Source organism: Rutidosis leptorrhynchoides, chromosome 2 (assembly GCF_046630445.1).
Source record: "Rutidosis leptorrhynchoides isolate AG116_Rl617_1_P2 chromosome 2, CSIRO_AGI_Rlap_v1, whole genome shotgun sequence".
In the NCBI taxonomy this organism is placed as follows: Eukaryota; Viridiplantae; Streptophyta; class Magnoliopsida; order Asterales; family Asteraceae; genus Rutidosis; species Rutidosis leptorrhynchoides.
This window is the reverse complement of record NC_092334.1, coordinates 310,886,767-311,030,945: the sequence shown is the minus strand read 5'-3', so window position 1 is coordinate 311,030,945 and position 144,179 is coordinate 310,886,767. Positions and strand designations below refer to the sequence as shown.

At 33.4% G+C, this 144,179-nt stretch overlaps 1 protein-coding gene, 1 long non-coding RNA gene and 2 pseudogenes across 4 annotated transcripts; all 4 read right to left on the bottom strand.

Annotated features, from left to right (window-relative positions):
• Nucleotides 1-32,156: 32,156 nt before the first annotated feature.
• LOC139891839 (uncharacterized) lies at nt 32,157-33,528 on the bottom strand. 2 transcript variants are annotated; one of them, XR_011773851.1, is made up of 3 exons: nt 33,366-33,528; nt 32,599-32,653; nt 32,157-32,521 (listed from the first exon to the last, which is right to left on the bottom strand). It is a non-coding gene; the product is annotated as an uncharacterized lncRNA (long non-coding RNA). The 2 variants fall into 2 exon arrangements; XR_011773850.1 differs by having other exon boundaries at nt 32,157-32,390.
• Nucleotides 33,529-47,625: 14,097 nt separating this feature from the next.
• LOC139888756 (probable protein phosphatase 2C 47) lies at nt 47,626-72,796 on the bottom strand (annotated as a pseudogene).
• Nucleotides 72,797-72,816: 20 nt separating this feature from the next.
• On the bottom strand, nt 72,817-87,765 carry LOC139888755 (probable protein phosphatase 2C 47; annotated as a pseudogene).
• A 2,801-nt stretch (nt 87,766-90,566) lies between these two features.
• On the bottom strand, nt 90,567-93,023 carry LOC139891838 (meiosis-specific protein ASY1-like). Of its 2 annotated transcripts, XR_011773849.1 has the most exons (6): nt 92,552-93,023; nt 92,109-92,213; nt 91,785-91,935; nt 91,113-91,207; nt 90,809-90,931; nt 90,567-90,696 (listed from the first exon to the last, which is right to left on the bottom strand). XR_011773849.1 is itself a non-coding variant. In XM_071874848.1 (5 exons), the coding sequence occupies exons 1-4, from the start codon at nt 92,576-92,578 to the stop codon at nt 91,149-91,151; spliced, it is 342 nt and encodes a 113-aa protein (XP_071730949.1). In that variant the 5' UTR covers nt 92,579-93,023; the 3' UTR covers nt 90,725-90,931; nt 91,113-91,148. The 2 variants fall into 2 exon arrangements, 1 of the variants encoding a protein (XP_071730949.1); XM_071874848.1 differs by lacking the exon at nt 90,567-90,696 and having other exon boundaries at nt 90,725-90,931.
• Nucleotides 93,024-144,179: the final 51,156 nt, after the last annotated feature.

Below are 144,179 nucleotides of genomic sequence, written 5' to 3'. Positions count from 1 at the left end.
TTAGGTCAAGACTAGCATTGTTCTTTGCACACGTTACTTGTCGAAGTACTTTTTGTTCGTGCATACAAGGTGAGATCATAGTCCCACTTTTACTCTTTTTGAACTTACTTTTGGGATGAGAAAACATAAACGTTCTTTTAAACTACGTGAACACAAGTACAGGGAAAACAAACATTCTACATACGAGTTTGAACACAAATCCTCAATTCGATTATCATTAGTTACATCAGATGGTGTAAGCGAGAACTTATGTTATATGGCCATATGGGTTTGACAAACCCTCACTTCGGACGGTTCGCTACCGTCTACGGGTGAAATATATTTTCGGGAAACAGTGTATGTTCTAACACTATTATTACGGGGTTCAACGGACGGAATGTTAAGCTTTGATAATTGAGTGCTCGTGAATATTAACTTTTAGAATGTACTATGACTTTATCGATGTTGCAAATCTTGTGGTTCAACTTACTTTTACTCACTTACTTATTTAAACCTGTGATTTCACCAACGTTTTCGTTGACAGATTCTCTATGTTTTTCTCAGGTCCTTGAACTTAGGTGATATATGCTTCCGCTCATACTTTTGATACTTGCATTGGATGTCGAGTATACTTGCACACGTGGAGCGTCTTTTTGACTACTTTTAATCGTGTCGCACGTGTTTCATACAAACTTTAAACATTGTTATGTACTTGTTATGGAAACTACTTTTGTAAACTTTGAAACACCCTTATTTATGAAATGAATGCGACATACTTTTCGGTCAAACTTTGTTATAAAGACTTACGACCATGTAATGGGACCATACGTAGATGACGCCGTCATTTGACGATTTGTCGGGGTCGCTACAACAGAAAAGTTTGCAAAATCTAAAATGAAAAAGCTACAAATGACTAGTACAAGGGGTGCAATAACTCGTATGTCACAACATTCTAATAAATGCCAGAATAGAGTTGGTACAGCACTGCACAAAAATTCAACACAACAGCTGAAAGCGACAGAAAGAGACACCAATGGTGGGTTGATTGTAATCTATGTTGTGGCAGACATATTTTTCAACAAATTTTTCTGCCATCGACTGATTATTAAGTCTACTTTTAATTTACTATTTTATATAACCTTCTTCAATTACAGACGAGATGATCAATGAAGAACGAAATAGCGACATCAATGATGACATCGATATTCATGATATAGAGATGGTGTACCAAAATGACCATGAAGTTAATTCTGATGAAGAATTGAAATATGAAACAGATAATGGTTCAGAGCGTAACGCAGACCGTGAATTTAATCAACCTAAGCATGAAGAAGTTAAACTTTCTATAATTACAAGATCATACTTTTGTTTTGTCAATCCTATATTCAAACTTTGATAATGACTTTTGTGATAAAAAAAAAGCGGAAGAACATCAAGAAGATCAAGAAGCAGAACTTGTCCGAACAGAGCAAGACATTCAAAAAGATATGGATACTGGATCAGATATTCTAATGAATTTGATTTTATCAATGTATAGTTAATGCATTTCATTACACCGTATAAAAATTTATTCACATTCTGTCTTTCAGAAACAACTAAACGCTTCGTACCAAGAGGACCAACACAAATGAAAAAGACATGGGAACGAACAGAATCGGAGCGAAAAATTATCTTACTAAATGAATTTGGACAACCCGTTAATAAAAAAGCTTGTGAGCTGACCCATTTCATGGGTGTGTTAGCTAGGAGTGGGAGGCAATGTCCTATTTACAAAAGGTGGCATAAAGTTCATAAATCAACAAAGAGGGATTTGCTTGCTCAGATAAAGATCTATACTTAAAAACTGATGTCATTGATTATCTTTTTTGTTTTATTAAACTGACAGTTTATATTTGTAGGCAAAATTTGACATTCGTGGAGATGCTGATACGTGGATCCTTAAATCTATTGGAAAAAAGGTCAAGAACGGAATGGAAAGACTTAAGAGGCTTCACTATGACGCAACTAAAACTCACCATGAAGAATTAAAAGCCAGGCCTACGGTAGTCCACAAAAACACTGGAGAAGACTTGTGGACTATTGGAATAGTGAAGAATCAAATGTATGATCCTGTCTTCAAATTAAAAAACATTAAATTAATGTATATCACATTATAATTTTATAATATTTCATTTTCCCACCTTAGATAATGAGTGAGAAAAATAAACATAATCGGGCCAGAAAGTCATTGAACCCATTGATTGGCAAAAAGAGTTATGCACAAATTCATGAGGAACTAAAGTTAAGTTTGTTACAAATGCAAATGTTAATACAACACTTTTTTATATTGTTGTAACTCATTTTCTTTTTGTTACAATAGATAGAATTGAATTGGGAAGAGAGCCGAGTATAGTGGAAGTTTTTGAGCGGTGTTTCGAGAAAGCTGACATCACAAACAATTATGAAGCTATAAAACAACTTGTAAGTTACATAATTACAATAATGATTGTGCTGGCAGAATACTATGTTTGCGTAAATGTAATCATTATTTTATGGCCTCTATATCAGTAGTTACAGTGGGGATTTCAATGTTGTTGTGATCATTTTTCTAATTACAGGAACAAATGAAAGAACTTTGCAAGGAACTACCCGAAGGTTCACTCGATGAGCCTGGACCAGATGACATCTATGCACAAGTCAGGGGTATACCTAATCATGGACAAGCAGAAATGTATGGTCTCGGTGTTCGTGAATCAGATGTTTGGGGTTAAGTCAGGAGTCGTGAAGCTTTATGCCGAGAGAACATCCAGTTGAGAGCAGAACTCCAAGAGTATAAAGAACGTGAAAAACAAAAAAACAAAACGTTACGACAGATAATTTCGATCATTCCATTGTTAATCAACATGCATCAACAAATAATGGAATAATTCCCAATACGCCTCTGCAGGTATATTTCTATTTAGTTAATATTGCTATTATTATTCTCCATGTTAAAACATTTATAGTTGAATAATTATGTGATGGCCCCGTTAAGTACACTTAACGGCTCCGTCACTTGGTCCCACAGCTTGATCGAACTTTAAATGAATTTAATAAACAACATTGCATTCTTTTATTCAAAAAGTTTTCCAAAAAGGAAATTTACCAAAATATGTAGTTTTAAACAAACCCAACATATTAAATAATCAAAGTTGACATAAAACATTGTCAACCAAATACCCACAAGTTTAAATAACCAACAAGAATGCAAAGTTTTAATATTCCATAAAATGTTTAACAAAATCTACCCAAATGCATGCAGACACTTCTAACACAGCGAAAACACCAAACAATCAAGTACCTGTGAAAATATGCGAGTAAACTGTCAACAAAAATGTTGAGTGAATTATATGTTAAAATAAACGTATAAACTTTAGACCACAAGATTTAAAATGTTGGAAAACATAAAATATTATTCCATTATCTATGAGCCACCTGGTAACCACTTAACCATTTTCTTACCCTTGCCAAACACAATATATACACTAAACATGTGTATCTTCAAATAAATACGGAGTACTAATACATTCCGATTATAAATTGCTAGCGCGACTAGCTCGAAATGGGGCTGTCAAGCCCGATAGATCTATCAAATAGGATTCGCATTCACCAGTAAAAACCAATTATTACAGTTACTAGACTAGGGTAAAAGATAATATAGGTCATAGAAATGACGTAGCAAGAATGACAATTAACGGGCGTTAAATAATAAACGGTAAAAGATAACGGAAATAGTAGGGTCGTGACAGTACCTTCCCGTTACGGAAATTTCGTCCCGAAATTTTAGTAGGTGCATGGGTTGACTCGGCATCTGGGAACAAATGCGGGTACTTCTGGCTCATCTGATCTTCACGTTTCCAAGTGAACTCGGGTCCGCGTCTGGCATTCCATCTCACTCGGACGATAGGAATTCTACTTTGCTTGAGGGTCTTAACCTCTCGATCCATAATTTCAACGGGTTCCTCAGTATGCTTCGGTTTGATCAGGACAGCGTAAGGACACGTACTTTCTATTTTTAGAAAGTTTCTATTTTTAGCAGGTTTCCATTTTTAGAAAGTTTCTATTTTAGGAAAGTTTCTATTTTAGGAAAGTTTCCATATTTAGAAAGTTACTGTATTTGGAAAGTTTATAACTTAGAAAAATTTCCTTAATTAGAAAGTCAACAAAAGTCAACTAAAAGTCAAAGTCAACCCAAAAGTCAACCTTGGTCAAACTTAGTCAACATTGAATTTTAAAGTATAAGTTATATTAATAATATAAGTTATAATGTTATTTAAAGTCATATATGTATAACATAAGTTTAATTAAATTAAATTGAATTATTAAAGTTAACATAAGTTTAAATGATATAATTAATATAACATAAGTATTTAATTAATTAATTAAATATTAGTCATAACATAGGTATTATTAATTAATAATAAATTTTTAATCATATCATAAGTATTATTAATTAATAATGAATTATTAATCATATCATAAGTATTTAATTATAATTATTAAATCATAAGTATTTAATAATTAAATTATAATTAAATAATAACTAAGTCTTATAATAATTAAATAATTAATTAATCCTTATTATAAGTCTTATTATAATAATCTCATATCCTAAGTTTAATATTTATCATGTCTTCATGAGTTGTAATCCCTTATATCCAATAATTTGCTTGAAATCCAACGGATCAATCAGAGCGCGACATGTGGCGCGACAATCACATGTGATTGAAAAAAAAAATTCAAATTTTTTTCTAAAATTTTTTTTGTTTTAAATATTTTTTTTTTGAAATTTTTTTTTAAAAAACTTTTTTTTTTGAAAAATTTTTTTAATTTTTTTTGACATAATTGCTGAAATAGTCCATGTGATTTGTACCAAAACGCTGGTTTGGTCCCTGTGCTTTTTTTATGGATTTGGTCCCGGTGGTATGTAAAAGTTGCTGATTTAGTCTCTCTGACCGACGGGCGTCAAAAAATGCCGTTAACTCCAGTCATGTGCCAGACATGTGAGGGTATTTTCTTCAGTTTCTTTCATTTATTTACAATATTGCTGAAATGGTGCCTGTGGTTTGTAACAAAGTTACTGAATTGGTCCCTGTGGTTTTCAAATTGAGCAGGTCGTCACTTTCATAAGAACATAAAATCAAAATCTGGATTCATAGTAAATTGAGCTCGAAAATCAATTGAAACCTCATCTATATGCAGCGACTAAGATGTGTTGTGAAGCAACTTCTATCAAAACACCATGAAATTCCTGAATTCGATCAAGAACAGCTCGTATCCTTCTTTATGAACTTCAAAATTAAAAAACAAGATCTGATGTTGTTTAGCATATGAATCCTTTACAAAAGTGGTTGCAAATGTATCCACAAACACTCGACAATCATCATCCAGACTTGAGTCATAATAGAAATTACGAATTTGAAGGATGAAGATTCGATTGACTTTTTATACGAATCTTTGACTTCAAAATTCAAACTCGATACATCAAATTGAGATCTGAGATTGTTCATACACCTTCATGAGATGAAAATAAACAACTCTGCACTTTTACTTTTCTCGATTTCATTCTGAAACGATCCGGAGCTCAAGTCACCATGACTTTCTGAAGAACGACGAACTCGAGATCAATTTGCTCAAATATATTGTTGTAGAACTGAAGTTGTGATCGATGAGGTTTAGGAATTGTATTAGAATCATGTTGTGGTAATCAATTAAAGTTAACACTCAATATTTGAAGATTTGGATTTTATGAGCTATGAACATTCATACGATTACTGTAGGAGGTAGCTTGAATCTGATTAAGTGACTTTTGTGAATTATGTAAACTGAATCTGAGATTGAATAAACTGAAATGAATGAATGATCTCAGACAGTGTTGATGTGAGGAAGATAGAAATTTTGGGGATAAAGATTTCAGCAATTTTGTTACAAATCACAGGGACCAATTCAGCAACTTTGTTACAAACCACAGGGACCATTTCAGCAATATTGTAAATAAATGAAAGAAACTGACGAAAATACCCTCACATGTCTGGCACATGACTGGAGTTAACGGCATTTTTTGACGGCCGTCGGTCAGAGGGACTAAATCAGCAACTTTTACAAACCATCGGGACCAAATCCATCAAAAAAAAGCACATGGACTAAACCAGCGTTTTGGTACAAACTACATGGACTATTTCAGCAATTTTGTCTTTTTTGTTTTTAAATTTAACATTTCAAATCCAGTCACATGTGATTGTAAAACACAATCACATGTGATTCTGCATGTCAAATCCAATCACATGTGATTAAAAAAATCAAATATCTTTTTTTTTCAAAAAAAATTCAACCGAAAACAGACTTTAATTCGGTGATTTGATCAAGTTTGTTAGCGTTTCGCGATCATATCTTCAAAATTTCAGACTTTAATTCGGTGATTTGATCAAGTTTTGATCAAAAACTTGGTGTTTAAAGGTTTTAGCACAAATTTACTGAAATTCGTCAATTTTATTAAAAATAAAAATTTCAATCAGATGTGATTGAATTTGACATGTAGAATCACATTTGATTGGGTTTTACAATCACATGTAATTGCGTTTTACAATCACATGTGATTGGCATGCAGAATCACATGTGATTTACTGCATGTCAACTCTAATCACATTTGATTGAAAAAAACATTTCGAAAAAAAAAATTCGAAAAAAAGAAATTTTTTCTGAAAAATTTTTAATGTTAATTTTTCAATCACATGTGATTATCGCGCCACGTGTCGCATTCTGATTGGTCCCTTAGATCTCAACTTAAAAGTTGGCTTCATTTGAATATTCATCTACTTATCATAAGTATTTTTCATTAATAGAGTTGTAATCCCTTGAATCCAATAATTTGCTTGAAATCTAACGGACCAATTAGAGCGCGACATGTGGCGCGACAATCACATGTGATTGAACAAAAAAAATTCAATTTTTTTTTTTAATTTTTTTCGGAACTTCTTTTTTTTGAAAAAAAAAATTTTCAATTTTTTTTTTTAAATTTATCATTTCAAATCGAATCACATGTGATTGTAAAACACAATCACATGTGATTCTGCATTTCAAATCTAATCACATGTGATTGAAAAAAAATTCATTTTTTTCCAAAAATAAAATTCAACCGAAAAGAGACTTTAATTTGGTGATTTGATCAAGTTTGTTAGAGTTTCGTGATCATATCTTCAAAATTTCATACTTTAATTCGGTGATTTGATCAAGTTTTGATCAAAACCTTGGTGTTTAAAGGTTTTAGCACTAACTTACTAAAATTCGTCATTTTCCAAAAAAATAATTTTTTCAATCACATGTGATTAGATTTGACATGGAGAATCACATGTAATTGAGTTTTACAATCACATGTGATTGGCATGCAGAATCGCATGTGATTTACTGCACGCTAAATCTAATCACATGTGATTGAAAAAAAAAATTTAGAAACAAAAGTTTTCGAAATAAAAAATTTTGAACAATTTTTTTTTTAACTTTTTTTTCAATTACATGTGATTATCGCGCCACGTGTCGCACTCTGATTAGTCCCTTGAATCTCAACTTAAAAATTGGTTTCATTTGAATATTTCTATTCATTAATAATAAAAGTATTATTAATCATAAGTTTAATTAAATGTTTAATTAAATCATGAGTAATTATTAAATGATATAATAAATATTATATCATAAATCTTAAATTAACATAATTACTTTTTATATCATAAGAAATTTATTAATAATGAAAATCATTATTTATGTCATAAGTCTTATTTCATAACCATAAGTTTTAATTAAAAGTTCATTGGGTCATAACTTGAGTTCCGGGTGTCGGTTTTCGGCGAGTCTTATATATCTTCGCCTAGCCAAACCACCCGACACATTATCAACTTGGAGCTTTAATCCGATCAAAAATAAATTTTAGTCATAACGGGTGATTCGTGGCTCGGATTTCAATGACCCGAACATTAAAGTTCATCCAATCATCAATCCTAACACACTAGTATACCCTAGAGACTCCAAAAGTAGTCACAAAGTCGGACCAAACCTGAACATATTCGTTTTTACATTTTGATTTCAAGAAAACACCATTTTAATCATAACTAGAGCTCCGGGAATTGAAATAACATGAATCCGGAGTCTAAAATTAATGTCTCGATGAGAGGAACACATCTAAACACTTAAATTTTACAAAAATATCAGTTAAGTTCCCTGAAATGGTCGAATAAGCTGATGTCCACAATCAATCAAACCGAAAACATGCTATAACAAGTGATTCTATGCATACAATCAACAATCCAACAACATACAAGCACTATACTATCATAATAACATATAAAACAGAAAAATTAAAGAAAAATCAAAAAGTTAGGGTTAGGGTTTATACCCTAATCAAGAATCAAAGAGTGTGAACGCGTAGAGATCGTTGTGTAGAATCCGATTGTGTTGAAAGCTTCAAGAAATGAGTAACAATTTTTGAGAGATGATGATGATGATGTTGGTTGTAGGTGGCGATGGCAAAGGGAGGAGAAAGGAGAAGGGTGAGAGCAAAAATAAAATTAGGGTAGTAGTGAATGAGGTGTAAATGAAAAATGAAAATTAGAAGTGAAAAACAAACGGGGTATCCCCTCCCCTTTTTGGTTTGGCCGAATGCTTGCATGGGGGTGGGCCCCATGGCCCAATTTTGTTAAATGCCTAAATCCTTGTGGCCCGAACGCTCGATCGAAGCCCGAAACGTGAAAACGCTATTACGCGATTAATAATTCGGAGAGATAACAAATACGCGATGAATAAAATATATAAACACTATATATAATCATATGACATTAAAATATCATATTTAAAATGATTTAGATTTAATAATCCCAAAAGCTTGACCGTTGGTTTAAAAATCGAAAAGATTCGCCGGATAGAAATCCGCGACACGTAGAAACGTCTAACTTAAAATATGAATACAAATATTCACATAATACATAATAATTAATACATTATTACAAAAATAATAATATAGGTCATAGAAATGACGTTGCAAGAATGACAATTAACGGGCGTTAAATAATAAACGGTAAAAGATAACGGAAAAAGTAGGGTCGTGACAAATTAATAGTTAAAAATTTATAAATAGGTTGGGAAAGAAGTCTACCTAAAGAGCATTAATAATCCTACCCTGATTTTCGAAAAATGCTGGCTTCGTAGTTTAGACCCACTAAAAGTGGTTGGAGGAATAGAGATTGGACCTGGCTGGGGTGAAGTAAGTGTTCAAGTCGCAATAAAAAGTGATGAAGCAGTGACAAGACCATTTGAACTTGTTACTACAATGATAGAGGCTACCGGTGTAGCTATTGCGTGGCCAACTTCTTTACTCTTGATATGCCATTGTTAAATTGTTGATGTAATTCGTTTTAATAATTTTGGAAGCTTATGCTTATACATTAATTATTTGTTTGTAGGTTGTGACACTGTATTAAAATAGTATGATTAGAGGGGACTATTGCTTGATGATGTTGCTACTCTTTTTTTTTTAATGTTCGATTACTTTTCTGTTGGATGTTTTTTTAACTGTGTCACTTATTTATCCTTTGTTTAGTTTGCAACAATATTATGTACTTCATTTTTATTTTAATAATGGAAATTATTAAATGCATGTCCATATTTGTAAACAAATATTTATATAAATATGATAAATATATAAATATAATAAATAAATAAATATATATATATATATATATATATATATATATATATATATACATATATATACATATATATATATACATATATATATATATACATATATATATATATATATAATAAAAATATAAATACAGATCCCATTGAGATCATTGTGGTGATAAGCAAATGATAGAATATAGCTTTAGGACCCTTTTTAGGTGTACTAATTAGTATATCGTTGCCATTACATATTCGATTTTATAGGACCCTTTTTGGGGGTACTAATTAGTATATCGTTGCTTCTTATTATCATGGTTATGACATGAAAATTACAAAATATATTTTTAGGACCCTTTTTAAAAGTCCTAAATTAGTCACATTAGTTTATCGTTTTCTATTGATATCATGGCCATTACAGAATATCTATATTAGGACCCTTATCGGTCGTAACAAAGGGTCCCAAATATGCTTTTATGGACCATTTTTCTTCGTAATAAAGGGTCCCAATATGTTTTTAAGGACCATTGTACATCGTAATAAAGTGTCCCAATTAGTTTAGGACCTTTAATAAAGGGTCCCAAAATGTTTTTAGGACCTTTATTAAAGGTTCCCAAAATGTTTTTAGGACCCTATTACTAACGTAGATCATCACATGATAGGACCTTTTTGGGGGTCCTTATAGGTCATTTTTTTTTGGGACCCTATTGACCCTTTAGTGACGCCTTATCTAGTAACCAACTTTCCAAGGGTCCCAAGAGCAAAAGGGTCCCAAACAGGCACATAATGGGACACTTTTAGGGGTCCCGATAGGCCGTTTTTGTTGTAGTGCATGTACAGTGGTGTGGTCTTTGTAGATCTGACAACTTAATTTGTCAAGACCTTTTTACCCTTAACTATCTTGGCAAACGTGTTTGGCAAGATAGTTTTATGATCAGTTTCAAGAATAAGGTCCATGAATGCAACTTCTGCATAGGCAGCACTAACAACATAGTCACCAACAAAAAAGCTTCTACTTGGACAGGCACTTGCTCATTAACACACTTAGCAGCACATTGAGCATATGTACACCAAGATGCTACAAACTTTTTGAAGTCAGCCAAAATTTTGATTTTCAAGTTTTCAAATTTCACTAGTTAAGGTTTTAATTTCATCAGTTTTGCCTTTATGTTTTTCATTTAAAGATTTAATCTCAGTTTTGAAAACTTCTTCACATTTGCTGCCTCTGCAAAGATCAATTCTCAGATAGTCAAACATTTCAGCTTTTTCATCATCAGTATCAGTTAAAAATTTTCAACCTTATACTACATTTCAGATTTCCATTGAGGTGAGTCCCTTTTGTGATATGCTTTCCTCATATCAGCCAGAAATGTACTACCAGTATCTTCCTTATCAACTTCCTCATCAATTTCATTAGCCATTAAACATAATTCTTGACCAGATGAATAATTAGTGCACTTCTCATCACTTTCACTGCTTAAAGATGAAGATGATGAACTAGTTTCATCTCAATCATGATGTTCTAGAACTAAAATCTTTTCTGGTTTTTTATCCTTCTTATTAACCTTTGAATTTTCTTTCAGCTGGGCTTTCATAGCTCTGTACTTTTTTTGTACTTGTCAACTCTTGAAAATGAGTTGGCATGTGTGGAAGGTTTTCTTTTAATCATTTTCAACACATGATTAAGTAAAGTTATAGCTGTCATACTTTTGATTTTTGGGTCAAGTCCAATATGATGCTTGTCTTCATCCTGCCATCTAGATGGAGGAAGAATGACTTCTCTAGCTTCAATAGCAGGAGAATATGCCATCGCAGGTCTAGCATCAATAATTTCCATGGGAACATATGGGCCCTTATTTGCAATGCTTGGCATGAGTGGGTCAATTGACTCAAGGTGAAACATTCTATCTCTCCAAGTTTAATATCCATCTTCATCAAACTTAGGTGGTCAACTTGCTGAACCATTTTCGAGATAGGATGAGCTGTTGTAAGCAACCATTAGAGAATTCAGATCCAAGATATTAAATTATCATGACTGAAGCTCTGATACTAGTAGGTCCCGATGAACACATGAAGTTTGTAGGCGGGGTAAAAACAATTCTTTTCATTAATTAAGAGGTATTAACAGTTAATCATATAAATAACAATTAATTAATCAGAGTGAATGTAGTTTTCAACGTTATTCTTTTATTGAAATAATCTCAAAGAATCACAATTATACTTTGCGGAATAGATAAATGGTTGATATAGATTACAACTAGATAACTTTCGAATGAATTAAGCTTATACAAGGTTTGGACTCTATCGATTTAATACTCACACCACTAAATATTACAATAGTGGAATTCAACTATTTATAGATATCCTAATAAGCGTGTAAATCATCTATTATTTGTTGGTACAAAGGATGTTTGTACTTCAACAGACAACTGTGTCAACGAGCATGTGACTATCTTTCTTCTTCGGTAGGTATTTGCAGGAACACCCGAAATGATTGGACATTCTATTTGAATAAACAAATGGAATGTTAGGTTCCTTAGGCGTTGAAAAAGTGTTAACCATGAACTGCGCATGAGTTTGTTGGAAAATATTAATATTTTAATATGATAATATTTTAATATTTGAATAAAATTGATTGACACCAAGTGAGTATGCAACTAAATGTGTTCTTTTATTTGCAAGTTAATATAATCTTTTATTACCTTCTCATAACTCGTGGTCTAAGTGTCATTAAGTTATCATAATGTCAAAAACTTTTCAAATCCCCTCATGGTTGTTATAAATTAACTCATGAAAGATAATCACGGATGAAGCAGTGGTGGAACCTTGGCTTCAAAGTTAAAAAACACACACAATTCTTAAATAGCTTAATAAGCTTATTTGTTAGATTCTAGTCACATTGAGATCAAAAGATTTGGTCTAGCTAGGATAAACATTTGGGTTAGCTTAACGACTATGAGAAGATTTTCAGGCAAGTCTGGCAGTACTACTGCTTCGGCCGTTGTACCCTAGGAAACAGAGGCGTATAGACGACAAATCTGTTTTAAGAGAACCTTGTCTAACACGGGCCTTGGCTCATCATTTGTTGATGATTATCTTTCGGTTCTCTCCAAGAGATAGTATCCTATTGTATACTCAGGTATGTATATTTATAATATTCGTTATTGAAATGAATTATATATTGTATTAATATATTTTTGGGTACTATTTCCTACAATCTTAAAACAGATTTTTTATTTGAATGTACCCGGATGAATTTTATACGAATCTTGCGATGCTTCTTCGAATTGAAGAAAACTGTTAAAATATTTTAATATATTTTAAACATGTTATACGTGCATCAGATGAAACTAAATACTCCTTATGAGTTTTCTTACTTGAAAATCTCCTTTGATGTTATTTGTGAAATGAAAGAACCAAAAACCTTTGGTCTTTTCTTTAATTGTTACCGTGTCGTTCAGAGAAGCTATGTGGAAATAGTTATGAAGAATCACTCAAAATAAATGTTTTGGTAATCCTTTTTGAGGAAACATGTTATAAAATAGTTGGTTTAGTAAATACTTTTTATTTATTTGTTTCCTTATGTTTGATATTTGAATGGATATTCAATGAATCAACAACATATTATATGATGCTTATTGTCATGGCTGATAAGATACGTTGGAAGACTTGTATATCAAAAGATGGTATATTACATATAAACTAATATATACGATATTTGTTTAAACATGATGGTGACATACCGAGAGGATAAAAAAATTAAAATAAAAAAAATTATGTCATTATTTTGATTCGAGGATATTGAAACTCCGGTTTAATTACATAGAAAGAAAAAAAAAATTCAATTTTTATTTCTTTTTATATATTGAAGGTGGCTTCCCTTAATGATGGGGAATCTAAGAATATTAATGACATAATTTCAAAATAAACGGTGGCTTATCATTTTTTATTTTTTTTGTACAAATCTATTAAAAGGATAACGCTCACTACAAGAAAAATGTTCATTTGTAACGATCTTTTAGTGATCACTCAATATTTGATCACTAATAATGCTATTAGTTACCATTAATAAAGTGGGCACTCAATTTTGGTCACTAAACGATATTAGTGACTAAACAAATGGTCACTATAGTGACCAATTTTGATATTTTGGTCTCTAAAAATATTTTGTAACGGATCTATAGTGACGAGAAGTGACCAACCTATTTTGGTCACTAATTTAATTTAGTGACCATTTTAGTGTTATTAGTGACCAATAACCTTCGTCACTAAAGCCCATTTTTCTTGTAGTGGCTTGAACAAACGTTTCAGAATTAAAATGTTTTCATAATTTAAAACGTTTTGTTTGTTTTAGGCTTGTACTAAACTGTTTGTGTTTCGACTACATTCACTCATGTTTCTATTTGAGTATTTAATATCTATTAAAGTTTAATTTTAAGCCAAATATTAGTTTGGCCATAACAAATAATTTGATATATAGGTTAACTTTTTTGGTAGTCGTATATATTTGTAGAACTTGTTTCTACACATGATATATAAATAGATGGGAAATATTTCATTTATGTAGAATTTGTTTCTACATATGAAATTTGAGATACATAGTCTTTTGATCAAACAATTATTGCGTAGAGTTTGTTTCTACATAAAATCTGTTTGAGAAAAATTTCATAACGGTAACGATTTGGACAAAAACGTTATAAGATTTGAGAAACTTTTTCATGTGCCGCATATGAACTATGTTGGAAAACAAAACATGTGTTTTGTTAATAATGGTTAAAACGTATTTTGAACGTTTTTGGGATAATGTCTTGGTCCTTTATTAAGGTTGTGTGGAGTGTATTTCTACACAAAAAGTTTCTTTGCATTTTGTAAAGAAAATGACATTATTGAGATTGTTATTAAAATAATTTTTGATGGATTTAACAACATGATATCGTTTGAGAAAGTGAATTCAAGCATATTGATTTAGAATAACATTATTCAGAACGTAAGTTCTAGTGACTTATTGAGTTTTTGAAAAATATTTTATTTAAATTATAAGATTAGGTACATTTTTGGTTTTGGATTATAATTAGATTCAAAACGTAAGGTCTTCTACCATATTTGATAATAGTTAACGAGAAGTGTAAACGGCCTATAATACAATGATGACGTTGTAAAACTTTAGAACTTATTGTTAATACTTCTAAGTTTGAGTTTCTTAATGAAACGAAAATGTGGCATGGTGGATATCGGGATCTCTAACTTGAGAGAATCAAATTGGATTCCACAAAGGGTCGTGATGGAAACTTGTGTATATTTTATATCACGAGTTAGAAATGACTTGTTGGTCATCTCTATTTGACTGAGATAATGAAACATGTTTGGTTTAACATGTGGTTGAAAATTTTATGGTTTAACCATTTTTGGTTGAAACTTGTTTGGTTTAAACAGTTTTAATTGAAACCTATTTGGTTTAACATGTCTGGTTGAAACCTATTTGGTTTAACCTGGTTGTCATCACTAAAACTTCTGTATTGGTTCAAACGACGATCACGAGCGAGAAATGACATGTCCGATCATTTTGTGTTGTATTTTTTATCATTTGAATTTGAAATGATAACGATAATCATGGATGCAATTGACATATCCTATTGCGAAAATGAAGAGGGCACTAATGATGCGGAAAGTTTCTCTTTATAGTTTGTCATGAATTATTTTTTTTATCCGTTAAAAGTACATATGTGTGTAAATCTTGAAATGAAACACTATAGTTGGTTTATATTACATGATTATATATCAAACCTTTTACTTTTCATAGAAAGTTTTAAAAAGTGAAATTCATTTTACCTCTTCAATAATGTATTATAACGGAGTATTAAAAAAAATTATGTTGTACTATTTTTAAGTGTGTAATGACAATAAGTGAAAGAGAAACTAGTTATGTCGTTGTACGACTTGGTTTATATTTGAATACATTTAGTAAGATGCGAATCAAATCTGTGATTCTCAGACACATATTAATGCGAATGAAATGGCTTGAGGATAATATGAGAAAATTCCACGTGTGAATTAAAGATATGACACTATAATGCAGTGTCTAGCGAGATTAATATCTCGATTGGCAGATAATTCTATCTTGAGGGTTCGACTAAGTGTCGGGAATACATTATAATTGACTTGACATTAAGGGATCAAGCTAGAAAAAAAGAAATTATGTGTATTCTTTAAGCCTAAACTTCATAAGATTATGATGATTGGAAGCAATTCAAATTATCTTGCGATGATAAATTGAATTATATTATATAGACTTTAAAGATGTCCAAGAGAAATTTTATTGATACAGAATTAAAGAAACCTCCTTCATAAGTGACATATCATTGTGCATACGAAGGAAGTAAGACTGAATGATTGATAAGAGACATGGTTTGTAAGACACTCACGATGGTGTTTAGTCTCAAGCAGATTTTGTCATGATACAAGGGACGTGATATTGGATTCATTGTGAGAAAAGCATGGAGAATTAGAATGATGCATCTTCTATTCTCAAGCTTTGGTCTAAAGTATATGGCATGCTAGACTAGACATGTTAATGTTGATCACCTGCAGGTTCTATTAACAACGAATATTCTATTGTGTGGAATTTATGTACAGACAAAATCAGAGCTTCATTCAGTAACATGAAGATCTGTTGACAATAATGATGTGGATTACATTCATCGTATATGGAAATCAATGAATTTGAAGATAATTATACACATAGAGATATCTATCTTTATTATATTATTTTTAATGTTGAGCGGCCTAAAGTTATATTACTTAACTAGAATTCAGATTTGCAAGTATAATTTGAGTGCGAAAACTTTTAAGTTTTCTAAATTCGACGTCTCTAGGTACAACCTTGAATATGACTGAGAATTGCTCAATATGTGTTAAAATCTAAAACACAAAGATGTAAATCTTATGTGGGGGCATTTGACTACATCATTGATTAAGAATCATATTTGATGTATACGATTATGATTTACTATATATCAAGTTGCAAGACATGTGGGGGTGTCATGCATTTTGATATATAGTACACGATTCATTAGAAGATCAAATATAAGGATCTAGTAGTTGTCAAAATTCTAGATCTTTTGAGCCAATGATGGTAATTAAGATTGACATAGTCAATATAATTACAACAGAACAACTAATCTCTAGTTAACTTTGTAGAGTTAAATGATAACAAATCGGATCCGACAACCATGGAGTTGAGAAGAGATTATGTTGTGAAATGAGACTAAAGCCCTTGAAAATGATAGTTTATATAAAGGAAACCTAACCTAGTTGAATGGAGATCCCAAGATCTTGGTTCAATAGGAAAACCTAATTGTATAAACTGTGGGTGGTCACTGTGGAGGAGTTCATAAACCTCCAAAACTAGTTGAGGGAGTTATACAACTTCCTAGTCCATTCCGATAAATAAAAGTGACATTTTATGAGGCTAAGCTTTTGGCTTTTAATGATTATTAAAGATATACGCTTAAGGCTATTGGAGATCTTTAATAAATCACCTATGTGAGAGAGAAGTGAGGTCGCTTCAAAGGGAATTAAAGGGGCATAATTCTTAATAGCTCTTGCAGAACTAGGCTAGTGTTTCAGGACCATAATAAACACGACTATGAGGACTTGACAATGTCAGGGAGAATCCTGTGTGAAGTGTATTGTCGTCTACACAAATGGCAGACCAGTTCAAAGACATCACGTCTACAGTGAGCTAGGAGACTAAGTATATTTCATAAGGGAAGGTTTAAAGGTAACACCTACCTATCCTATGCAGGATTCAACTGTTGAAAATCTTGTTGGATTTTGTGTGTTTTGAGATATCGATTTTCTCTAGGCGAAAATAAATTTTTCGTTAACTTTGGATATATATATATATATATATATATATATATATATATATATATATATATATATATATATATATATATATATATATATATATATAATGGTTATTTAGTCGGCGGCCAAGACTCCATAACAAATGGTATATGTCCAAAGTATAATTTAGATAGAGGAGATATCGATGCTCAAAGATGTGTATATTCGAGGCAAGGTGGATGATAGTATGAGTGGATGATATTATATTGAATATCAATTTTATTCATGTGAAGGATTGTTAGAAAATATTAATATTTTAATATGATAATATTTTAATATTTGAATAAAATTGATTGCCACTAAGTGAGTATGCAACTAAATGTGTGTTTTTATTTGCAAGTTAATATAATCTTTTATTACCTTCTCATAACTTGTGGTCTAAGTGTCATTAAGTTATCATAATGTCAAAAACTTTTCAAATCCCCTCATGGTTGTTATAAATTAACTCATGAAAGATAATCACGGATGAAGCAGTGATGGAACCTTGGCTTCAAAGTTAAAAAACACACACAATTCTTAAATAGCTTAATAAGCTTATTTGTTACATTCTAGTCACATTAAAATCAAAGATTTGGTCAAGCTAGGATAAACATTTGGGCTAGCTTAACGACTATGAGAATATTTTCAAGCATGTAGTTCATGTCCGACAGTACTACTACTTCAAGGTTATTAAGATTATAAGGCAATCTTAAGTGCTTTAAGTCTAAGGTAGGAAAGGTTATAGTTTCCTAGATTGCTAAGGCACCCTAGCTAACAAGTAAGGCACACATAAAGATGCAATCCTGGTTCTCTATAACAGCCTGGTTTGCTCTGATACCACTCTGTAACGTCCTCCAGATAGGGTCTGGAAGAAACGTCACTAATATCAAATAAACCAACATATTATAATATTCGAGAACAATAATACATGATAAAATCAAACTTTATTGAGAGTACGCAGCGAAAAATGAAATGTCGTTACAAGAATTAAAATTACAATAAAGTAAATGTTTCAAATGAAAGAATAGTAAATGCGATATCTCTTGATCCTAAGTCCAAGTAGCATCACATAAGCAGTAAGTAAGTAAGCTTGAATCAATCAGCACCTGAGACAAACATGCTAAAGTGTCAACCAAAAAGGTTCAGTGAAATCATAGGTTTAACAAAAGTAGTTATCGTTGTTTTTAGACCACAAGATTTAGTTTATAAAGTTGATCTCGCAGATCAAAAAGTTATGCCAGTGCGTGATATTTAGACTAAACGTTCAACTTTGCCCGAAAGACAAGTTGTAGTTTATGCTTGTCGGTTTAATTTCATTATTAAGTAATACAATGACTTAGTCAAATATATCGGGGACGTTACTCCCGATAGGCCTACCCCCAATAATTAAGCATGCATTCAACGAGCAATTAAAAATATCAATGTAGGGACTTAGTCGGACATAGACGGGTATATCATAGTTTAGTAGTTTGGCACTGGTGTCTAAATTGTAAAATGTAAAAACAGCATGTGTCTCACCCCAATAAAAGTAAGTTTGCTAGCAATAAAGAGTGGGGCTATGAATTCACCTTAGTAAGCAGAGAGAGAGAACGATTATTCCTCGAAATAGAAAGTTGGAACGAACAGAAAGTCAACCTATTGACATTTAAGAGTAGTAAGTGTTTTTGCCCAAGTTTAAGTAGATGTTTAAGTATGATAGTGTTTTAAGTATAGTTCGTTTTACTAAGTTTCCTTTCCTAGTAAGTTTCTATTTTTAGAAAGTTTCCACTTTTAGTAGGTTCCTTATTTTAGTAAGTTTCTATAACTAGAAAGTTTCTACTTTAAGAGTGTTTTCCATTTTAGGATACTTGCCGTATTAGATAAGCTTTCAATCACCCCTTTCCTTTCGAATGGCCATTTCAGGTCTAGGGGCTTGAGCTATAGGATCCTTTAAATCGGAAAATCCAAACCCTTCCGCCTAGAGTTTCGTAGAAACCATTCGTTAAGAAAGTTCGAAGATCTATACATCTCTAATACATATCCCAAAATGTTTTTTATGTGTTATAATCAATGTTGTAAAAGTCGCGAGTCGGAGACGCATCGGTCGAGACCTAAAAATGACGCGTCGGCCGAGTCGGGGACGAGTCGGGAACGCGTCGGTCGTTGACCAACGTTGACTTTATTAATAATTTCTTAAATATATATTTATATATGTATAAAATAGTTGATTCTGTACCATGAATTTCTTAAATAAGAACTTGAATTTAAATACAATCAAATTTCAAACTCAATTAATGTTACCGAGTAAATAATCAGTAACGACACAGAGAAAAGAGCAGCCCAAAAAACGAAAACAAACTCTAATTTTAATACATATCACATCTTGACGAAAATTTGACTGATTTTGACCGTTTTTGACCAACTTTAACCGTCTTTGACAGACTTTGACCGAACTTTTAGCTTTAACCATCTTTTGAGTCGTTTTCAGAAAAAACGGGACGGAGAACCCAAAAAAACGACGCATCAGCCGACGCGTCGGCAAGTCGGCTGACTTTTACAACACTGGTTATAATATAAGTAGTAGGTTATAGGTGTTAGTTATAGTAATAGGGTATATATGTTAAATAATAGTATAAGTAACATTAGGGTTTCATTAATTAATTAGAGTTAATCAATTAAAGTAGTATTTTAATAATTATGGTTTGTAATAAATGTCTAGGGTTTCATTAATGTCCTAGGGTTTAATAAATTAGGGTTTTAGTAAATTAGGGTTTAAGTAATTAGGTTTAGGTTTAGGGTTTTAATTAATGTAGTAATGATTAGGTAATGATTAGGGTTTTAATAATATGTATATGTATATGTATATGTATATGTCGATATATATGTATATGAATATATATTTATTTTGTTTTCTTAATTAGAAACTAACAAATCTTTATCTAATCTCCTAGGTTTTAAAGATCAAACTTTCCTTTTCCTCTTTTTTTTAGTCGACATACATACATACATACATATATATATTTTTTTTCTTTTTCATGTATATATAGATCTAGGTGTGTTTATGTATGTGTTTATGATTAACCAAGTTTATTGTAAGACCCGAATATTTATTTTGTATACTTGTTTATAAAAGACATATGAGATCGGGCTTCGTTTAATATTTATATGGAATTAATATGCAAAGGAATCTGGTTCAGCTGTGTTGCGCGCCACGCAAGGTTGGGGCGCGCCGCGCCGATTGCTGCTGACAGAACCCTCTTTATTTTTAATCGTTTTAATGAGGGGTAAAAGGGTAAAATCACATGGGGCCGGATTTGTGAGGCTTATGAGCTAGTTTGGATCAGTTTTGGATCCCATTCACATCCACTCATCATCTTCATCCATTCTTAGAGAGAGAGAGAGAGGCTTAGAGAGAGATTGACGGTTTTGGTGAGGAAGAAGCTCGAATCGTTCAAAGTCTCGGGTTTTAAAGTTGTTCTCCTCGTTCCTAGCTACGTTGTGGTGGTATTGGTAAGCTCAAACTCCGAATTTCATTTGTTTAACTTGATATTCAATTTAGGGTTTTGAGTTAATTTGTTGAGTAACCCACTTAGGTGATGAAATGGGTTTATGGTGACTAGTTATTCTTGTCACTTGGCGGGTTTTGGGTTGGATGACGTTTTGGCCTTGATTAGGCTTTGGTTTGGAGTTTAATCACTTGGATTAGTGATTATGGAAGTATTGGAACCCATTTAGGGTAATTTGGGTGACTAATTGTGACTTTGGGTCAAATTAGGTTTTGGTGGTAATTATGACCCGATTGGCGAATTAATGAGGTTTATAAACTTAAAATGGATTAAGTTGAAGTATTAAACCGAGTTAAATGTGTTTTGGTGTCAAACTTGTAAAGGATGAGATTTTGACCTTTATGGGTCAAAATTAGGGTTTAAGTGTCAAAATGGGTATGACACGTGTTTAACACTTGAGTTCGGGTTTATTTAGCATATTATGACCATTCTCACTTGTGTTAGTGATTATTGGTTAGTTCGGATACGGTTTGTGCTTGGAAGTGCATTTGGATCGAAATTGCACTAAGGGTCGAATTGGGTGGTTTGTAAATCCATCCTAATTGTGTTGTGATATTTGTGATAATGGAATAGGTACTTTCCATTGACGAGTTGCGGATTACTTGGAAGCTTTCTTCAAGACTTCAAGGTGAGTGATAATATCCTATGTGCATATGTATGTGTAGGATGGGTGCGGGTCGGGTGAAGTGATTCTCGGTTATAGAGCTCACTTCACATATAGGTGGACTTGATGGACTTGTGTATAAGTCCAATTGGCACGGTTGTGCGTTTTGGTTGACCATCTTTGGCGAGGTGCACATTTTGTGTGCACATTATCACACATGGTTGTGATTTGGTTGTTATAACCCTAATGGCGAAGGGTTGATATGGTTGTGTTGTGGATGACCCCGATGTGGTGGATTTTATAATCCCGTGACCGTGGGCTTTAGTAATGAGAAATGAATCTCGGGTAGTGCGGATTCATGGTGACTCGGGTTGTTCGGTCACCTTATTGAGGTAGTGGATCTCGGGTAGTGCGGATTCACGATGACTCGGGTTGTTCGGTCATCTTATGGTTGAGAAGTGAATTTCGGGTTGTGCGAATTCACAAGGCTCGGGTTGTTCGGCCAATGTTCGTGTGATTGAGGTTAAGGGGTTAACCTTGTGTATTATTATTATTGTATTATATTAATGTGTTGTTGTGTTGTAGCTAACCCTCCGGGTGTAGCTATTTGGCGATGTTTACTTTGTCGTTGGTGGACTATCTTTTGTGTTGTATCTTTAGCTCGTTGCTTAGATCGTACGGTATGCTTAGTGTAGATGCTTTATACTTGGATGCTTCGGTATGCGGTATTTGTTTTGTGTGGCGTATTCATTTTATACATATATATGTATGTAGTATATTATCATTCACTAAGCATTAGCTTACCCTCTCGTTGTTGACTCTTTTTATAGATTGCATGCTGATGGTGGCTCGGGTAAGCGCGAGGATTAGAGGACTTGCATAGTTTGCGTAGAAGGCTTGCTTTTGGATTTATTAGGATTGGGTAGCGTATCCCCAATCGCCATGCTCGGCTTTGTTTTGTATTAGAAGTCGTATGGTCGAAAATTGTATTTTGGTACTTAAAGGGTAATTTGGGTCAATGTGGGCCCCGCTTCGTAAACTAAATATTATTAATGGAACGCGCTAGTTTTTATATATTGAACATGCGGTTGAAAGCGTTTTGGCTAAAAATGTCGGGAACTAGTCGAACATTTTCGTTAAATTGACTTCCGGGGACAGCGGGCTGTCCAGGTGGTTTGGCGCGCCGCGCACCCACCTGGCGCGCCGCGCAATTGAACTGCACCAGAAATTTTTTTTTTGTTGTAAAATTTAACGGGAATTGTCGTGGTTTGGTTTAGGTTGTTACAAGTGGTATCAGAGCATGGTCTAAGGGATTTAGGTGACTTGAGATAGGTGCCTAGACTTAGACTTTTGTGTGCGCGTAATTTGTTGCGGGACTTGTAGGATTACGGGTCAGGAACGGGTTTAGTTAGTGCGTTGTTTATAGGTCGACTAACGTTTATATTAGTAATGCGGATATTATTAATATATTATTTGTGTTGTGGTGTAATTCTCGCGTGTGCTTCTATCGCGTAGAATTTTGTTTGTGTTTGTTTATAGCATCGAGCGAGGCGGTCGTTGTACTAACGAGTCGATGCGGCGTGCGTGCGTAATAAGAACTTGCAGACCTTATTACGGGTGCAAATCGTGTCTAACAAGTGATGTACGACGAGTGTTTAGCAAGATGGGAGGGTGTTGTGCGTGTCGTTTTATACGTGCGTGGACTAATCGTTTTGCATTCTTTAGAATGACGACGCGAAACGAGACCGAGACGAACGACACGGAATTTAACGCTAGAGTTACGGCCGCCGTTGCGGAGCAAATGAGGGCGTTTCGAGAAGAAATGGATGGGAAGTATTCCGAATTCCAAAATAGGGGTGAAATGGAGCGTTGTCTTAAGAGCTTCATGAGGACTAAACCCCCTATGTATGATGGGAAACCGGATCCTTTGGTGAGTACGACTTGGGTTTCGGATGTCGAAGGGTGTTTTCGTACTATGGAATGCCCACCCGAGAAAAAGACGAGACTCGCTACTAGTTTGTTGCGAGGTAGGGCGAAGGATTGGTTGGATGGCAAGATTGATCTTGTCGGTGGTGAGACGTTTATGGCATTATCATGGGACGAATTTAAGGAGGAATTCTTCGAGGAGTTCCGAACTTCAGCCGATTTATCGGAATTGCGTTGTGAGTTGCGAAATTTGCAACAGGGTTCTATGGACTTGAATACTTTAAAGACGACTTTTATGTCGAAGGCTCGTTTTTGCCCGGAATATTTGGGGAACGATCGTTTGTTGATGGAGGATTTCTATCGAACTTTGAGCGATGACTTGAAAAGCAAAATTAGCCGGGGTTACGCGAAGTCGTTTGCGGAGTTATTTGCGGTGGCTAGAGGTTTCGAGTCTTATACGCGATCGAAAAAGGCCGAACCTTCAAGTGAGAGAAGGGTTATTTCTTATGGTGCTCCGAGTAAGAGGACTAAGGGTCCGAGTGCGAGTACGAGTAATGTGGTAAAGGGCGCGGTGGATTCTCGTGCGCCTAGGTGTTTCAATTGTGGCGTTAGGGGTCACAAGTTGTGGGAATGCACAGTGCCGAGAAGTGATGACGGAATGTGCTACTATTGTCATAAAGAGGGACATCGCAAGCCGGATTGTCCCGAGTTGGCGGCGGCGAATGCCGCAAGGAGACGTTGAGGTACGTTTCGTTTTAATAAATATGTCTTTTGAATATTTATTTATGTGGCGTTTAGGTTCGGATTTGTTAGATGCATTGTGTTGTGCATGTTATTGTTAAGGGTGACGTTCCTAATGGAAGTACCCTGTGACGATGTTTGATTTTTGGGACGAAGGGCGTAAGACTTGGTGCAACCAAGCATTCCTTAGTATTTGGGAAATGTTACTACCAAGCCACGGAAATGGATTTGGTGTTCGATTGTTAAGCGCGTGTTCGCTTCTGTGTTGAAGTGATGAACCATGGGGTTCGTCGGGTGATTGGAACCTTTGAGATCGAGTGTTTAAAATCTTGACGTATGTTGGTAATGGAGTCTTTATGACGCGACATTAGGTGCCTCTTTTATACCTACTAGCGTGGTGTCGACTCCGATTGTGTTGTGGTTACATTGTACTTAGGGTCCCGGGAGAAACCCTTAGGTACGTGAGTGACTAAGTGAAACTTGACAAACTAAAGCAATTGGATAATTGCGAGGGTATGGTTTGTGTAATCGTGCTACACTTTTCGTTCGAAGTGTTTAAGGATTGATTGAAATCCTTTGTATGCTCAAGGTTGGAGCAAGGTGTAGTGATGGGTCGTGTGTACCCAATCGTCGGTAAAGTCTACCTTTGGTAGCATTGTACGGTTGTACGAGTTGTGAGATAGGAACGTGGTTTCAAGTGGGGGAGTCGCACTCCCGCACGAGGAAGTTTTAGTGTGATATTTCGGATGATGCTTTTGGTAGATCCGGAAATCTTTGTCGAGACCTAGTTTTGGTCGATTTGTGGTAGGGTACGATTTCGGATAAATTGTACTTATGGTTTGGATTGGAATTACCACCGAGGTGGTAATGTGGTAAATCTCGTTGAGAGATAATGGACGTGTTTGGTGAGCAAGGTGAAATCCTTCGGTTAAGGAAGGTGTGTGTCGGGTTCTCTTTTGGAGAATTCTTGTTCGGTACCTATGCTTGATATAGGTGGTTCTTGCTCGATTATGGTATGTGATTGATGAAGCATGACTTTCGGAGTCCGCTGACTTCATCATGGGATTGACGATTAATGAAGCATGATTTTCGGGTCCGCTGACTTCATTATGGTATGGTTGATTGATGGAGCATGATCTTTAGGGTCCGCTGACTTCATCATGGGAGTACGTGATTGATGGAGCATGATCTTTAGGGTCCGCTGACTTCGTCATGAGCGTGGTGTTGAGATCGGTGAAGCATGATCTTCGGGTCCGCTGACTTCATCCGGTATTGAGATTGGTGGAGCATGACCTTCGGGGTCCGCTGACTTCATCAAGAGAGTTGTGTTGTGGGACGTGAATATCGGGTTGTTCGTATTCACAATATTTCGGGTAGTACGATTGTCCCTGTTGGTTGGGCTCATAGTTTGAGGTAGTGAATGTCGGGTAGTTCGGATTCACTAAGGCTCGGGTTGTACGGCCATCCTCGGTTACACTATGTGGCAGTGGTAGTGAATATCGGTTTGCGCGTATTCACGATGACTCGGGTTGTGCGGTCATTCTGTTGTGAGATATATGGATTAGGTTGGTGGATTTCGGGTTGTGCGAATTCACTAAGGTTCGGGTTGTTTCGACCATCCTCCATATGTGTTTTGGCTCGGGTTGTTTCGACCATCCTCCATATGTGTTTTGGCTCGGGTTGTTTCGGCCATGTTGAGTTGTGATCTATCGGTTGTTTTATACACCGATGGTGGGGTCATGAGGACCGTGTGGTTTGATCTATTGGTTGTTTTATACACCGATGGTGGGGTCATGAGGACCGTGTGGTTTGATCTATTGGTTGTTTTATACGCCGGTAGTGGGGTCGTGAGGACCATGTTGTGTGATTAGTGATGCGATAGCCGTGTTTCGCTCACATGTTGTCACGGGTGTGACGAGAGTTGATTTTGTACACCTTCGGGTTTAGCGTTGCCATAGTCGTTTTGGACGCTATCGGTTTCTAACCGTTGGATTATGATGTTACAGTAGTGGCGTATTGGTCGTATAGCGCACTACAAAGGATGTCTAGTGATTGGTGTTATCCGCAAGGATTCGTTTGGTTCGGTCTTCATCGTTTCGGATTGTTGACTTTAGGTTGAGACTTGGTTGCTTTTAGCGTTGTACTCGGTAATAGTACACTAAGGAATTAATATCTCGGTATGAGATTGGTTGGGTTTTTCCCAGTGTTAGGGAATGAGCATGGTGTTAGTGCTCGGATTGTGGATTTGATAAATCGCGGGTGACGATTTAGTTGTGGAAGGCGATTCGTTGGGAAAAATTGCTTAGGAAAGTCGGATTGGACTTATGTTGAGGACCGTAAAGTGGAGTCCGTTTGGTCAAGTGATGAGGATCACGAGGACGTGATCGAGTTTAAGTGGGGGAGAGTTGTAAGACCCGAATATTTATTTTGTATACTTGTTTATAAAAGACATATGAGATCGGGCTTCGTTTAATATTTATATGGAATTAATATGCAAAGGAATCTGGTTCAGCTGTGTTGCGCGCCGCGCAGGGTTGGGGCGCGCCGCGCCGATTGCTGCTGACAGAACCCTCTTTATTTTTAATTGCTTTAATGAGGGGTAAAAGGGTAAAATCACATGGGGCCGTATTTGTGAGGCTTATGAGCTAGTTTGGATCAGTTTTGGATCCCATTCACATCCACTCATCATCTTCATCCATTCTTAGAGAGAGAGAGAGAGAGAGAGGCTTAGAGAGAGATTGAAGGTTTTGGTGAGGAAGAAGCTCGAATCGTTCAAAGTCTCGGGTTTTAAAGTTGTTCTCCTCGTTCCTAGCTACGTTGTGGTGGTATTGGTAAGCTCAAACTCCGAATTTCATTTGTTTAACTTGATATTCAATTTAGGGTTTTGAGTTAATTTGTTGAGTAACCCACTTAGGTGATGAAATGGGTTTATGGTGACTAGTTATTCTTGTCACTTGGCGGGTTTTGGGTTGGATGACGTTTTGGCCTTGATTAGGCTTTGGTTTGGAGTTTAATCACTTGGATTAGTGATTATGGAAGTATTGGAACCCATTTAGGGTAATTTGGGTGACTAATTGTGACTTTGGGTCAAATTAGGTTTTGGTGGTAATTATGACCCGATTGGCGAATTAATGAGGTTTATAAACTTAAAATGGATTAAGTTGAAGTATTAAACCGAGTTAAATGTGTTTTGGTGTCAAACTTGTAAAGGATGAGATTTTGACCTTTATGGGTCAAAATTAGGGTTTAAGTGTCAAAATGGGTATGACACGTGTTTAACACTTGAGTTCGGGTTTATTTAGCATATTATGACCATTCTCACTTGTGTTAGTGATTATTGGTTAGTTCGGATACGGTTTGTGCTTGGAAGTGCATTTGGGTCGAAATTGCACTAAGGGTCGAATTGGGTGGTTTGTAAATCCATCCTAATTGTGTTGTGATATTTGTGATAATGGAATAGGTACTTTCCATTGACGAGTTGCGGATTACTTGGAAGCTTTCTTCAAGACTTCAAGGTGAGTGATAATATCCTATGTGCATATGTATGTGTAAGATGGGTGCGGGTCGGGTGAAGTGATTCTCGGTTATAGAGCTCACTTCACATATAGGTGGACTTGATGGACTTGATGGACTTGTGTATAAGTCCAATTGGCACGGTTGTGCGTTTTGGTTGACCATCTTTGGCGAGGTGCACATTTTGTGTGCACATTATCACACATGGTTGTGATTTGGTTGTTATAACCCTAATGGCGAAGGGTTGATATGGTTGTGTTGTGGATGACCCCGATGTGGTGGATTTTATAATCCCGTGACCGTGGGCTTTAGTAATGAGAAATGAATCTCGGGTAGTGCGGATTCATGGTGACTCGGGTTGTTCGGTCACCTTATTGAGGTAGTGGATCTCGGGTAGTGCGGATTCACGATGACTCGGGTTGTTCGGTCATCTTATGGTTGAGAAGTGAGTTTCGGGTTGTGCGAATTCACAAGGCTCGGGTTGTTCGGCCAATGTTCGTGTGATTGAGGTTAAGGGGTTAACCTTGTGTATTATTATTATTGTATTATATTAATGTGTTGTTGTGTTGTAGCTAACCCTCCGGGTGTAGCTATTTGGCGATGTTTACTTTGTCGTTGGTGGACTATCTTTTGTGTTGTATCTTTAGCTCGTTGCTTAGATCGTACGGTATGCTTAGTGTAGATGCTTTATACTTGGATGCTTCGGTATGCGGTATTTGTTTTGTGTGGCGTATTCATTTTATACATATATATGTATGTAGTATATTATCATTCACTAAGCATTAGCTTACCCTCTCGTTGTTGACTCTTTTTATAGATTGCATGCTGATGGTGGCTCGGGTAAGCGCGAGGATTAGAGGACTTGCATAGTTTGCGTAGAAGGCTTGCTTTTGGATTTATTAGGATTGGGTAGCGTATCCCCAATCGCCATGCTCGGCTTTGTTTTGTATTAGAAGTCGTATGGTCGAAAATTGTATTTTGGTACTTAAAGGGTAATTTGGGTCAATGTGGGCCCCGCTTCGTAAACTAAATTTTATTAATGGAACGCGCTAGTTTTTATATATTGAACATGCGGTTGAAAGCGTTTTGGCTAAAAATGTCGGGAACTAGTCGAACATTTTCGTTAAATTGACTTCCGGGGACAGCGGGCTGTCCAGGTGGTTTGGCGCGCCGCGCACCCACCTGGCGCGCCGCGCAATTGAACTGCACCAGAAATTTTTTTTTTTTTTTGTAAAATTTAACGGGAATTGTCGTGGTTTGGTTTGGGTTGTTACATTTATAACATGAATTAAAGATCAAAGTTTATGTAAATAAATTAGGGTTTATGTTATACCTTTGAAGATTCGAAGATGACTAACAAAGAAAAGATGAACACGATGAAGATTGAAGATCAAAGCCTTGAAAAACTTGAAGAACACCTTGAAGATTCTTGAAGAACACGAAGAACGCGAAGAACACTTGAAGATCACCTTGAAGATTGATGATGATTTCGATGGGTGGTGGTGGTGATTTCGGTTTTGGGAGCCGAAATAGGGAGAGAGGGAGAGAGATTTGGGAGAGAAAATTGTTGTTGTGATTTGGTAAAATGAAAAGGTTTTGGTTATGCCTCTATTTATAGGAGTGTTAGGATTATTCTAGAGTTAGGGTTTAATTAGGAATTACTTAGGGAACAAGTCTTACTTAGAGAACAAGTTAGGTTAATGAGGAGGTGATTAGGAGATGCCTTGGCCGAAAATTAGAGGGGCATTTTGGACATTTCCTTTATTTATTTTTTAAATTTCAGCCAGGGCTTTTTAGGGTTAGGGTTTGAGATTTTTCACTTTAGTCCTTGTACTTTAATTTAGCTTAAATGGTTCCTTAATTATCCAAGTTTAATTATTTTAAGTGTACAAGTTTTAGAGTTATTTATTTGTTCACGAAAGTTTATTAACTCATTATTTTTATCTTTATTAACTTGTCGTTTACAAGTTAATTATTATATTTTATAATTCTTAACGCTTAATAATTATCGATTAAAGTTTAATTATTAAGTTTAATTATATTGTTGGGCATTTAATAAGGAAAAGTGTAGAATGGAAAAATGAGGGTCGTTATAGTACATCCCCGTTATTAGAAACTTCGTCCCGAAGTTTTAAGTAGAGCTCTCGTTTGCATCAGCAGTTGAGAAGAGATGGGGGGTATTTCCGTATTGTTTAGTCTTCGCGTTCCCATGTATGTTAGGGGCTTCTACGCGAATCCCAACGGATTTTAACAATAAAGTTTGATTTTCACGTTCCCTGGTACAATCGGGGCCCTTTCGTGAATTCCAATGAGTGTTAACAATAAGTATATTTTTTTGTTTACACGTTTGATCTCATGATCCTTAACCTTATTAGGTCGTTTACAAAGTGCATTAAATGCGGAGGTTTTCTAAGGAATAACAACAGTGTCGTTTGACTAGTTTTCCTTTAAAAGGAAATATGATGTTATAACAGCATGAAATGTATTATTGAGCTCGTTAAGATCTTGAGTGTTTATGCCGCAATAGTAGGGCAGATAAAATAGAGTAGAGTACGTAAAGATTTCAGTTACGTAGTTTGATGTATGGCTGGTGTTTGTTAGAGATAGTACCAGCTTCAAGTTTCGAAAGGTAACCATAATATCTTTAGTTTTCAAGAGATGTCTAATAGACAAATGAGATGTTAGTTGAGAGTTCGTTGATCTTAGGATAATACGAGCGATTAAATTTAAGACATCGTTCAGTATACATGAGAACTTATCTTTAGAAATAGTTTCCGAATGTAGCTTTAAGATTTATGATTTCAGTTTCAGGTCGAATCATAGATTAAAACTTGACTAGAATAACATCTAGTTGTAAACCAAAAAGGAAAAAATGTTTAGAGTATCTTCATAAATGTCTAAGGTAACTCCTTCAGAGTAAGAAAAGTGTTTTCGCACAAATGGCGAGTCGGTCTATTATTTACTTATGAGTTTAAATGTGGATGAGAATAAATGTGAATCATTGATTATAAGGTATTGTTTCTACCATGAAGGAACCTTTGCTTCCTTGTTCAAAAGATCGTAGTATTGATATTTACGAGAGCGTCGTGGTTTGGCCGTGAAATACCGGAAGTAGAAACTTCTTAACGAATAACATAGCAAGGAAGAGATGATGTACGTAAAGAGGTAAGTCTCGTTCTTGCACAGAGAATGAGAATAAAGGTGATCCAAACACATTGGAGAGCAATACGAAAGTTTTAATAATAAACCAAAGTAATTTTTGAAATGTTGCGACATTTGTTATAACAATATAAACGAAACGGAGCTATTGGTAAAACTTGAGTTATGTACAACACGTACTATTTATGTGAAATAATTTGAACAATACGAAAAAAAAAGTTGATTAAAAGAATGTTTAATTTAATGAAACAAATGTAAATTGCTAAAAATGCAAAAGTGTTTATATAATTAGTGAAAGTAATTTTAGAGGAGGTGACGAAATGATGTTCATAGTACAACTAGGGTTACGTAAAATTTTGTAAAGTAATTTCGATTTAATCAAAGTGGAAATTTGTAGAAGTGAAAGTATAATTTGATATGCACTAGGCAAAGTACGTAAAGTTAAGTTTATGTATAAGGTTTTATAAATCACATAAGTAAAAAATCATTTTTTATAAATTCCGAGATAGTTTGAAAATAAAGACTCGTGTAAGAAATCTTTGGAAAACAGGATACTTGTATTTAAGAGTTTATTTGTTTGAGAAAAATTAATTGAAGATTTTAAAATTCCGGAGGATAATTGTGTAATAATTGTTTCAAAGTAGTTTATAACCAAAAGACTAACAGATTTTATTTGTTATGGTTTCGATTTCGGTTTTGTTTGTTCCTTAAAATATCAAAAGCGACTAAACTAAACTGAGTAAACTGAAAATTAAACTTTTAAACACTTCTAGGCTGCTATCTCTACATCCTTCGTGTATATCGCAACTCGTAATGTAATATTTATATAGTGGTAGCAGGTCTTGGGTGTTATGGGATTGAGCCCATGTCAACTTATACTCACTGTATACATCCAACGTGTCTATAATATATACTCCGATGTATATGTATATATATATATATAAAAATTGTGAGCGGATACTATTTGCTTTGCAGAAAATATATAATTAGTTGTACTTGAACATTTAGAGAGAAAGGGTGACAAGAAAAGTGAAAAATAAAAGTTAAAATATACTCCGTAAGATATGAGAAAAAGCATACATTGGGAAGAACATTTATAAATATGTATACACTTTTCCAAGTATATAAAAAACAACACAAACAAGTAATTGAGTCGATATAATGTCCTAAAATCTAACGAACGAAAGATCGAATCAAAACCTCCACATGCCATGAAAAAAAGGTGAAAAGTTATTTGTTTCTCAAAAAACATGTATTTATGCTGGACGACAGCATCCAATGTAAATAGATCCACATTTGAGTCATGGTTAAAAGTTCAACACTGTCTTCTGTATTCTAATGAATATATACTGTGTCAATAATATTTGCATTAGTCATTACCCTTAACATATATTGACACCCCTAATTATCTGAAAGTTAGCAACTTAATAAACTTTGAACGCACAGCAAGTTGGTTTATATCCTTCGCACACAAGATAGGCTATCATACACCAAAATATTGAAAAGGTAAAGCAAATTAGCAACTCATAGATGTATCTACAACGGGCAAGTATGTACCTTTTGTAGAACACATCCGTCGTGTACACGGGCAACAGTAGTTGAACCTCCACCACTGATAAATCATTAACCAATTCAAGCATCACTTTACATTCAAGTAATACAATAAAAACCCGAAAATCCATAAAATAAAGAAAAGCACAAAAAGATCAGTTAGCTCTATTCACTAGTATTCATACGTAAAAACTTGCATATTCAATTACTCATATCACCCATACATTCTTTTTTTTAGCTGACAATTACCTTGTTAACTCTATTAAAGGCACTTAAATTGTCATAACATTATTGACTACAGTCTGTTAGATATAGAGAAACAAATAACATTTCAACTTTTTTTTCAAGTGTTTGACAAAACCTAACAAATCAAAAGATATTGATATTTTTGCCAAATCAATGTATGTGGGTCAAAAGTAGCCATTTTAGCTTTCCTGTTAAAATTTTCAACACTGACATGAGCCCAATTTGACCTATCGTACAGCCTATACATCCCACCCATTTTGGTAACCCTAACAAAACTGTGCAATATTGAAACAATGGCAATCATCCAATTGCTAAAATTTTGGCTGTCAATAATTACGTTAGAATCTCAATCAGATCAAAAGGCATGACTAAATATGAAATTCAAGCAAATCATAGTTCAAACTGATTTAAAAATTTTCAATAATGCAGCATCGATCAATTAATATAATCAATTACGATGCAGAATTGATATAATATGAAACTAAATTAGTGAAATCAATAGCAGAAATGGCGAATTGAAATCTTACTCTGCATTCAGCGGAGAGGATCTGAAGTTCCGGCGATGCAAGAGAATAAGACGATCGGAAACTCAAGGATATCACAGCGAACGGTGCACATGGATTGTGTCAATTAGGGTTCTGAGTGAGATTAGGGTTGAAGGTAGATAAGGAATCGTTAGTAAAAGTGAAATTTGGGGGTTGGGGGAAGGTTTTGCAGGGCAAGGAAAGAGAGGAAAACATTAATTGGTGATAATTATAAAATGATCATATTACCCCTCCGCGTTTTTCAGGCTTTTTTAGGAAATTTATTAAATGAGAGGCTCGTATTCACTTATCCAGTTTGTACCCTATTTAGTTCTTAGCTATGGATTGGTCCAATATATATATATATATATATATATATATATATATATATATATATATATATATATATAGTGGTAGGATCAAGAGGGAAGTAACCATTCGGGGGGAAGCGGGGGGAAGCAAAAACTTTTTTTTTTCGTTTTTTGAAAAAACTTTGTTCACGAACATTATAGATGAGATGAAAATATGAACATTTAGTAGAGACACTTTGTGATAAATGTTTTTATTTTGGCGGGAAAACGCTCGAAGAAGTAATATATATAACAATTATCGTGTTTTTCGAGCGTATTTTGAGTTTTTAGCTATTGGGGTTTAGATATTAGGGTTTAGATTTTAGGGTTTATAGGGTTTAGATATTAGGATTTAGAAATTTAGGGTTTAGGGTTTAGATTTAGGGTTTAGATTTAGGATTTAGATTGAGTTTTTAACACGAACGGTTTAGAGTTTAGGGTTTAGGGTTTAGGGTTTAGGGTTTGGTGTTAAAAACTCAATCTAAATCTTAAATCTAAACCCTAAATCTAAACCCTAAACCCTAAATTTCTAAACCCTAATATCTAAACCCTATAAACCCTAATATCTAAACCCTAATATCTAAACCCCAATAGCTAAAACCTCAAAATACGCTCGAAAAACACGATAATTGTTATATATTACTTCTTCGAGCGTTTTCCCGCCAAAATAAAAACATTTATCACAAAGTGTCTCTACTAAATGTTCATATTTTCATCTCATCTATAATGTTCGTGAACAAAGTTTTTTCAAAAAACGAAAAAAAAAAGTTTTTGCTTCCCCCCGAATGGTTACTTCCCTCTTGATCCTACCACTATATATATATATATATATATATATATATACATATATATATATACATACATATATGTATACATATATATATACATACATATATATGTATACATATATATATACATACATATATATGTATACATATATATATATACATACATATATACATATATATATATATATGTATCTATATATGTATATACATACATATATATGTATATATATATATTTATATATATATATATATACATATATATATATATATATATATATAATTTCTATATATAAATAGTACCATATTGTAATGTATATAATGTGTAGATATTAAATATGTGATAATTGTTATTATATAATATATTATGTAATTATTAAATATTACATAACTAATAATTTTTAATGCAAGTTAAAATATAAAGGTTATAACAAATATTATTATTACTACTTTTATTATTACCATTAAATGTAATACCAATAGTATCATTTATATTATTATTATTAGTATTATTAGTATTATTAGTAATATTATTATTATCATTATTAATTATTAATAAACCTAATGAAATTATCATTATTGTTAATATCATTATATTATTATTATTATCAGAATTTTTAAATGTATTATTATTATCTCATAAATAATAACAAGATTATTATTATTAATTAGTATTGGAATTATTACTAATATATTTATATCATTTATAATTTATAAAAAATAACAGAAAAGAAAAAGAAAAATATGTGCAAATCAGTTTCATATTACCATCAAACTGTATAGATTTTTGTTTTTTGTCTCTGAATTGGTTATGAGTTAAATCATAGATACACCACAAAAATCTGATAGAATCAAAATCAGATATAATAATTCAATAAGATACAAAGATTGCTAGATATTAATCAGATACAGAATCAAATTCAGTTGGGCATCAACATCAATTCATTTACTCTATATTTTCTTCAGTCCTTCTTGTACTTCTTGTCTGCAATAAATTCCAGTCGAATTCACAATACAACAAAATCTGTTGAGCATCCAATTGTTTTTTGTCTCTGAAATGGTTATGCGTTAAATCACAGATACACCACAAAAATCTGATAGAATCAAAATCAGATATAATAATTCAATAAGATACAAAGATTGCTAGATATTAATCAGATACAGAATCAAATTCAGTTGGGCATCAACATCAATTCATTTACTTTATATTTTCTTCAGTCCTTCTTGTACTTCTTGTCTGCAATAAATTCCAGTCGAATTCACAATACAACAAAATCTGTTGAGCATTCAATCTACTTTTATTTTCCTTCTTCTTCCTGAATGAAGAATCTGTCGACCACTGTCACCACACAACAATCGATCATATCAAGTTACAAATTTAATTATTCGATTACCAGCTAGCTATGTACGATGCTATTCCTTACAGCAATTCAAATAGAGGAGGAGAAAAATCAAACAGACAGAAACAAATTTTGTTAGCTGTCAATAACAGTTAAAGCGTACGAATCTGTTTTAAGTCCCTATCTATTTCTATTTTTTTATTACCTTCTTCCTGCTCGAGATTCTCTGTCGACTGTAACTGCATTACAAACCAAATCAATCGTACCTTTGAGTTCTATTACAATTATTCAAATGCACAATATATATACCCGCTACTGCAATTGTAAAAAGAAAAGAAAAATATTAAGATGCATATACATATATTGCTTACACACATCCACCTTTGCTATTTGCTTCAACTTGACAAACCAACAATCAAACACCAACAGAACCACTTACTTGATATCTTCTGTAAACCAACATTGAAACCACAACCTTCAATATCCATTATTGCTCGTTGCTATATGAATCTGCTACTATAATTGTTTCTATTTCGACCCACAATCAACCCACCTCACTATCATGAGTTACCATCATGAACAACACGCCACCACCGTATTTAATCTCGAATCTTAATCCACATATCATCACTCTCGTTTCCTCCTAGCCGACTCATCATCACCACTGTAACCACTGTAACTCCATCTCTTTCATTTTTCTCTCTCACTCATCTCTCTCTCTCTCTATTCCATTTATATAACTCGTGATACTTCTCTATTTTAAATCACCATCGATCATCTATAACAACTACTATACTTCTGTTACAGCTGTGACCGCATCCCAAAACCACTCTAAACCGTCACCATACTCGATGTTACTACATTTTGTTTATTTATTTGCGTCCTTGTTTAAGAATAACGAATAAGATAAAAGGATAATGCATTGATATTAATATGCATTGATCTAGCAACCTTAGGGATAAATATATAATTGTGGGACACGTTTTGAAGTGATAGCCGACAAACGAGTAGGGGTGCAATCACCTAAAAACCTTTAGTGCTTGGATGTTATTTTCTTGAATAGCTTTAATGCTAATATCAAATCCAGCAAATCTTTTATTTAAAACAAAGTAATGGGATGATGTAATGTTAGTAGGGTCAGTTTAATGAACGAATCCTAGATTGATCATATTGTTACCACAAGCAGGCCGTATAGGAGGAGTTGAAAGCAGGCTGAGATCTTCTGTTTTTACTTTGGGCCGAACTGTTGCTGGACCATGGCCTGTTCAGACTACCGGTTGGGTCGAGGGCTTGTTAATGCTTTTCTGCAGGCTCCTGTCGTCAAGAAACACAATCAGACGGATTGTGTTGATTTTTTTTTTAGTTACATACTTGGCTTTCGATTATATTGAGGACTGGAAGTGGCCTTATGTATTTATTAGGTTTTTGTTTTTTTAGTTAAAGTATACAAGAAGGTAATTTTTTAATGTTATTTGATTAATTTTTAGTTATTTAAAAATTTACCATTTTGCTAACATGATACCTATATTAGAAACTTATTAAATATTTTATCAACACAATATTAACACACGATTATACGTTGGTTACTTCATGGGCTGTTTGACAATACATCTGTTACTTCGTGGGTGGTGCGCACGGCAAAGAACTTACTATATATACGAAGAAAACGGGATGTTACACACACATACATATATATATACATATATATATATATATACATATATATATATATATACATATATATATATATACATATATATATATATATATACACATATATATATATATATACATATATATATATATATACATATATATATATGTATATATATATATATATGTATATATATATATATATGTGTATATATATATATATATATGTATATATATATATATGTATATATATATATATCTTGTTCATTTATGTGTTTAAACGTTTTAAAGTGTTAATTTGTTATATTACGCAAGAGAAGGTATATGTGTACGGGTATACACATGGTTTAGGAGGGGTATTAAGTCATGTGAGGCTTAAGGTTGAAGTTTAACGCGTATAAGAAGCGAGAACGAAGGGTTCAAGTCGTGTTTTTCATTGTGAGTTTAAAATATGGAAAGGTGGTCAGACTGCGACCATTGTCGCGCCGCGGAGAAGAAGGTCGCGCCGCGACATATAACGCAAATCAAGAGTCATGAACCAGATTAAACAGCTCGAATTTTATGTGCATTGCCGCGCCGCGACATATGGGGTCACGCCGCGACACACTGGGTGAACTGGTTTCGGTTTTAGCTTTTAAAAAGAGTGAATCAAGGGTATTTTCGTTTTTTCGCATGTAGATCTGATTGAGACTTTAAGTCTCAGCCACTTGTCCTTTTTATTCATTTTCTTTTCCATTTTCTTCTCTATTTTTCCTCTCAAAACACTAAACCCACTTAGATTCAAACTAAGAATTGAAGGTGAAGAATTGTGAATCGATCTTAGGAGAAAGAAGTAATATTGTTCCTCTCGTTCTTAGCTTCGAGTGGATAGTGTTGGTAAGTCTCAACTCCGTATTTTGAGTTTGGTTAATTTATGGCTAGGGTTTGGCCATTTGAGTCTTGTAAGATCCATTTGGGGACTTAATGGGTGGATTTGGGTTAATATGATGCAAGAAAAACCCAAAAGGTGTTAGTCTAGGGTTTTGGTCATATGGATTGAGGTTGTAAGTGTTAAATGGTATTGTTAGTCACTATTACACTTGTAATTGATGAAAGAATTGTTAATGGGTCATGTTTGGACAAAAATAGTAAGTATAAGTTTCAAAATGGGTCAAATGGGTAATTGTTGACCTACTTGGGTGAAATGGGTATGAATTACCCATAAATTGTGTTAGTTGGTAATAGTAGACTCTAATCACTAGCTTTTAGTGATTTATGACGAGTCATGGCCATTAATGGGCGGTTTTGGTGGATGTAAGTCATTTAATGCATTTGGGTCATTAAATGCTCAAGTGGAAGTATTGTGGTTGGTTCCACAAGTTGTGTATTGAATGTGTACTTAATGTATTAGGTACGTTGCTTTGAAGTTTCGGAAGTGCATAATCATCATCTTGGTGTTAAGGTGAGTGGAATAATTATGTGTGTACGTATATAATGTATTTATTTGTGTAGTGTGAATGTGGTATTGTCGCGGTGTTTAAGACACCACATTCTAGGTAACGAGTGGAATTGTCGCGGTGTTCAAGACACCGCTCATTGTTTTGATTGACATGTGGAATCGTCGCGGTGTTCAAGACGCCACCTTGTCATGGGAGTGGAATTGTCGCGGTGTTCAAGACACCACTCATTGTTTTGATTGACATGTGGAATTATCGCGGTATTCAAGACACCACATTGTCATGGGGGTGAGTTAGTCGCGGTGTTCAAGACATCACCCGGGGGATTAGTGATTACGCGGTAATTAAGTAACACTAATGGATGTTATGAACTCCGATGGCCTTCCAAGTACCGTTCCCTTGTTCGATTGGTTAACCATGGTTGTGTGAATTTGTATTTAGCATGTTAAATTGTGAACCATATGCTATTGTTATTGCTAGCTTATTGTGATTCGCGGATAGTAGTTTATGCATGATGTTTGCATGGTTGTCGAATTGCTATCTTGTATGCGGTATTGTGTTTGTGATTGCAAGTAAGTAGGTTATATCTGCATGTGTATACTTGTTGCACTCACTAAGCGTTAGCTTATCCCTCTCGTTGTTTATCTTTTTAGATGCAGGTATGGAGAAGGGAAAGGGGGTTGTTGGATACTAGTTCCCCATGTTGGAATTGTGTTGAAGCTTTTAAAGTCGACCTAGCATTTTGGGTAGTTTAGCCCCAAACCATGCTCGGGTGTAGTTTGGATTAAAACTATCATTTTAAGTGGGTCGAACTTGTATCACATTTGATTAATCTACTTCGTGCCTTTTGTAAACATTAAACTTGTGATATTGTTAAATGGGTTGTATGTAACCGTTTAATTGGGCGCTAATGGTTTATTATTTAAAAAAAAAAATTTACTCGTGTTTAATACGGGTTGGGTTGTTTCAAGTGGTATCAGAGCATGGTCTAAGGGATTTAGGCGACTTGAGATAGGTTCCTAGACTTAGACTTTATTGTGTGTGCGCTTTATGCGGGACTTGTAGGACTTCGGGTCGGATCGGGTTTGGTTAGTGCATAGGTTTATGTGAACTAACCTTGCGCTATTTGTTTTGTGATGTATTTGAAAGCCATCAAGCAAGATAGACGTTGTACTAGCAAGTTAATGCGATATGCTCGCGTAGCAATGACTAGCTACCATTGTTACGGGTGCAAATCGTGTCAAATAAGCAAAGTACGACGATTGTTGAGCAAGATGGGGCGGTAGGATGTATGTGTGTATATATATGTGTTATGTCTTTTCGTTTCGATGTTTAACCTCTTCAGTTTTATAGAATGAAGATGAGAAACGGACACGACACCGATAATGGGGGCACGAGCGAGGACCCCGAGTTCACGGCTAAGGTTGAGGCCATTTTGAAAAGTCATCATGCGTCTTTCCGAGAAGATGTTAAGAAGATGTTTCTAGATACGATTGACGAGCAATTAGTCAATGTAGTAAAGGAGCAAATTAAAGTTGTCAGTCAAGAGGACAATGTTGGAAGACGAGACTTTTTCTATAAGAATTTTAAAGATGCTCAACCTCCCACTTTTGAGGGCGAACGGGATCCACTTAAGAGTTCCCGATGGATCTCCGATATGGAGGGAGCTTTTCGTACTTGTGAATGCCCTCTTGATAAAAAGACGAGGTATGGTTGTAGCATGTTGAGGGGCGATGCTAAGTTGTTGTGCGACGCGAAAATCCAACTTTATGGTGAAGAACTATGCATGGAATTCACTTCGGATGAATTCAAGGCGGAATTTTTCGACGAATACCGAACTTCGGCCGATCTTACAAGGCTTAAGGACGAATTACGTTCCTTGAGGCAATGGTTGATGGATTTGAACACTCTCAAATCCGTTTTCTTGTCCAAGACCCAATTTTGCCCAGAGTATGTCGGGAATAATAAAATGTTGAAGGAAGACTTCTATCTAATCTTGAACGATAGTTATCAAGAGAAGATTAGTGTAAATGTGGTGAAGAGTTTTAATGAGTTGTTCAATATGGCCAAAGGTTTTGAGGCGCTTGTGTTGAAAAAGAGTGGCTTTACTTTTGGCAAAAGGAAGTTTGAAGCTACTAGTCATTCGAACTTTTCAAACAAGAAGAACAAGAAGGGCTCCGAGAGTGTTGGTAGTGTGAAGAAATGTGCTTCTGGAGATTTTCCTTATCCTTGTCACAATTGTGGACGAAAGGGGCATATGGCCCATGATTGCACCAAACTATCTTCTACAACCAAACTTACTTGTTATAATTGTGGTAAAGAAAGGCACCGAAGGCCGGAGTGTCCTGATTTGAATAATGATAATGTTAAGAGGTTGGAGAAGGTGGTGGGCACGGCTAAGGGGTGAAACTATTTGATGACCAATGATGAGGCCAAGCAATCCAATGAAGTTGTCTCAGGTACTTTCATGGTTAACTCTAATCCGGCAAGGATATTATTTGATAGCGGTGCTAATTTGTCTTTTGTGTCGCCTCAATTTGTGCCTAAGCTTAACAAACCACTATCTAAGTTAAGCCATCTGGTAGAAGTTGAAATAGCGGATGGTAAGACGGTGCTAGGGGTTGATGTGTGTAAAGATTGTAATATTGTGTTTGGTACCGAAACGTTTAAAATCGATCTCATTCCGATGACCTTGGGTGAGTTTCATGTTGTTGTTAGTATGGATTGGCTCGATCGTTATAGAGCCGATATTGCATGCCATGATAAATTCATTCATGTCAAGACCCCAAGTGGGGGAGAGTTGATTATTCATGGTGATAAACGAAGAAGACTCGTAGCATTATGCACTTATGGACGGGCACGATGTTTTCTTAAGAGTGGTGGTATGGTTTATCTTGCCCATGTAGTTGATACTCGTGATGAGCCACCATCCATTCGTGAAATTCCGGTGGTAAATGAATTTGAAGACGTTTTTCCAGATGAGTTACTGGGTGTTCCGGCGGAAAGACAAGTCGAATTTCGCATTGAGTTGGTTCCGGGAGCTACTCCCATTGCTAAAACTCCTTATCGTTTAGCGCCGACAGAAATGCAAGAGTTGTTAAATCAAACCCAAGAGTTACTTGAAAAGGGTTTTATTCGACCGAGTTCCTCGCCATTGGGTGCTCCGGTTTTGTTTGTGAAAAAGAAAGATGGTAGTATGCAGATGTGCATCGATTATCGGGAGTTGAACAAAGTGACGATCAAGAATCGTTATCCATTGCCTCGAATTGATGATTTGTTTGACCAACTCTAAGGTGCAACGTATTTTTCTAAGATTGACTTGCGGTCCGGCTATTATCAAGTGCGGGTACGTGAGGAAGATATAGATAAAACGGCTTTTCGAACACGTTACCGGCATTTTGAGTTTGTGGTTATGCCTTTTGGTCTTACGAATGCACCGGCAGCATTCATGGATCTTATGAACCGAGTGTGCCAACCTATGTTGGACAAGTCGGTAATTGTGTTCATTGACGACATACTTGTTTATTCTAAGAGTATGAAGAAACATGAGCACCATTTGCGTGAAGTGTTGAAGACGTTGCGGAAGGAGAAGTTGTATGCTAAATTCTCCAAATGTGAATTTTGGCTAAGGGAAGTTCAATTCCTTGGCCATATTGTGAATAAAGAAGGTATTCAAGTAGATCCAGGGAAGATAGAAATGGTGAAGAATTGGGGAAAACCGACTACGCCTACGGAAATTCAAAGTTTTCTCGGATTGGCCGGTTATTATCGTCGATTTATCCAAGACTTTTCTAAAATTGCTTCTCCCTTGACGAAGTTAACAAGGAAGAACGTGAGGTTTGATTGGGAAAACGAGCAAGAAATTGCTTTCCAATTATTGAAGGAGAAATTGTGTCAAGCTCCGGTGTTGGTATTACCGGAAGGAATTGAAGATATGACGGTTTATTGTGATGCTTCTTTAAATGGAATCGGGTGTGTTCTAATGCAAAGAGGTAAAGTCATCGCTTACGCCTCTCGACAATTAAAGGAACACGAAAAGAGATACCCGACTCATGATCTTGAATTGGCGACGGTGGTACATGCGTTGAAAATTTGGCGCCACTACTTGTATGGTGTCAAGTGTACGATTTATTCAGATCATAAGAGTTTGAAACACCTCTTTAACCAACGAGATTTGAATTATCGTCAACATATGTGGATGGATGTGGTAAAGGATTATGATTGTGAAATACTTTATCATCCGGGTAAGGCGAACGTGGTTGCAGATGCATTAAGTCGAAAGAGTCAACATCCGGCAATACGAGTAGGGTCGTTACGCATGATCATAACTAACGATATTCTTGTAAAGCTTGGTGAGATTCAAATAGAAGTGTACGTTCACAACAAACATGAAGAGCGGATTGTGGGGCAAACGGAGTCTATTACTTTAGGCCCGCATGGTTTGTTGTCTTTTCAAGGAAGAGTGTGGGTGCCTAAGATGGGTGGCTACCGACAAGTGCTACTTGATGAAGCACATAAGTCAAAGTATTCCATTCATCCCGGTGCAACGAAGATGTACCATGATTTGAAGAAAGAGTATTGGTGGTTCGGTATGAAACGTGATGTTGTTAAGTACGTTGAACAATGCGTCACGTGTTTGCAAGTTAAAGCCGAACACCAAAATCTGTACGGTAAGTTACAACCGTTGGAAGTTCCGAAATGGAAATGGGAGCACATTACCATGGACTTCATTACAAAGTTACCAAAGACGGCGAGAACCCAATATGATACGATTTAGGTTATAGTTGATAGATTGATGAAGAGTGCTTTGTTTCTTCCCATTCGGGAAATGATATCGTCGGAAACTTTGTCCAAGTTGTTTATCAAGGAGGTGATATCGAGACATGTGGTTCCTATATCTATTGTTTCGGATCGAGATACTCGTTTCACTTCTCGGTTTTGGAATAAGTTTCATGAAGATATGGTTACTCAATTGAAAATGAGCACGGCGTATCATCCTCAAACGGATGGTTAAACCGAACGTACGAATCAAACGTTGGAGGATATGCTAAGGGCGTGTGTTATTGATTTCGGTGGTAGTTGGGATAAGCACTTACCATGGGTGGAATTCTCGTACAATAATAGCTATCACACTAGTATTGGAATGCCACCTTATGAGATGCTTTATGGGCGTAGATGTCGAACTCCTATTTGTTGGGGTGAAGTGGGTCAACGAGAAATCGGGAGTACCGATTTGGTTCTAGAGATGAATAGTAAGATTGAGATGATTCGGGCTCGACTTAAGGCGGCGCAAGATAGATAAAAATCTTAGGCCGATAAAGGTAGGAGGTCGATAGAGTTTCAAGAAGGTGACATGGTGATGCTTAACGTTTCGTCGTGGAAGGGTGTTATTCGGTTTCGAAAGCGAGGAAAGTTAGCTCCTCGGTTTATTGGTCCTTTCAAGGTTTTGCCTCGTGTTGGTGAGGTAGCTTATAGACTAGAGTTGCCCGAAGAGCTTGCTGGGATCCATAACACGTTTCATGTTTCCCATCACCGTAGGTGTCTTGCGGACGACTCGACTTAGGTACCGTTAGATGAGATTGCGTTGAACAACAAATTAGAGTATGTGGAAGAGCCGATTGCAATCCTTGATGAAAAGGTTAAAATGTTGCGGAGAAAAGAAGTTAGAACTTTCAAAGTGCAATGGCGACATAGAAAGGGTTCCAAATTTACGTGGGAATCCGAAGAGTTTGTTTTGGTTTATCTTCCGGCTTGTCATGCGGCTTGGATCGCGAGGACGCGCTCCGATTAAAGTGGGGGAGATTTGTAACATCCCATTTTCTTCGTATATGACTTAAGGTACTTATTTAATTGTTAGAACGTTATATCTTGTTCATTTATGTGTTTAAACGTTTTAAAGTGTTAATTTGTTATATTATGCAAGAGAAGGTATATGTGTACGGGTATACACATGGTTTAGGAGGGGTATTAAGTCATGTGAGGCTTAAGGTTGAAGTTTACCACGTATAAGAAGCGAGAACGGAGGGTTCAAGTCGTGTTTTTCATTGTGAGTTTAAAATATGGAAAGGTGGTCAGACTGCGACCATTGTCGCGCCGCGGAGAGGAAGGTCGCGCCGCGACATATAACGCGAATCAAGAGTCAGGAATCAGATTAAATAGCTCGAATTTTATGTGCATTGCCGCGCCGCGACCCACTGGGTGAACTTGTTCCGGTTTTAGCTTTTAAAAAGAGTGAATCAATTGTATTTTCGTCTTTTCGCGTGTAGATCTGATTGAGACTTTAAGTCTCAGCCACTTATCCTTTTTATTCATTTTCTTTTCCATTTTCTTCTCTATTTTTCCTCTCAAAGCACTAAACCCACTTAGATTCAAACTAAGAATTGAAGGTGAAGAATTGTGAATCGATCTTAGGAGCAAGAAGTAATATTGTTCCTCTCTTTCTTAGCTTCGAGTGGATAGTGTTGGTAAGTCTTAACTCCGTATTTTGAGTTTGGTTAATTTATGGCTAGGGTTTGGCCATTTGAGTCTTGTAAGACCCATTTGGGGACTTAATGGGTGGATTTGGGTTAATATGATGCAATAAAAACCCAAAAGGTGTTAGTCTAGGGTTTCGGTCATATGGATTAAGGTTGTAAGTGTTAAATGGTGTTGTTAGTCACTATTACACTTGTAATTGATGAAAGAATTGTTAATGGGTCATGTTTGGACAAAAATTGTAAGTCTAAGTATCAAAATGGGTCAAATGGGTAATTGTTGACCTAGTTGGGTGAAATGGGTATGAATTACCCATAAATTGTGTTAGTTGGTAATAGTAGACTCTAATCACTAGTTTTTAGTGATTTATGACGAGTCATGGCCATTAATGGGCGGTTTTGGTGGATGTGAGTCATTTAATGCATTTGGGTCATTAAATGCTCAAGTGGAAGTATTGTGGTTGGTTCCACAAGTTGTGTATTGAATGTGTACTTAATGTATTAGGTACGTTGCTTTGAAGTTTCGGAAGTGCATAATCATCATCTTGGTGTTAAGGTGAGTGGAATAATTATGCGTGTACGTATATAATGTATTTATTTATGTAGTGTGAATGTGGTATTGTCGCGGTGTTTAAGACACCACATTCTAGGTAACGAGTAGAATTGTCGCGGTGTTCAAGACACCACTCATTGTTTTGATTGACATGTGGAATCGTCGCGGTGTTCAAGACGCCACCTTGTCATGGGAGTGGAATTGTCGCGGTGTTCAAGACACCACTCATTGTTTTGATTGACATGTGGAATTGTCACGGTGTTCAAGACACCACATTGTCATGAGGGTGAGTTAGTCGCGGTGTTCAAGACATCACCCGGGGGATTAGTGATTACGAGGTGATTAAGGAACACTAATGGATGTTATGAACTCCGACGGCCTTCCAAGTACCGTTCCCTTGTTCGATTGGTTAACCATGGTTGTGTGAATTTGTATTTAGCATGTTAAATTGTGAACCATATGCTATTGTTATTGCTAGCTTATTGTGATTCGCGGATAGTAGTTTATGCATGATGTTTGCATGGTTGTCGAATTGCTATCTTGTATGCGGTATTGTGTTTGTGATTGCAAGTAAGTAGGTTATATCTGCATGTGTATACTTGTTGCACTCACTAAGCGTTAGCTTATCCCTCTCGTTGTTTATCTTTTTAGATGCAGGTATGGAGAAGGGAAAGGGGGTTGTTGGATACTAGTTCCCCATGTTGGAATTGTGTTGAAGCTTTTAAAGTCGACCTAGCGTTTTGGGTAGTTTAGCCCCAAACCATGCTCGGGTGTAGTTTGGATTAAAACTATCATTTTAAGTGGGTCGAACTTGTATCACATTTGATTAATCTACTTCGTGCCTTTTGTAAACATTAAACTTGTGATATTGTTAAATGGGTTGTATGTAACCGTTTAATTGGGCGCTAATGGTTTATTATTTAAAAAAAAAAATTTACTCGTGTTTAATACGGGTTGGGTTGTTTCAATATATATATGAGGCATTCTTTTTATTATTGTGCATTATATTGTTTATTTTGTGAGACTCGTATATCATCTGCAAGTCTATCGATTCTGTTTCCACATTTTCTATGCAGGTTCTATTTTATTGTATCTCTTACTAGCTGGAGGTTCATCTCGAAACAGTCTCTCTGCCCTTAAGTTAAGGGAAGGATGACTTTTTCCCCGTAAGTGGAGAAACGATTTTTTCTAATCATTCCTTTACTCATGAGTAAGTGAATGATTGTCTATACATCTTACCTCTTCTATACTTCATATTGACTTTTTTTTAAACTAGCGAGGGAAAATTATCTTTTACTTGGTCTTAAAATTTTGTTGATTTTAGCCATGAAAATCGCTTCACATTTTTTGTCCACGTGGACATGTTTTAATTTAGTTTGCGTAAAATTTGTCATTTGCCCAGTTTCAATTAAATAGATATCCCCTTAAATTGTGTCAAATGATCAAAATAATATTTTCTTTGTAGTACCAAGTACCAACCACAATAGGATTGGTTCATCAAACAATTGCAAAGAGTTCGAAAACCTAGAATTAAGTTTAAATTAAGCGAATTTTTAAAAAAATTAAAAGCTAACCTTTATCTAATAAAGTACCAGATATTAAAAATCAAGAAGGCTAGTATGCTTGGTTGCGAAGTTTTCTATGCAAGTTCAATTCTGCTAAGCGAAACAAAACTAAACATAACCAGCGACGTTGATGAATAAATGAATTCTATACACAATGTTAAGATCTTCTAAATAACGTCCTTCTAAGTTGTATCGTATGCATGCATCTATCATGCATTTCTTCTTTAGAACTCTAAATTTTGGGCGCGAAGCCTTAGGCGGCTCAATGTGTGAAGTAAAGCAAACAACAATCGGAGTGAGATTATCAATCGCATGACGTCCCAACGCTTCATTTATGATCTCCATAACACACTGTTGAGGGTCATTATTCTTCAATAATTCACGTCATACAATCCGCACAGCTTCTTCATTCGACATCACAACCCAAATCCCGTTACATCCAATTATCATAAACTCGTCATCTTCACTCAACTCCATATGTCTCATCTCCGGTTCAGCAATCAAAACCGAGCCTAAACCATTTGGTGACTTCATATACCAATCTCCAAGCGCGCGTGTTACACAAAGTTCACCATTTAAGTATCCGTCTTCAAAGTAACCGCCTAGTTTCTCTACTCTTTCCTTTTCTTGTAAATAAGACGGTCTATGGTCATTAGACATTTGAATCACAACGCCTTTTCTAGAAACAACCGCACGAGAGTCACCAGCGTTTGCTAATATTAGATATCTGTTGTCGAGTATTAAAACGCTTAAAGCTGTAGTCCCACAATAATCGCTGATACTGCGATTGTCAGCCAGAGCTTTGTCAGCTTGTAAAAATGCTTTGCGATGATAATCCTGTAATTCTTTTAATAACGTGTCGTCTACTAGATCTGCTTGTGGTAAATTGGACTCATCAAGGAATAATTTCATGGTGTAATCTTTGACATATGAGGCTGCTTCTGATCCTCCATGACCATCAAAGATTGCATAGAAAGAACTTGCGTGAAGCCACTTGTATTTATCACCAAGAAGCATAGATAGATCATCGATTTGAATGTGTTCATCTTCATTTTGTCTGCGTCCTCCAACATCTGTGTGACTTCCTGACCATATGCATCGACTGAACTTTGAACCCACGTTGCCATTTTTGATGCTAGCCGAATTTGTGCTCTATATATAGAAAAATAATCAAAGGTTAGGACATCAGCCAATATTGATCATATTCTGTTATATCAACACTTAATGAACGTCATGGTTATATGTTTTACTGAAAAGACTTTTCATATTCATATAACAATTGATTTATAATCAAATTAAAATGCACCAAAATATACAATAATCACACATCAAGAAGATTAAACAAGCAAACGTAGACCTTTTACAAATATTAACAACTTCCAAATCTGTTAATTACTTGTGTTAATAGCTTTACTAAAAAAGATTTACAAATTTACATTACAATTGATAAATAAAACGTAAAAGTATAATCCAAACAATACATCAAGAAGTTGAAACATTCATACGCAAAAGTATTTGGAAACCCTAAACAACATATAAACACTTTTACGGAAGGGCAAATTGCCCAGAAATGTAACATAAAAGCTACTTTTTCCCAATTATGGGCAAATTGTCATGAATTTAATTTTAATCATTGGGAGTAAATGAGTTTTAGATTTAATGAATCATTTAATTTTGTGAGCTATTTATTATTTCAATTAAAAACATTTTGAGTAACCAAAGTATAAAAGACCTTGTTGTACTGAGTGTTTTACATGTAGGCAGTAAGTTAACAAAAATGACTTACTGGTTTGCCCTACATGTTGTAGAGCCAGCACACCAACAAAAATTGTCTTTTATTTAAAGTTCAAGCATACCCAGCTCAGATATGAGATAGTTAAAACGTTTCTCATCTAAGGGCTTTGTGAATAGATCTGCTAACTGCTGGTCTGTTGAAATAAAATGTAGCTCCACATCTCCTTTTTGAACATGATCCCTTATGAAATGATATCAAACGTCAATGTGCTTTGTTCTTGAATGCATCACAGGGTTGTTGGTGATAGCGATTGCACTTGTATTGTCACAGTAGATTGGAGTCTTTGTAACATGAACACCATAGTCTTTCAGCTGGCTTTGCATCCACAGTACTTGAGCAGTACAACTACCAGCAGAAACGTATTCTGCCTCACCAGTAGATGTGGATACACTATTTTTCTTTTTGATTGTCCAGCTGACTAGCCTACCACCCAGTAACTGGCAACCACCAGTAGTACTTTTCCTGTCTATTTTACACCCTACAAAATCAGCATCTGAATACCCAATTAGCTCAGAATCTTGGTCTTTAGGGTACCAAAGACCACGTTTAGCAGTAGCTTTCAGATACCTAAATATCCTTTTGACTGCTAGCAAGTGTGACTCTTTAGGATCAGCTTGATATCTGGCACAGAGACATGTAGCAAACATAATATCTGGTCTGCTGGCTGTGAAATAAAGTAGGGATCTAATCATACCTCTATATTCAGTGATATTGACTGGTTCACCATTGGGATTAGCATCTATTTTAATAGATGCTGCCATTGGGGTCCCTATATCTTTTAAACAGGTCAGACCAAATTTCTTTAGCATATCTTTGATATATTTATCCTGAATTATAAAAATTTCATCATCAAGTTGTTTGATTTACAATCCCAAAAAGTATTGCAAATCTCTTTGTAAGCTCATTTCATATGTCTTTGACATAAGTTTTTAAAAATCTTGACAATGTTTCTCATTTTTAGATCCATAAATAATATCATCCACATATATTTGTACCAGCAAGAGATCACCATCTGTCGCTTTTGAGAACAGAGTGGTATCAATTGTTCCAACTTTAAAACCTATGCCAGTGAGATACACATGAAGTGTCTCATACCATGCTCTTGGAGCCTATTTGAGGCCATAAAGAGCTTTGTCTAACTTGTAGACATGGTCTAGATATTTACTGCTTACAAAACCTGGAGGCTGTTTGACATAAACTTCTTCTTGCAGCTTCCCATTTAGAAATGCAGATTTAACATCCATCTGGAATACCCTAAAGTTCATCTTAGTAGCATATGCCAAGAACAATCTGATAGCTTCCATCCTAGCCACTGGAGCATAAGTCTCTCCATAATCCAATCCTTCTTCCTGTTTGAACCCTTGAGCTACCAATCTAGCTTTGTTTCTGATCACAATCCCATCTTCATCCATCTTGTTCTTGAAAACCCACTTGGTACCAATGATTTTCTTAGTTTCATCATCAGGTTTAGGTACCAACGTCCAAACCTTATTCTTATCAAACTGGGAGATCTCTTCTTGCATAGCTCCTGCCCAGCTTGGATCTTTGATTGCTTCATCAGGACATTTAGGTTCAATGGTAGACACAAAATTTACATGCATACAGAAATTGCTGGTTGCATGCCTTCTTGTTTTAACACCACTAGCCAGATTACCAATAACTTGCTCAATTGGATGCTCTTTTGTCCATCTAGTGTTATGAACAGGTGAGCTTGTCGTGGAACACACAACATCTTGATCATCAGCTGGTTCAGTATTAATGTAACCAGTACCAGCTTGTGATCCTTCAGAACCAGTAGACCTATGCTCAAGTTGTAGGACTTCAGTAGAGCCAGTAGGTCCACTAGGTTTAGACACAGATGGAACCGAATGTTCCATCTCATCATCAGAGAACTCAGCAACATGGATTGGTGAGGGATTTGCAGCTGGTTCCTCTTCATCATCATGAGCTTGCTGAGTAGGCTCTTCAAACAATAACTCTTCATCTTCTTGACTAGGAGATGATTCTGGGGAAGTTTCATCAAATGTAACATTAATTGATTCTTCAAAACAACCCCTTCTTTTATTGAAAACCCTATATGCCTTTGACGTGTTGGAATATCCCAAGAATATTCCTTCATCAGCCTTAGCATCAAACTTACCCAGCTGATCCCTATTGTTTAGAATGAAACAGGGAGTGCCAAATACATGAAGAAATGAGATTGAGGGTTTTCTTCCTTTGAGAACTTCATAAGCAGTTTTCTGATGTCTTTTCACTATTAAAGATCTATTATGGGTAGAACATGCAGTGTTCACAGCTTCTGCCCAATATGAATTTTTCAGCCCAGACTCAGCTAACATAGATCTTGCTGCTTCAATGAGAGTTCTGTTTCTTCTTTCTGCAACACCATTTTGTTGAGGTGTTCTCACAGCAGAAAAGTTCTGTGAAATACCTTTATCAGCACAAAATTTTTCTAATGTAGCATTTCTAAATTCTGTACCATGATCACTTCTTAGCTGTTTCACCAGTTGCCCATTTAAAAGCTCCATTCTTTTGATAAAATTGATAATTTCATCAGCAGCTTCACTCTTTTGCTTCAAAAAGAATACCCAGGTGTATCTGAAATATTCATCAACAATAACCAGTGTATACTTTGAAATGTCCAGTTCTTATTGATTAAAAACGTTCCATATTAATTGATTTCGTTGCGAGGTTTTGACCTCTATATGAGACATTTTTCAAAGACTGCATTCATTTTTAAAACAAACCATAACCTTTATTTCATAGATAAAGGTTTTAAAAAGCTTTACGTAGATTATCAAATAATGATAATCTAAAATATCCTGTTTACACACGACCATTACATAATGGTTTACAATACAAATATGTTACAACAAAATAAGTTTCTTGAATGCGGTTTTTACACAATATCATACAAGCATGGACTCCAAATCTCGTCCTTATTTAAGTATGCGATAGCGGAAGCTCTTAATAATCACCTGAGAATAAACATGCTTAAAACGTCAACAAAAATGTTGGTGAGTTATAGGTTTAACCTATATATATCAAATTATAATAATAGACCACAAGATTTCATATTTCAATACACATCCCATACATAGAGATAAAAATCATTCATATGGTGAACACCTGGTAACCGACATTAACAAGATGCATATATAAGAATATCCCCATCATTCCGGGACACCCTTCGGATATGATATAAATTTCGAAGTACTAAAGCATCCGGTACTTTGGATGGGGCTTGTTGGGCCCGATAGATCTATCTTTAGGATTCTCGTCAATTAGGGTGTCTGTTCCCTAATTCTTAGATTACCAGACTTAATAAAAAGGGGCATATTCGATTTCGATAATTCAACCATAGAATGTAGTTTCACGTACTTGTGTCTATTTTGTAAATCATTTATAAAACCTGCATGTATTCTCATCCCAAAAATATTAGATTTTAAAAGTGGGACTATAACTCACTTTCACAGATTTTTACTTCGTCGGGAAGTAAGACTTGGCCACTGGTTGATTCACGAACCTATAACAATATATACATATATATCAAAGTATGTTTAAAATATATTTACAACACTTTTAATATATTTTGATGTTTTAAGTTTATTAAGTCAGCTGTCCTCGTTAGTAACCTACAACTAGTTGTCCACAGTTAGATGTACAGAAATAAATCGATAAATATTATCTTGAATCAATCCACGACCCAGTGTATACGTATCTCAGTATTGATCACAACTCAAACTATATATATTTTGGAATCAACCTCAACACTGTATAGCTAACTCCAACATTCACATATAGAGTGTCTATGGTTGTTCCGAAATATATATAGATGTGTCGACATGATAGGTCGAAACATTGTATACGTGTCTATGGTATCTCAAGATTACATAATATACAATACAAGTTGATTAAGTTATGGTTGGAATAGATTTGTTACCAATTTTCACGTAGCTAAAATGAGAAAAATTATCCAATCTTGTTTTACCCATAACTTCTTCATTTTAAATCCGTTTTGAGTGAATCAAATTGCTATGGTTTCATATTGAACTCTATTTTATGAATCTAAACAGAAAAAGTATAGGTTTATAGTCGGAAAAATAAGTTACAAGTCGTTTTTGTAAAGGTAGTCATTTCAGTCGAAAGAACGACGTCTAGATGACCATTTTAGAAAACATACTTCCACTTTGAGTTTAACCATAATTTTTGGATATAGTTTCATGTTCATAATAAAAATTATCTTCTCAGAATAACAACTTTTAAATCAAAGTTTATCATAGTTTTTAATTAACTAACCCAAAACAGCCCGCGGTGTTACTACGACGGCGTAAATCCGGTTTTACGGTGTTTTTCGTGTTTCCAGGTTTTAAATCATTAAGTTAGCATATCATATAGATATAGAACATGTGTTTAGTTGATTTTAAAAGTCAAGTTAGAAGGATTAACTTTTGTTTGCAAACAAGTTTAGAATTAACTAAACTATGTTCTAGTGATTACAAGTTTAAACCTTCGAATAAGATAGCTTTATATGTATGAATCAAATGATGTTATGAACATCATTACTACCTTAAGTTCCTTGGATAAACCTACTATAAAAGAGAAAAATGGATCTAGCTTCAATGGATCCTTGGATGGCTCGAAGTTCTTGAAGCAGAATCATGACACGAAAACAAGTTCAAGTAAGATCATCACTTGAAATAAGATTGTTATAGTTATAGATATTGAACCAAAGTTTAAATATGATTATTACCTTGTATTAGAATGATAACCTACTATAAGAAACAAAGATTTCTTGAGGTTGGATGATCACCTTACAAGATTGGAAGTGAGCTAGCAAACTTGAAAGTATTCTTGATTTTATGTAACTAGAACTTGTAGAATATATGAAGAACACTTAGAACTTGAAGATAGAACTTGAGAGAGATCAATTAGATGAATAAAATTGAAGAATGAAAGTGTTTGTAGGTGTTTTTGGTCGTTGGTGTATGGATTAGATATAAAGGATATGTAATTTTGTTTTCATGTAAATAAGTCATGAATGATTACTCATATTTTTGTAATTTTATGAGATATTTCATGCTAGTTGCCAAATGATGGTTCCCACATGTGTTAGGTGACTCACATGGGCTGCTAAGAGCTGATCATTGGAGTGTATATACCAATAGTACATACATCTAAAAGCTGTGTATTGTACGAGTACGAATACGGGTGCATACGAGTAGAATTGTTGATGAAACTGAACGAGGATGTAATTGTAAGAATTTTTGTTAAGTAGAAGTATTTTGATAAGTGTATTGAAGTCTTTCAAAAGTGTATAAATACATATTAAAACACTACATGTATATACATTTTAACTGAGTCGTTAAGTCATCGTTAGTCGTTACATGTAAGTGTTGTTTTGAAACCTTTAGGTTAACGATCTTGTTAAATGTTGTTAACCCAATGTTTATAATATCAAATGAGATTTTAAATTATTATATTATCATGATATTATCATGTATGAATATCTCTTAATATGATATATATCCATTAAATGTCTTTACAACGATAATCGTTACATATATGTCTCGTTTAAAAATCATTAAGTTAGTAGTCTTGTTTTTACATATGTAGTTCATTGTTAATATACTTAATGATATGTTTACTTATCATAGTATCATGTTAAATATATATATATTCATATATATGTCATCATATAGTTTTTACAAGTTTTAACGTTCGTGAATCACCGGTCAACTTGGGTGGTCAATTGTCTATATGAAACATATTTCAATTAATCAAGTCTTAACAAGTTTGATTGCTTAACATGTTGGAAACATTTAATCATGTAAATATCAATCTCAATTAATATATATAAACACGGAAAAGTTCGGGTCACTACAGTACCTACCCGTTAAATAAATTTCGTCCCGAAATTTTAAGCTGTTGAAGGTGTTGACGAATCTTCTGGAAATAGATGCGGGTATTGCTTCTTCATCTGATCTTCACGCTCCCAGGTGAACTCGGGTCCTCTACGAGCATTCCATCAAACCTTAACAATTGGTATCTTGTTTTGCTTAAGTCTTTTAACCTCACGATCCATTATTTCGACGGGTTCTTCGATGAATTGAAGTTTTTCGTTGATTTGGATTTCATCTAACGGAATAGTGAGATCTTCTTTAGCAAAACATTTCTTCAAATTCGAGACGTGGAAAGTGTTATGTACAGCCGCGAGTTGTTGAGGTAACTCAAGTCGGTAAGCTACTGGTCCGACACGATCAATAATCTTGAATGGTCCAATATACCTTGGATTTAATTTCCCTCGTTTACCAAATCGAACAACGCCTTTCCAAGGTGCAACTTTAAGCATGACCATCTCTCCAATTTCAAATTCTATATCTTTTCTTTTAATGTCAGCGTAGCTCTTTTGTCGACTTTGGGCGGTTTTCAACCGTTGTTGAATTTGGATGATCTTCTCGGTAGTTTCTTGTATAATCTCCGGACCCGTAATCTGTCTATCCCCCACTTCACTCCAACAAATCGGAGACCTGCACTTTCTACCATAAAGTGCTTCAAACGGCGCCATCTCAATGCTTGAATGGTAGCTGTTGTTGTAGGAAAATTCTGCTAACGGTAGATGTCGATCCCAACTGTTTCCGAAATCAATAACACATGCTCGTAGCATGTCTTCAAGCGTTTGTATCGTCCTTTTGCTCTGCCCATCAGTTTGTGGATGATAGGCAGTACTCATGTCTAGACGAGTTCCTAATGCTTGCTGTAATATCTGCCAGAATCTTGAAATAAATCTGCCATCCCTATCAGAGATAATAGAGATTAGTATTCCATGTCTGGAGACGACTTCCTTCAAATACAGTCGTGCTAACTTCTCCATCTTGTCATCTTCTCTTATTGGTAGGAAGTGTGCTGATTTGGTGAGACGATCAACTATTACCCAAATAGTATCAAAACCACTTGCAGTCCTTGGCAATTTAGTGATGAAATCCATGGTAATGTTTTCCCATTTCCATTCCGGGATTTTGGGTTGTTGAAGTAGACCTGATGGTTTCTGATGCTCAGCTTTGACCTTAGAACACGGCAAACATTCTCCTACGTATTTAGCAACATCGGCTTTCATACCCGGCCACCAAAAATGTTTCTTGAGATCCTTGTACATCTTCCCCGTTCCAGGATGTATTGAGTATCTGGTTTTATGAGCTTCTCTAAGTACCATTTATCTCATATCTCCAAATTTTGGTACCCAAATCCTTTCAGCCCTATACCGGGTTCCGTCTTCCCGAATATTAAGATGCTTCTCCGATCCTTTGGGTATTTCATCCTTTAAATTTCCCTCTTTTAAAACTCCTTGTTGCGCCTCCTTTATTTGAGTAGTAAGGTTAGTGTGAATCATTATATTCATAGATTTTACTCGAATGGGTTCTCTGTCCTTTCTGCTCAAGGCGTCGGCTACCACATTTGCCTTCCCCGGGTGGTAACGAATCTCAAAGTCGTAATCATTCAACAATTCAATCCACCTACGCTGCCTCATATTTAGTTGTTTCTGATTAAATATGTGTTGAAGACTTTTGTGGTCGGTATATATAATACTTTTGACCCCATATAAGTAGTGTCTCCAAGTCTTTAATGCAAAAACAACCGCGCCTAATTCCAAATCATGCGTCGTATAATTTTGTTCGTGAATCTTCAATTGTCTAGACGCATAAGCAATCACCTTCGTTCGTTGCATTAATACACAGCCGAGACCTTGCTTTGATGCGTCACAATAAATCACAAAATCATCATTCCCTTCAGGCAATGACAATATAGGTGCCGTAGTTAGCTTTTTCTTCAATAACTGAAACGCTTTCTCTTGTTCATCATTCCATTCAAATTTCTTCCCTTTATGCGTTAATGCAGTCAAGGGTTTTGCTATTCTGGAGAAGTCTTGGATGAACCTTCTGTAGTAACCAGCTAGTCCTAAAAACTGGCGTATGTGTTTCGGAGTTTTCAGGGTTTCCCACTTTTCAACAGTTTCTATCTTTGCCGGATCCACCTTAATACCTTCTTTGTTCACTATGTGACCGAGGAATTGAACTTCTTCCAACCAAAATGCACACTTTGAAAACTTAGCGTACAATTCTTCCTTCTTCAATACTTCTAACACCTTTCTCAAATGTTCACCGTGTTCTTGGTCATTCTTTGAGTAAATAAGTATGTCATCAATGAAAACAATGACAAACTTGTCAAGGTATGGTCCACACACTCGGTTCATAAGGTCCATGAACACAGCTGGTGCATTAGTTAAACCAAACGGCATGACCATAAACTCGTAATGACCGTAACGTGTTCTGAAAGCAGTCTTTGGAATATCATCTTCTTTCACCCGCATTTGATGATACCCGAAACGTAAGTCAATCTTTGAATAAACAGACGAGCCTTGTAGTTGATCAAATAAGTCATCGATTCTCGGTAGTGGGTAGCGGTTCTTGATGGTAAGTTTGTTCAACTCTCGGTAGTCGATACATAACCTGAATGTACCATCTTTCTTCTTGACAAACAAAACAGGAGCTCCCCACGGTGATGTGCTTGGTCGAATGAAACCACGCTCTAAAAGTTCTTGTAATTGGCTTTGTAGTTCTTTCATCTCGCTGGGTGCGAGTCTGTAAGGAGCACGAGCTATTGGTGCAGCTCCTGGTACAAGATCTATTTGAAATTCAACGGATCGATGTGGGGGTAATCCCGGTAATTCTTTCGAAAATACATCGGGAAATTCTTTTGCAATGGGAACATCATTGATGCTCTTTTCTTCAGTTTGTACTTTCTCGACGTGTGCTAGAACAGCATAGCAACCTTTTCTTATTAGTTTTTGTGCCTTCAAATTACTAATAAGATGTAGCTTCGTGTTGCCCTTTTCTCCGTACACCATTAAGGGTTTTCCTTTTTCTCGTATAATGCGAATTGCATTTTTGTAACAAACGATCTCTGCTTTCACTTCTTTCAACCAGTCCATACCGATTATCACATCAAAACTCCCTAACTCTACTGGTATCAAATCAATCTTAAATGTTTCGCTAACCAGTTTAATTTCTCGATTCCGACATATATTATCTGCTGAAATTAATTTACCATTTGCTAATTCGAGTAAAAATTTACTATCCAAAGGCGTCAATGGACAACTTAATTTAGCACAAAAATCTCTACTCATATAGCTTCTATCCGCACCCGAATCAAATAAAACGTAAGCAGATTTATTGTCAATAAGAAACGTACCCGTAACAAGCTCCGGGTCTTCCTGTGCCTCTGCCGCATTAATATTGAAAACTCTTCCGCGGCCTTGTCCATTCGTGTTCTCCTGGTTCGGGCAATTTCTAATAATGTGGCCCGGTTTTCCACATTTATAACAAACTACATTGGCATAACTTGCTCCGACACTACTTGCTCCGCCATTACTCGTTCCGACACCATTTGTTCCTTTCGTTCTGTTAACCCCTGGTCCATAGACATCACACTTCGCCGCGCTATGACCATTTCTTTTACACTTGTTGCAAAATTTGGTGCAGAACCCCGAGTGATACTTTTCACACCTTTGGCATAGCTGCTTCTGATTGTTGTTGTTGTTGCGGTTATTATTGTTGTTAAGATGATTGTTGTGGTTGCTGTTGTTGTTGTTGTTGTTGTTGTTGTTGTTGTTGTTGTTGTTGTTGTTGTTGTTGTTGTTGTTGTTGTTGTTGTTGTTGTTGTTGTTGGGCCGTTTGTTGTAGTTGCGATTGATGTTGCGATTGTTAGGATAGTTGTTGCGATTATTGTTATAATTGCTGTTGTTGTTGTATTGGTGATTCTTATCACCGTTTTCCTCCCACTTTCTTTTGACTTGCTTCACATTGGCCTCTTCAGCAGTCTGTTCTTTAATTCTTTCTTCAATCTGGTTCACTAGTTTGTGAGCCATTCTACATGCCTGTTGTATGGAGGCGGGCTCGTGTGAACTTATATCTTCTTGGATTCTTTCCGGTAATCCTTTCACAAACGCGTCGATCTTCTCTTCCTCATCTTCGAATGCTCCCGGACACAATAGGCACAATTCTGTGAATCGTCTTTCGTACGTGGTAATATCAAATCCTTGGGTTCGTAACCCTCTAAGTTCTGTCTTGAGCTTATTGACCTCGGTTCTGGGACGGTACTTCTCGTTCATCAAGTGCTTGAATGCTGACCACGGTAGTCCGTACGCATCATCTTGTCCCACTTGCTCTAGATAGGTATTCCACCATGTTAACGCAGAACCTGTGAAGGTATGCGTAGCGTACTTCACTTTGTCCTCTTCAGTACACTTACTTATGGCAAACACCGATTCGACCTTCTCGGTCTACCGTTTCAATCCGATCGGTCCTTCGGTTCCATCAAATTCTAAAGGTTTGCAGGCAGTGAATTCTTTGTAGGTGCATCCTACACGATTTCCTGTACTGCTAGATCCAAGGTTATTGTTGGTATGTAGCGCAGCCTGTACTGCGGCTATGTTTGAAGCTAGAAAAGTACGGAATTCCTCTTCATTCATATTCACGGTGTGTCGAGTAGTCGGTGCCATTTCCTTCAAAATAGTCAAATGGAACAAGTTAATCATACAAAATATTAAGAGTAGTTAATAGTATTTCGTAGCATAATATGAACTCATTTATAAAAGCTTTTTCTTCATATTAGCGTTTTATAAGTTTAAATTCGGGTAGTACCTACCCGTTAAGTTCATACTTAGTAGCTAATATACAATTCAACTACTACAATTCTATATGAAAAACTGATTATAATAATATTTCGCGTTCAAACTTTTACACAATATTTCACAAACTTACAATACCGCTTATTTTACATATAGCATGAAATATAGCACACAATAAATTTGATACAAGATGGTTGTGAAGATAATTCTAGCTAGTACACAAGTCGTTCAGCAAAGGCAATAAAGACACGTAATTCATACGTCCGGAAACAAGTCATGCATTCTGGTTTTACTAGGATTACTTCCCATCCTTGGTCTTGTGGAACATAACCGTTATGGCCGTTGATAAGACAGTGTGTTGTAACGTCGTCAAAGGGACGAGGGTTACGTAATGTCCAACAGTCCCGTAACAATCTAAAAACCTCATTTCTTACCCCAATTACCGACTCCGTCACTTGTGGGAACGTTTTGTTTAATAGTTGTAGCCCGATGTTCTTATTCTCACTTTGGTGAGAAGCGAACATTACTAATCCGTAAGCATAACATGCTTCTTTATGTTGCATGTTAGCCGCTTTTTCTAAATCACGAAGTCCAATATTCGGATATATTGAGTCAAAATAATTTCTTAACCCATTGCGTAAAATAGCATTTGGGTTCCCCGCAATATATGCGTCAAAGTAAACACATCGTAACTTATGGATTTCCCAATGTGATATCCCCCATCTTTCGAACGAAAGCCTTTTATAAACCAAGGAATTCTTGGAACGTTCTTCGAATGTCTTACAAACTGATCTCGCCTTAAATAGTTGTGCCGAAGAATTCTGACCGACTCTAGACAAGATTTCATCAATCATGTCTCCGGGTAGGTCTCTTAAAATATTGGGTTGTCTATCCATTTTGTGTTTTTATACTGTAAAATAGACAAGAGTTAGATTCATAAAAAAAATACTTATTAATACAAGCAATTTTTACATATATCATAAAGCATAAGCACACTATATTACATATATTACACCACACGAATACAACTATCTTATTCCGACTCGCTTGTTTCTTCTTTTTCGGTTTTGGTTCGTTTTGCCAAGTTTCTAGGGATATATGATGTTCCCCTAATACGAGCCGTCATTTTCCACATTGGTTTAGAAAAACCTGGTGGTTTAGAGGTTCCCGGGTCATTGTTACAACTTAAGGACTTCGGGGGTTGACGATACATATAAAGTTCATCGGGGTTGGAATTAGATTTCTCTATTTTTATGCCCTTTCCCTTATTATTTTCTTTTGCCTTTTTAAATTCAGTTGGGGTAATTTCTATAACATCATCGGAATTCTCGTCGGAATCCGATTCATCGGAGAATTGGTAATCCTCCCAATATTTTGCTTCCTTGGCGGAAACACCATTGACCATAATTAACCTTGGTCGGTTGGTTGAGGATTCTCTTTTACTTAACCGTTTAATTATTTCCCCCACCGGTTCTATTTCTTCTTCCGGTTCCGATTCTTCTTTCGATTCCGATTCTTCTTCCGGTTCCGACTCTTCTTCCGGTTCCTCTTCGGGAACTTGTGAATCAGTCCACGAATCATTCCAATTTACATTTGACTCTTCATTATTATTAGGTGAGTCAATGGGACTTGTTCTAGAGGTAGACATCTATCACATAATATCAAACACATTAAGAGATTAATATATCACATAATATTCATATGTTAAAAATATATAGTTTCCAACAAAAATATTAAGCAATCATTTTTAAAGAAAACACGGTCGAAGTCCAAACTCACTAATGCATCCTAACAAACTCGATAAGACACAATAATGCAAATTTTTGGTTCTCTAAGACCAACGCTCGGATACCAACTGAAATGTCCCGTTCTTATTGATTAAAAACGTTCCATATTAATTGATTTCGTTGCGAGGTTTTGACCTCTATATGAGACATTTTTCAAAGACTGCATTCATTTTTAAAACAAACCATAACCTTTATTTCATAGATAAAGGTTTTAAAAAGCTTTACGTAGATTATCAAATAATGATAATCTAAAATATCCTGTTTACACACGACCATTACATAATGGTTTACAATACAAATATGTTACAACAAAATAAGTTTCTTGAATGCAGTTTTTACACAATATCATACAAGCATGGACTCCAAATCTCGTCCTTATTTAAGTATGCGATAGCGGAAGCTCTTAATAATCACCTGAGAATAAACATGCTTAAAACGTCAACAAAAATGTTGGTGAGTTATAGGTTTAACCTATATATATCAAATTATAATAATAGACCACAAGATTTCATATTTCAATACACATCCCATACATAGAGATAAAAATCATTCATATGGTGAACACCTGGTAACCGACATTAACAAGATGCATATATAAAAATATCCCCATCATTCCGGGACACCCTTCGGATATGATATAAATTTCGAAGTACTAAAGCATCCGGTACTTTGGATGGGGCTTGTTGGGCCCGATAGATCTATCTTTAGGATTCGCGTCAATTAGGGTGTCTGTTCCCTAATTCTTAGATTACCAGACTTAATAAAAAGGGGCATATTCGATTTCGATAATTCAACCATAGAATGTAGTTTCACGTACTTGTGTCTATTTTGTAAATCATTTATAAAACCTGCATGTATTCTCATCCCAAAAATATTAGATTTTAAAAGTGGGACTATAACTCACTTTCACAGATTTTTACTTCGTCGGGAAGTAAGACTTGACCACTGGTTGATTCACGAACCTATAACAATATATACATATATATCAAAGTATGTTCAAAATATATTTACAACACTTTTAATATATTTTGATGTTTTAAGTTTATTAAGTCAGCTGTCCTCGTTAGTAACCTACAACTAGTTGTCCACAGTTAGATGTTCAGAAATAAATCGATAAATATTATCTTGAATCAATCCACGACCCAGTGTATACGTATCTCAGTATTGATCACAACTCAAACTATATATATTTTGGAATCAACCTCAACCCTGTATAGCTAACTCCAACATTCACATATAGAGTGTCTATGGTTGTTCCGAAATATATATAGATGTGTCGACATGATAGGTCGAAACATTGTATACGTGTCTATGGTATCTCAAGATTACATAATATACAATACAAGTTGATTAAGTTATGGTTGGAATAGATTTGTTACCAATTTTCATGTAGCTAAAATGAGAAAAATTATCCAATCTTGTTTTACCCATAACTTCTTCATTTTAAATCCGTTTTGAGTGAATCAAATTGCTATGGTTTCATATTGAACTCTATTTTATGAATCTAAACAGAAAAAGTATAGGTTTATAGTCGGAAAAATAAGTTACAAGTCGTTTTTGTAAAGGTATTCATTTCAGTCGAAAGAACGACGTCTAGATGACCATTTTAGAAAACATACTTCCACTTTGAGTTTAACCATAATTTTTGGATATAGTTTCATGTTCATAATAAAAATTATTTTCTCAGAATAACAAATTTTAAATCAAAGTTTATCATAGTTTTTAATTAACTAACCCAAAACAGCCCGCGGTGTTACTACGACGGCGTAAATCCGGTTTTACGGTGTTTTTCGTGTTTCCAGGTTTTAAATCATTAAGTTAGCATATCATATAGATATAGAACATGTGTTTAGTTGATTTTAAAAGTCAAGTTAGAAGGATTAACTTTTTTTTTGCGAACAAGTTTAGAATTAACTAAACTATGTTCTAGTGATTACAAGTTTAAACCTTCGAATAAGATAGCTTTATATGTATGAATCAAATGATGTTATGAACATCATTACTACCTTAAGTTCCTTGGATAAACCTACTGGAAAAGAAAAAAATGGATCTAGCTTCAATGGATCCTTGGATGGCTCGAAGTTCTTGAAGCAGAATCATGACACGAAAACAAGTTCAAGTAAGATCATCACTTGAAATAAGATTGTTATAGTTATAGATATTGAACCAAAGTTTGAATATGATTATTACCTTGTATTAGAATGATAACCTACTGTAAGAAACAAAGATTTCTTGAGGTTGGATGATCACCTTACAAGATTGGAAGTGAGCTAGCAAACTTGAAAGTATTCTTGATTTTATGTAACTAGAACTTGTAGAATATATGAAGAACACTTAGAACTTGAAGATAGAACTTGAGAGAGATCAATTAGATGAAGAAAATTGAAGAATGAAAGTGTTTGTAGGTGTTTTTGGTCGTTGGTGTATGGATTAGATATAAAGGATATGTAATTTTGTTTTCATGTAAATAAGTCATGAATGATTACTCATATTTTTGTAATTTTATGAGATATTTCATGCTAGTTGCCAAATGATGGTTCCCACATGTGTTAGGTGACTCACATGGCCTGCTAAGAGCTGATCATTGGAGTGTATATACCAATAGTACATACATCTAAAAGCTGTGTATTGTATGAGTACGAATACATGTGCATACGAGTAGAATTGTTGATGAAACTGAACGAGGATGTAATTGTAAGCATTTTTGTTAAGTAGAAGTATTTTGATAAGTGTATTAAAGTCTTTCAAAAGTGTATAAATACATATTAAAACACTACATGTATATACATTTTAACTGAGTCGTTAAGTCATCGTTAGTCGTTACATGTAAGTGTTGTTTTGAAACCTTTAGGTTAACGATCTTGTTAAATGTTGTTAACCCAATGTTTATAATATCAAATGAGATTTTAAATTATTATATTATCATGATATTATCATGTATGAATATCTCTTAATATGATATATATCCATTAAATGTCTTTACAACGATAATCGTTAGATATATGTCTCGTTTAAAAATCATTAAGTTAGTAGTCTTGTTTTTACATATGTAGTTCATTGTTAATATACTTAATGATATGTTTACTTATCATAGTATCATGTTAAATATATATATATATATTCATATATATGTCATCATATAGTTTTTACAAGTTTTAACGTTCGTGAATCACCGGTCAACTTGGGTGGTCAATTGTCTATATGAAACATATTTCAATTAATCAAGTCTTAACAAGTTTGATTGCTTAACATGTTGGAAACATTTAATCATGTAAATATCAATCTCAATTAATATATATAAACACGGAAAAGTTCGGGTCACTACATACTTCTTCCCACTACAGCTGGCCACATTAACAGGACCAAAAAGATCCATATGAAGTAAATGAAATGGTTTCTCAACAGATGAGATTTGCTTTGATTTGAATGAGGCATGGTGATGTTTTCCTTTTTCACAACCAGGACACAATCTGTCCTTTACATAAGACATGGTGGGTAACCCAGACACCAAACTTCTACTGGATAATTTGTGAATATCTTTGAAGTTGAGATGTGAGAGTCTCTTGTGCCATAACCACTTCAGGTTGTCTGCTGCCTTTGAATAGAAACAAGTATCAGTTGTTTTGACTGTTGTGTTCATGTCAATTTGTGACATGTTTTCATGACGTTTTGCAGTCAGCAGTGGCTTCCCTGTCTTATCAAAAATAGTGCCAATTTTCCTTCTGAATTGGACTATCTTATTCTTACTTGTCAGTTGGCTTATGCTGAGTAAATTATGTTTAAGCCCAACGACATATGCAACATTTGAGAATGTGAAAATCCCATTAGTCAAAGTACCAAAACCCTTTGTGTAGCCCAACAAATTATCTCCATAGGAAACAAATGGACCATCTTTTTCTTGATAGTCCATCAGCAGGGACTTACATCCGGTCATATGTCTCGAACAACCACTATCGAGATACCAGATTTTCTTGTTTTGAATGCCCTGCACAGTAGCTAAGAGATTAGTTCTTTTTGGGAACCCATCCAAGGAGGGGTTCTGGAAGGGTCATCTTTGATGATCTCTTCCTGTCTGCTGGTTTGCTTGAAGAAGCAGTAGCAGACGGGGTTGGGGTAAAAGGACACCAGTTGGCTAAGTGAAACTTGCTGCACATTTGTAGCATTTTCTCACATTTGGTATCGGTGACTGGTCATACACAGAGTAAAGGGGTGCAGTAAGATCGGGTCGATTTTTGGTTACTGCCTAAATTAGCTGGTCAAGCTTGACTGTCATAATCTCAGTGATAGACAGCTCTTCATTCAAGTCCACTTTTGCTTTTCCCTTAAGGGCAGCTTTCTTCTTGGAACCAGTACCATAGTCATGACGTATTGCTTTGCCTTTATCATTTGACGAGCCAGCGTGGGAAGTTACTGGCTTGTCTACTGAAGCTGATGAGCTAGAAGAAATTTTTCCTGCTGCCTTGGACTTGCCAGTATTATGTTGGACTCGCTTGTCTGCAGCTACTAGTTGACCAGTAAGTTTGTCATCAGCTGGCTCAGCACAATTGGAACTCGAACACGAAGGGGAATCAGTTGGTTTAATTTTTCTAAGATTATTTTCAGTGATTTCCCTTTTGATACGTCTTTCTTTTGGAGTCATGTAGTAGATGCTTGAGGGGTCAGTAGTCTCATCAATTGAGGTACTGGCTTCTCTTGCTCTAACTTCATCCTCCAAAATTTCTTTCATGGCAGGTGGTGGGGACACTTTAGGTCTAACAAACTTATTTGTCAAGAACTTTTTACCCTTAACTATCTTGGCAAAGGTATTTGGCAAGACAGCTTCAGGATGTGTTTCAAGAATTGGGTCCATGAAAGTAACTTCTGCAATAGCAGCAGCAGCAGCGTAGTCACCAGCAAAGAAAACTTCAACTTGGGCAGGCAACTGCTCGTTAATGCACTTTGCTGTGCGTTGAGCAGATGTACACCATGAAGCGACAACCTTTTTAAGATTATCCAACTGGTTCTTGACTTCTGCTGCCTCAACGTGAAGAGACCGTAAAGCAAAGTTTTGTTTTTCAAGTTTGGAAATTTCATCTTTCAAGATTTTAATTTCATCATTTTTGCTTTTAAGTTTCTCATTTAAAGATTTGTTGTCAGTTTTCAAAACTTCTTCACGTTTGCTGCCTCTACATAAGTCAACTCTTAGGTAGTCAAACATTTCGGCTTTTTCATCATCAGTATAAGTTCGAAAATTATCAACCTTATACATCAATTCAGTTTTCCATTGAGGTGAATCTCTTTTCTGATCAGCTTCCCTCATATCAGCCAAAAACTTACTACCACTATCATCCTCATCAGACTCCTTGACCTCCTTGGCCATTAAACACAGCTTCTTTTCTGGAGCATAACCAGCACCATCATCATCAGTATCACTATCAGAGGAAGACGATGAGCTGGTTTCATCCCAATCATGATGCTCAGCAACTAGAACCTTTTCTGGCTTTTTACCCTTCTTATCAGTCTTAGCACTTTCCTTCATCTGAGCTTTCATAGCTTTGTACTTGTTCTTGTACTTGTCAGCTTTTGAGAAAGAGTTAGCATGTGAAGTTGAAGGTTTCCTGGACATGCATTCAGTAGCAAAATGTCCAACCTTCCCACAATTGTAACACTCGGATTTAGGACCCTTGACTGACTTGCTGCTATACCTAGCACTCGATTTCTTACTCCCTTTGTACGACTTGCTGATTCTATTACGATTGAACCTTTTGAACTGCCTAGCCAGCAAAGCCATACCTTCAGCAAACCCTTCTGCATCACTTTCATCATCACTGCTTTCTTCAGACCCAGTACCACTATCCACATCACTCTCAGCTGACTTTTGTTCTGCCTGTCTTAGAAGATTTTAAAGTGGTGGGGGCAGACCTAAAGTTTTCTTTCAAGTTAAGTTCAAATTTAGCCTCTGCCTTCTCATGGTTCCAAAGTGAACTGTAGAGAGAAGACATGTTGAAGTTCTTTAGGGTCTGAGTGGTTCTTAAAGGGTCAGTAACAGATTTCCATTTAGTAGGCAGTGAATCTATGAATTTGTTTACTTGTTCAAACTCAGTATAGGTGACATTCAAAGTGATCAGGTCAGCAATTAAGGAGTTAAACCTAATGAAGGTTTGCTTAAGGGTTTCATTCTTGTAGGCAAAGAACATTTCATATTCTCATTTTAAAGCAATCATTCTGTTCTGCCTAACTTCTCCCATACCCTCATAGGTAATATCTAGATAGTCCAACATAAGCTTGACATTTTCTTTTCCCTTAATCAGTTTGAACAGTGGGTTAGGCAAAGTTATAGCTAACAAGGTTCTGATTTTAGGGTCAAGTCCAACACGACGTTTATCCTCAGCATCCCATCTAGAAGGGGTGAGAATAACCTCTATGCCAGGAACAGCAGGAGTATCAGCTGTAGCTGGTGCACTACCAATAGTCTCAGTAGGTACAAATGGACCATCTGTGGCAATACCAGACATGAGTGGGTCAATAGACTCAAGGTGAAGCATGAATCTTGCCTTCCAAGTTTCATACTCATCTTCATCAAATTTGGGTGGTCTATTGGATGAGCCATTTTCAAGGTAAGCTGTATTAGAATATGCAGCCATGAGAGAATTCAGATCCAAGATATTAATTATCAAGACTGAAGCTCTGATACCAGTTGTTGGTCCCTTGATAACAACAGGAGTATTGTAGAGGGGGGTGAATACAATTTCTTTTAAAATAACTTAACAGTTAAACTTGATTAGTATTCAAGCATGCAAATAAATAGAGTCACAGGTAATTTTCAACAGTTATTCTTTATTGATTGAATCACAAAGAATCACAACTATCCTTGGCAGAATGATAGTTGGTTGATACAGATTACCTAGATTATAGCTAAGAGGTAAACTAACAGATATTACACGTTTTGACTCTATAAAAATAAACCCACACCACTAGTTGTTACAATAGTGGATACAACAATTTATAGTAGTCCTATTATCCGTGTAATGGTTCTATTGTCCACTAGTACATAGGATGTCTGTACTTGTGGAGACAACTACATCAGAGAGCATGCTCTCCTCTTTCCTCTTTGGTAGCTATTTGCAGGAACACCCCAATTCGGTATGGCACCACTATTTGATTATACAAATAGAATGTTGTGTTCCCCAGGTGTTGACAAAGTATAACCCATGTCTGCACATGCGTTAAACTTCTGCATTCCCACGTGGTCTTGTAAGTTCACTTGTCAGCTGCCGACGCGTGTCCTTTTCTGTTCAACTTTGTCTTAGACTTCTGTTGAATAGTACCATAGATGTAGAGCACTCGGGAAACTACTATGCTTATAATGGAGCATAGTTGTCTTGTTTAGTAAGCTGCATTCCAGCTGTGCTGGTTCTTCATTGCTGAGCCACTTCATGTTCTTGATTTGCTGAGTACACATCCTGTGCTAATTGAAGAACACTGTCTACCTTGTGCTGGTACACTGAACAGCAAACTAAACACTCGACACAGCAATATCTGCTGTCTATACATAAACAAACTTGTGCTGACTGCACATAACATTTTAATGCAAATAAATTATAGTTTTGTCATAATTAAATCCTTAATTATTTTGGGGACTCAACAGTTAGTATTATTATTAAGTGTATAAATATTATGGTTAATATTATTATTATTATCACTAATAGTTGTAATATTATTATTATTATGATTAGGATTATTAATATTATTATTATGAAAATAATACAAGTTATCATTATTTTAGTATTAGTATCACTTTTGTAACTATTAGAATTATTATAATTAAATAAAAGTATCATTATTAACAATATCATTATTAATATTAATATTATCATTTGTAATTAAGATATTATTATTATTATTGTTAGAAAATCATTAATATCAAAACTATCATTTTTTATATAAAACATACTTATTACATATACTACAATTATATTAATATTCCATATAACTATATATAAAACATATTAACATTATTTTTATAAAAACTTATAAACAACAAATTAGGTATTTTTATTATAATACTAAATATATATAGATATTAATATAACTATATTAACCACTTTAAATACATATACAAAATAAATATATACAACATATAATTTAAGATATAAAATAAAGTATACGTTTTTAAAATGGAATCTAGTATAAATATTATATAACTACAAAATATATATAAATAATATATATTAATAAATGAAATCTTGAGATTTCTATTATATGTTTTAATAGAAATACAATTGATATAGGTTCACGAATCCGAGGCCAACCCTGCATTGTTCAGTTTTGTCGTATGAATATTTTTACTACAAAATATTGAAGAGTGATTTTCATATGATCCTTTTTACTCTTTACATTTTGGGTTGAGAATACATGCAAATGTTTTAATAACTATTTTACAATATTTATATGCGTGAGTTTCATTACTCCCTTTTTAAATGTTTTTGCAATATATATTTTTGGGACTGAGAATACATGCACTTTTATAAATGTTTTATGAAATAGACACAAGTACTTAAAAACATTCTACGATTGAGTTACGAGTACACCGGATATCACCCCTTTATAGTCTGGTAATCTAAGAATTAGGAAACCGAGCTCCTAATTGACGCGAATCCTAAAGATAGATCTATGGGAACTCACAAGCCTCAGTCAGAGAATTTGAACTACTTTAGTACTTCAAAATAGGTATACAACCGCCAGCTTTAAAAGATATGATCTGTTTGTGAGGTGTACACAACCATCATATTTAAAAGAGTGGCCTGTTTGTATGCTTTTGCATGACCGTGCGGAATGCCGGTATGTGGGGGATATTCTAAATGCATCTTGTTAAAGTCGATTACCAGGTGTTTATATATCGTATGAATGATTTTCCAGCAGTGAGCAGACCTGCACAGATTGTTTTCGAAATATGAGTATCTTGTGGTCTATTATATTATTGGAAATGATTGATTATGATAAACTAATGAACTCACCAACCTTTTAGTTGACACTTTAAAGCATGTTTATTCTCAGATATGAAAGAAATATTCCGCTGTGCATTTGCTCATATTAGAGATATTACTTGGAGTCATTCATGACATATTTCAAAAGACGTTGCATTCGAGTCGTCGAGTTCATCAAGATTATTACTAAGTCATTTATAATTGGATATATTATGAAATGGTATGCATGCTGTCAACTTTCGATGTAATGAAAGTTTGTCTTTTAAAAACGAATGCAATGTTTGTAAAATGTATCATATAGAGGTCAAGTACCTCTCGATGTAACCAAGTGTAATGTATTTGTCTAATTGGATTAGGACGGGTCGTTAGATATTGACGGTTGAACTCAATCGCGTCGTAGAGGTAGTTAGGGTCGGCGTGTATCACCAAGAATCGGGGACATCTGATTTGCAGATAACATATTAAGAGGAGTTTTTAACATTGATTTCGATTTGTATTCATTTTGTGCGTGTTTGTTTGGATATTTTTATAGGGCTAATTGTTGATATGAATGAATAAATAAGGATACCTGATGATGATAAAAAAATATGTATTATATGCTATTGCTATTGTATTTGATGCAGATCATAACTGGTGTTGATGATAGTGTATGTTCATGAAATTTTGAAGCTACTGGGATACTCGGGACGATTCTGTTAATATGTTTATTAGGTTTTTGTTTTTTTAGTTAAAGTATACAAGAAGGTAACTTTTTAATGTTATTTGATTAATTTTTAGTTATTTAAAATTTTACCATTTTGCTAACATGATACCTATATTAGAAACTTATTAAATATATTATCAACACAATATTAACACACGATTATACGTTGGTTACTTCATGGGCTGTTCGACAATACATCGGTTACTTCGTGGGTGGTGCGCACGGCAAAGAACTTACTAGTATATATATATATATATATATATATATATATATATATATATATATATATATATATATATATATATATATATATATATAGGCATTCTTTTTACTATCGATTCTGTTTCCACATTTTCTATGCAGGTTCTATTTTATTGTATCTCTTACTAGCTAGAGGTTCATCTTGAAACAGTCTCTATGCCCTTTAGTTAAGGGAAGGATGACTTTTTTCCCCGTAAGTGGAGAAACGATTTTTTCTAATCATTCCTTTACTCATGAGTAAGTGAATGATTGTCTATACATCTTACCTCTTCTATACTTCATATTGACTTTTTTTTTAAACTAGCAAGGGAAAATTATCTTTTACTTGGTCTTAAAATTTTGTTGATTTTAGCAATGAAAATCGCTTCACATTTTTTGTCCACGTTGACATGTTTTAATTTAGTTTGCTTAAAATTTGTCATTTGCCCAGTTTCAGTTAAATAGATATCCCCTTAAATTGTGTCAAATGATCCAGATAATATTTTCTTTGTAGTACCAAGTACCAACCACAATATACTACAAGAAAAATGAGCTTTAGTAACGAAAGCTATTGGTTATTAATAACACTAAAATGGTCACTAAATCAAGTTAGTAACCAAAATAGGTTGGTCACTTTTCATCACTATATATCCATCACAAAATATTTTTAGAAACCAAAATACCAAAATTGGTCACTATAGTGACCATTTGTTTGGTCACTAATATCGTTTAGTGATCAAAATTTAGTGATCACTTTTTAATGGTAACTAAATAGGAGTATTAGTGACCAAATATTGAGTCGTCACTAAAAGATCGTCATAAATGAGCATTTTTCTTGTAGTGATAGAATTGGTTCATCAAACAATTGCAAAGAGTTCGAAAACCTAGAATTAAGTTTAAATTAAGCGAATTTTTAAAAAAATTAAAAGCTAACCTTTATCTAATAAAGTACCAGATATTAAAAATCAAGAAGGCTAGTATGCTTGGTAGCGAAGTTTTCTATGCAAGTTCAATTCTGCTAAGCGAATCAAAACTAAACATAACCAGCGACGTTGATGAATAACGTCCTTCTAAGTTGTATCGTATGCATGCATCTATCATGCATTTCTTCTTTAGAACTACTATAGGGCGCGTCTAAATTTTGGGCGCCAAGCCTTAGGCGGCTCAATGTGCGAAGTAAAGCAAACAACAATCGCAGTGAGATTATCAATCGCATGATGTCCCAACGCTTCATTTATGATCTCCATAACACACTGTTGAGGGTCATTATTCTTCAATAATCCACGTCGTACAATCTGCACAGCTTCTTCATTCGACATCACAACCCAAATCCCGTCACATCCAATTATCATAAACTCATCGTCTTCACTCAACTCCATATGTCTCATCTCCGGTTCAGCAATCAAAACCGAGCCTAAACCATTTGGTGACTTCATATACCAATCTCCAAGCGCGCGTGTTACACCAAGTTCACCATTTAAGTATCCGTCTTCAAAGTAACCGCCTAGTTTCTCCACTCTTTCCTTTTCTTGTAAATAAGACGGTCTATGGTCATTAGACATTTGAATCGCAACACCTTTTCTAGAAACAACCGCACGAGAGTCACCAGCGTTTGCTAATATTAGATATCTTTTGTCGAGTATTAAAAAGCTTAAAGCTGTAGTCCCACAATAATCGCTGATACTGCGATCGTCAGCCAGAGCTTTGTCAGCTTGTAAAAATGCTTTGCGATGATAATCCTGTAATTCTTTTTATAACGTGTCGTCTACTAGATCTGCTTGTGTGTAGTGACCCGAACTTTTCCATGTTTATATATATATTATATGAAATTGTTATTTACATGATTATGTGTTTCCAACATGTTAAGCAATCAAACTTGTTAAGACTTGATTAATTGAAATAGGTTTCATATAGACAATTGACCACCCAAGTTGACCGGTGATTCACGAACGTTAAAACTTGTAAAAACTATACGATGACATATATATGGTTATATATATAGTTAACATGATTTTATTATAAGTATGTATCTCATTAGGTATTTTAACAATGAGTTATATACATAAAAATGAGACTATTAATTTAAGAAACTCGAAAACGATATATATAACGATTATCGTTATAACAACGTCTTACTAGGTACATATGAATCATATTAAGATATTGATACACTTGGTTAATTATGTTAAATGATAAGTAAATATATTATTAAGTGTATTAACAATGAAATACATATGTAAAAATAAGACTACTAACTTAAGGATTTCGAAACGAGACATATATGTAACGATTATCGTTGTAACGACATTTAACTGTATATATATCATACTAAGATATATTATATATCATAATATCATGATAATATAACAATTTAACATCTCATTTGTTATAATAAACAATGGGTTAACAACATTCAACAAGATCGTTAACCTAAAGGTTTCAAAACAACATTTACATGTAACGACTAACGATGACTTAACGACTCAGTTAAAATGTATATACATGTAGTGTTTTAATATGTATTCATACACTTTTGAAAGACTTCAAGACACTTATCAAAATACTTCTACTTAACAAAAATGCTTACAATTACATCCTCGTTTAGTTTCATCAACAATTCTACTCGTATGCACCCGTATTTGTACTCGTACAATACACAGCTTTTAGATGTATGTACTATTGGTATATACACTCCAATGATCAGCTCTTAGTAGCCCATGTGAGTCACCTAACACATGTAGGAACCATCATTTGGCAACTAGCATGAAATATCTCATAAAATAAAAAAAATATGAGTAATCATTCATGACTTATTTACATGAAAACAAAATTACATATCCTTTATATCTAATCCATACACCAACGACCAAAAACACCTATAAACACTTTCATTCTTCAATTTTCTTCATCTAATTGATCTCTCTCAAGTTCTATCTTCAAGTTCTAAGTGTTCTTCATAAATTCCAAAAGTTCTAGTTTCATAAAATCAAGAATACTTCCAAGATTGCATGTTTACTTCCAAGTTTCTAAATCCATTCCAAGTAATCATCCAAGATCAAGAAACCTTTGTTACTTACAGTAGGTTATCTTTCTAATACAAGGTAATAATCATATTAAAACTTTAATTCAATTTCTATAACTATAACAATCTTATTTCGAGTGGAAATCTTACTTGAAATTGTTTTCGTGTCATGATTCTGCTTCAAGAACTTTCAAGCCATCCAAGGATCCTTTGAAGCTAGATCTATTTTTCTCATTTCCAGTAGGTTTATCCAAGGAACTTGAGGTAGTAATGATGTTCATAACATCATTCGATTCATACATATAAAGCTATCTTATTCGAAGGTTTAAACTTGCAATCACTAGAACATAGTTTAGTTAATTCTAAACTTGTTCGCAAATAAAAGTTAATCCTTCTAACTTGACTTTTAAAATCAACTAAACACATGTTATATATCTATATGATATGCTAACTTAATGATTTAAAACCTGAAAACACGAAAAACACCGTAAAACCGGATTTACGCCGTCGTAGTAACACCGCGGGCTGTTTTGGGTTAGTTAATTAAAAACTATGATAAACTTTGATTTAAAAGTTGTTATTCCGGGAAAATGATTTTTATTATGAACATGAAACTATATCCAAAAATTATGGTTAAACTCAAAGTGAAAGTATGTTTTCTAAAATGGTCATCTAGACGTCGTTCTTTCGACTGAAATGACTACCTTTACAAAAACGACTTGTAACTTATTTTTACGACTATAAACCTATAATTTTTCTGTTTAGATTCATAAAATAGAGTTCAATATGAAATTATAGCAATTTGATTCACTCAAAACGGATTTAAAATGAAGAAGTTATGGGTAAAACAAGATTGGATAATTTTTCTCATTTTAGCTACGTGAAAATTGGTAACAAATCTATTCCAACCATAACTTAATCAACTTGTATTGTATATTATGTAATCTTGAGATACCATAGACACGTATACAATGTTTCGACCTATCATGTCGACACATCTATATATATTTCGGAACAACCATAGACACTCTATATGTGAATGTTGGAGTTAGCTATACAGGGTTGAGGTTGATTCCAAAATATATATAGTTTGAGTTGTGATCAATACTGAGATACGTATACACTGGGTCGTGGATTGATTCAAGATAATATTTATCTATTTATTTCTGTACATCTAACTGTGGACAACTAGTTGTAGGTTACTAACGAGGACAGCTGACTTAATAAACTTAAAACATCAAAATATATTAAAAGTGTTGTAAATATATTTTGAACATACTTTGATATATATGTATATATTGTTAAAGGTTCGTGAATCAACCAGTGGCCAAGTCTTACTTCCCGACGAAGTAAAAATCTGTGAAAGTGAGTTATAGTTCCACTTTTAAAATCTAATATTTTTGGGATGAGAATACATGCAGGTTTTATAAATGATTTACAAAATAGACACAAGTACGTGATACTACATTCTATGGTTGAATTATCGAAATCGAATATGCCCCTTTTTATTAAGTCTGGTAATCTAAGAATTAGGGAACAAACACCCTAATTGACGTGAATCCTAAAGATAGATCTATTGGGCCTAACAAACCCAATTCAAAGTACCGGATGCTTTAGTACTTCGAAATTTATATCATATCCGAAGGGTGTCCCGGAATGATGGGGATATTCTTATATATGCATCTTGTTAATGTCGGTTACCAGGTGTTCACCATCTTGTGTAAAAACTGCATTCAAGAAACTGATTTCGATGTAACATATTTGTATTGTAAACCATTATGTAATGGTCGTGTGTAAACAGGATATTTTAGATTATCATTATTTGATAATCTACGTAAAGCTTTTTAAACCTTTATTTATGAAATAAAGGTTATGGTTTGTTTTAAAAATGAATGCAGTCTTTGAAAAACGTCTCATATAGAGGTCAAAACCTCGCAACGAAATCAATTAATATGGAACGTTTTTAATCAATAAGAACGGGACATTTCAGTTGGTATCTGAGCGTTGGTCTTAGAGAACCAGAAAATTTGCATTAGTGTGTCTTATCGAGTTTGTTAGGATGCATTAGTGAGTCTGGACTTCGACCGTGTTTTCTTTAAAAATGATTGCTTAACATTTTTGTTGGAAACTATATATTATTAACATGTATATATTATGTGATATATTAATCTCTTAACATGTTTGATATTGTGTGATAGATGTCTACCTCTAGCACAAATCCCATTGACTCACCTAATAATAATGAAGAGTCGAATATATATTGGACTGATTCACAAGTTCCCGAAGAAGAACCGGAAGAAGAATCAGAACCGGAAGAAGAATCAGAACCAGAAGAGGAGGAACCGGAGGAGGAAATAGAACCGGTGGGGGAAATAATAAAACGGTTAAGTAAAAGAAAATCCTCAACCAACCGACCAAGGTTAATTATGGTCAATGGTGTTTCCGCCAAGGAAGCAAAATATTGGGAGGATTACCAATTCTCCGATGAATCGGATTCCGACGAGAATTCCGATGATGTTATAGAAATTACCCCAACTGAATTTAAAAAGGCAAAAGAAAATAATAAGGGAAAGGGCATAAAAATATAGAAATCTAATTCCAACCCCGATGAACTTTATATGTATCGTCAACCCCCGAAGCCCTTAAGTTGTAACAATGACCCGAGAACCTCTAAACCACCAGGTTTTTCTAAACCGTTGTGGAAAATGACAGCTCGTATTAGGGGAACATCATATATCCCTAGAAACTTGGCAAAACGAACCAAAACAGAAGAATAAAAAATGATCGAGTCGGAATAAGATAGTTGTATTCTTGTGGTGTAATATATGTAATATAGTGTGCTTATGCTTTATGATATATGTAAAAATTGCTTGTATTAATAAGTATTTTTTTTATGAATCTAACTCTTGTCTATTTTACAGTATAAAAACACAAAATGGATAGACAACCCAATATTTTAAGAGACCTACCCGGAGACATGATTGATGAAATCTTGTCTAGAGTCGGTCAGAATTCTTTGGCACAACTATTTACGGCGAAATCAGTTTGTAAGACATTCGAAGAACGTTCCAAGAATGTCTTGGTTTATAAGAGACTTTCGTTTGAAAGATGGGGGATATCACATTAGGAAACCCATAAGTTACGATTTGTTTACTTTGACGCATATATTGCGGGAAACCCAAATGCTATTTTACGCAACGGGTTAAGAAACTATTTTGACTCAATGTATCCGAATATAGGACTTCATGATTTAGAAAAAGCGGCTAAAATGCAACATAAAGAAGCATGCTATGCTTACGGGTTAGTAATGTTCGCTTCTCACCAAAGTGAGAAAAAGAACATCGGGCTACAGCTATTAAACAAAACGTTCCCACAAGTGACGAAGTCGGTAATTGGGGTAAGAAATGAGGTTTTTAGGTTATTACGAGACTGTTGGTCATTACGTAACCCTCGTCCCTTTGACGACGTTACAACACGCTGTCTTATCAACTGCCATAACGGTTATGTTCCACAAGACCAAGGATGGGAAGTAGTCCTAGTAAAACCAGAATGCATGACTTGTTTCTGGACGTATGAATTACGTGTCTTTATTGCCGTTGCTGAACGACTTGTGTACTAGCTAGAATTATCTTCACAACTATCTTGTATCAAAGTTATTGTGTGCTATATTTCATGTTTTATGTAAAATAAGCGGTATTGTAAGTTTGTAAAATATTGTATAAAAGTTTGAACGCGAAATATTATTATAATCAGTTTTTCATATAGAATTGTAGTAGTTGAATTGTATATTAGCTACTAAGTATGAACTTAACGGGTAGGTACTACCCGAATTTAAACTTATAAAACGCTAATATGAAGAAAAAGCTTTTATAAATGAGTTCATATTATGCTACGAAATACTATTAACTACTCTTAATATTCTGTATGATTAACTTGTTCCATTTGACTATTTTGAAGGAAATGGCACCGACTACTCGACACACCGTGAATATGAATGAAGAGGAATTCCGTACTTTTCTAGCTTCAAACATAGCCGCAGTACAGGCTGCGCTACATACCAACAATAACCTTGGATCTAGCAGTACAGGAAATCGTGTAGGATGCACCTACAAAGAATTCACTGCCTGCAAACCTTTGGAATTTGATGGAACCGAAGGACCGATCAGATTGAAACGGTGGACCGAGAAGGTCGAATCGGTGTTTGCCATAAGTAAGTGTACTGAAGAGGACAAAGTGAAGTACGCTACGCATACCTTCACAGGTTCTACGTTAACATGGTGGAATACCTATCTAGAGCAAGTGGGACAAGATGATGCGTACGCACTACCGTGGTCAGCATTCAAGCACTTGATGAACGAGAAGTACCGTCCCAGAACCGAGGTCAATAAGCTCAAGACAGAACTTAGAGGGTTACGAACCCAAGGATTTGATATTACCACGTACGAAAGACGATTCACAGAATTGTACCTATTATGTCTGGGAGCGTTCAAGATGAGGAAGAGAAGATCGACGCGTTTGTGAAAGGATTACCGGAAAGAATCCAAGAAGATATAAGTTCACACGAGCCCGTCTCCATACAACAGGCATGTAGAATGGCTCACAAACAAGTGAACCAGATTGAGGAAAGAATTAAAGAACAGACGGATGAAGAGGCCAATGTGAAGCAAGTTAAAAGAAAGTGGGAGGAAAACGGTGATAAGAATCACCAATACAACAACAACAGCAATTACAACAATAATTGCAACAACTATCCCAACAATCGCAACATCAATCGCAACTACAACAAACGGCCCAACAACAACAACAACAACAACAACAACAACAACAATCGCAACTACAATAATCATCCCAACAACAATAATAACCACAACAACAACAACAATCAGAAGCAGCTAAGCCAAAGGTGTGAAAAGTATCACTCGGGGTTCTGCACCAAATTTTGCAACAAGTGTAAAAGAAATGGTCATAGCGCAGCGAAGTGTGAGGTCTACGGACCAGGGGTTAACAAAATGAAAGGAACAAATGGTGTCGGAACGAGTAATGGCGGAGCAAGTAGTGTCGGAGCAAGTTATGCCAATGTAGTTTGTTATAAATGTGGAAAACCGGGCCACATTATTAGAAATTGCCCGAACCAGGAGAACACGAATGGACAAGGCCGCGGAAGAGTTTTCAATATTAATGCGGCAGAGGCACAGGAAGACCCGAAGCTTGTTACGGGTACGTTTCTTATTGACAATAAATCTGCTTACGTTTTATTTGATGTGCGGATAGAAGCTATATGAGTAGAGATTTTTGTGCTAAATTAAGTTACCCATTGATGCCTTTGGATAGTAAATTTTTACTCGAATTAGCAAATGGTAAATTAATTTCAGCAGATAATATATGTCGGAATCGAGAAATTAAACTGGTTAGCGAAACATTTAAGATTGACTTGATACCAGTAGAGTTAGGGAGTTTTGATGTGATAATCGGTATGGACTGATTGAGAGAAGTGAAAGCAGAGATCGTTTGTTACAAAAATGCAATTCGCATTATAAGAGAAAAAGGAAAACCCTTAATGGTGTACGGAGAAAAGAGCAATGCAAAGTTAAATCTTATTAGTAACCTGAAGGCACAAAAACTAATAAGAAAAGGTTGCTATACTGTTCTAGCGCACGTCGAGAAAGTACAAACTGAAGAAAAGAGCATCAATGATGTTCCCGTCGCAAAAGAATTTCCCGACGTATTTCCGAAAGAATTACCGGGATTACCCCCACATCGATCCGTTGAATTTCAAATAGATCTTGTACCAGGAGCTGCACCAATAGCTCGTGCTCCTTACAGACTAGCACCCAGCGAGATGAAAGAACTGCAAAGCCAATTACAAGAACTTTTAGAGCGTGGTTTCATTCGACCAAGCACATCACCGTGGGGAGCTCCTGTTTTGTTTGTCAAGAAGAAAGATGGTACATTCAGGTTGTGTATCGACTACCGAGAGTTGAACAAACTTACCATTAAGAACCACTACCCACTACCAAGAATCGACGACTTATTTGATCAACTAAAAGGCTCGTCTGTTTATTCAAAGATTGACTTACGTTCCGGGTATCATCAAATGCGGGTGAAAGAAGATGATATTCCAAAGACTGCTTTCAGAACACGTTACGGTCATTACGAGTTTATGGTCATGCCGTTTGGTTTAACTAATGCACCAGCTGTGTTCATGGACCTTATGAACTGAGTGTGTGGGCCATATCTTGACAAGTTTGTTATTGTTTTCATCGATGACATACTTATTTACTCAAAGAATGATCAAGAGCACAAAGAACATTTGAGAAAAGTGCTAGAAGTATTGAGGAAAGAAAAACTGTATGCTAAGTTTTCAAAGTGTGCATTTTGGTTGGAAGAAGTTCAATTCCTCGGTCACATAGTGAACAAAGAAGGTATCCAGGTGGACCCGGCAAAGATCGAAACCGTTGAAAAGTGGGAAACCCCAAAAACTCCGAAGCATATACGTCAATTTTTAGGATTGGCTGGTTACTACAGAAGATTCATCCAAGATTTCTCCAAAATAGCAAAACCCTTGACTGCATTAACGCATAAAGGGAAGAAATTTGAATAGAAGGATGAACAAGAGAAGGCGTTTCAATTATTGAAGAAAAAGCTAACTACGGCACCTATATTGTCATTGCCTGAAGGGAATGATGATTTTGTGATTTATTGTGACGCATCAAAGCAAGGTCTCGGTTGTGTATTAATGCAACGGACGAAGGTGATTGCTTATGCGTCTAGACAATTGAAGATTCACGAGCAAAATTATACGACGCATGATTTGGAATTAGGCGCGGTTGTTTTTGCATTAAAGACTTGGAGGCACTACTTATATGGGGTCAAAAGTATTATATATACCGACCACAAAAGTCTTCAACACATATTTAATCAGAAACAACTGAATATGAGGCAGCGTAGATGGATTGAATTGTTGAATGATTATGACTTTGAGATTCGTTACCACCCGGGGAAGGCAAATGTGGTAGCCGACGCCTTGAGCAGAAAGGACAGAGAACCCATTCGAGTAAAATCTATGAATATAATAATTCACACTAACCTTACTACTCAAATAAAGGAGGCGCAACAAGGAGTTTTAAAAGAGGTAAATTTAAAGGATGAAATACCCAAAGGATCGGAGAAGCATCTTAATATTCGGGAAGACGGAACCCGGTATAGGGCTGAAAGAATTTAGGTACCAAAATTTGGAGATATGAGAGAAATGGTACTTAGAGAAACTCATAAAACCAGATACTCAATACATCCTGGAACGGGGAAGATGTACAAGGATCTTAAGAAACATTTTTGGTGGCTAGGTATGAAAGCCGATATTGCTAAATATGTAGGAGAATGTTTGACGTATTCTAAGGTCAAAGCTGAACATCAGAAACCATCAGGTCTACTTCAACAACCTGAAATCCCAGAATGGAAATGTGAAAACATTACCATGGATTTGATTACTAAATTGCCAAGGACTGCAAGTGGTTATGATACTATTTGGGTAATAGTTGATCATCTCACCAAGTCAGCACACTTCCTGCCAATAAGAGAAGATGACAAGATGGAGAAGTTAGCACGACTGTATTTGAAGGAAGTCGTCTCCAGACATGGAATACCAATCTCTATTATCTCTGATAGGGATGGCAGATTTATTTCAAGATTTTGGCAGACATTACAGGAAGCATTGGGAACTCGTCTAGACATGAGTACTGCCTATCATCCACAAACTGATGGGCAGAGCAAAAGGACGATACAAATACTTGAAGACATGCTACGAGCTTGTGTTATTGATTTCGGAAACAGTTGGGATCGACATCTACCGTTAGCAGAATTTTCCTACAACAACAGCTACCATTCAAGCATTGAGATGGCGCCGTTTGAAGCACTTTATGGTAGAAAGTGCATGTCTCCGATTTGTTGGAGTGAAGTGGGGGATAGACAGATTACGGGTCCAGAGATAATACAAGAAACTACTTAGAAAATCATCCAAATTCAACAAAGATTAAAAACCGCCCAGAGTCGACAAAAGAGCTACGCGGACAGTAAAAGAAAAGATATAGAGTTTGAAATTGGAGAAATGGTCATGCTTAAGGTTTCACCTTGGAAAGGCGTTGTTCGATTTGGTAAACGGGGGAAACTAAATCCAAGGTACATTGGACCATTCAAGATTATAGATCGTGTCGGACCAGTAGCTTACCAACTGGAGCTACCTCAACAACTCGCGGCTGTACATAACACTTTCCACGTCTCAAATTTGAAGAAATGTATTGCTAAAGAAGATCTCACTATTCCGTTGGACGAAATCCAAATCAATGAAAAACTTCAATTCATTGAAGAACCCGTCGAAATAATGGATCGTGAGGTTAAGAGACTTAAACAAAACAAGATACCGATTGTTAAGGTTCGATGGAATGCTCGTAGAGGACCCGAGTTCACCTGGGAGCGTGAAGATCAGATGAAGAAGAAATACCCACATTTATTTCCAAAAGATACGTCAACACCTCCAACTGCTTAAAATTTCGGGACGAAATTTATTTAACGGGTAGGTACTGTAGTGACCCGAACTTTTCCATGTTTATATATATATTATATGAAATTGTTATTTACATGATTAAGTGTTTCCAACATGTTAAGCAATCAAACTTGTTAAGACTTGATTAATTGAAATAGGTTTCATATAGACAATTGACCACCCAAGTTGACCGGTGATTCACGAACGTTAAAACTTGTAAAAACTATACGATGACATATATATGGTTATATATATAGTTAACATGATTTTATTATAAGTATGTATCTCATTAGGTATTTTAACAATGAGTTATATACATAAAAATGAGACTATTAATTTAAGAAACTCGAAAACGATATATATAACGATTATCGTTATAACAACGTCTTACTAGGTACATATGAATCATATTAAGATATTGATACACTTGGTTAATTATGTTAAATGATAAGTAAATATATTATTAAGTGTATTAACAATGAAATACATATGTAAAAATAAGACTACTAACTTAATGATTTCGAAACGAGACATATATGTAACGATTATCGTTGTAACGACATTTAACTGTATATATATCATACTAAGATATATTATATATCATAATATCATGATAATATAACAATTTAACATCTCATTTGTTATAATAAACAATGGGTTAACAACATTCAACAAGATCGTTAACCTAAAGGTTTCAAAATAACATTTACATGTAACGACTAACGATGACTTAACGACTCAGTTAAAATGTATATACATGTAGTTTTTTAATATGTATTCATACACTTTTGAAATACTTCAAGGCACTTATAAAAATACTTCTACTTAACAAAAATGCTTACAATTACATCCTCGTTCAGTTTCATCAACAATTCTACTCGTATGCACCCGTATTTGTACTCGTACAATACACAGCTTTTAGATGTATATACTATTGGTATATACACTCCAATGATCAGCTCTTATTAGCCCATGTGAGTCACCTAACACATGTGGGAACCATCATTTGGCGACTAGCATGAAATATCTCATAAAATTACAAAAATATGAGTAATCATTCATGACTTATTTACATGAAAACAAAATTACATATCCTTTATATCTAATCCATACAACAACGACCAAAAACACCTACAAACACTTTCATTCTTCAATTTTCTTCATCTAATTGATCTCTCTCAAGTTCTATCTTCAAGTTCTAAGTGTTCTTCATAAATTCCAAAAGTTCTAGTTTCATAAAATCAAGAATACTTCCAAGATTGCAAGTTTACTTCCAAGTTTCTAAATCCATTCCAAGTAATCATCCAAGATCAAGAAACCTTTGTTACTTACAGTAGGTTATCTTTCTAATACAAGGTAATAATCATATTCAAACTTTAATTCAATTTCTATAACTATAACAATCTTATTTTGAGTGGAAATCTTACTTGAAATTGTTTTCGTGTCATGATTATGCTTCAAGAACTTTCAAGCCATCCAAGGATCCTTTGAAGCTAGATCTATTTTTCTCATTTCCAGTAGGTTTATCCAAGGAACTTGAGGTAGTAATGATGTTCATAACATTTTTCAATTCATACATATAAAGCTATCTTATTCGAAGGTTTAAACTTGTAATCACTAGAACATAGTTTTGTTAATTCTAAACTTGTTCGCAAATAAAAGTTAATCCTTCTAACTTGACTTTTAAAATCAACTAAACACATGTTCTATATCTATATGATATGCTAACTTAATGATTTAAAACCTGTAAACACGAAAAACACCGTAAAACCGGATTTACGCCGTCGTAGTAACACCGCGGGCTGTTTTGGGTTAGTTAATTAAAAACTATGATAAACTTTGATTTAAAAGTTGTTATTCCGGGAAAATGATTTTTATTATGAACATGAAACTATATCCAAAAATTATGGTTAAACTCAAAGTGAAAGTATGTTTTCTAAAATGGTCATCTAGACGTCGTTCTTTCGACTGAAATGACTACCTTTACAAAAACGACTTGTAACTTATTTTTCTGACTATAAACCTATAATTTTTCTGTTTAGATTCATAAAATAGAGTTCAATATGAAACCATAGCAATTTGATTCACTCAAAACGGATTTAAAATGAAGAAGTTATGGGTAAAACAAGATTGGATAATTTTTCTCATTTTAGCTACGTGAAAATTGGTAACAAATCTATTCCAACCATAACTTAATCAACTTGTATTGTATATTATGTAACCTTGAGATACCATAGACACGTATACAATGTTTCGACCTATGATGTCGACAAATCTATATATATTTCGGAACAACCATAGACACTCTATATGTGAATGTTGGAGTTAGCTATACAGGGTTGAGGTTGATTCCAAAATATATATAGTTTGAGTTGTGATCAATACTGAGATACGTATACACTGGGTCGTGGATTGATTCAAGATAATATTTATCTATTTATTTCTGTACATCTAACTGTGGACAACTAGTTGTAGGTTACTAACGAGGACAGCTGACTTAATAAACTTAAAACATCAAAATATATTAAAAGTGTTGTAAATATATTTTGAACATACTTTGATATATATGTATATATTGTTAAAGGTTCGTGAATCAACCAGTGGCCAAGTCTTACTTCCCGACGAAGTAAAAATCTGTGAAAGTGAGTTATAGTCCCACTTTTAAAATCTAATATTTTTGGGATGAGAATACATGCAGGTTTTATAAATGATTTACAAAATAGACACAAGTACGTGATACTACATTCTATGGTTGAATTATCGAAATCGAATATGCCCCTTTTTATTAAGTCTGGTAATCTAAGAATTAGGGAATAAACACCCTAATTGACGCGAATCCTAAAGATAGATCTATTGGGCCTAACAAACCCCATCCAAAGTACCGGATGCTTTAGTACTTCGAAATTTATATCATATCCGAAGGGTGTCCCGGAATGATGGGGATATTCTTATATATGCATCTTGTTAATGTCGGTTACCAGGTGTTCACCATATGAATGATTTTTATCTCTATGTATGGGATGTGTATTGAAATATGAAATCTTGTGGTCTATTGTTACGATTTGATATATATAGGTTAAACCTATAACTCACCAACTTTTTTGTTGACGTTTAAAGCATGTTTATTCTCAGGTGAATACTAAGAGCTTCCGCTGTTGCATACTAAAATAAGGACAAGATTTGGAGTCCATGTTTGTATGATATTGTGTAAAAACTGCATTCAAGAAACTGATTTCGATGTAACATATTTGTATTGTAAACCATTATGTAATGGTCGTGTGTAAACAGGATATTTTAGATTATCATTATTTGATAATCTACGTAAAGCTTTTTAAACCTTTATTTATGAAATAAAGGTTACGGTTTGTTTTAAAAATGAATGCAGTCTTTGAAAAACGTCTCATATAGAGGTCAAAACCTCGCAACGAAATCAATTAATATGGAACGTTTTTAATCAATAAGAACGGGACATTTCATTATGGTAAATTGGACTCATCAAGGAATAATTTCATGGTGTAATCTTTGACATATGAGGCTGCTTCTGATCCTTCATGACCATCAAAGATTGCATAGAAAGAACTTGTGTGAAGCCACTTGTATTTATTACCAAGAAGCATAGATAGATCATCGATTTGATTGTGTTCATCTTCATTTTGTCTGCGTCCTCCAACATCTGTGTGACTTCCTGACCGTATGCATCGACTGAACTTTGAACCCACGTTGCCATTTTTGATGCTAGCCGAATTTGTGCTCTATATATAGAAAAATAATCAAAGGTTAGGACATCAGTCAATATTGATCATATTCTGTTATATCAACACTTAATGAACGTCATGGTTATATGTTTTACTGAAAAGACTTTTCATATTCATATAACAATTGATTTATAATCACATTAAAATGCACAAAAATATACAATAATCACACATCAAGAAGATTAAACAAGCAAACGTAGACTTTTTACAAATATTAACAACTTCCAAATCTGTTAATTACTTGTGTTAATAGCTTTACTAAAAAAGATTTACAAATTTACATTACAATTGATAAATAAAACGTAAAAGTATAATCCAAACAATACATCGAGAAGTTGAAACATTCATACGCAAAAGTATTTGGAAACCCTAAACAGAAGAATATTCATTTGAAACCTATTATTAAGTTGAGATTGAAGGGACAACTCTCATCCCTTGGATTCACTTTGATCAATGGCTCAGATTAAAACTTACAACATATAATGTTTTTGGGCGGAGGGGTATTTTCGTCCTTCCACTAACAAAATATACAACGTATACCCACACTCTGGTAGTTCATTCGTTCCATCCATTCTTCACACACAAATACACACTGCGTTCTAGGGTTTCAATCGCTAGCTATTTTCCTTCGATCAACACCAATTAAACCTGCGATTATCAACAATCAACATCAACGATCAACAATAATCGATCATCATCTATCAACAATAGCAAAATCTAACAATTCTCTGACCAAAAAAGCATCATCGGCCATAAGTCAAGCTCCAGCCATAAATCAAGCTCCGGCCAAATTTACTGGTAATTTTAACTAGTTTTATTGATCTCTGTTCGTTTATAATCAATCAAGTGTGTTTGTATTCAATTACTTGTAATATTTATACAATTTTTGTGATCAGATTGTAATTTTTATGGTTTTCAATCACTTGTGATTAAACCACATGTTCCGACATATGATGACGTATGACGTCTAGCTCGTAATTCACCATGTATGTTTCTTGCTTTTTTGTTACTTTTTTATATTAAAATATATACATTAGGTTAGGTTTTGATTGTTGTGATAAAGTGATATGTTTCAAAACATTGAATAGAGTAAATGATTCTTGCAGATTCTTTAACGAAGTGGAGTCATTGCGTGAATTGTTTGATCTCTTTGAGAGATTCATCTGTATACTAAGTAGTAAGTGATGGCTTGAGTGTAGATACATTATCTTTTATATAGATAGATACTTGATTTACTTAGTATATTGCAAGTTATGTTCCCGTAGAGTTAACGAGTTAGCGTGTCACTTTAACTAAAAGTCACACAATTGAAGTGTGAACACTTTTTCTACTCAAAGAAATTAGTTTTATTACCGAAGTCGCCAACAATTTTGTAAAATTTACATGGTATTTAGAGAAGTTATGTATACGTGAGTCATCTCATATGTTTGTAGTCATATCCATTCTTCACTAGATGCTTGTACATAGTCAACAAACAACATAAATATATGCATTCAATGGATGATAAAAATAGCTTTATAATGTAGCAAATGCCTAATTGGTGATAGCAAATCATTAGTTGTTGTACAGGGTTTTATGCTGTGTAGATGGTTGTATCTTATAATATGTATAGTCGTATGTCCTTTTGACATCAACAAACGTATAATACTACTTGACAGCATGCATGATAAGATTATGCAGAATTGAGACAAGAAGCCATTGATCTCCAGGAGTACTCTAATGCAAAACTTGATAGGGTAACACGATATCTTGGTGTTCTTGCTGACAAGACCCGTAAGCTAGGTATGCATTTTCTTTTTGTTCACGTTATGCTTTCAGTTTGATATCATAGGTTTGTTCTGTATATGAAATATCTCAATTATGACTTAAACATGATGTTTCATTCTTTGATTCCAGCCACTAGATTTTGGTCACCTGCAAAATGATGGAGATTTGTCTGGTTTGGTGCATCGGGGAACAATCAAGGTAAAAATCTGACACCACATACTACAGCTGTTGCAACCCCGAGATCATCCACCAAATTGGCCGCTAGGTCTGGGAAACCGAGGCTACCACACGATAATAACCGTCTTGCGCAATCTGTACCAAACTTGTCTGACTTGAGGGAACACAATAGGAAGTCTTATTCTGCAGCACGTTCTCAGTTAACAAACTATACTCGTAACAAAAGTACAAATGAAGAGATGCCACCTGTCAAGGATGAAAAGTCACGGCGGTCTCTGTCCTCGAAAAACAGCTCAGAAGTTGTCGTATAAATTCAATCACATGTGATTGTAAAAACTCCAGATTGTATTTATTTCAAGTAATCTCTTATGATTTAATATATATGTATTTTGGTACATGATAGGCTAATGGTTTAACATATGTATTTTTTTCTACGGTTAGTAACATGTAAATGATATGCTAGTGGTTTAAATGTGAATATAAATAATTTTTTTATGTACTATGGTTGATGGTTGATTGAAATTATTAACAGCTTCAGGTGATTCTGCAAGTCAATCACATGTGATTCGGCATGCCAATCACATGTGATTCGACATTCCAATCACATGTGATTCAGCATGCCAATCACATGTGATTGTGATTATGTAAGTCAATCACATGTGATTGTGAAGACCCATCACATGTGATTGTGAAGATCCATCACATGGTTTTGGGTTTAGGGACTTAATGATTCTGCAAAATGATTTAGGGTTTTAGGGTTTAGATTTTAGGGTTTAGGACTTAGATTTTAGGGTTTAGATTTTAGGGTTTAGGGTTTAGATTTAGGGTTTAGAAGAGTTTTTTACACGAACGGTTTAGAGTTTAGGGTTTAGAGTTTGGGATTTTAGTCTTATCTAATCACATGTGCTTGGCTTATCCAACCCCATAGATCATATACACAACTTTTGATTAACATTCTGTACTATGGTTGATTGAATTTATTAAACAGCTACAAGTGATTCTGCAATTCAATCACTGGTGATTGTGACAGCCAATCACTTGTGATTGTGAAGGCCAACCCATGTGATTAAATAATCTAATCACATGCGATTTTGAAAGCCAATATTGTTGTGATTATATAACAAAGGCAATCATATGATTCTACCAATCAATCAAATATGATTTATAAGCCAAGAACATGTGATTATTATAAGTATTTAATAACAAAGATGATTCTAAAACTGTTGGCTTATCGCATAAATCATTAACACAACCGTCGGCTCACCAATCACATGTGATTGGCTTATCTGATCACATGTGATTGGCTTATCCAATGCCATAGATCATATACACAACTGTTGATTAACATTCTGTGAAACAATAATAAAAAAATAAAGACTGTTTCTCTCATTAACAACTTTTGCAACTACATGCAACCAAATCACATAACATAATCGCCAACAAATCAAACAATTTGCAATTGCATGCTGCCAAATCCCAAGATATATCAATCATGACAATTAAAGAAGAAAATCGGATTAACAACCATTGAAACCATCAAATTTGGTTCAAAATTAGCATAATGGACTAGCAATATGAAATATCATGCAAGCCAAACTGAGAATATAATGACTCATCATGTATGATTTCAATAAAACAGAGTGAAATTCAACATCCATTAAGGCCATAATCTAACAGTATCCATCAAACCAAATCTAAGCAGTAAGCGAATCAGCACAACCAGCCTCCTTAATCTTCTTCTCTGTAGTTTTTGAAATAAGTTTTGCCTTAACAACCATTGGTTGTGAAAGTGGAACCATTCCATTTCACAAAACTTTAAAGTAACCAAACTGAGTAACATCAACAACCGGTACCTTATCACCAGAAGCTTTCTCTTTTACATCTTGTGGGACCATTTACCAAGCTTATCGACATTAATCCAACACAAGCCAAACAATTTCCAAATCATGAGTTCAACCAGCACATCAGTGTCACATCTAATAAATGATGAGCACAAATTAGGTTTCTAAACACCTAAATATGTAAAAAAAAAAAAAAATAAAGGCATCATGAGATGGATCAACTACATGTGATAAATACAAAAATATAATTTCAGAACTCCTACAAATAACATCAAATGCAATCACATGTGATTGAAAAGGAAAAAAATTAACATACCTTCAGCAGTTTTATCTTCATTAATTTTTTCATCACTCATATCGTCTTCATCTTTGCTCCAGCTTTTGCTATGCCATTGGCCTCAGATTTTGATCCTACCTATTACACGAACAAAATTTTTATATTACCCTACCCATCCAGTCATTATCTCACATTGCATGGAGACTCAAAAATATAGAACCATAGAGGCATAGATAGATAAATATATCATATATAGATGAATGATGAATGTGGGTCTAGATGAAATGATGACAATTTCAAAGATCTCAATCTGAATGAAGCATAAATGTGGTTCAAATCCCATTATTGTCCACTTTAGCAAAGAAATAAAAAATATAGTTTGAGATATGTGAATCTCCATTATTGTCCACTAATGCTTTTTAGAAAATCACATGTGATTTAAATGTTTACTCAGTATAACTTCAACAAATAACATATGATCACTGATATTTTACTCTCACTAATTCATATCGAAAAAAAGAAAATCAAATGTGATTTTTAATGTTATTTAAATGTTAACCCGAGTCATCCCAACGGTCTCCCACAATCCTAAAGGGAAATGGATCAAATGGGCTCTTCATAAGTGTATCGTTCAAAATTATCTACTCTAGTTCATGGTAAACAGAAATGAAGAATTAATTATGGAACTAAAAATTTCAATATGAGCATTACCTAGCCTACAGTTGTTAGTGGATTCAATATATCCTTCTTTTGTCATTTTATCGATTAGCTTGCGAACAATATTTTGATTAGCCTCTTCACCAAACATGCTTTGAAGTATAGAAACAGTAATGTAGTTCATTGGAAGAACGTGATGAAGTGCCTGCAGTTATATAGAAGCTACATATCAATGGCATCCTAATAACATGTATGGTTTACTTCACATTTAACAAACAGCTTCAAAATATAAAACATCAAATCTGCTAATCCAAATAAGAAATATACATATAAGAAGAAAAATAATGAGAGCCAACTGAAGATGTTAAAAGTGCTCACTTTCATGTACATATGAAGTTCACTTGCAGTGGGTGAACTTTTCTTGCTGATGTTAAGACGGTGATCAGCTTCCTCTTTCACAGCTTCAAATTCATACTCTGGCTCCTATAATTGGCAATATAAATCTAATAAGTGAGGTTACCTATTGATCATAAGAGTGCCTCAAAGAAGTATAAGAGTTGACCTTCAGCCTTTAACATAAAACGCAATCACATGTATTGACAGTTAATCACTTTTAAATCACAATAATGTATTATCATAAAACGCAATCACATGTGATTCAATACTAAAAATTTTACATCAGTTTTATTTCATCACATGTATAATCACATGTATTAACATAAACACAATCACATGTATTGATCATCAATCACTTCAAATCACAGTAATGTATTATCATAAAACGCAATCACATGTGATTCAATACGAAACAAATTACATACCTGTAGCGTTATTAATGATTTCTTCATCACTGATCTCGTATTCTGGTTCAATTGATTCGTTTTCTGGCTCCATTGATTCGCATTCTGCTTCCATTGATTAATTGATTAGACAATTTGATTCGCTGGAGTGAAACGAATATCAAGCCTTCGCCGGTGTGAACGAATATCAAGCAAATCGACCGAGTGAATGAAGATTACGTGATCTAACGATGTGATTACGCAATTCGCCGGAAGTTTTAAAGCAATCGGAGTGAACAATTCATAGGGTTTAGGGTTTCAATCACCATCATCGTTCTCAGATCTCGATCTGTAATTTGAGATCTGTAATGTATTTTTGTTTAAAATACGTAAAATGATGATACTACCCTTCCTTTGTTATTTGCTGTGTTAATCTTGTTCATTGATCTCATTTGATCCAAGAGCTGGAAATGATCCCTTGGATTTCAACCTTTTCTTTGGTTTCTTTGGATTACAACTCACCCTAAACAACATATAAACACTTTTACGGAAAGATACGAGTGGTTAAGAGAATTGAAAAGATCAACAACAACTTACCAAATTTTCAGACATCAAAATAGAGTTGACTCTAGAAAAGCATGTATCTAGATTTATGGAGCATAAGCCGTTATTTTTGTGTCTCGCCATTACCATCACCTTCTCAGTTGTTTCAATAGCCATCTTCTGATCAAATCAAAATTTGCGACGTTATTTGCGTATTTGGAGAAATTAATTAACTATGGTTTTTTTTTTACGTAATGTATTGTGTTGTTTCCTGATCAGACTCTCTGAACGTATATATAGTAAAGTTTTGTGTGCAAGGCAAGATCCAACAAATCCACATAACCTGTGCGGCAAGTAATTCATCACAAATTTTATTACTAGATGAAAATGGCTTTATTTGAAATTTATTTTGATAATTACCGTAAAAATTACTAGTGTACATATGCGATTTCGCATATATTAATAATTAACGTTAATTTTAATATTAATAATAATAATAATAACTACAGATATTAAATGTTTCGAGGATCTATCGGTTTTAAAAGTTAATCTAAATAAAACCTGCTTTTATGGCATCGGCACAATAAACAATGAGCTAAAATCTCTTGCTAGATGGTTCGAGTGCAAAGAGGGATCCTTCCCGTTCTCATGTTTAGGACTCTCTATTGGTGCAAACATGAAAAAACAACAAATTTGGGTTCCTATAATTGATAAATTCCATAAACGAGTATCGGACTGGAAAGCCAGAACAATGTTATTCGGAGGAAGATTAACTCTGATAAAGTCAGTATTAAGTTCTATCCCTTTATACTATTTTTCCTTATTCAAACCTCCTATGTCTATTATTAATAAACTTGAAGGTTTACGTATAGATTTTTTTTGGGGAGGTTCTTCAGATCACAAAAAAATGGCTTTATTGTATTAGTTGAATTGTATATTAGCTATTAAGTATGAACTTAACGGGTAGGTACTACCCGAATTAAAAATTATAAAACGCTAATATGAAAAAAGCTTTTATAAATAAGTTCATATTATGCTATGAAATACTATTGACTACTCTAAAATATTCTATATGATTAACCGAACTCTTTTGGCTATTTTTGAAGGAAATGGCACCGACTACTAGGCAGAACTTGAATATGAGCGAGGAAGATTTCCGTGCATTCCTTGCTGCAAACATAGCCGCAGTTCAGGCTGCGATGCAAAACAACAACAATAACTCTGGGTCTAGCAGTGGAGTCAACTCCACAGTAAACCGTGTAGGATGCTCCTACAAGGCTTTCACTGCCTATAAGCCTCTAGAATTCGACGGGACTGAAGGACCAGTCGGACTGAAATGTTGGACCATGAAGGTCGAATCTGTGTTTACTATAAGCAAATGTGCTGAAGAAGACAAGGTAAAGTACGCCACGCATACCTTCATAGGTACTGCGTTAATATGGTGGAACACCTATCTCGAATAAGTGGGACAAGATGCTGCTTACACACTACCGTGGTCAGCATTCAAACACTTGATGAATGAGCAGTACCGTCCCAGAAACGAGATCAATAAGCTCAAGGAAGAGCTTAGAGGATTACTAACACAGGGGTTCGATATTACCACATACGAACGACGATTCACAGAGTTGTGCCTATTGTGTCCAGGAGTGTTCGAGGATGAGGAGGCGAAGATCGACGCGTTTGTAAAAAGGACTACCAGAAAGGATTCAGGAGGATGTGAGTTCAAACGAGCCCACCTCCATACAAAAGGCAAGTCGACTGGCTCACAAACTCATAAATCAGATTGAGGGAAGAATTAAAGAGCAGGCGGCTGAAGAGGCCAAAATGAAGCAAGTCAAGAGAAAGTGGGAAGAAAACAGTGACAAGGGTCACCAATCCAACATCAACAACAATCGTTATAACAACCACAACAACCGCAACATTAACCGCAACAACAATCGCAATCCCAACAACAACTACAATAACCCCCATAACAACTACAACAAACGTCCCAACAACAACAATCCCAACAACTATCTCAATAACAAAACTGGCAACTAAAATCAGAAAATTCCGTGCAAAAGGTGTGAAGGGTACCATCCGGCTACTTACTGTTCGGTATCATGTACCAAGTGTAAAAGAAAGGGGCATAGTGCGGCAAAGTGTGAAGTTTACGGACCAGGGGTTAATGGAACAGAAAATGCCGACATTAGTTGTTTCGGATGCGGGAAAAAGGGCCATTACAAAAGTAAGTGTCCCAACCAGGGGAATAATAATGGTCAAGGCCGAGGAAGAGTTTTCAATATTAATGCGGTAGAAGCACAGGAAGACCCAGAGCTTGTTACGGGTACGTTTCTTATCGATGAAAAACCTGCATATGTTTTATTTGATTCGGGTGCGGATAGAAGCTATATGAGTAGCGATTTTTGTGACAAAATAAGTTGTCCATTAACGCCTTTGGATAATAAATTTTTACTCGAATTAGCAAACGGTAAATTAATTACAGAAGATAAAATATGTCGGAATCGAGAAATTAAACTGGTTAGCGAAACATTTAAGATTGATTTGATACCAGTAGAGTTAGGGAGTTTTGATGTGATAATTGGCATGGACTGGTTGAAAGAGGTGAAAGCAGAGATCGTTTGTTACAAAAATGCGATTCGCATTATGCGCGAAAAGAGAAAACCCTTAATGGTGTACGGAGAAAAGAGCAACGCGAAGTTAAATCTTATTATTAGTTTCAAGGTGCAAAAACTAATAAGAAAAGTGTAGAGACCCGTCCTAATCCACCTGGATGAAGTCTTCAACATTTGGTCCCATTGCGAGGTACTGACTTAAATATGCCATGAATGACTCCAAGTAATATCTTTAAAATGAGCAAATGCACAGCGGAAGATTTCTTTCATACCTGAGAATAAACATGCTTAAAAGTGTCAACCAAAAGGTTGGTGAGTTCATAGGTATATCATAAACATTCATTTCAATAATTTTAATAGACCACAAGATTTCATTTTTCATAAATAACAATACACTCGCAAGTGTATAAAAATCATTCGTATGATGAACACCTGGTAACCAACATTAACATAATGCATATAGAATATCCCCCGCATACTCGCAAGTATGCTATATAACGGCAATCACAATCACCTTTTAAAATCGAAGTACTAAAGCATTCCAAATTCCAAAATGGGGTTTATTAGGCCCATAGATCTATCTTTAGGATTCGCGTCAATTAGGGGCCATTTTCCTAATTCTTAGGTTACAAGACTTGAAGGGGCGATATTCGATTTCGATAATCCAACCATAGAATGTATTTTCAATTACTTGTGTCTATTTCGTCAAACATTCATAAAAACAGCGCATGTATTCTCAGTCCCAAAAATATATATTGCAAAAGTATTTAAAAAGGGAGCAAATGAAACTCACGATACGATATTTTGTAGTAAAAATATGCATACGACGATACTGAACAATGCAGGGTTGGCCTCGGATTCACGAACCTATATCATTTATATATATATATATATTAACACATATAATTGTAATCGAACAAATTTATATATTATTAATGATATAATTGTTATTTTAATAAATTATATGTTTCATTAATAACTAATTTAAATATTTCTATTTTATGTACTTTAAGTAAATAATTAGTATTTATTATAAAACGTTAATATAGATATTTCATATGTATTAACTATTGTGTTATATAACTAAAAATCATTTGATAAAATAATATTAATAATATTAAATAAAAAGTTGTATTATTTTATAATAATAATATTAGTAAATATACTTAATAATGATAATAATAATAATTATGATACTAAAAATAAATATGATAATAAAAATAATATTACTAATAAGAATAAGAATATTAATAATAATGGTAATACTAAAAATTATAATTTTTATATAACATGATATTTTTAATAAAAGTGTTAATTTTTATAATAATGATACTACTAATAATATTAATAATATCAATAATCTTGATCATAATACTAATAATTTCTTATTCTAATACTAGTTATGATATTAATAATAATAATTAAGATGATAGTAATAATTAGAATATAACGACCCGTACTAATCCATCTGGACGAATACATTACATTTGGTTATATTTTGAGGTACTTGACCTCTATATGATACATTTTACAAACATTGCATTCGTTTTTGAAAGACAAACTTTCATTACATCGAAAGTTGACAGCATGCATAACATTTCATAATATATCTAATTATAATTGACTTAATAATAATCTTGATGAACTCAACGACTCGAATGCAACGTCTTTTGAAATAAGTCATGAATGACTCCAAGTAGTATCTCTAAAATGAGCAAATACACAGCGGAAGATTTCTTTCATACCTGAGAATAAACATGCTTTAAAGTGTCAACCAAAAGGTTGGTGAGTTCATTAGTTTATCGTAATCAATTATTTCCATAATTTTAATAGACCACAAGATTTCCTTTATTCAATAATCATACACTCGCAAGTGTTTAAAATCATTCATATGGATTGAACACCTGGTAACCGACGTTAACATAATGCATATAGAATATCCCCAAAACAAAAATTCATCTGTATTAATAACTCGAAGTACTAAAGCATACCATTTTCCAGTATGGGGGAGTTAGGGCCCGTAGATCTACCTTTAAGATTCGCGTCAATTAGGGTGTCTGTTCCCTAATTCTTAGGCTACCAAGCTAAGAGGGGTGATATTCGATTCGATAATCCAACCATAGAATGTAGTTTCGATTACTTGTGTCTATTTCGTAAAGCATTTATAAAAGTAGCGCATGTATTCTCAGTCCCAAAAATATATATTGCAAAAGCATTTAAAAATGGAGCAAATGAAACTCACTTTTCTGTATTTTATAGTAAAAATACATATGACGATATTGAATAACTAAACGATGCAAGGTTGGCCTCAGATTCACGAACCTATAACATTTGTATATTTATTAATATACATAGTTGTAATTGAATAAATATATAAATTTATTAGGTATATCGTTTTTATATTAATAATATATATATATATATATATATATATATATATATATATATATATATATATATATATATATATATATATATATATATATATATATATATATGTTTCATATATTCATTTTGTATATGAAATATAAATTTTGTTATGTTATATATATATATATATATATATATATATAACATAACAAAATTTATATTTCATATACAAAATGAATATATGAAACATATATATATATATATATATATATATATATATATATATATATATATATATATATATTAATATAAAAATGATATAACTAATAAATTTATATATTTATTCAATTACAACTATGTATATTAATAAATATTGTTTGTTTGTTAAAATATAGTAATTATAATAATACTAAGTTAATATCAAAAATAGTAAAAATGATTATAATACTTAATATTGCTAATAAAGGTAATAATGTTAATGACTCTATTATTGACAATAATAATGATATTAATGATAATAACTATAAAAATATTAATTTTTCTGTTATTGATTGTTGTGAATATAATTTTAGTAATTACATAATAATAATACTCAGGTTAGTATAAATAATAATTCTTATAATCATATAAGTGATAATAATAATAATCTTAATATAAATGTTAATGATAATAATAACAATTTAGTTATGATAATAATTATAATACGTGTCAAAATAACAATAATTTATAATAATAATGAAAATCATAAATAAAATCTTAATGTTCATCATACATAAATATAATACTACAATAATAATAATACTTACTTAAAATATTAATAATAATTATAATTGTAACTATATTTATAATAATATAATATTTGATAGTTAATGCTTGTATTAGTAATAACATATTAATAATAATATACTTACTATAATTATAATGGTGATAATAAATAATAAATAATAAATAACAATACTAATAATTATAACATTAATAATAATAACAATACTAATAATAAATAAAAAATTTATTTATAGAACTACATTCTAAGGCTTTTATAAAAAGAATTGCACCGAACCGGGATCGAACCCAAGACCTCGCTCACCCGCACCATACCCAACCATTCTGCCACTCTCGATTTCCTGATTAAATCCTCACCCATATTTTATTTAAACCTTATGTTTAATTCTCTCTTATTCTTCTTCCTCTTCACAAAGAATTCGATCACCAGAGATCAAAACCCCATTACATTGACTTTAGGAGTTAATAATTAATACAGAAACAAGTTTTGTTTGTGATTAATTGGATTAACAATCAGCAAAATAATAAGGAAATTTAAGAAAGAGTGTTGCTGCTGGGTTACAGTTTCTTAAAAAAATATATATAATGATCTTGATTTTGAATACGATTTAGGCAAATCTTACAACATGAAATATGTTGTATATCGTTCATATAAACTTTATCAATCGTCAATTTAACAGGAAACATAACATAGAACTCGAATTCGATTGTAGAACAATGTTTGACTTTTTGTTTCAAAAACTTTGACTCAAGAATTGGAAATCGATAGCAAGAATTAGCAAGTGATATTTTGCAGATAGATTAAGTAACATAATCCTAACCCATCTGCATTTTTACTTTTTGATAAATCAATCAAATTCAAGTTTTTTTATAAAAATGAAGAAAGAACAGGGGAGCTGATGTTTTGTTTAAAATATCTGTTTGATTTTCTAGTTTCCAAACGTTTTGTATTAACAGAGGTTTATAGAATGAATTCATAATATCTGGTACAGGTTAAATTATAGAATACTTGTTGTTGTCGACAGTTTTTAATTCCTTAGTACAGAAATATAATTAAAAAAAATAAAAGTGATAGAGATGTTAAACTGATTTTGGAATCATCCTAGTGATTTTGATCGTGATTGGTACTAATTTTGGATTCCAATTACAGTGTGATTGATATAAGAAATAGATTTGGACGTGTTCCTTGATTTACAGTTTATAAATTAATTAATATTAATAATTATATAAATATATTAATAATAATAATATTGTTAATATTATTAGTAATATTAAAAATACTAATAATAATCATAATGGAAATAATAATCATAATATTACTAATCAAATTGATACTAATAATGTTAAAAGTAAAAAAATATAAAGATAATAACTTTTAAATAATAATTTTTAGTAACAATATTAATAATAATCATAATAATATTAAAATTATAATTTTTCTAACTATTTATAATCATAATGATATAACCTATTAAATATATTATAATAATAATATTCTGATATTAATATTAACATTAATATTAATAATAATAAGAGTAATAATAATTACATGTAACAATTTCATATTATAATTTTTAATGACACAATACTAATAATAATAATTAATGTAATAATAATATAACAAGTATAATTAAACTTGTAATTTCAGTTGATATATAACTTTTACAATTTATTACTTATGTAATGTTTACTATTAAAAAATATATATATAATTGAGTATTTAAAGACAATATATATATATATATATATACGGAAGTTTAAATAAGCATAATTCCTTTATTTCATATTTAATTTTCTTTATTTCATATTTAATTGCACTTTTAATTATCGCACTTTTATTTACTGTCATTTTATTTAATTGCACTTTTAATTTATCGTACTTTTTAATTATCGCAATTTTATTTTCTATTTTTACATTACGCTTTAATTTAAGTTATATTTTTTTTAATATTTTACATTAGGTTTTAACTGCTACTAAAGTTCTAAAATCGACAAGCTGGACATTAAACGGTAAAATCCCCCTTTTATAATAATAATACTACTTATATATATTATTTATATTTATACAATTATAGTTTTAAAAATATAGCGTTAAACTTGGCGAGTTTCCTGTGGACGAACCGGACTTACTAAAAACTACACTACTGTACGATTAGGTACACTGCCTATAAGTGTTATAGCAAGGTTTAGGTATATCCATTCTATAAATAAATAAATATCTTGTGTAAAATTGTATCGTATTTAATAGTATTTCCTTGTAAAAATATAACTATTTTGTATACACCTCTACGCACATCAAGTATTTTTGGCGCCACTGCCGGGGACAATAAAATGCCGAAAGCGCAACGCTATAATAAAAAAAACAAAAAGATTTTTTATTTAGTTCTTTTTATAAAAATACGTTTTAAGTATTAAAAATACAAAAATTTAAAAAGAAAAGAAAAATAAAAATATATATATTTTTAAGAGATTGATAAAAATATATAAAATTATAAATTTTTCTATTTTTATTTTTAGTTTTTAACAATTAAGTTTTTATTTAATTTATATAAATATTCTATATATTTAAAACAGAAAAAAAAACTAAATCGGCCCGAGAACTGTAGCAGCCCAGATCCTGGCCCGAAACCCTAATCCATGCGACCACATGGATTTAAAACGCACAGACCATGCGATCGCATGACTGGCCCTGACACGCCAGGTTTGACCTACAACAGCATTAATTACGGGGTAATTATTATTATTATTATTATTTTTATTAATTAAAACCCTAATTAGGGTTAGTGTATTTAATTAGTTTTTATTTTAGTTTTAGTATTTAATTTGTATTATTTTGTTTAATTAGTTTTATTAAAATTAAAAAAATTAATACTTTTATAAATAAATAATATAAAAATAATATTTTTATAAAAATTGTACTTTTTACAACTTCAAGTTTATTTTTATATTTTGTATCTTTTTATTTATTTTAGCGTAATATTTGTATTTTTCGCTCGTAATTAGTTTTAAGTCATAGTTTTTGCCGTAGTTATTTTTATTTCTAGATTCTTAGGCTTTGCCGTAAAATCCCTTAAGTGCTTTTTCTTTAGACTAAGATTTAGGTGCTTTAGAATTTTGCGACGCCGTTTTTATATTTTAGTACCTTTTTAAGTTATTGCCATTTGGGATATAATATTCCTTTTAAGCTTTAATACCTTCAGACGCAATTTTTAATTTTTAGTTTTTAGACTTTTTAAGTTTCGACGCGCTACTTTCTTATTTTTCGCCGCTCTAATTTTTAGGACATAGAATTTTCTATTTATTCTCTAAAATTTCTTTAAATTTTGACGAAAAATTATTTTAAGTGATTAAATTGATAGACATCCAAAATTTTCTGCTTCGTAGTAATAGTTAGATTAGTTAGTGGCTGAGTTGTGAGCTTCCGATATAAAGGGTTCTGGCTCCCTGCTACATCTATTGGCTATTCGAAACGTGGGCAAAAGTAGAAAAGTCTATTAATTGGATAACTTATATAATTTTTCTTTCTTTTTAAAAAATAATAGGATATTCATTGAATGCACCGAGCAAAACGTTCACCACATTTTATACGTTCACCACCTGTAACTCGATCAAGACATCTAGCCAATATTGTCGCCGTTGATTTTTCTTTAGAATCGTCATCTACTCGACCAAGTACTCCAAATCAAATTTCCGATAATCCATTTTTTGAACCCGATCTCACAATTGAGAATTCGGAGGATATTCAGGGACAATTCAGAGATCCTGAACCATTAATCTTTCCTCCGGAACCACCAATCATTCAAACGGAGATTGTCGAGGAACTACCCATTAAATCAGAATCCTATAGTGATTCAGATTCAACAAATTCAATCATGGAGAATCTGGAACCTTTAAGTATGGAAGACTGAATGAGAGCTAAACGCACTGGCCAAGGTCACGCAATTACTCAACCTAACATTAATGCGCCAGATTATGAAATCAAAGGACAAATCCTACACATGGTAACTAATCAATGCCAATTTAGTGGTGCGCCGAAGGAAGATCCAAACGAACATCTTCGTACTTTAATAGGATCTGTACTCTATTTAAAATAAGAGAAGTGGAGGATGAACAGATATATCTCATGTTATTTCCCTGGACTTTAAAGGGAGAAGCCAAAGATTGGTTAGAATCGTTACCTGAAGGGGCGATTGATACATGAGACGTTTTAGTTTAAAAATTTCTTAAACAATTCTTTCCGGCATCTAAAGCCGTGAGACTTCAAGGAGAAATTGTTACGTTCACACAAAAGCCAAATGAAACTCTATATGAGGCATGAACAAGATTTGGAAAGTTGTTGCGAGGATGTCCGCAACATGGTTTAGACACCTGTCAAATAGTACAAATATTCTACCAAGGATGCGACATCACTACAAGAAAAGACATCGATATAGCAGCTGGTGGTTCCATTATGAAGAAAACCGCAACTGACGCTTACAAAATTATTGATAACACTGCTTCTCACTCACATGAGTGGCACCAAGAAAAAGATATCGTTAGATCATCTAAAGCAGCTAGAGCCGATTCTAGCCATGACTTAGATTCCATTTCTGCAAAGATAGATGCTGTCGAGAGACGAATGGAAAAGATGACTAAAGATATTCACCCAATACGAATTAGTTGTGAGCAGTGTGAAGGACCACATTTGACAAAAGATTGTCTCAGTATTGAACTAACAATGGAACAAAGAGAGAATGTTTCATACATAAACCAAAGGCCTGGAAATAATTATCAGAATAATTATCAACCGCCAAGACCGATCTACAATCAAAACCAGAATTATAATCGAAATGTTCCATACAACAATCAACAAGGTCCTAGCAATCAACAAGTATCCAATAATACTTACAATCAGCAAAGACCTATTTTTCAAAACAAACCACCACAAACCGATGATAAAAAGCCAAATTTAGAAGATATGATGTCAAAGCTAGTTGAATCTCAAACGCAGTTTTTCACATATCAGAAACAAATCAATGAACAAAATGCTCAAGCATTTAGAAATCAACAAGCTTCTATTCAAAATTTGGAACAAGAAGTAAGCAACCTAGCAAGGTTGATAGGTGAAAGAAAACCGGGAAGTCTACCTAGTGATACAAATGCTAATCCCCGGAATGAAACAGCTAAAGCCATTACCACAAGAAGTGGTATTACACTTAAACCACCTGAAATACCTGTAATTTCTGATGACTCTATTCCTACTTCACAAGAACCACAACCTGAGAAAGATAAGGAAACAGAACCGGTAGTTGAGAAGATTAATGAAGATAACACAGTTAAGGCTAAACCTTATGTTAAACCATACCAACCACCACTTCCTTACCCGAGTAAAATGAGAAAAGAGAGACTTGAAGCCGAGCAATCCAAATTCTTGGATATGTTTAAACAGATAAATGTTAATCTTCCTTTCATTGATGTGATTTCAGGAATGTCTAGATATGCTAAATTTTTGAAAGATCTAATCACAAATAGAAAAAAAATGGAAGAACTCTCGGCAGTTACTATGAATGCTAATTGTTCTGCAGTGCTGTTGAATAAGATACCAGAAAATTATCAGATCCAGGAAGTTTTACGATTCCATGTTTTCTGGGTAGTCTTAGTTCAATAGAAGCATTGGCAGATTTAGGTGCTAGTATAAATTTAATTCCGTATTCACTATACGCTAAACTAGACCTTGGAGAATTGAAACCAACACGAATAAGCATACAACTAGCCGATCGATCAGTAAAATATCCTAGAGGGATAATGGAGAACATGCGAGTTAAAGTTGGTACTTTAGTATTTCCAGTAGATTTTGTTATTCTGGACATGGAAGAAGATTCTCGAGTTCCTCTCATATTAGGAAGACCATTCTTAAACACGGCTAAAGCAATAATAGACGTGTTTGGTAAGAAACTGACCCTAAGTATAGAGGACGAGAGTGTTACCTTTTCAGTTGATAGAGCAATGCAACAACCGCAATCTGCAGATGATACATGTTATTATATTCAAACTATAGATTCACATGCAGAATTGTTAGAAGAATTTCCAGAATTACAAGGAATAGGAGAATGTTCTTTAGGAGAAGGAACTGAACTAATTGATGAAACTGAAATGTTAGCTACACTTATGGCTAATGGATATGAACCAACAACAGAAGAAATTCAAATGCTAAAAGAAGAAGACAGATATCGATATAAATCATCGATAGAAGAACCACCGACATTAGAGTTAAAGCCACTTCCAAACCATTTGGAATATGCTTATTTACATGGTGAATCTGAATTACCTATAATAATATCGTCTTCTCTTACTGAAAATGAAAAATCTCAACTCATTACTGTGCTAAAAGCTCATAAACCAGCTATTACATGGAAGATTCATGATATTAAAGGTATAAGTCCTTCGTATTACACACATAAAATCCTTATGGAAGAAGGTCATAAAACGTATGTGCAACGCCAATGAAGACTAAATCCTAATATGAAAGATGTTGTTAAGAAAGAAATTATTAAACTGCTTGATGCAGGTTTAATTAATCCAATCTCTGATAGTCCATGGGTAAGACCAGTTCAATGCGTACCTAAGAAGGGTGGCATGACTGTCATCACAAATGAGAAAAATGAGCTTATTTCTACTAGGACTGTAACAGGATGGCGTGTTTATATTGATTATAGAAAATTAAATGACGCCACCAGAAAAGATCACTTTCCCTTACCTTTCATTGATCAAATGTTGGAAAGATTAGCCGGAAATAGTTACTATTGTTTTCTTGACGGTTTTTCCGGATATTTTCAAATTCCAATAGCACCCGAGGACCAAGAGAAAACCACATTCACGTGCCCTTATGGTACTTTTTCTTACAAACGCATGCCATTTGGACTTTGCAACGCCCCTGCAACCTTTCAAAGGTGCATGATGACGATTTTTCAAGACATGAAAGAAGAATGCATGGAAGTTTTCATGGATGATTTTTCAGTCTTCGGTGATACTTTTGAATCATGTCTAGTTAATCTTGAACGAATGCTTATTAGATGCGAACAATCAAATCTAGTACTTAATTGGGAGAAATGCCATTTCATGGTTAAAGAAGGCATCGTTCTTGGACATAAAATCTCAAAGGAAGGAATTGAAGTGGATAGAGCTAAAGTAGATGTAATTGCTAAACTTCCACATCCCACCAATGTTAGAGGAGTTAGGAGTTTTCTAGGGCATGCCGGTTTTTACCGACGTTTCATAAAAGATTTTTCTAAAATTACCACTCCTATGAATAAACTCCTTAAAAAAGATGCACCATTCATCTTTTCAGATGAATGCATCAAATCTTTTAATATTCTTAAAGAAAAACTCACTAATGCGCCGATCATGATAACTTCAAATTGGAATATACTTTTTGAACTAATGTGCGATGCAAGTGATTTTGCAATGGGAGCCATTTTAGGACAAAGGATTGAAAAACGATTTCAACCTATTTATTATGCTAGTAAGACGTTACAAGGAGCACAAACGAACTACACAACTACTGAAAAAGAACTCCTTGCTATTGTCTTTGCTTTTGACAAATTTCGTTCATATCTCGTTCTAGCTAAAACGGTGGTCTATACTGACCATTCTGCTCTTAGATACCTATTTTCAAAACAAGATGCTAAACCAAGATTAATCCGTTGGATCTTACTCTTACAAGAGTTCGATATTGAAATCCGAGATAAAAAGGGAGCAGAAAATCTCGCCGTTGATCATCTTTCTCGTCTTGAAAATCCCAAATTAGAAGTTCTAAATGAATCAGCCATACAAGATAACTTCCCTGATGAATATCTATTGAAGATAGATTATAGTGAAATTCCATAGTTTGCAGACTATGCAAACTATTTAGTATGTGGATTCCTTGAAAAAGGATTGTTATACCAAAAACGAAAGAAATTCTTTAGTGATATAAAGCACTATTTCTGGGAAGATCCAAATTTGTTTAAAAGCTGTCCCGATGGAATAATATGCCGATGTGTATTCGGAGATGAAGCTAGTTAAATCTTAAACCATTGTCACACAGGACCAATAGGAGGGCATTATGGGCCTCAACTCACAGCAAGAAAAGTTTACGATACTGGATTCTATTGGCCTACAATTTTCAAAGACGCACACCTTCTTTGCAAATCCTGTGATGCATGTCAAAGGGCCGGAAAAATAAGTCAACGTGATGAAATGCCACAAAATGTCATTCAAGTATGTGAAGTATTTGATATTTGGGGTATTGACTTTATGGGTCTATTTCCAAAATCTCATAATAATCTCTACATTCTCGTTGGCATTGATTATGTATCTAAATGGGCGAAAGTACAAGCTCTCCCAACTAACGATGCACGAGTTGTAGTCAACTTTTTAAAACGTCTTTTTGCAAGGTTCGGAACACCGAAAGCTTTAATAAGTGATCGGGGTACTCATTTTTGTAACAATCAACTTGAGAAAGTTCTCAAAAGATATGGAGTAACTCATAAAATCTCAACCGCTTATCATCCACAAACAAGTGGACAAGTTAAAAATACCAACCGAGCTTTAAAACGTATTCTAGAGAAAATCGTAGGATCAAATCCGAAGAAATGGTCCATGAAATTGGAGGATGCAATCTGGGCTTTTAGAACAGCCTACAAAACTCCAATTGGAACCACACCTTTTAGACTCGTTTACGGAAAAGCATGTCATCTTCCAGTAGAAATTGAACACAAAGCATTTTGGGCTTTGAAGACATGTAATCTTGATTTACATGAAGCCGGACGTCTACGATTAAGTCAACTAAATGAATTAGAAGAATTAAGACTTGAGGCATATGAAAATTCCTTAATCTATAAGGAAAGAACGAAGAAATGGCATGATAAAAGAATCAGAAGTTCAAAAGAATTTAAAGAAGGAGACAGAGTTCTTCTTTTCAATTCACGATTCAAGTTATTTTCTGGAAAATTGAAATCAAGATGGTCTGGACCATTTATAGTCAAAAGAGTTTTCCCATACGGAACAATAGAGTTAATAAATTCAAATGGGATTGAATTTAAAGTTAATGGTCACAGAATTAAACATTACATACATGGTCCGATGGAAGTTGACAATGAAGTCAATCATAATTTCACCACTCAAGAAAACCCTCAAAATGAAAACATAAATATGTTATCAACAACATACGAAAAATCAAAATTGGAAAGTAGGGAGGATTCAAATTGGAGTGATGAAGAAGAATTCCTATATAAACCTCCCATTCCAAGAAATGAAGAAAAAGAAGTTCAAATAGAAGTGAAAGAACCAAGAAAAGAACACCCGAAAAAGGTTTACAAACCAACTCGACTTATTAAAGTAGGAGACCCGGGCGAATTTATCATTTCTTGCTTGCTTAATGATGGTGCTATATATAATGGACTCGCAGATTTAGGAGCAAGTGCAAATATTATGCCTCTTTCATTATACAAAAGATTAGGTATGGGAAAATTAAAATCAACCAAAATAGGTGTTCAATCATTTGACCTAACCATTAAACACCCGGTTGGAATAGCAAATAATTTACTTGTTAACGTGGAAAGTTTGACCTTTGTTGCAAACTTCATAGTTATTAATATGGAGGAAAACCTTGATATTCCTCTAATTTTAGGTCGCCCATTTTTAGCAACCACCGAAGCATTCATTGATGTAAGAGAAGGTAGAATGACACTTAGGGATGGTGATAAATCGATCACCTTTGTGAACCGAAAGTTTAGATCTCCACAAGCCAAAACTATTAAACCAATAAAAGCACATAAGTGTGGGGAAGATGAAGAAACACTTAATGATGATCCGATCACAAAGAACCCCGTTGATGATACAAAATTAGATGAACCCGTTTTGACAGTTCAATGAAGAAACTTTATAAACGGATTCACGATGCTAGGATTAAGGGTAACTTTAAGTTATGTAACCGATTAGTATCCAATTTATCACCAAAAAAAGGCAATGTTAGTTGAATTTGTGAAAGTTACGGAGGAAATAAACAATTGGCTTGAAGTAAAAGTCAAAGATATACAAGTTGTTGATAGTCCAATTGAAAACGAAGTTAATCACAATTTCGACACCACAGCTAACTAAGTGTGGGAAGGTTCAAATCTTTTTAGGGTAATATGTATTTCTGTTAGAGTTAGATATTCTGTTTTCATGTAGTTTCTGAGAATGGAATCCGAATGGTCTTTCCCTAGCAGACCCTAAAGAACTAGTCTTCTCTCCCCATTCTGAATTTTTATTTTTTTTAGGTTTTACGAGATGAAGAATTCCTTTGATCTGAACCATGGTCTAATGCTACATGCTATGATTACTAAACGTAATAATGACACACTTCTGAGTGAACTGGTATCATTCATAAGAGAAAAAATGGACGGAGTAAGAAAAGAACTCAGAAAAGATCATCATAAGATACATTTTGGAAAAGGAAAATCAAAATTCGCAACAAAAAGAAGAGCACGACACCTTGAAAGATGTTACAAATGCGAAAAATGGTCACACGAAGGTAAATGTTCAAATAATCAAACATATTCAAACACCGAATTTGTTACTCTATGCAGAGAAGGACCGTTCATATGTTTAGAAGAAAAGATATTGAAGATTCGAGGTTATGCTTACGTAGCTATGGAGAACCAAATCACACGACTCTCCTATGGGTCGGCTAAAGCAGGTCTCTGAGAATTCTTTCTCATAGGTAAGTATGTACAGTTTTTATTTTTATTTTATTGCTTTTAACCTTTTGATAATAAACGCTAATTCGTTCGCTATAAAGTATTAAATTGGTATTCAATAAAATTAGGTTTTGCGACCGAAATTATTGATATCATACAAAAATTTACTACATCACTGCGAAATTTACCGTTTATTCTTAAGGTATAAATATCTTTAATCAATCAACCCAAAATATTTCAAAAATTCGTCAGGAGTAAAATTAGGTCGTTGAACCGAAATTACTTTACCGAAAAGAGGGGCGTATATTTTTGATAATATTTGATTGATTAAAGTGGGATAAAAGACTAAAAAGATTTTTAATTTTATTTTTTTACCATGTTTTTAAAATTAATATATAAATATTAAATTAATATTGTAAAACTTTTTAAAATCAATATATTTAAGTTTGTAAATATTTAAAAAATTAATATTTTTAATATAAGTTTGTATGTATAAAAATGATATTTATATGAATTTTTAATTTTATGCAATTTAAATTTAAGTTTGGTGTGAATTTAAAAATAAAAATTTACTTTATTTTCACTAAGTTAAAAATATGATTTTTAAAAATTCGTCGTGAGTTGAAAACTAGGTCGTTGAACCGAAATTGCTCTACCCAAGGGAGGGACGAGAACTTTTATTATCATTATTTTTAATCCTATTGAATTAAAGTAAGCCAAAAACATTTAAAAAAACCCAAAAATCTTTGCTTTTAAAACAACGCTTTGAATTGACAAATTTTAAAATATTGTCGAGGGACGGACTAGGACAACGATCCGAAATGCCCTCACTCCTAAAAAGAAACAAATTTTTAAAATTTTATTAATTTATGTTTTAAAAGTTATAAGGTTTTTATAAAAAAAAATGGCAGACCCCATGCGATCGCATGGGGTTTCCCCTTAAAAACCATGCGATCACATGGGAGGGAAAAACTGGTCAGGAGCATAAAACCAGTCAACCTGCTTCTGCTCTCCCCATAAAACACACACATACACGAGCATATACATACATACACTCAAAAATTCGCCATTTTTCACCATAATTCGTCAAATTTCTAGCTCTAATCATGAATTTGATAAGACGTTTATCAAGAAGGGTAACAATTTCAACCCTAAACCTCTTTAAATTTGATTTTTACTATTCTTGAGCTATATTTTACCTAATTTGATTTTGTTAATTTCTAGTGTAATTAGAGTTAAATTGTTAGTATATTATGCATGTATAACTTAGATTGATGCTATTTAACATGATTTGAAGCCAAAAACTTCAAAAATTTTAGGAATCTAGGGTTTGTGTTCTTGAGCAATTTGGGGCTTTTTGATATAAACAGGTTATGGCCGATTTTTGTCATTAATTATTGCTAAATTAAGTAGTTTAACATGTTTAGGTAGTTAAATGATCCGAACTTTGATCCTAAACATGTTTTTTGAGAATTAAAGTGGACTTTTTAAGTCTAAAATTCATGAACTTGATTAATTTGATATAATTGCCATTTGAGACTTGTTTAATTGCTAGTAATGACTATTTTGACATGTTATTTAAGTTAAATGCTTATGAACTTTGTATACATTTTCATATATGATTATTTGAAAAAGTGTAGATTTTGATAAAAATATGAAAATGAGCATAAGTTTAATATAGATTAAACATGTCATTGTGATTGTTTTAAGTTGTTATTTTGCTAACACTAATGCATATTTGGATGCACAAATTTTGTGTTTAATGTGTTTTGCAGAGATTTACTAATACTGATGTTGCATCATCATCATCTAGACAACCTGCTCCAGAACCTGAACCGAAAATGCAATATGAACCGGAGCAACAACAGGAACAACAACAACAATCTGATCAACACGTACCTTATTATGATCCGCTACAATTTGTTGATGCCTTCATAGTATTTCCGATGCATCCACCAGTAGAATATCCAATGATTCCTGAACACACGTTGCACCCTAATCTGAGATTCGATAGAAGCTGGAGAGATTACCCAACATATCAAAGTAACAAATTCAAACTGGTACCGAAAAATGTAGAAGTGCCAAGGGTAATTGATTGGGAGCCTTTAGAAAGGGTCCAACTAGTTAACTCAGTTAGGGAGCATCTGATCCAAAGGTATGGCAGTTCTTCTTTTCACGATTGGGAACGTTTATTCACCATTCGTAGACCTGTATATAAGGAATGGTGCATTGAGCTTATGAGTACTATAGCGTTAAATGCGGATGTAGATAGGTTAGATGATACAAGTTTTCTTAGATTTATACTTGGCCGTAGGATGTACAGGATATCCATGCTGGACATGGCCAGGGCATTACAGATTTACACTCCTAGTGAATTACTACTACCCGATTGTATGAATTTGATTTATCGTGGTGAAAGGGTAGATAGGAATTTTGACACGAACGCCGTCTGGAGGCGTATGTCAGATTATAATGTTTTTACGCTGGGAGGAAAACACTCCTACTTACATATTAACAAAGCCGAGCTTCGTATAATTCATAGAATTTTGGCTAACTCGATTACACAGAGAGGTCACAATAAGGAGAAAATGACTTTACATGATTTATTTTACCTAAAGTGTATTCGAGACCCAAGAGGCTTTGTTAATATCCCTTACTGTGTTGGTTTTTATTTGTCTAAAATGGTAGAAGGAATACAGGAAGGGGGAATAATAGGAGGAGGTATTTTTGTTACTCTCATTGGAGAGTATTTGGGTGTAGATAGGGATCAAGGGGGTCCACTTTTGGAATGTAGGGAATAGGTTGAGCCTTTAGGATTGAGGGTCTATTAGGGTACTAAGGTATTAAAAAGCAGACGCAATCAGGTAATACCCTATGTTGGTAATCATCCTCAGGTAGAGAGAGGTTCAGATGAGGAAATGGAGGAAGCAGATGACATTAGGGATGTCATTAGGGAGGCTATGACTGACGTCTACCAGCGTGTAGATGAGGTAGATATGATAAACGAGGAGAGACATAGACAGTACGAGTAGTGGCAAGCCCAGAATGATTACGAGTATTCCAAGCAACGACAGCATGATAGATGGGACTATCATCAGCGTCAGATCATGAGCCGGCTGTCACCTCAGGATCACTACGTACCGACCTGACCCGCTTACTATCCTCCACACCAGCCCGAGATGAGACCACCATATACTCTCTACGACCCTAACCAGGCCTACCAGTACACCTATCACCAACCATGGAACCCGAACGACGACATGAACTGGAACCCCTATCCAGATTGATATAGTTCCTGTTGGTGATTTCTATGATTTTTATCTTTTTATTATTTCTATTTATTTATGTTTAAACACATTATATTTTGATACTTTTATTGTAATGTTTAATATTTTTATTATGTTGTACTAATATTTCATATTTGATTTGAAAGTGGGATTTTAAGTCCCATTTCAAATTACCATGCATGTTATTATTTGTATGTATGTATATTGTCAATTGTACACAATAGGGTAAAACAGCGCATTTTCAAAGACTGGCATTAAGTTCAGCAAAAGCTATTAATTTTGACAACAAAACGAAAACAAATGTGATGTAACAACAAGACGGAATGAACAAATGATGTGCACCATTAATCATTCAACAAACAAACGCCAATATGTTTGGAAACTTTGGTAAAATTTAATCGTTTTTCTACGCTAATCACCCTCAATAATTTAAAATGTTACTAATTTCTTGCAAATGAGGGCATTGCAAGATCTTAAGTGTGGGAAGGGATTAAATTCTTTCGGATTTATAAAATTTTTTAACTTATACACTTGGTTACCATTAAAAATACTAGTAACGTAGTAGTTGTATTAGAATCTAGTGCTCTCTGATAATAAAGAACAGCCCTAGTCTTATATACTGACTACCCAATTCTAGTAAAAATTTTTAAAATTTTCAATTAAATGAATTCAAAATCATGTTTATACATATTTATGAACGATAAAACTAGGTGTTAACACCGAAATTATTGTTACCTCGGAAAGGACATAAATTGAGAAACAACCCAAAATGTTAGAATTCATTTAAAATAGAATAGAGGACAATAAAAAGGCAAAGAAAGGAAAATAAAAGCCAACTGTGGGAAAAATTTACCAAGTTATTTAAAACATATATCATATATTTTTGTACAAATAACTGAAGATACTTTTGTTTTGGACAATTTTATCAGTTTTACCCAATTTCTTATAATATATTTGAAAGAAAGATGGATCTACATGATGAATCAATTTCATCATTAAAAGGAAGTAAAGTCTTCCGAAAAAGACACGCGCTTCTTGATTTAGGCCAGGAAGTTGTCGTCCAGACCAGCTTTAGGTTGACGAAAAATCTAGAAAAGTCATCTCTAAAATCAGCAGGAAATCCACGGACCTCTGCATCAAACAGGGTCGCCATGTGGTCAGACTTATCCTAACCATGAGAGGATCTGTCTCATAAAATGGGGAGGGCACCGTGCAAATTAGCTTGATAAGATTAATGAATCAGACCCCCAGAAAGGATAATCTCCTTAAAGACTAAAAATCAGCCTTTAAGCCTGATATTACTCAATCCTTGAGATTGACTTTAAAGATTGAGAATTACAAACTCATGGAATTCAATGATATCTAAACTCGAGCTTGAACGAGAAAATATTTTTGATCAAAATTACAAACCGATTTGTTTTATGAAAACCCATTTTCAATGCGTTCATTACCATTGAACGTAAAATCCTAAGAATTTATCTGGAATTCATTAGGTCACCTGAACCAATTCGGGTGTCAACCATAAGAACGGTAGTTGCATAGCATGGTCAAATACAGGACCTTGTGCCAGACCGAAAAACTATAGGGTGGTCTTTACTATTGCTCCTACAAAGGATAGTAATTGCATCCTACAAAGGATAGTAATTGCATCCAACACATTATAAACCATAATTAAAAGCATGTCAGGGAACATTGCCTTAACAGTTGCTTGTTCAACGCTTTCCTTTACAACTGGACGATAGTTTACCGAAAGGTAATATACGGAGCAAGTATACTGGACGTGTTGCTTTCCCAATACAAGGTTAGCAAGTGGGTGACACAAAACCGCAAGTTTTGAGCTAAAATTTTCAAATCTGAAATCCAACAAACCCACAAAAAGATTTTGCAAACACCGGTGAAGGGTTATTCCGGAAAACTTATCTAGGGTAAAAGCTAGATTTAATTTTCAAAAGTTCAAATGTTTTCATAAAGATCCAATTTCCTTAAGGATCTAAATTTTCATAAGTCATGTGAGACTGTAAACCACAATGTTACAACCATTGTTCATACCGCCATATAGAAATCACTGATGTACAAAGTGTGAAGAATAAAGAAGTGATTCTAGTATTTTTATTTCAAGACTATATTGCTTGAGGACAAGCAACGCTCAAGTGTGGAAATATTTGATAATGCTAAAAACGAACATATATTTCATAGCATTTTCCCTCAAGAAAGACAAGCTTTTAGTTGCAATTGTTCTATTTACAAGTGATATTCGTTTAAATAATAAAAGGTGAAGACAAAAGACAGATTTGACGAATTGAAGACGCAAACGACCAAAAAGCTCAAAAGTACAAAGTACAATCAAAGTGGTTCAAATTATTGGTGAGAAACGTCTCAAAATTACAAGAGTACAAGCCACAAAACGCAAAGTACAAGATATTAAATTGTACGCAAGGACGTTCGAAAATTCAGAACCGGGACCAGAGTCAACTCTCAACGCTCGATGCAACGGACTAAAAATTACGAGTCAACTATGCACATAAATATAATATAATATTTAAATAATTCTTAAAATTATTTATATATTATATATATATTTATAAACCGTCGGCAAGATGCAAACAAAGACATGTGAGCTCTCCCAGCTGGCCATGCGATCGCATGGCCTGGAAGAGTAAAATCCATGCGATCGCATGGCCCCATTTTGAGGGTCAGGTCCTATAAATTCGCAGTTTTGGTTGATCAAAATCACATCTTTTTCTTCTCCTCAATCTCAATGTGTGTGTATATATATATATATATATATATATATATATATATATATATATATATATATATATATTAATTATAATTTTAATTTTAATTTTAATAATAAGGGTATGTTAGCGAATGTTGTAAGGGTGTAAGTCGAAATTCTGTCCGTGTAACGCTACGCTATTTTTAATCATTGTAAGTTATGTTCAACCTTTTTAAATTAATGTCTCGTAGCTAAGTTATTATTATGCTTATTTAATGCCAAAGTAATCGTGATGTTGGGCTAAATATTAAAATTGGGTAATTGGGCTTTGGACCATAATTGGGGTTTGGATAAAAGAACGACACTTGTGGAAATTAGACTATGGACTATTAATGGGCTTTATATTAACTAAATGATACCTCGTTAATTTAGTATATAGACTTATAATTTGACGTATTTATATATAACCGCATACGCTTGACTGGGTACGGTGGGCGGGATATCTATAAATACCAATAATTGTTCATTTTACCGGACACGAGATTGGATTAATAGTTAATGGACTAGTTAAAACAGGGGTGGATTATATTCAAGGGTAATTGGTGTAATTGTTAACAAAGTAGTAAAACCTTGGACTGCACGCAGTCGATAACCTGGTGTATTCATTAAACAAAGTATTAAGACCTTGTTACAATTCGAATCCCTAATTAGTTGGAATATTTGACTTCGGGAATAAGAATAATTTGATGAAGACTTCCGCATTTTATGATTATGACTGATGGACTATTATGGACAAATCCGTATGGACATATTGAATAATCCAGGACAAAGAACAATTAACCCATGGGAATAAACTAAAATCAACACGTCAAACATCATGATTACGGAAGTTTAAATAAGCATAATTCCTTTATTTCATATTTAATTTTCTTTATTTCATATTTAATTGCACTTTTAATTATCGCACTTTTATTTACTGTCATTTTATTTAATTGCACTTTTAATTTATCGTACTTTTTAATTATCGCAATTTTATTAGAGTTATTTACTTTACGCTTTAATTTAAGTTATATTTTTTTTTTAATATTTTACATTAGATTTTAACTGCGACTAAAGTTTTAAAATCGACAAACCGGTCATTAAACTGTAAAATCCCCCTTTTATAATAATAATACTACTTATATATATATTTATATTTATATAAATATAGTTTTAAAAATACAGCGTTAAACTTGGCGAGTTCCCTGTGGACGAACCGGACTTACTAAAAACTACACTACTGTACAATTAGGTACACTGCCTATAAGTGTTGTAGCAAGGTTTAGGTATATCCATTCTATAAATAATTAAATATCTTGTGTAAAATTGTATCATATTTAATAGTATTTCCTTGTAAAAATATAACTATTTTGTATACACCTCTACGCACATCAAGTATTTTTGGCGCCGCTGCCGGCGACACTAAAACGCCGAAAGCGCAACGCTATAATAAAAAAAACAAAAAGATTTTTTATTTAGTTCTTTTTATAAAAATACGTTTTAAATATTAAAAATACAAAAATTTAAAAAGAAAAGAAAAATAAAAATATATATATTTTTAAGAGATTGATAAAAATATATAAAATTATAAATTTTTCTATTTTTATTTTTAGTTTTTAACAATTAAGTTTTTATTTACTTTATATAAATATTCTATATATTTAAAACAGAAAAAAAAACTAAATCGGCCCGAGAACTGTAGCAGCCCAGATCCTGGCCCTAAACCCTAATCCATACGACCGCATGGATTTAAAATGCACAGACCATGCGATCGCATGACTGGCCTTGATACGCCAGGTTTGACCTACAACAGCATTAATTACGGGGTAATTATTATTATTATTATTAATTAAAACCCTAATTAGGGTTAGTGTATTTAATTAGTTTTTATTTTAGTTTTAGTATTTAATTTGTATTATTTTGTTTAATTAGTTTTATTAAAATTAAAAAAATTAATACTTTTATAAATAAATAATATAAAAATAATATTTTTATAAAAATTGTACTTTTTACAACTTCAAGTTTATTTTTATATTTTGTATCTTTTTATTTGTTTTAGCGTAATATTTGTATTTTTCGCTCGTAATTAGTTTTAAGTCATAGTTTTTGCCGTAGTTATTTTTATTTCTAGATTCTTAGGCTTTGCCGTAAAATCCCTTAAGTGCTTTTTCTTTAGACTAAGATTTAGGTGCTTTAGAATTTTGCGACGCCGTTTTTATATGTTAGTACCTTTTTAAGTTATTGCCATTTGGGATATAATATTCTTTTTAAGCTTTAATACCTTCAGACGCAATTTTTAATTTTTAGACTTTTTAAGTTTCGACGCGCTACTTTCTTATTTTTCACCGCTCTAATTTTTAGGACATAGAATTTTCTATTTCTTCTCTAAAATTTCTTTAAATTTCGACGAAAAATTATTTTAAGTGATTAAATTGATAGACATCCAAAATTTTCTGCTTCGTAGTAATAGTTGGATTAGTTAGTGGCTGAGTTGTGAGCTTCCGATTTAAAGGGTTCTGGCTCCCTGCTACATCTATTGGCTATTCGAAACGTGGGCAAAAGCAGAAAAGTCTATTAATTGGATAACTTATATAATTTTTCTTTCTTTTTAAAAACTAATAGGATATTCAGTGAATGCACCGAGCAAAACGTTCACCACATTTTATACGTTCACCACCTGTAACTCGATCAAGACATCTAGCCAATATTGTCGCCGTTGATTTTTCTTTAGAATCGTCATCTAGTCGACCAAGTACTCCAATTCAAATTTCCGATAATCCATTTTTTGAACCCGACCTCACAATTGAGAATCCGGAGGATATTTAGGGATTCAGAGATCCTGAACCATTAATCTTTCCTCCGGAACCACCAGTCATTCAAACGGAGATTGTCGAGGAACTACCCATTAAATCAGAATGCTATAGTGATTCAGATTCAACAAATTCAATCATGGAGAATCTGGAACCTTTATGAAAATATCCTCAGAAATATCGAAGATACTTATGATGATATTTTGGAATTTCCAAGTTCGAAGGTTGATGAAAAAAAAAATTACGCAAGGTTTTAACATGACTTCGGAGCAAGATATTCTTTAAAGATTTCAACGGATCCAGAATTTCCTGGATTCTTTGAATATAGGGTATGGTCCTTGTATTTGTCCTTGGTATCCTTCGTGGTTAGCTCAATCCGTTTTTCATTTCCAACTTTTCTGAGCTTTTCCAACATACTATTCTTTATCATCAAACTTCCGATGATTAAAGTCGTTTACGGTTGCCTACAGTTTCTGCTGCTTCATTCAGCTTTTTCAAAGTTCAATGTATTGATTCGTAGGCTGGATGCTTTTCAAAATTTCAGAATTGAAGATCGTAATTCTAGGAGATAATTGTTATATGTATACATATAACTATTGATGTAGAAATGCTACGAGATTCGAAATACTGATTGCTGATTCTCGGTAATTGGTATGGCAATTATTGTTACAGGGTATAGATGAATACACGATGGGGTTTCAATGAATATAACGATTTTTCGGAAAGTCCAAATTCATTGAAGTTGCTGGTAAGTTTACTGCTAATGTGGTGGAATATAAACGGTTCTCCGGTAACGATGATGAAGGGGTATTTGTTATAATAAGGCTAATTCAAATGAAAGTCGAAGTTGATTTGTTGGAGCTGTGACAAAATTGGCTACCTTGAAAAGGGATTGTAAAGTTATGTTGGGTAATAATAATGCTAAAGGATCTAGCACAGATACATGTTAAAAGTTTACTCAGGTTCTGAGAGTTTTCCAGGTGCATAACTATATGCATCAATCTTTTCTTCCATAGATGAAGTGCGGTTGGTTCATCCTCTCGATTGAGGTGTTTTCAAGAATCATGAAAGGTTTGAACGTAGATTAGAATTGTCACGATACAAATGAAGTTTAAGATAAATTCAAGTGGCAAACTTGAAGAATTGTTTAGTTTCATATGTTATAATCAATATTTTAATTCATTTTTAATTGTCCAACGTTGGTAATCCACAGTTCATAGTCCACAATTAGTAGTTCAATAATTCATATATAGTTTAATATATAACATTCGAATTAATTAATACGTGTCGTGACCCATTATATACATGTCTCAGACTCGATCACAACTCAAAGTATATATATTATTGTAGAATCAACCTCAACCCTGTATAGCTAACTCCAGCATTACTGTATATAGAGTGTCTATGGTTATTCCAAATAATATATATAGATGCGTCGATATGATATGTCAAAACATTGTATACGTGTCCCGATATTTAACGTGCATAAAATAAATTTAGAAATTAAATGACAATAAATAAAATTGCGAGAATTAAAATTGCGATAAATAAATTGCGATAAATAAATTGCGATAAATAAATTACGATAAATAAAATGTAATACGGAATTAACAGTTAGCTAGGAACAGTTAGCTAGGATTTTGTTAGCGTGGATTCTTAACAAGGTTTATCATAGTTTATTTGTTTGTTTCTAACAACTTTTATTTTGTCCCATCTTTTCTTCATTATGCCACGTGTTGGATTCTGAATAATCAAAATCCAAATATGAAATTGAATGAAAATGGTTATTCTGTGGTGAACGGACTCGTGTATCTTGTGGATGTAAGTAGGATCGTAAATGACTGTTGAATCAGATTCGAAGAATGTACAGTATAACTTACTAATGTGAAAACTAAATATTCCTCGGGTATTACCTACCCGTTAAAATATTTTCACCATTAACAGTTTGTACAAAAGAATTTTTAATTACAATCTTTATGAAAACATATATACATATATATTTTTCTCAGATGTAATCATGGATTTAATGAGTCAATATGATATTAGACTCATTTGATTTACCGTTAGAACAAGAATATATAATCTCTAGAACATTAGAGATTACATAATCGTCATGTAGAACGAAGATAAATGATGTAGAACGTCATGTAAAATGATGATTATGCTCGAGGTACAGATTGTGATGTTGAGGTGTGTGTTGTTGTGGTTTGTGTTGTTGCTGGTGGGACTGTTGATGCCGTTGATGTTGTTGAAGCTGGTACGTTTTGCACCATATTTTCCAAGGCTACAACTCGGGCGCGAAGCTCGTTGACTTATTACTCCGGGATGATTGTCGGTAGGAACGAGCGAATGAATAAGGTTTAGAATTTTAGATAAAATATAATCGTGGCGAGATATTCGGAAAATGAGTGTGAAAATGGTGTTTCGAATGGATTCGCCGGTAAGTGCTTCAGGTTCATCGCCAAGAGGTGAAGTTGATTGGTGAAAAGGATCGCTTTCTTCTCGTCTCCATTTATTAAGTAGCCTACGAACCCATCTCTAATTCATCCAGAATAAATGATGGCTAATTGGTTGATCCATTCCGGTCACACTGCTTCCGGAGCTTATGTGAACATCCATGTCGGAATAACTGTCGGAATAACATCTGAGGGACTTGAATTGGTTGAGGGATTCATCTCGTACGATCAGATGAAGGATTTTCGATAAGAAATAGATTATAGGATGTAGATTAGTACCCTACAATACATAATTTACATATGCATATATAATACTAAAATCCCATAAGTTACGGAGGAATCCACGAAAGTTGTCAGGCAAAGGTAACAATAACAGATACGCTAAGATATGAATTTATCTATACACTGTCTATGTAATAGAGGCAGTAAGACGTGTCTAGACTTTAAGGATAATAAGCAGGTAATTTCCTACAGATGATAAGTAGATGATTTTCGACACGAAATGATAAGCAAAACTTTTGACATGCAGAAACGGTCGAAGTCCAGACTCACTAATGCATCTAAACAACTATCAGTTAGACACACTAATGTAAGACCTCGTTCGCTAAGACCACCGCTCTGAAACCACCTATAGCGACCCGTCCTAATCCATCTGGACGAATACATTACATTTGGTTACATCGCGAGGTACTTGACCTCTATATGATAAATTTTACAAACATTGCATTCGTTTTTGAAAGATAAACTTTCATTACATCGAAAGTTGATAGTATGCATAACATTTAATAATATATCCAATTATAATTGACTTAATAATAATCTTGATGAACTCAACGACTCGAATGCAACGTCTTTTGAAATATGTCATGAATGACTCCAAGTAGTATCTCTAAAATGAGCAAATGCACAGCGGAAGATTTCTTTCATACTTGAGAATAAACATGCTTTAAAGTGTCAACCAAAAGGTTGGTGAGTTCATTAGTTTATCGTTATTAATCATTTCCATAATTTTAATGGACAACAAGATTTCCTTTATTCAATAATCATACACTCGCAAGTGTTTAAAAATCATTCATATGGATTGAACACCTGGTAACCGACGTTAACATAATGCATATAGAATATCCCCAAAACAGAAATCCATCTGTATTAATAACTCGAAGTACTAAAGCATACCATTTTCCAGTATGGGGGGAGTTAGGGCCCGTAGATCTACCTTTAGGATTCGCGTCAATTAGGGTGTCTGTTCCCTAATTCTTAGGCTACCAAGCTAAAAGGGGTGATATTCGATTCGATAATCCAACCATAGAATGTAGTTTTGATTACTTGTGTCTATTTCGTAAAGCATTTATAAAAGTAGCGCATGTATTCTCAGTCCCAAAAATATATATTGCAAAAGCATTTAAAAAGGAAGCAAATGAAACTCACTTTTCTGTATTTTATAGTAAAAATAGATATGACGATATTGAATAACTGAACGATGCAAGGTTGGCCTCGGATTCACGAACCTATATATATCGTTTGTTTGTTAAAATATAGTAATTATAATAATACTAAGTTAATATTAAAAATGGTAAAAATGATTATAATACTTAATATTGCTAATAAAGGTAATAATGTTAATGACTCTATTATTGAAAATAATAATGATATTAACGATAATAATTATAAAATATTAATTTTTCTATTATTGATTGTTGTGAATATAATTTTAGTAATTACATAATAATAATACTCAGGTTAGTATAAATAATAATTCTTATAATCATATGAGTGATAATAATAATAATAATCTTAATATAAATGTTAATGATAATAATAACAATTTAGTTATGATAATAATTATAATACGTGTCAAAATAACAATAATTAATAATAATAATGATAATCATAAATAAAATCTTAATGTTCATCATACATAAATATAATACTACAATAATAATAATACTTACTTACAATATTAATAATAATTATAATTGTAACTATATTTATAATAATAATGATATTTGATAGTTAATGCTTGTATTAGTAATAACATATTAATAATAATATACTTACTATAATTATAATGGTGATAATAAATAATAAATAACAATACTAATAATTATAACATTAATAATAATAACAATACTAATAATAAATAAAATTTTTATTTAAAGAACTACCTTCTAAGGCTTTTATAAAAAGAATTGCACCGAACCGGGATCGAACCCAAGACCTCTCGCTCACCCGCACTATACCCAACCATTTTGCCACTCTCGATTTCCTGATTAAATCCTCATCCATATTTTATTTAAACCTTATGTTTAATTCTCCCTTATTCTTCTTCCTCTTCACAAAGAATTCGATCACCAGAGATCAAAACCCCATTACATTGACTTTAGGAGTTAATATTTAATACAGAAACAAGTTTTGTTTGTGATTAATTGGATTAACAATTAGCAAAATAATAAGGAAATTTAAGAAAGAGTGCTGCTGCTGGGTTACGGTTTCTTAAAAAAAAATATATAATGATTTTAATTTTGAATACGATTTAGGCAAATCTTACAACATGAAATATATTGTATATCGTTCATATAAACTTTATCAATTGTCAATTTAATAGGAAACATAACATATAACTCGAATTCAATTGTAGAATAATGTTTGACTTTTTGTTTCAAAAACTTTGACTCAAGAATTGGAAATCTATAGCAAGAATTAGCAAGTGATATTTTGCAGATAGATTAAGTAACATAATCCTAACCCATCTGCATTTTTACTTTTAGAGAAATCAATCAAATTCAAGTTTTTTTAAAAAATGAAGAAAGAACAGGGGAGCCGACGTTTTGTTTAAAATTTCTGTTTGATTTTCTGGTTTCCAAACATTTTGTATTAACAGAGGTTTATAGAATGAATTCATAATATCTGGTACAGGTTAAATTATAGAATACTTGTTGTTGTCGACAGTTTTTGATTCCTCAGTACAGAAATATAATTAAAAAAAATAAAAGTGATAGAGATGTTAAACTGATTTTGGAATCATCCTTGTGATTTTGATCGTGATTGGTACTAATTTTGGATTCTAATTACAGTGTGATTGATACAAGAAATAGATTTGGACGTGTTCCTTGATTTACAGTTTATAAATTAATTAATATTAATAATTATATAAATATATTAATTATAATAATATTGTTAATATTATTAGTAATATTAAAAATACTAATAATAATCATAATGGAAATAATAATCATAATATTACTAATCAAATTAATACTAATAATGTTAAAAGTAAAAAAATATAAAGATAATAACTTTTAAATAATAATTTTTAGTAACAATATTAATAATAATCATAATAATATTAAGATTATAATTTTTCTAACAATTTATAATCATAATGATATAACCAATTAAATATATTATAATAATAATATTTTGATATTAATATTAACATTAATATTAATAATAATAAGAGTAATAATAATTACATGTAACAATTTCATATTATAATTTTTAATGACACAATACTAATAATAATAATTAATGTAATAATAATATAACAAGTATAATTAAACTTGTAATTTCATTTGATATATAACTTTTACAATTTATTACTTATGTAATGTTTACTATTAAAAATATATATATAATTGAGCATTTACACAAAATATATATATATATATATATATATATATATATATATATATATATATATATACATATAATAATATTTATATATAGAATCATATATATTTATATAGATTCCTTTTAAGTTACATATAATAGTTAGACTTTTATATTTATTTTATGGATCACATCCTAATGATTATTTTCAAAAATCATATACACTTATCTATAGTTTTATCATTGATAATCACTTTATTACCTTATATTTTTATTTACATATTCAATTCTAAAGATTTATATTTTATAAATTTCAAATTATTATTTTTTACTTACATTCATTTATATATACATGTTTATTTACAAACAATTGTTCGTGAATCGTCGGAAGTAGTCAAAGGTATGAATTCATGTAAACTGTTTCCATAAATTTTGAAACTCAAATAAATAGACTTTGCTTATCGTGTCGAATCTATATAAAGATTAAGTTTAAATTTGATCGAAAATTTTCGAGTCGTCACAAAGAATAACAACAACAACAATAATAATAATAATAATAATAATAATAATATTAATAATAATAATAATAATAATAATAATAATAATAATAATAATAATAATAATAATAATAATAATAATAATAATAACAATAATAATGATAATAATACTAACTTTGGAGAAAAACATCAAAACAATTAAACTGCCTGAGCCCAAGCTCGAACCTGAGACCTCTCGATTAACACCAACAATCCTAACCAGCTAAGCCATCCAGTTTTTCTGATTTAAATCAGATAATATTTATATATATCCCGTATTAATCTGTTTCATTTTCTTCAATTATCATCAATGTAGCCCAACCGAAAATGGAACTGGATCTCGGTCCATCATGGATTACGACCCAACATGAACAAACTTGATCCTCTCGGACCAAATCAAGAAGTGAGATTACGGCCCAAGTTGTAGAATCATTAAAGGATTAAATGATCCACTAATTGGTTAGCCCAATAGCCAAAAATGAATTACAACCCAACGAATTAAGATCCAAAAATTAGAAACCCTCGATGCCTTCTATTTCACCAACGAAAATAGCCAAAATAAAATAATACGCTGTTATTTTCATCTTCATCAATACAATAGCAACATAAAACAAAAATTCACATGTAGCAGCAGTCTTTATGGGTTATATTGTTTACAAATGGGTTTGATAAACACAAGTGGGTTTTTGGATTTCGTTTGAATTAAACACAGAAAACATAAAGGATCGTACAAAAACACAAGTAACATGAATGGTTCGGTGTAGTTGATTGTGTTTGAGCTGGCCGAACAGAAACAGGAACAATTATAGCAGTTTCTGTAGCAGTGGGTTAAGGGTGATGGTAGTGAAGTGGTGTTTGTCAAGATGGCGAGGTTTTTTGGGTTATTGGCCGGATGGTGATGACACAGTAACATAAGAGATAGATAGATGAGGAAGAGGGATAAGAGAGAGTGATGAAGAAAAGTGGTTTTGATATATGAATACGTATATATATTTATAAGTTTGAGCAGGAGCACGTTTGTATGGTGGTTCGAGAGAGAGGAAGGGAGAGGGATATATATATATATATATAAATATAAATATATATATATATATATATATAGAAGAACTGATACATGTGAGGTAATAGAGCGAAGAAGAGCAGTTTGCTCCATTGTTAATGGAGGTTTTGATGGACGATGGTGAGAAGAAACAGTAACAGTAATAATCACAAGATGACAGTGGTGGTGTGAATCATCGAAACAGAATCAATAATGAAGAAACATCAGGTTGTTAGCTCCATTAGAGAGAGAAAAGAGGATAAAGAGATGGTTGGTTTGTTGAAATCGAGCAGTAAAGTATCAAGGGTTGTGATTGTGGTGGAAGAGGTTCACGTTGGTTGATGGTCTGGTGGTTGCAGGTGGTTTTCTTTGAAGGTGACAGTGGTGGCTCGATAGTGACAATTGGTGGTGGTGGAAGGTTGATGTTTATAGCCGTAAAGGAAGAGGAAGTAAACAAGGTGGTGGTAGATTATGGCCGATGGTAGTGGTGGTGCAAGGTGGTGATATGGTTGTGGTGATGATGGGTGATAAACGCTGATGATGGACGATGAAGGTGGTGGGTGTTCTCGGTGGGTGTTCTCGAACAAGAAGAGAAGCAAGAAACTAAGATGACTTTATTGTGTGTTCAGTGAATGAAATGTAATATACATATATATGCATATCACTCACACACACACACACACACACACACACACACACACACACATATATATATATATATATATATATATATATATATATATATATATATATATATATATATATATATATATATATATATGTACAAACTAGTACAGTGGCAATTGATATAATAATAATAATAATTAATAAGTGAATTATAAGAACGTGCACAACCAAACAGTATAGCCATCGAGATATTTAGTTTATTCTACCGACAGTTTATCACAGATAGCTATATCATGTCCATTGCTAAATAGTTAACGTATAAAAGTGTTCCTAAAAATCCCAAATTTTTGGATAAAATATATTTAATTATTTCAATCATTAACTGTTTGAAACCTGATAAAAAAGGTTCGTTAATTATTTATTTTATGTTCCAAATAATATATACGGAGTACTAAAATTTAAATTAAAAAGGTAAAAAATATTTTTGTCAAATTTATAATCTTCGTAATCAATTTACAGTTCAACTTTTATTTTAAATCTTTATAAACTCGTTTTAGATATATATGAACACTAACGAAATGTCAACCGAGTGTTACAATCGTTTACTATTTAAGCTCGAAATCATTTATTTTTAATATATTCTCTTTCTATATATCAACATTTTTAAATAGCAAGTTTAACTACTAAAATAAATATATTATACATTTTTAAACAAATAGCTTTAATATAATTTTATATATTTACAAATAATATATATATATATATATATATATATAGTGGTAGGATCAAGAGGGAAGTAACCAAGCGGGGGGAAGCGGGGGGAAGCAAAAACTTTTTTTTTCATTTTTTGAAAAAACTATGTTCACGAACATTATAGATGAGATGAAAATATGAACATTTAATAAAGACACTTTGTGATAAATGTTTTTATTTTGGCGGAAAAATGCTCTAAGAAGTAATATATAACAATTATCGTGTTTTTCGAGCGTATGTTGAGGTTTTAACTATTGGGGTTTAGATATTAGGGTTTAGATATTAGGGTTTATAGGGTTTAGATATTAGGGTTTATAAATTTAGGGTTTAAGGTTTAGATTTAGGGTTTAGATTTAGGATTTAAATTGAGTTTTTAACACGAACGGTTTAGAGTTTAGGGTTTAGGGTTTGGTGTTTTGGGTTTATGCCCAAAATACCAAACCCTAAACCCTAAACCCTAAACTCTAAATCGGGCTAAATTTTACTTCACAAAACAAGAAAAAAAACGTTCATATTCTTTACGAACAATAGTATCTTGAATGTTATTTTTGTCGATCGTTTTCCCGCCTAAATAATAACATTCATCACGAAGTGTCTTTTCTAAATGTTCATATTTTCATGTGATCTTGATGCCAGAAAAAAAAATTCCAAAAAAACGAATTTTTTTTTTTTGCTTCCCCCCGCTTCCCCCCGATTGGTTACTTCCCCATTGATCCTGCCCCTATATATATATATATATATATATATATATATATATATATATATATATATATATATATATATATATATATATATATATATTATATATATACACATATATGTATGTATGTATCTATTTACAATTAGTTGTTCGTGAATTATCGAGAACAGTCGAAGGTTAATTGAATATATGAAACAGTTCAAAATTTTTGAGACATAAACTAACAGACTTTTCTTATCGTGTCAAAAATATTAAATCGTATCGAGAGTTTGATTTAAAATTAGTCGAAATTTTCCGGGACGTCACAGTACCTACCCGTTAAAGAAATTTCGTCCCGAAATTTGATCGAGGTCGTCATGGCTAACACTAAAAATGTTTTCATGACGATTATGAGTTGATAGATAGAGTTTTATCAACATTGAGTAATGTTGATAAAATAATTCGATTACTTGAAGCGTACGAGTGAAGTTATCACAAAAGATTGAGATAAAGATTTAGCTTTTGACGTAGTCACGGTGGATTTTCGGAATTCAAGGAATTTAGAGATACTCTTCGAAATCTATATAAGATTTGATTCTTCGGTAATTAAATAAATTTAGGATCCTCTTTAATTAAATGCGGTAATATGATATTTCGCTATAAATTAATCTCTTCCATCCTATTATTTTTATCATTTCTATACTTTCTTCCTCACTTCATACTTCCAAAAGATTGTGAGAATGCTTAATCCAGTTCAGATCCTTGACCTCATTCTGACTATCGCAACAATCATCCTTCTATTCCAACTCCCATCGGAGGAATATGTTTACTTCTACTTCGCTCTTGGGGTAGTGGTTTTCATAATTCTTCCTTGTATCTGTCTTTCCATAATTATTGACATCCACGGTTAACGATCTCTTCTATTTGCTGTGATTTATACTCCTATTTATATTTTGAAGCTCCATGCTTCTGTTTTCTCTTCTCGACCTTAAGTAAAGCGATCAAGACGTCTCGGTTTATAGGTATGAAGTTTGAAAGAACATAACTAAGATTATAAGCAGAAAAGAAAGGTAATAGCACGATTTGTTTTGTTAAATTACCAGAAGTTACGGAAAAGATAGAAATATCAAGAAAATATTTTCTTCCTATGTTTAGAGGTTAAGTAGAATGAAAGAGTTATGTAACATGGCACATGATGACGGTATAGTCTGTGAATCATCATGTTCCATTAGAAATTCAGCATGACTTACTGTAATATAATCACGTTGGCCGGGCGTCATTATATTATACTAACTCATGCTTCAATTCCCAACACTTCTCCATAAATCATTCATAATTTAAACTTAAATTTTATAGAAGGATAGAAACTAAAACAGTTTCTTTTATGATGTAACACAGATAGCATGAAGAGATAGATAATTTCGGACAAGAATATTTATGAATATATCTTTAGAAATATCGAAGATATTTATGACAATATTTTTGAATTTCTAAGATCGAAGGTTGATGAAGAAAATCCTTCCGCAAGGATTTAGAATAAATAAGGAGCAAGATATTCACCGAAGAGTTCATCAGATACAGAATCATCTGATTTCGTTAAGTACAGGTTTAGTCCTTTTGATTTGTCCACAATCTCCTTTATAGTTTTACATAATCCGCTTTCCAGTACCAATTTTCTATTGAGTGTTTCCAACACTCCATTCTTTATCATCAAACTTTTGGCCATTATGACCATCTACAGTTTTGCTGCTTCATCAGCATTCAAACTTAATCATAATTGAATCGTTGATTATCAATCCGAGGTGTTTCAAGAATTTAAAAGGGTTTGAACATAGATTGTAATCATCAAGATACATAGAATGTTTAGGATTAAATCAAGTGGCAAACTTGAAGAATTATTTAACTGTAGAAGATGTAACTTATTAATGATATTTTAAGTCCAAATATGTTGTAATTAATATTTCCTACTCTTTTAATACTTTTTAATTGTCCAAGGTTAGTAGTCCAATGTTAGTAGTCCAATAGTCTAATATTCCCATAGTTCAATATAGTAGTATAATCTAGTAATCAAAGTTATATTATATTGTCTCGAGATTAACGAAGACTAGTATATTATGACAGTATTTAAATGACGATATTTAAAGTGCGTAAAATAAATAACAGTATTTAAATGACGATAAATAAAATTGCACGTAGGGATGACAATGGATTGGATATGGATCGGGTGGTGTCGTATCCATATCCATATCAATTTAGTTTTTGTTCATTCATATCCATATCCATTTAATTTCAATTCATCCATCCATATCCATATCCACTGGATTAAGCGGGTTAATGGATATCCGTTGGATATTCAAAAACTGTTATAATATTTTCAAATATCTACAAAAATGTGTACTTTTTGTCAAAAATAGAACACAATTTGTTGAATTTACCATCAAAAATAGATTATGACAAATTAAATGTGTAATTTGTATGTTTATCTTGTTTGATATATGTGTTTTTATTATAAAATATCATAGTTAATTTATTATATGGTTGCAAGCAAAATGTACGTGTAACAGTAAATGAATTTATTAATAGTAGACGTGTATACATATATCTATATTTATGTATTAATATATGTATTTCGGGTTTTAATGGATATATCCATGGATGATACTTTTTCATCCATATCCATATCCATATCCATTTAGGTTCATCCATATCCGTATCCATATCCATTTAAGTTCATCCATATCCATTAAAATCGGATGGATCGGGTGGATATCCACTGGATTGGGTGACCATTTCCATCCCTAATTGAACGTATTAAAATTGCAATAATTAAAATGACAATAATAGAATGTAATAAGGAAATAGTCATAAAGGGTATAGGAACAGTTAGCTAGGGTTTGGTTAGTATAGATTTATAGTTTTTACGTAGTTAATTAATTGGTTACTGATCAATTTTATTTTGTCCATTATTTTCTTCATTATGCCACTTGTCAAATCTTGACTTGGATTCTGATTGGTCAAAATTCGAATATGAAATTGAATTTGAATGAGAATAGTTGTTCTTTGGTGAACAGATACATATATGTGTGGATTTGGGCAGTATTGTTAATGACTGCTGAATCTGAATTGAAGAATGTACAGTGTAACTTATTAATGTGAAATCTAAATATTCCTCGGGTATTACCTACCCGTTAAAATATTTTTACCATTAACAGTTTGTACAAGAGAATTTTTAATTACGATCTTTATGAAAATATATGTATATATATATTTTCTTCAAATTTAATTATAGATTTAATGAGTTAATATGATATTAAACTCATCTGATTTATGGTTAGAACTAGAGTACATAATCTCTAAAACATTAGAGATTACATAATTGCCATGAGGAACGAAGATAATGATGTAGAGCGATACGTAGAACGAAGATTGTTGATGTAGGACGTCATGTAGTACGATGATTATGCTGGAGGTACAGATAGTGATGTTGAGGCGTGTGATGTTGAGGCTTGTGTTGTTGGTGGTACTGGTGCTGTCGGTGCTGATGTTGGTGGCACTGTTGTTGTCGGTTATACTGCTGGTGCTTGTAAAGTTTTGCACCATATTCTCTAAAGCCACTACTCGAACGCGAAGCTCGTTGACTTCTTCTATTACTCCGGGATGATTAGCGGCTTGAACCAGAGGATGAATAAGGTTTAGAATTGCAGATATTATGTAATCGTTGCAAGATATCTTGGCAATGAGGGTGAAAATGGTGTTTCGGATAGGTTTGCCGGTAAGTGTTTCAGGTTCTTTGCCAAGAGGTGAATTTGGTTGTGGAAAGGATTACCTTCTTATCGTTTCCATTGATTAAGTCAACTACGAACCCATCCCCAATTCATCCAGAATTGATGATGGCTGATTGATTGATCCATACCAGCTACACTGCCTTCGAAGCTCGAGTGGAAATCCATATGGGAATAGCTGTCAGAATCCGAGGAATTTGAACTAGTTGCGAGTTCCATCTTGTACGGTCAGATAAAGGATTTATAAAATGATTTTCGGATATCGGATGATATTCTAATTATATATAATACCTATATATTGTACAGAAGATTCCCGTAGATTACGGAGGAACTTTCGAAAGCTGTCAGGCAAGGTTTATAGTAACAGATATGCTAAGATATGAATCTGTCTATACACTATCTTTGCAATAAATGCAGTATGATGTGTTTAGACTTAAGAATGCTAAGCAGGTAATTTTTCACTAGGAATGATAAACAAAACTTATAATATGCAGCTAAGGTCGAAGTCCAGACTCACTAATGCATCTTAACAACTATCAGTTAGACACACTAATGCAAGACCTGGTTCGCTAAGACCACCGCTCTGATACCACCTGTAGAGACCCGTCCTAATCTACCTGTACGAAGTCTTCAACATTTGATCCCATTGCGAGGTACTGACTTAAATATACCATGAATTACTCCAAGTAATATCTTTAAAATGAGCAAATGCACAGCGGAAGATTTCTTTCATACCTGAGAATAAAGATGCTTAAAAGTGTCAACCAAAAGGTTGGTGAGTTCATAGGTTTATCATAAACATTCATTTCAATAATTTTTATAGACCACAAGATTTCATTTTTCATAAATAACAATACACTCGCAAATGTATAAAAATCATTCGTATGATGAACACTGGTAACCGACATTAACATAATGCATATAGAATATCCCCCGCATACTCGTAAGTATGCTATATAACGGCAATCGCAATCACCTTTTAAAATTGAAATACTAAAGCATTCGAAATTCCAGAATGGGGTTTGTTAGGCCCATAGATCTATCTTTAGGATTCGTGTAAATTAGGGGCCATTTCCCTAATTCTCAGGTTACCAGACTTGAAGAGGCGATATTCGATTTCGATAATCCAACCATAGAATGTATTTTCAATTACTTGTGTCTATTTCGTCAAATATTTATAAAAACAGCGCATGTATTCTCAGTCCCAAAAATATATATTGCAAAAGCATTTAAAAAGGGAGCAAATGAAACTCACGATACTATATTTTGCAGTAAAAATATGCATACGACGATACTGAACAATGCAGAGTTGGCCTCGGATTCACGAACCTATATATATATATATATATATATATATATATATATATATATATATATATATATATATATATATATATATATATATTAACACATATAATTGTAATCGAACAAATTTATATATTATTAATGATATAATTATTATTTTAATAAATTATATGTTTCATTAATAACTAATTTAAATATTTCTATTTTATGTACTTTAAGTAAATAATTAGTATTTATTATAAAACGTTAATATAGATATTTTATATGTATTAACTACTGTGTTATATAACTAAAAATCATTTGATAAAATAATGTTAATAATATTAAATAAAAAGTTGTATTATTTTATAATAATAATATTAGTAAATATACTTAATAACGATAATAATAATAATTATGATCATAATAAAAATAATATTACTAATAAGAATATTAATAATAATGGTAATACTAGAAATGATAATTTTTATGTAACATGATATTTTTAATAAAAGTGTAAATTTTTATAATAATGATACTACTAATAATATTACTAATATCAATAATCTTAATCATAATAATAATAATTTCTTATTCTAATACTAGTTATGATATTAATAATATTAATTAAGATGATAGTAATAATTAGAATAACAATAATAATAAAAATAATAATAATAATAATAATAATAATAATAATAATAATAATAATAATAATAATAATAATAATAATTAATAATTAATAATAATAATTATTAATAATAATAAAAATAACGATAATAACACTACCTTTGAAGAAAAACATCAAAACAATTAAACTGCCTCAGTCCAAGCTCGAACCTGAGACCTCTCGATTAACACCAACAATCCTAACCAGCTAAGCCATCCAGTTTTTCTGATTTAAATCCTATAATATATATATATATATATATATCCCGTATTAATCTGTTTCATTTTCTTCAATTATCATCAACGTAGCCCAACCGAAAATGGAACTGGATCTCGGTCCATCACGGATTACGACCCAACGTGAACAAAATTCATCCTCTCGGCCCAAATCAAGAAGTGAGATTACGGCCCAAGTTGTAGAATCATTAAAGGATTAAATGACCCACTAATTGGTTAGCCCAATAGCCAAAAACGAATTACAACCCAACAAATTAAGATCCAACAATTAGAAACCCTCGATGCCTTCTAGTTCAACAATGAAAACAGCCAAAATAAAATAATACGCTGTTATTTTCATTTTCATCGATACAACAGCAACAGAAAACAAAAATTCACACGTAGCAGCAGTCTTAATGGGTTATAGTGTTTACAAACGGGTTTGATAAACACAAGTGGGTGATTGGATTTTGTTTGAATTAAACACAGAAAACATAAAGGATCATACAAAAACACAAGTAACATGAATGGTTCGGTGTAGTTGATTGTGTTTGAGCTGGCCGAATAGAAACAGGAACAATTATAGCAGTCTTTGTAGCAGTGGGTTAAGGGTGATGGTAGTGAAGTGGTGTTTGTCAAGATGGTGAGGGTTTTTGGGTTGGTGGCCGGATGGTGATGACACAATAACATAAGAGATAGACAGATGAGGAAGAGGGACAAGAGAGAGAGAGGAAGAAAAGTGTTTTTGATATATGAATGCGTATATATTTTTATAAGTTTGAACAGGAGCATGTTTGTATGGTGGTTCGAGAGAGAGGAAGGGAGAGGGATATATATATATATATATATATATATATATATATATATATATATATATATATATATATATATATATAGAAGAACAGATACATGTGAGGTAATAGAGCGAAGAAGAGCAGTTTGCTCCATTGTTAATGGAGGTTTTGATGGACGATGGTGAGAAGAAACGGTAACAGTAATTATCATAAGATGACGGTGGTGGTGTGAATCATCGAAATAGAATCAATAATGAAGCAACAGCAGGTTATTAGCTCCATTAGAGAGAGAAAATAGGATAAAGAGATGGTTGGTTTGTTGAAATCGAGCAGTAAAGTATCAAGGGTTGTGATTGTGGTGGAAGAGGTTCACGATGGTTGATGGTATGGTTGTTGCAGGTGGTTTTCTTTGAAGGTGAAGGTGGTGGCTCGATAGTGACAATTGGTGGTGGTGGAAGGTTGATGTTTGCAGCCGTAAAGGAAGAGGAAGTAAACAAGGTGGTGGTAGATTATGGCCGATGGTAGTGGTGGTACAAGGTGGTGGTATGGTTGTGGCGATGATGGGTGATAAACGGTGATGATGGACGATGAGGATGGTGGGTGTTCTCGAACAAGAAGAGAAGCAAGAAACTAAGATGATTTTATTGTGTGTTCGGTGAATGAAATGTAATATACATATATATGCATATCACATATATATATATATATATATATATATATATACAAACAAGTACAGTGGCAATTGATATATTAATAATAATAATTAATAAGTGAACTATATGAACGTGCACAACCAAACATTATAGCCATCGAGATATTTAGTTTATTCTACTGATAGTTTATCACGGATAGCTATATCGTTTCCATTGCTAAACAGTTAACGTATAAAAGTGTTCCTAAAAATCCCAAATTTTTGGATAAAATTTATTTAATTATTTCAATCATTAACTGTTTGAAACTTGATAAAAAAGGTTTGTTAATTATTTATTTTCTGTTCCAAATAATATGTACGGAGTACTAAAATTTAAATTAAAAAGGTAAAAATATTTTTGTCAAATTTATAATCTTCGTAATCGATTTACAGTTCAACTATTATTTTAAATCTTTATAAACTCGTTTTAGATATATATGAACACTAACGAAATGTCAACCGAGTGTTACAATCGTTTACTATTTAAGCTCGAAATCATTTATTTTTAATATATTCTCTTTCTATATATCAACATTTTTAAATAGCAAGTTTAACTACTAAAATAAATATATTATACATTTTTAAACAAATAGCTTTAATATAATTTTATATATTTACAAATAATATTATATATATATATATATATATATATATATATATATATATATATATATATATATATATATATATATATATATATATCTATTTACAATTAGTTGTTCGTGAATCATCGTGAACAGTCGAAGGTCAATTGAATATATGAAACAGGTCAAAATTTTTGAGACACAACCTAGCAGACTTTGCTTATCGTGTCAAAAATATAAAATCGTATCGAGAGTTTGATTTAAAATTAGTCGAAATTTTCCGGGACGTCACAAAAAGGTTGCTATGTAATTATAGCACACATCGAGGAAGTCAAACCAGAAGAAAAGAACATCAGTGATGTTCCCGTCACAAAAGAATTTCCCGATGTATTTCTGAAAGAATTAACGGGACTACCTCCACATCGATCCGTTAAATTTCAAATAGATCTTGTACCCGGAGCTGCACCGATAGCTCGTGCGCCATACAAACTCGCACCCAGCGAAATGAAAGAGTTACAAAGTCAATTAAAAGAACTTTAGATCGTGGTTTCATTCGACCAAGCACATCACCGTGGGGAGCTCCTATTTTGTTTGTCAAAAAGAAGGATGGGCACATTCAGGTTGTGTATCGACCACAGAGAATTGAACAAACTTACCATCAAGAACCGTTATCCACTACCGAGGATCGACGACTTATTCGATCAACTGCAAGGTTCGTCAGTTTATTCGAAGATCGATTTACGTTCCGGTTATCATCAAATGCGAGTGAAGGAGGATGATATTCCAAAGACTGCTTTCAGAACGCGTTACAATCATTATGAATTTATGGTTATGTCATTTAGCTTAACTAACGCACCAGCTGTGTTCATGGACCTCATGAACTAAGTGTATGGACCATATCTTGACAAGTTTGTCATTGTCTTCATTGATGACATACTTATTTACTCTAAAAATGATCAAGAGCACGAAGAACATTTGAGAAAAGTGTTAGAATTGTTAAGAAAAGAAAAACTGTACGCCAAATTTTCAAAGTGTGCATTTTGGTTGAAATAAGTTCAATTCCTCGGTCACATAGTGAGCAAAGAAGGTATTCAGGTTGATCCGGCAAAGATTAAAATCGTTGAGAAATGGGAAACCCCGAAAACTCCGACACAGATACGCTAATTTTTAGGATTGGCTGGTTACTACAGAAGATTCATCTAAGATTTTTCCAAAATAGCAAAATCCTTGACTGCATTAACGCATAAAGGGAAGAAATTTGAATGGAAGGATGAGCAAGAGAAAGCATTTCAATTGTTGAAGAAAAAGTTAACTACAACACCTATATTGTCACTGCCTGAAGGGAGTGATGATTTTGTGATCTATTGTGATGCATCAAAGGAAGGTCTCGGTTGTGTATTAATGCAACGAAAGAAAGTAATTGCTTATGCATTTAGACAATTAAAGATCCATGAACAGAATTATATGACTCACGATTTAGAATTGGGTGCTGTTATTTTTACATTAAAAATATGGAGGCATTACTTATATGGGGTTAAATGTACCATATATACCGACCACAAAAGTCTCCAACATATATTTGATCAAAAACAACTGAACAAGAGGCAACGTAGGTGGATTTAGCTGTTAAATGATTACGATTTTGAGATTCGTTACCACCCGGGAAAGGCAAATGTGGTAGCCGACGCCTTAAGTAGAAAAGACAGGGAACCTATTCGAGTAAAAGGTATGAATATAATTATTCATACTAACCTTACTACTCGAATAAAAGAGGATCAACAAGGAGTTTTGAAAGAAGGGAATTTGAAGAAGGAAATAACCAAAGGATCAGAGAAACATCTTAATATTCGAGAAGACGAAACCCGGTATAGGGCTGAAAGAATTTGGGTACCAAGGTTTGGAGACGTGAGGGAAATGGTACTTAGGGATGCACATAAAACCAGATATTCAATACACCCTGGAGCTGGAAAGATGTACCAAGATCTCAAGAAACACTTTTGATGGCCGGGTATGAAAGCCGATATCGCCACATATGTAGGAGAATGTTTGACGTGTTCTAAGGTCAAAGCTGAACATCAGAAACCATCAGGTCTACTTCAACAACCTGAAATCCCAGAATGGAAATGGGAAAACATTACCATGGATTTCATTACTAAATTGCCAAGGACTGCAAGTGGTTATGATACTATTTGGGTAATAGTCGATCGTCTCACTAAATCAGCACACTTTCTACCAATGCAAGAAGATGATAAAATGGAAAAGTTAGCATGACTATACATGAAGGAAGTCGTCTCCAGACACGGATTACCAATCTCTATTATCTCTGATAGGGACGGTAGATTTGTTTCAAGGTTTTGGCAAACGTTACAACAAGCATTGGGAACTCATCTAGATATGAGTACTGCCTATCATCCACAAACCGATGGGCAGAGTGAAAGGACGATACAGACTCTTGAAGACATGCTACGAGCATGTGTTATTGAATTTGGAAACAGTTGGGATTGACATCTACCGTTAGCAGAATTTTCCTACAACAACAGTTACCATTCGAGTATTGAGATGGCACCGTTTGAGGCACTTTATGGAAGAAAGTGCAGGTCTCCGATTTGTTGGAGTGAAGTGGGGGATAGACAAATTATGGGTCCAGAAATTATCCAAGAAACTACCGAGAAAATCATTCAAATTCAACAACGGTTGAAAACCGCCCAAAGTCGACAAAAGAGCTACGCGGACAGTAAAAGAAAAGATATAGAATTTGAAATTGGTGACATGGTAATGCTTAAGGTATCACATTGGAAAGGTGTTGTTCGATTTGGTAAACGGGGGAAACTGAATCCAAGGTACATTGGACCATTCAAGATTATAGATCGTGTCGGACCAGTAGCTTACCGACTTGAATTACCTCAATAACTCGCCGGCGTACATGATACTTTTCACGTATCGAATCTGAAGAAATTCTTAGCCAAAGAAGATCTCACTATTCCATTAGATGAAATCCAAATCAATGAAAAACTTCAATTCATTGAAGAACCCGTTGAAATAATGGATCGTGACGTTAAAGGACTTAAGCAAAACAAGATACCAATCGTTAAGGTTCGATGGAATGCTAATATGGGACCCGAGTTCACCTGGGAGCGTGAAGATCAGATGAAAAAGAAATACCCACACTTATTTCCAGAAGATACGACAACACCTCCAACTGCTTAAAATTTCGGGACGAAATTTATTTAACGGGTAGGTACTGTAGTGACCCGAACTTTTCCATGATTATATATTATATGAGATTAATATTTACATGAATAAATGTTTCTAACATGTTAAGCAATCAAACTTGTTAAGACTTGATTAACTGAAACGAATTTAGTGTTAACGTTTGACCACCCAGTTTGCCTGATGATTCACGAACGTCATAACTTGTGATAATTATATAATCATTTTATTTATTTTATGATGTAAGTTTTTATTTTATATATATATATATATATATATATATATATATATATATATATATATATATATATAAGAAGAAATACAATTAAATCAAAGATGTACAGTAAAACACTATTTGCTACAGTAAAACACTATTTGCTACAGCAAATTTTTACTTGCTACAGTAAAATTCTATTTGCTACAGTAACACACTATTTACTACAATAAACACTATTTACTCATATTCAATCCGTATTCGTACTCGTACAATACCAATCTTCTAGATGTATTTACTATTAGTATATACCAATAGTAAACACCAATGATCAGCCATGAACGAGTCAACAACATGTGAGAACCATTACTTGTCTTCATGTATGAATTATTACACAAAATAAAAAAAATGAGGAGCCTTTGTTCCATGATAAAAATCACGCCACCACCATCATTTACTATATCATTTTCATTCCATAATTTCACATACAAATTCTCTCTAGCTACCTACTCCAAGAACACTTTCATTCCAGAGAAATAACCTTCAACTTCATTAAAAACTACATCAAGAACATCCAATTTATCTCAATAACTTTTCTTTCTAATTCAAGGTAATAATCATATTCAAACTTTAATTCAATTTCTATAACTATAACAATCTTAATTCGAGTAGAAATCTTATTTGAACTTGTTTTCGTGTCATGATTCTACTTCAAGAACTTTCAAGCCATCCAAGATCCTTTGAAGCTCTAGATCATTTCTTGTCATTTCCAGTAGGTTTACCTACTATACTTGAGGTAAAAATGATGTTCATAATATCATTCGATTCATATATATAAAACTATCTTATTCAAAGATTTAAACTTGTAATCACTAGAACATAGTTTAGTTAATTCTAAACTTGTTCGCAAATAAAGTTAATCCTTCTAACTTAACTTTTAAAATCAACTAAACACATGTTCTATATCTATATGATATTCTAACTTAATGACTTAAAACCTGGAAACACGAAGAACACCGTAAAACCGGACATACGCCGTCATAGTGAAACCGGGGGCTGTTTTGGGTTATATAATTAAAAACTATGATAAACTTTTATTTAAAAGTTGTTCTTCTGGGAAAATAATTTTTCTTATGAACATGAAACTATATCCAAAAATCATGGTTAAAGTCAAAGTGGAAGTATGTTTTTCAAATGGTCATCAAGATGTCGTTCTTTCGACGGAAATGACTACCTCCTTCAAAAACGACTTGTAACCTGTATTTCTGACTATAAACTTATACTTTTTCTGTTTAGTTTCATAAATTTTAGTTCATTATGAAACCATAACAACTTGATTCACTCAAAACGGATTTATAACGAAGAAATTATGGGTAAAACAAAATTGGTTAGATTTACTAGTTTAGCTACGAAAATTTTATAACAAATCTATACTAACCATAACTTAACTAACTTATATTGTATTATACATGTAATCTAACATATATTATGTAATCTTGATAGACGATATACACGTACACAATGTTTTGACATATCATATTATTTAGAATAACCATAGACACTCTATATGCGGTAATGCTCGAGTTAGCTATACAGGGTTGAGGTTGATTCCAAAATAATATATATACTTTGAGTTGTGATCGAGTCAGATACTTGTATACACTGGGTCGTGGATTGATTCGAGATAATATATATTGATGTATTTCTGTACTACTAACTGTGGACAACTAATTGTGGACTACTAACGTTGGACTGTTAACTTAACAAATTTAAATCGTTAAACGTAATAAAAATGTTGTTAATATATTTTGATCATACTTTAATATATATGTATATATTTTTTATAGATTTGTAAATCGACCCGTGGCCAAGTCTAATTCTCGACGAATTGATAATCTGTGAAAGTTAGTTATAGTCCCATTTTTACTGCCAAATATTTTCGGGATGAGAATACATGCAGTTTTATAAATGTTTTACAAAATAGGCACAAGTACTTGAAAGAACATTCTATGGTTGGATTATTAAAACGAATATCACTCTTTTTAGTCTGATAATCTAAGAATTAGGGAACAGAAACCCTAATTGACGCGAATCCTAAAGATAGATCTATTGGGCCTAACAAACCCCATCCGGGTTACGAATGCTTTAGTACTTCGATTTTATCATGTCCGATGAGAGTCCCGGAATGATGGGGATATTCTAGATGCATTTTTGTTAATGTCGGTTACCTGGTATTCACCATATGAATGATTTTTAATTCGCGGGTTACGCGTATTATTTTGTACACGGGTTACGTGTGCGGTTATAATTGAAATCTTGTGGCCTATTATTATTATGATTTATGATAAAGATTAAACCTATAACTCACCAACATTTTTGTTGAAGTTTAAAGCATGTTTATTCTCAGGTGATTATTAAGTGCTTCCACTGTTGCATGCTAATTAAAGACAAGATTTGAAGTCAGCATGCTTATATTATATTGTTTAAAAACTGCATTCGGAATTACCTTTTTGAAATGCCCCGTTCATATTAATTATAAACGTTTCATATTAATTGGTTTCTTTGAGAGGTTTTGACCTCTATATGAGACGTTTTTCAAATCTTGCATTCGTTTAAAAAAAAACAACCATAACCTTTATTATTGGATAAAGGTCTTAATGACATAATTCAGATTGTCTATCAAAGACAATCTCCTCAAATAAATAATTTTTTACACAATCCATTACAATATGATCAAATATATTACAACAAATACTCCGAATGCAAGTTTAAACAATATAAACAATTATGCCGACTCCAAATCTTGACCTTGGGTTGGCATACGATAGCGGAAGCATTTTTAATATTCACCTGAGAATAAACATGCTTAAAACGTGTCATAACCCGTCCTTAACCATAAGAACGAGTTAGATAACGTATGATTTCATTGCGAGGTATTGACCTCTATATGCGACATTTTTTTAAAGAAAAACTGCATATATTATACATTACAAACCATGATCCTTATTTTTGATACAAGCTTTGGACAAAATAAAGATGATTATCGTTTAGCGATAATCTTAGACTTACAAACTTTACATGTGATGATAACAATACGATTTCTAGCATATTTTACATTACAATTCCTCGGATATGCAGTTTTATTTTTGACACAAATATGCATACTCAAGATCTTGCTTAAATTCAACATGTTGCAGCGGAAGCTTCTAATTATCACCTGAGAATAGACATGTTTAAAACGTCAACATAAAGTTGGTGAGATATAGGTTTAATGCCGGCAGCAATATATATATATAGACCACAAGATTTCATATATAAACATTTTAATAAAAGTATTCTAAGTGGTTGAGCACTTGGTAACCATACTTAACATTTAATCACGTCGCATATTCCCTTTATTATGAAATCTTACTACACTGTACCAAGTATAGTCACGAAACGAAGTACTGTGCAACCGTTGAATACTGGTCGTCCAGTCCGGTTGGGGTTGTCAGGCCCGATAGATCTATCAACAGGATTCGCGTTTACAATACCGCTGTAAATAATAGTTACCAAGCTACAGGGAAGTATGCCAGTGGTACAACTCAACGTAGAATATATTTTTCAGTTACTTGTGTCCATATCGTAAAACATAAAATACATGTATTCTCATCCCGAAATATTTAGAGTTTAAAAGTGGGACTATATACTCACTTTTGCCTTGAAGATATATATATTTTGACTTGGTCTCCGGTTGATATCACGAACCTATCCATATATAGTTTATCAATATATTTCCATTTTAAACAATCGTCACATATATATACTTATTATACTTTTAATAGTTTTAACAATTTCTTAGTCCGTAGTTAGCAGTCCGATGTTAGTAATTCAATTTTAATGGTTCATATTTAGGTGTTTAATAAATAAAACCCCCATCGAAATAAATAAAACCCCATCGTATTTGTATTGGTCGGGATTAATCTTGACCCATGGTACCGGTGTTGTCAAATGACGTGTTGCGTACATAAAGTACCGGTGTTGTCAAATGACGTGTTGCGTACAATCATGGGATCTTATGATTAATCTTCTCGTATTGTTTACGGGTGATCCTGAACCATATAAAATTAAATTATGAGTACATATATATAAAATATCATGTTATTTTAAAAAGATGTGATTTATTTAATTTTCTCCAATTATTTTCGTAGCTAAACTAGTCTTGGATATCCGATTTTGTTTTGGTCGTAGTTTCTTCGTTACAACTCCGTTTTCGTTGGTTCAACTTGCCACTTCCTTGGATCGAGTCCCTCTTTAAGACTATGAACTGTAAATACCTTAGTTTGTATTCGAAATCACAGGTCATAGGTCAAACTTTAGTGAAACTTATGAAGTTAATCATTTTCCATCATGTAAACAACCTTAAATGATTATTTTTCTAAAAATACTTATACTTTGAGTTAAATCATGAAATTTTTATGTGTTATCATATTCATAGTAAAAATCATTTTTCCAGAAAATAAACCTCCAATTCAAAGTTTAAGATGGTTTTTAATTATCCAACCCAAAACAGCCCCCGGTTGCACTCCGACGTCGTAAAAACAGTTTTTAAGATGTTCTTTGAAAAACCAAGTTATACCTTGTTAAATTAGCATATATTTAAGTTATATTACAGGTCTTGA

Coding starts and splice junctions, on each gene's coding strand:
- LOC139891838 (XM_071874848.1), bottom strand. CDS start 92,578: ATGAAGAAATCATTAATAACGCTACAG. Junction 92,214..92,551: donor AATCATTAATAACGCTACAG/GTATGTAATTTG, acceptor TGCCAATTATAG/GAGCCAGAGTATGAATTTGA. Junction 91,936..92,108: donor AACTTCATATGTACATGAAA/GTGAGCACTTTT, acceptor ATATAACTGCAG/GCACTTCATCACGTTCTTCC.